Below are 144,179 nucleotides of genomic sequence, written 5' to 3' on the forward strand. Positions count from 1 at the left end.
GAAAAGCCAGGATGGGTTCCACAGCGGTATTCGTACAAGCGCCTTGATACCCTTGCGGGTGAGTAGTGCGCTATACAAGTATCAATTTACAAGTATCAATTTACATTACTTCAGGGACTGAGGAGGAGACCTGGATGCACTCAGAAGCATTGGTTCATAGTAGTTTCTGTTCAAGAATCTTCAAACACCACACCCACTCCACTCACTATTTCTTCTTATTTCCTGGGACAAGGAGCTGAACAGCTATCAATTTTACTTGAAAATGTCAGAACAGCAGTCTACTTGAGGGAGTGAGGAGGAGACCTGGATGCACTCAGAAGGTGTCTTTCAGTAGAATGGCAATATGAAAAGAAAGATAGTTGTAAAATGGAGGCTTACATACTTTTTTTTTAAATAAAAATAACTCATTGGCTGTTTCAGACCATTCAACACTAAAAACTAGGCTGTATGTTTGCATTTTTAAAAGCATGTTTTGTATTGGTTCAGAAAAATGTGTTCCCACAGAATATTACTTTGGATTTGCTGTTAGGTTTGAAAAGTCAAACACTCTTGCTCTTTGGATTAGAAACATTGTGTGCTGAACTTCTGACCTCTCTGCTCACACTAGTGTTCCATGATCTGTTGCTATGGTAGCAGGCAGAAGTCATGTTGGGGGTAGCAATCATTTGGAAAGGGTTGAAATTTGCAACCAATAGAAATGTGTGTTTCCATTTAAAAGAAAGGTGGAGAACGTGAAAAGGGGGCAGAGTAGAGAGTTCCTGACCCCCTAGCCTTTGTCAGGGGGTCCCTGAAGGATCCTGAAGGGTGAAAAAAACATATTTATTTTTTTTCCCACAAATCGCGGGGTGCGCGCAAGGTGCGCGCACGGTGGCAAAAAATTCAGAAAAAAAATAGAATTAAAAATCAAGTTTAAGTGTTTAGATGTTGGTTGGCTCTAAAAAGAGCCGTTGTGTTCATTGAGTGTTTTTTTGTACCTACAAGTAAGTACCGATGCAGAGTCTAAAGTTCAAGAGGAAGACTCTGTTCCCTGCATCTGTGAAATGTAGTGCACCGTCTCCTCTATAAATGCCGTGCATGTTGTAACGCAAGTTGTTGTGGTATATAGAACCCATACCATAGTCTCAGAGGAAAGCAGAAACAGACTTATTGACGTGCTTTCTTGCTTTCTCAATCTGCGGACAATATTGGTTGGACCAGTTCCACTTTTGCCTTTGGCATATATTAGAATATACAAAGGTAGTTTGTGGAAAAAGTGACATCAATTGCACAAAGGTGTCCTTAACAAGCATTTCCAGACCTACCCCAGTGAAAGTGCCTAGGTCATTTCCACCACAGTGCACAATTATAAGGTTAGGCTGTGGGAGATGTAGAAAGGATTTCACCAAAGGCATTAATTGGTGCCACTTTAAGCCTCTCTGACCAATCCATTTAATGTCTACATTTGGCAAAGCAAGGTCTTTCACAATACCTCTTTTTTTTTCTGCATACTTTTCACTCCAGCAGACATAGCTATGACCTACAATCCACACTGTGAACATCTTTCAAGGAGATCTGGATGCACTCAGAAGGTGTCTTTCAGTAGAATGGCAATATGAAAAGAAAGATAGTTGTAAAATGGAGGCTTACATACTTTTTTTTAATAAAAAGAACTCATTGGCTGTTTCAGACCATTCAACACTAAAAACTAGGCTGTATGTTTAAATTTTTAAAAGCATGTTTTGTATTGGTTCAGAAAAATGTGTTCCCACAGAACGTTACTTTGGATATGCTGTTAGGTTTGAAAAGTCAAGCACTCTTGCTCTTTGGATTAGAAACATTGTGTGCTGAGCTTCTGACCTCTCTGCTCACACCATTGTTCCATGATCTGTTGCTATGGTAGCAGGCAGAAGTCATGTTGGGGGTAGGAATCATTTGGAAAGGGTTGAAATTTGCAACCAATAGAAATGTGTGTTTCCATTTAACAAAATGTGGGAAGCAATGTGATTTGAAGTTAACATGTATATGTGTGAAAAAAGAGAGAGAACGTTTGCCATTTAGTGGTTCTGGTAAGAGGAGTACAGCTCAGAGATTCTGGCTCTGATAAGCTGCTGTGTGAGTGGCACATTTCTTTCTCAACTAGCTACTTTTAAAGGTGAGTTATGAATTTGAGAGGGGATATATGTGGTGTATTTTAATATAAATAATAGAAATGTGTTTCTTCTTTTAAAGTTATGTTTTACATTTTATGTTTTGGAAGATATTTAACTGCCTTGAACTTGTAAGATATTGTGGAGTATATCTTCACCATAAGTTAAACACCATGAGTCTGTGTGCACACAGGAATTGTTGTCAGAGATTTAATGTGTGTTGCTCTTGTTCTGTAAGACTTTCACTCGTAGGAAAGGGGCAGCTTGTTTTCTTGAACTGTGATGGTTAGCATTCAGCAGAAATCACTATCTCACAGATGCGAGGCAAATGCTAAAACATTTGAAAACAACAGGGTAGATTTTTCTTCCACTCCTGCAATGGGTGAGGTAGTTCCTACATGTTCAAAACTCCAATTAACCCTTAGCACAGGTGATCTTACATACATCTATGCAGTCTTCATGCAGTTGTGCAAGCGTCCATGCAGATCTCTCTTGCACCTGACAATACACAGTCTCCAGAAACACACTCTTAGCACACAGCCAGCTGCTTCTCCTGCACTCCCATGCTTACTATTCAGCACTGTGTGGTATTTCAGATAGCAGTGTGTAACGCTAACACATTCAACATCACCAAGGCTCATTTCCTTTGCTGTAGTGTAATCCCTCCCCAGGTTCCACATGCTCATGGTCTCAAGTAGCTGTTAGGACATGTGCTCTTTTCTGCCTCTCTAAACTATAAGGAAAATGTGTCAGGCTGTTACAGTAATTATCACTTGCTCTACCACAGTAGTAAATGTGCTTTGAAATTGCCAATCAAATATTGTTTCCTGCCTAGAATCACACCATGAGTCTGTGTGCACATAGGAATTGGTGTCACAGATTTAATTTGTGTTGCTCTGGTTCTGTAAGACTTGCACTCGTAGGAAAGGGGCAGCTTGTTTTCTTGAACTGTGATGGTTAGCATTCAGCAGAAATCAATATCTCACAGATGTGAGGCAAATGCTAACACATTTGAAAACAACAGGGTAGATTTTCCTTCCACTCCTGCAATGGGTTAGGTAGTTCCTACATGTTCAAAACTCAAATTAACCCTTAGCACAGTGATCTTACATACATCTATGCAGTCTTCATGCAGTTGTGCAAGCGTCCATGCAGATCTCTCTTGCACCTGACAATACACAGTCTCCAGAAACACACTCTTAGCACACAGGCAGCTGCTTCTTCTGCACTCCCATGCTTACTATTCAGCACTGTGTGGTATTTTAGATAGCAGTGTGTAACGCTAACACATTCAACATCACCAAGGCTCATTTCCTTTGCTCTAGTCTAATCACTCACCCAGGTTCCACATGCTCATGGTCTCAAGTAGCTGTTAGGACATGTGCTCTTTTCTGCCTCTCTAAACTATAAGGAAAATGTGTCAGGCTGTTACAGTAATTATCACTTGCTCTACCACAGTAGTAAATGTGCTTTGAAATTGCCAATCAAATATCGTTTTCTGCCTAGAATCACACCATGAGTCTGTGTGCACACAGGAATTGTTGTCAGAGATTTAATTTGTGTTGCTCTCGTTCTGTAAGACTTGCAGTCGTAGGAAAGGGGCAGCTCATATGATAGGATTAGAAAAGCTCAAAAAAAATTGTAATATATTTAAATTACATAAAGATATTTTTTTTTGTTTCCTTTAGGTATTGCTGAACAACCCTGAAATAAATTAAACATGCCTATAAAATCAAGAAAGATAAAAGAACAGCAAAAACATCTATATTTGAAGACAACTGGACAAGAAAAATTAGTTGAAGATCCTCATGTTGGAAAAAAGAAAAAGTCTTCTGGTAAGCAGACTAAGGATTTTTTTTTAAATATCCTCAAACATAGAAAAAATGTAGAAAGTATATCCTCTGCAAATAGTGTTTCAAGAAGAAAACAACAGGACAATAGAAAGGAAATACTAAATGCTAATGGAAAATCAGAAGCAAGAAAGAATGACTTAAAAAGAAAAACAGAATTTCAAAACATTCGTAAAAAAATGTTTCAGAGAAGAGTGGTGTTCAATTTGCTAAAGGATGTGAAAAAAAATAGGAAGAAAGCAATATTTTATAAGAAAAAGAAACATATTGAATCAATTGTTGCAAAGGCTTTGGGTTTAATAAGAAAACAATTCATTTTAATTTTGAACAGGATCCGTACATTAGATAAAATAGTCAATGTAATGAAGTCAAAAAGCAAAAGGAAAAGAGTAGTGAAAAAAAATAACTTTTGTAATGTGTTCTTAGGAGAATGGAAGCATAGTTCAAGTACTGAACCATTTTTTAATGAAGAGAGTTATCTTCAAAGTAATAGTTTGCTGTATGCAGTTGACACCAGTGGTCGAACTTATGAAGTTAAAGATGGTTGTGTAATGGAAAAGGAGAAAATGGTTCCAAGAAATGAGGAAGAATTGTTAGCTGATGAGGTTATGGGGAAACGTCCTAAAGCCCCAGTGTACACTTGGAATTGTAGTAGTATTTGTACTGTACGACAAGAATCTATTGATAAATTACGTGACTTTCTAAGAGAATGTAGTAAAAAAAAGTGTTAAACAGAAGATTAAGGTGCTTCAAAGACTAGATCCATGCAGAGTGAGAAAGAATACTGGTTTGCAAGGACATTCTCTGGCTTGTCTTTCTAGGAAAGTTTGTCAAAGTGTTTTTCACCATTTTAGGATGCTGGCAGTACATCATACTGAAATGAGAAAGTTTGTGAGAAGATTGTATTTTGCTAAAAGTCCAGCACTAAAGTTAAATGAGTTGAATAGTGCTCTGTTGTGTGGATCTGTATCAGATGTAGAGAAGGTTACTGATGATATTCAGTTTTGTTACTTTGGTCCAGAACAAGAAAGTGCAGGAAATGACACAGTTATTGAAGAAATGTGGAAGAGAATGTAGAACCCACTGTTAGTAAAAATTTTGAAGATCAAATGACAAAATTTACTATCATCTCTAATGAAAGACCAAATATTACTTGTATTTGTTGCCGGAGAAGCCATTATAAAAGTCAAACAAGGAATGTTGATCTCTATAAAACAAGTGAAAAAGAAAATAATTATGAGTGGAAGGATTTTGGTACATATTTGTTTCTGGAAAATTGTTTTGATTTGGGTGAAGGTCAGCGTATTTGTAAATACTGTTATAACAAGTTAGAAGAAAATAAAATGCCAGCTAGAGCTGTACATAATAATTTAGAATTGGATGATATTCCTGCAGAACTTAGTAATTTTAATACGTATGAGTCTATACTCATTCAATGTGTCCATCCGTTTCAGACTATAGTTCGTATGGAGCCCAAAACAGGTAAATTACCTCCTTTAGATTTACAAAGCGGTTTAAAAAGAAGAGTTGTCTATTTGCCATTAGATTTGAAAAAAAATATTGAAACAATTGATGCAGATAGTTTGGAAACTGAACCATTAGTTATTCTGGTTAATGGTGTACCTACAAAGAATAAGAAAATGTGGCAGGAGCTAGTAGATGTACGAAAAGTACAAAGAGCAAATTTCTATTTGAAAAGAAATAATAAGTACTATGAATCAATTTATATGGATGAAGATGAAGAAGTTTTACTAGCAGACACAGGCATACCAACTGGGCAAATTGAAAAAGTAGATAAGTCAAAAGAAGAAGAAATTTATGAACATTTCAGCATACATCCTCTTCATTCTAAAGAAGTTATGGGAAACACTATTGATCTGTTTCAGATGAAAAAAGCTAAAGGAACTCCTGTGAGTGTATGGGAGGAGAGCTTGGAAGCTCGTTGTTTTCCCCAGCTGTTTCCTACAGGAAAAAGTGGACGATATGATGAACGTTCAGTACAGATTCCTGCTTCTGAGTATCGGACTACAAGATTATATGCAGAAGATCCAAGATTTCGTCAAAGTATTCCTTATTTGTTCCATCTTTTATTTGAAAGAGACTTGTCTGCACTATCTTATGCAGTAAATCACACTTTAAAAACTGGAGTACATCTACATAACGTGTCTGCGAAGGATTTTATGAACAAAGTGCAACAGCGAGATGATCATTTGGAATCTCAATTGATTAATCTGATGGCTTGTCAGTGTGGAACTAATGAATATTGGTACCGACGCCATGGAGAATTGAAATGCATGTTACGGAATTTAGGAACCCCTACATGGTTCCTTACCCTAAGCTGTGCTGAGTACGCTTGGGATGATTTACTGGATTTTCTTCGAGAGGCAAATTCAAATATTGAAAACATCCAATACAAGACAGCAGGAGAATTGTGCTCATTGGATCCGGTTAATGTTTGCAGATATTTCAATCATAGACTTGAGGCTATGATGTCCTTTATCTGCAATAAAACAAATCCACCTCTTGGAGAAGTTGTGGATTTCTTTTGGAGAAAAGAGTACCAAGCAAGAGGTGCTCCTCATATTCATATGCTGTTGTGGATCAAGGATGCCCCAAAATTTGGAACAGATTCTGATGATGCAGTTTTATCTTTCATTGAAGAATATGCAACATGTGCTATACCTAAAAGCACAGAAGAAAAAAACTTAAAAGAGCAAGTTTTACGTTTCCAAAGTCATCGGTGTGGAAAATACTGTCGATGAAAGTACAAGAGTAAAGATAAATTCTACACAAAATGTCGATTTGGATTTCCACGACCTGTTCTTTCAAAAGGAAGAGTAAACAGTTTTATGTCAGCTGTGCGACATACCATTACAAGAAAATCTCCGAAAAATACCTATAACCTAAGAAGAAAAGAAGAGTCAAAATATATAAATGACTACAACCCAGTCATTTTATCCATGTGGAATGCTAACATAGATATTCAGTATGTAGCTGACAATTCTATTGCTGTTGCTCGGTATGTCACATCTTACATCACTAAATCTGAGAAAACGGAATTGAAAGAAATGTGGGAAGAGATTTACCACGAGAAGACTGTCAGTAAAAAGCTATACAGTTTCAGTTTAAAGATGTTATCGCATCGAGAAATTGGGTCATACGAATGCTCAGATAGGTTATCATCTGCAAGTCTGTACTCCAAATCCAGAAGAATAATTTGGGTAAGTTTAGGCCTTGCAGGAATGCGAAATCGGTTACTGAAATCTATTCGAGAAATTGAATATTTAGCAGAGAACGAACCAGAAAGTACAGACATTTTGAAAACAAACATGTTGGACACATATTACCCAAACAGAAGTCATCATCTTGAGAACATGTGTCTCTATGAAGTGCTGCAGAACTACATTTTTACACGGAATGCCACAGAAGACATTAACAATGGAAAATATAAAGTCATTGGTGAGGAAGGATGTTTGGTGAAACAAACAAAAGGAAGTTTGATTAATCACAGGAAGCTGAGTTGCGACACTACTGACAAAAAGGAATTTTACTACTTAGCACTTTTACAGCTATTTAAGCCATGGCGTTCAGAGGATGAATTACTTGGAGATTTTCAGAGCTATGAAGATTCCTTTAACGCATGTAAAGATAGCATAGAATGCAGTACTTTCACAAATTATGTACAAATGTTAAATGAAGAAATTGAACAAGAAGCTACAATTGCAGATGAAGTAGCTAGAGACAGTTCTCAAGACAGTCAAAGTTCTGGTACGCACAGTCAAGATCCCCTAGGACAACCAATCGTAGAAAATGAAGCTGCAATAGCCATGACTGAAGTGGAAACAGCTATGAATCAAGCTCAGGAAGATTTAATAGACTTACCAAATTTGGAACAACAATTGAATGATGAACAACAACAAATTTATGAAGAAGTCACAAAACAAATTGATCATGGATTACTACATGAAAATAAAGAGTGCTCATGCACATCAGTTGAACCAATCAGAATGTATGTGAGTGGACAAGCTGGAACTGGAAAAAGTTTCTTAATTAAAGTAATTAGAAGCTACCTACAGAAAAAAACTGATTCAACTTTGTCTTGTGTTGTTACTGCTCCAACTGGGTTAGCAGCATATAACATAAAAGGAATTACCTTACATCGTTTGCTAATGTTACCAGTAGAGCATGAGAACAAAATAGAATACCACAAGCTAACAGGAGAAGCATGTTTTGAAGTTTCAAGAGTGTTGAAGAAAATGAAAGTTCTCATTATTGATGAGGTAAGCATGGTATCGAACTTAATGCTTGGCTTTGTGCATTTAAGAATGCAGCAAATTCTAAAGACAGACTATGACGTGTTATTTGGAGGAAAACATGTTATAGTTTTTGGGGATCTACTGCAGCTCACTCCAGTTAAAGGACAACCAGTATTTAATACTCTTGCACATGAAGACATGAAAAAATCATTAGGAAGTATAGGTAATGTGAATATTTGGTCATACTTTGAGTACAAAGAACTCATTACCAATATGCGGCAAGCAAATGATGATGATTATGCAAGTATTCTCAAAGATATCAGAATTGGACTACTCACAGAAAATGGCAGAAAAGCTTTAAAGAGCCGATTGCTATGTAATTTGTTTCCTACAGAACAAATAGTTCCAGAGAAAATATACAAGAAAATTGCAGAAAAAAATACTGTAATCTGCTTAATGCCAACACTACATGAATGCTCTATATTCAATGAAGAACTTTTGAAATTGGAAAATGAAGAGATTATGAAAATGGAAGCCGTGGATAAAATACAGCATGAAGGAATAACTATTACATTGACAGGCAAATTGAAAACTACATTGGATTCTCTAGAGAAAAACATATCGAAAACAGCTGGTTTAGAAAAGAATCTTTATGTATGTATGAACTGTCGAGTAATTTTAAGACGTAATTTGAATGTAGAAAAAGGTTTAGTGAATGGAGCTATGGGTAAAGTTGTGGGTTTTGTTAACTACCAGAAAAAAGATGGAATTGAATTTTTAAAAATAAAATTTTATCAGATTGAAGAGGTTAAAGACATTAGTCGTTGTTCAGTTCGTTTTTTGCTTGTGAAAGACTTATATGTACGTAGGAAGCAGTTTCCGTTTTCTCTAGCATATGCTGTAACTATTCACAAATCTCAAGGATTAACTGTAGATAGTGCTTTTGTAAACATTGGATCTAGTGTGTTTAAAGAAGGTATGGCATATGTTGCTTTGTCACGAGTGAAAAAATTATCTGGTTTATTCATGATAGACTTTGATGACTCAAAAGTTAGTGCTGATGCAAATTGTGTAAAGGAGTATAATAGATTAAGAAGAAGCTATGCTCCTCATTTAGGTCAGTATCCTGTGTTTCAAAAACGTGTTGTTTGTTGGAAAAGGAGAATTGAGAATATCTGTAATGAGGATATACAGAAGAGAAAACAAAAGGAGAGTGATGTGATTGCAAGCAAAAAGAAAAAGGACAATGTTGAAGAGGTTGTTGGTTGTCATTTTGAAAATAGCTCTGGTGCCAACTGCTACGCTAATGTAGTGCTGAATGTTGTATTTTATCTTGAAAGTTTGCAAGAGCAGATAATACTAAATCATGAAAAAAGATTTTGTTCTCTGCTGAGTTTCCTTTATGAGAAGTTCAGCAATGATAAAACTAAAATAGAAAGTGCTTCTGATGTTAGAAATCTTTTAGATGTATGTTCTGGATGTACACAGTTTACTGAAAATGTCCAGTAAGATGCACAGGAATTCTTAATGTATATGCTTATGGTACTGGAAGATGAAGGGGTAGAAATAGAAAATATGTTTGGTCTCTCCTATAAATGGGAACATTGTTGTGAAAATTGTATGAACACATGCAGCACTAATGTTGATTCTGAAAGGTTCATACATTTAACATTACCAGAGAGTAAATCAGTGACTTTTAGTAAATTAGTTAAAGATGCAAATCACAACATGGAATGTTCTCAATGTAAATCAGAAATGTTATCAACGTTATTTTTAAAGAAATATGGACAATATATAATTTTAATGATGAACCGTTGTAGAGCTGATGGAACAAAATTGGACACTTTTATAAAGAAGTTTGTAGGAAATCAATTATCAATATCAGGAAAGACTTTTGTTGCAATTGCAATAATTTTCCATGATGGACCTTCTATAACTTCTGGTCATTACACAGTTTATCTAAAATGTGAAAAAGGCTGGACACTGTGTAATGATTCTCAATTGATTTTCAAGCAATGTTTGCCTGCAGAATTACCAAATTCCTACTTAATTTTTCTAAAACCAAAATTTTAGATGCAAATTGCAGCATCTGAAGAAACCATTATTTCGATTTTATAGGATTATCATTGGATATTTCACCAAAAAAGGGTTTAAAAATTACCATTTGGCCTCATGGAAAGGTAAATGTTTCTATTGTGGACTTCTTTGACAGATATTATTTTGGTGTACGTGCTTAAGCAACAAGATTTACAGACGTTATTTATTGTGAATAGTTATTGTTCTTAGAAGATATTTTTAATATATATGTTACATTTCTATCAAGGTATGTTTTACTGAGGATAGATTCAGGGCTTTTTTAAACAATCTTTCAGATTGTTTATTTTTTTGCCCGCTGTTAAGTGATGAATGCAATTGATATGACTATTTTCAGTGAAATTCAATATATTCTGAGAACAGCAAAAAAAGGGCAAAAAAATACTTTGTTGAATATGAAAATATGTGTACTGTATTCTAAAATGTATTGTTAAATATTACTACTTTTTTTTCAGATCGAGAAAGAAAATTGAGGACATTGAATCCATTTTTCTTGTAATTAAAAAAAAATTATTTCTAATTAAGTTATTTTGTTGGTCAGGTAAGTTTAAAATATCTGTATTTCTCACCCCTTCACTTTCATGCTCCCTTTTCTTCACTTCTCCTCACTCTGCTTTTCTCATTCCCCTTCCCTCTCTCTTCTTCCTTTACTGCTCTTTCGTAACTTCCTCTCTCCTTCTCTACTACTCCCCTAGGTTTACTGCCTCCATCACAATTTTTTCAACCATGTTTCTCTCCCTGTCTCCATATGTCTCAGTCATTCAAACTGCCTTACTCCTTCTCAGTTCCTTGCTCTTGAGGTTCTGTAGCGATCCGAACCCGTGAATTCGGTATCGTAGTACTGACACGATTTTGGTACCAATGAACCGCAAATGATCCATTGTATACATGACAGTGTTTTCGCTGCGCAACTAGCATGAATTCACTGAAAAATAGGGCATCCTCTCGTAAAAGTCACGGCATCCATTTTAGTTACGGCATCCATCTTGTTTCTTGCCCTCACATAGTCAATGAACGGACGATGACCCCGGCGGGATCACCTTGTTAAGAACACGTAAGCTCGAGCCCGAGAAAGGCTGACGATGCGTGACTAGGCAGAATCAAGCTGCCTCCCTTGCCTGAGGCCAGTCCTGCTATACTGGTTCTCGTGTCCGTTGTCCTGACTGAAAGGCCGAAGACGATTGCCCTGCCCGTTTATGATCCATAAACACCTCTTATCCTACATTTCAATCCTTTGCACCTGGCTCTGCTCCTTTCCTTCTGGGCTTTTACAATGGGGAGGTTACGATTTTTATGACGGGGAGGATCAAGTAGAGAATGAAGAACTGACAAGAGAGCCTGATCGAACACCGAAAACCTACAACTAATCATTGTTTGATATTTATTTATTATCTGTTTGGGATACCGGGTTGGGCATGAGAAATATTCGTGAAATGTTGCCCCAAGACATTTTTCTTGTATTTAAGAAACGACCCACTTAATGCAATTTGAACAGTCTCGTAGATTCTGCCTCTGTGTGGTTCCTATGATTTCTGTGTCCCTGCAGTAAATAAACCTTGGTCTTTGACGCCGCCATCGAGAAGCCCGTGTCTCTGTTTATTTGTGCACCGGGACAGGAGGAACTCAGGGGTCTTCGGGTGTTGTTTCCCTGACACCTCTGGACTCTTAAAAGTCCAGAACCTCAAATTGGCGCCCAACGTGGGGCAACGTCATCCGGTACCGGTCCAAAGCCTGAAAAGTTCGAGAAGTTTCGTGTGAAGATTCCGGAGGGAGGTACCCCGCTTCATCGATCCCTGCATGTCGTAAAAAGTGGCCCGACGATCTCTTCCACGAGGGTTCTCGTTCCCAGACGGCTACAGAGGACCGCTGCCTTGACTGTCGCCCTGTCTTGGACCCGAGGTGCAGACCTTAGTACGGCGAGACATAGACGGGTTCTCCTTGGTGACGTCTTCCACATTTCAGTTAAGTATTAAGTGGGTTGTGCTCAGTTTGGTTATTTGGATACGTTTGTTTTGGATTTGGAGATTATCATTGGTTGCTCTTGTTAAGATAATCTTTGTATTTGGTATTGGTTCATTTTGGTAGGCCTAAGTTCTCTGTGCATTTTGGTTGGAATTTGTCTTTGTAGTCATGACTAAGGGTAGCAACTGTTTTTTGTCCTGGTTACGTTGCAACGGGGATTCACGGTTGGAGGATTCGTGTTCGGTTCCTCCGATTGGGACTCCTACATATGAGCTCTATTGTAAACATGGTGTGGGTCCTATTACGTACAATGAAGTATGGGTCCGTTATACCAAGAAAGATGGTGTCCTTAGTTGGCCACCGCATGGTAGTTTCGAAACAGAAATACTAGATAATTTAGAAATGAAGTTATTCAAGAAAAAAGCCCGGCCGGCAATGTTTGATTCTTTTCGCGTATGGCGCAAAGAAGCCAAACAGAGAGAAATTAGGAAAACAAAGAAAGAACAGAAAGAGAAAGGGTTGACTTTAATGGAGTCTGCTAGGCAGCTGCATGTCAACGAGACCGAGAAAGCAATGGAGATGGCGAATAGAAAACATAATTTAGCGATTGATAAATGTTACCCTGTATTGCCATCATGTCCTGCTAAGCCGATAGAGGACCCTGAAAAGGATCCCCTGTTGTCTTACCTGTTGAGTTCACCTCCACCGTATGCACAGGGTATTACAGCACCACAGTTACTACCTGTTGCACAGCCAGCTGCTGGTCAGCCTGGAATAGGTGCTCCACTTCCTTTGAATCCAGCTCCTGTCTTTCCCGTGATCAATGATCCTACGGCACCCCCTCTTCCTGGGTCGCCTATTCCGCCTTTGCCTATCGTTTCGCAAACTGCTTTACCTACTACTCCTACCCTTACTATTTCATCTGCTTCAGCTGCCCTGTCCCCAAGCCCTGTCATTCTGACTCCGCTTTCCGTTCGTCGGAAAATAACCGACTCTGTAACTAATATCTTAACTCCTCTCTACAGGTCCTTGATTGGGACCCCCGTTTCTGACTCTATACAGAGACGTAGCCAGCTTCCTGGTCCCGAGGAACGAGAGACGTTAGATTCGACAGCTCTTAGGTGGATGTCGAAAGCTGCGAAGTATGATGCACGAAGAGTGTTAGACACATTTATGCAGTGGAATGAACCAACTCAACGTTATGTTTTTGACGTGATGTGTTCTCTTGTGCGTGAGGAATGGGAAGATGATGACTTAGATTCCGTCCCCTCTGATTTAATAAATATTCAGCAGAAATTTGCCACAGGAATGGTGATAGGTTCAGAAGTAGGGAGAGCGATAGAATTAATTTTAGCTTATAGGGATGAGTCCCCTTTTCAGGCGACAAGAGACCCTGATGGTACACCGATAACTAGGAAAAGACGAGGTCAGTATCCGATGAGAGAAGTTCCGCCCATATGGCGCGAAGCAGTTGCCGCTGATGGGAACTTGGGTATTGCAGCCGCTCCAGCACAATTCCAGAGAGTGTGGATACACATTCCTTGGAAACGGGCTGAAGTATTAGCAGTAAAACAAGCATTACCAGACCCTCGTAAAAATCCTGCTGGTTATTACAAAGAATTAACACAGACAGTCCAAGCGTGTATCATGAATTTGGCAGACATTGAAATGCTATTTGGTAATGTAGTGCCACAGCCTATATGGGCCAAGATTCGGCAAGAGAACCACCCAGTCGCCTTAGGAGGTGATTGGCCAGCTATCGTAGCGGCAGACGCACAGCAGGTTGGTTGAGCTAAACCTGAACCTCTGATTGCTGACTTACCTGGCAGAATAATTAATCTGATGAAAACGCTGATGCCAGCGTTACGACTAAATTGGGATAAACTATCAGCATGCAAGCAAAAGAAGGACGAAAGCGTCTCTGACTTCTTCACTAGATTTGAAGAGACCTTCGTAGACCACAGTGGGCAAGATATGAGTACCGAGAGAGGTCAGAGGTTGTTTGTTGATAAGTTCGTGTTTAATTTACTACCTGAGCTTAGTAATAAGTTAAAGGATTCTGAAAGTGCATGGGCAGTGTCGACGACAGCACAGATACTTGCAACTGCTCAGTATTACGAGAATAGAGAGAAAGAAGAGAAGGAAAAATCAGAAAAGAAAACGAAAGATTTAAAAACCAAAGTTCTTTTGCAACAGGCATATCCGCCTCGTTCGAATCAGTCAGATTCACAGCAGCGGCCCCAGTTTCAGCAGCAGCCACAATTCCAGCAAGGGACGGCCCAGAGATTTAATTATAATTTTCCCCGACAACAGTTAGCATGGAATCAGTGTGCTTATTGTAAAAAGGAGGGTCATTATAAGAATGAGTGTCCAGTACTACACCCACAAACTAGTGGTGTCCCAGCTCAGAGAGGTAATGTTGGGTTTATGCAAGCTCCTAGAGGTAGAGGGCGTGGTACGATGACACCACAGGCTGATCGCCAATCGAATTATTTCGACCAGCGAAATATACAACCTACGCAGCCAAGTAGATCTCCACAGTATCATGTTGAAGATTACTATGATCATAATGAAGAGATTCAAAGAAGCGAGCAATAGGACAGCCACAGGCAGAGAGAGGGAGTAGTATCAGTTCCAGTTGATCAGAGTGGACCTTATGTCATAGTAGTTACATCAGGCGTGGTCGAACCGTTTCTGTTGGATACTGGTGCGGCAAAAAGTTCAATCATGCGTACGAAACTCCCTGGCGCACCTTTGTCCGGCTTAACGAACACTTCAGTTGGTTTCTCAGGCGCCCCTGTTCACAATCCTGTGTCCAGTCCTTTATCTATCACTGTTGGGCCATGCGAGCTAGAAGCACCCCTCATCTTAACAACCGGTTGTAATGAGAATCTGCTTGGTTTAGATCTGTTGAAACGCCTGCATGCGACACTGTACTGTTCTCCTTCAGGAGTACAGCTCACATTAGGTAAAGGAGTCATCTCCCCGATGTACATGTCGATGGACAAGCTCCCACCGGAGCTGCGTTCTCTCCCTGATACTCTTTGGGCAACTGGTCCCAACGATGTAGGCCTCTTGGAAATTCCCCCTTACGTGGTAAGTTTAAAAGCGAATGTTAAATTTCCACGAATCCCACAGTATCGGATTTCAAACGAAGGTGAACAAGCACTCTTGCTGATTGTAAAAGACTTGATACAGAAAGATGTGATAGAGGAAACTAGAGGAAACGTCTGCAATAGTCCTGTTCTGCCGATTCTGAAACGTACTGACCCTTCCAAACCTCCAATCTACAGATTTGTGATTGACCTCAGAGAGGTAAATAAAATTGTGATTCCACAGTTCCCAGTGGTACCAGATATCACTGCATTATTGACGATGATTCCTGCATCGGCATCATGGTTTACGGTGATCGACTTGAAAAATGCATTCTTCAGCATTCCCATAGCAGAAGAAAGTAGAGACATTTTTGGTTTCTCCTTAGGAGGACGCAGTTTCAGATTCAAACGCGCTCCACAAGGTTATTGTGAAAGCCCTTCAATTTATAGCCAAGCATTAAAAAGTCAATTAGACGCTCTTGTACTTCCTCATGGTGTTGCTCTGATCCAATACGTAGACGATCTTTTACTAGCCGCTGACGACAAGGAAACTTGCAAAGCAGCTACTATTTCTTTATTGCGTCATTTGTCAGACTTACATCACAAGGTGTCACCTTCTAAACTGCAATATTGTTGCCAAGAAGTGACCTACTTAGGTCATCTTTTGTCAAAGGAGGGAAGAAGGTTGACCCCAGAGAGAATCAAAGCAATTTCGCAGATGACTGTACCAAGCACACAAAGAGAAGTGCGTGCGTTTTTGGGTATTACGTCATACTGTAGGCAATGGATCCCAAATTTTTCTCTCATGGCGAAACCATTGGTAGCCCTGACTGGAAAAGGTGTTCCGAGCCCTTTGCCATGGTCTGATGAATGTCAACAGAGCTTCTCCGACTTACGTGATGCGCTGTGTTCAGCTCCTGTGTTGGGTACTCCTGACTACAGTAAGCCGTTTACACTATATGTCCATGAAAAAGAAGGTTGTGCATTAAGTGTATTAACACAACAATTTGGCGATAAACAGCGGCCTTGTGCGTACTTTTCATCCACATTAGATCCGGTTGCCAGAGCATTGCCAAGTTGTTTAAGAGCCACGGCAGCAGCCGCAGTGTCTATTCGACAGTCTGCTGGACTAGTCATGAACAACATGTTAGTAGTCATGGTTCCACATGCTGTGGATACACTCATGAATCGAACGAAAACTCAGCACCTCACCAGTGCTAGATTATCAGGCTATGAGCTGACGCTTTTGGCAAGTCATATTCAGATCAAGCGATGCAACATATTGAATCCAGCAACACTGTTGCCGACTGCTCAGGAGTCGAGTGATTCAGAGCCCCATGATTGTTGTTTCAGAACTGAGGAAGAGACAAAAGGTAGAATTGATTTAAAAGATACTCCGTTATCAGACCCAGACGGCACGTTATATGTCGATGGGTCTTGTTTCAAATTACAGAATGGTGATGTGACGGCCGCGTATGCAGTTACGACTTTGAGTACGATTGTTGAGACTGCAAGAGTGAGTCAGAATTCTGCCCAAGCAGCAGAATTAATTGCATTGACAAGAGCGTGTGTTTTAGCTGAGGGAAAGAGAGTGAATGTGTTTACTGATAGCCAGTACGCCTTCGGCGTTGCCCACAATTTTGGGCGTCTCTGGAGAGAAAGAGGTTTTCTCACGTCCCATGGAACTAAGATCCAACATGGACAGTTAGTCAACGATCTATTAGAATCCCTGACCCTACCGAATGAAGTTGCAATTGTGAAGTGCAGTGCACATCGAAAGATTACGGATGATGTTGGCCGAGGGAATGCGTTTGCTGATGAGGTCGCTAAAGAAACGGCCAAGAACATGACGAGCCGAATGTATGTTGCAACGTCTGCAAGATGGATTGCTGAATCAGGAATGTGTGAGAATACGATTGACAGTGTGAAAGCAATCCAGAATGAAGCAACTGAAAATGAGAAGAATGAATGGAAGGAGAAAACGGGTAAAATGGATTCAAGTGGATGTTGGGTCGATTTGTCTGAGCAGCAGCGTTGGATGTTACCTGATGCGTATGTACTTGCAGTAGTCACGATGGCGCATGGAGCGGCGCACATCAGTTCGAAAGGGATCTGTAAAATGTTAGCTCCAGTATGGAAGAATGATGGAATTACTAAGTGTGCGGAAAGAGTGGTGAAAAACTGCATGGTATGCCTGATGCATAATCCTGGCAAGGGAACCCCAACCCCAACTGGTCATTTTGCTCCCCCTTCTTGTCCCTTTGAAGTGATTCAATTGGATTATATCCACATGGACAGGTGTAACAATCTTAAGTATGTCTTAGTGGTAGTATGTGCCTTTTCAAGATGGATTGAGGCATACCCATTAAAGGATAACACTGCCATGTCCACTGCCAAAATCCTCCTCAAAGAATACTTCCCTAGGTATGGTATGCCACGGATTGTTTGGTCAGACAACGGAAGTGAGTTTGTAGGGAAAGTTATGAAGAGTGTGTGTGCAGGTCTAGGAATTGTACAAACATTCCACAGTGCGAATCATCCACAGTCAGCAGGTTTGGTGGAAGGGTACAATGGCACCCTGAAGCTGAAGCTTACGAAAATTCAAGCTTCCACTGGTCTCTCTTGGCCAGACGCTCTGCCTCTAGCTTTACTGTCCACCAGAGCGACTGTACACTCTCGAGTAGGGCTTAGCTCATATGAGATTGTGTTCGGCCGCCCTGCTAATGTTTGGGGAGTCCCTAGGCCAAAGGAATTCAAACAGATAGAATACCCAATGTTGATTGATTACCTTCATGATCTGACTGCTAAACTGAGCCTTATTCATCAACAGGTATTCGAATCCTTGCCTAAACTGCCGGAGAGTCCAGGTCATACGTTGAAACCCGGTGACCAGGTTGTAGTACGGAACTTTGAACGTACTCGAAACCTTCAGCCAAGATTCGTGGGCCCGTTCCAGGTCCTCCTCGTAACCAGAACTGCAGTACGCCTAGCTGGCAGGAAAAATTGGGTGCACGCCAGCCACACGTAGCGTGTCCCTCTTCCACTCCCGTATGACAACTGGGTTAGACAGGGAATTGGTGTATCCGAGACAGAACCTGTTCCTAGGCACATCCCTTTCAGTGATGCAGAGTACCTAACGGACCATCCACGAACTAAAACACAGAACTTTGGCACCTCAGCAGAAACCGCTCTTTTGAATCCTGAACCGAGTATTGTACAAAGTGAACACTTGTCACCTGTGGAATCGAACATTTCTGCACCTGTGGACCAGCTATTTCAAGACCAAACAAGACCTGGAAAGTACAGATATAATCTACGTTCTCATGTGATGAACTGATGACATTGCATTATTACATTTCTGTTTGATAACTGTAAATCTGTTTTGATCGTATTGCATCCCGTACAGTCAGGAAGTTTGCTTTTATTTTTGCTATCCTCTTACCTTGCCGTCTGGGTTACCGTAGGGTCGTAACATGTGCCTTGTTTTAATTTACAGGGAATCAGACATTAGGTCGGTTTCTTCTGTTTGTCTTGGGAACTCCCAGGATAAACAGAGGTAAGTTTTTAACAGGTACAAACCATCCGTTGCGAACGGTTGTAGAAGATGGAGCTTCCTGAATTACGACGGGTTAAAGTCATAAATGTGCACAAGACAAAATTATACGACATATTGTATAGTAAATGTTTCCTAATGCAATGTGCCCTGACACTTCTGATTGTTTTTATAACTCTGGTAGGCGGAATTATTTTTGGTATTCAATTGATCTTTGCACCTGTTACGTCTACAGTATCTCCCCATATTTCTGTTTCCCCGACTATTGGTTCTATTCATTCTTTTCATCCTTTTCCTGCCCACAAGCAAGCTCGACGCTCTGAGTTTATAAATAACACTTTCATTCAGCTCTTGCACCAACATCAACTAGTGGTTAACACAACAAACTGCTGGGTATGTGGCCTGATACCACATACCATGGACAAGGGCATCCCTTATTTGGTTCTGCCTTTCAGTTATAATGGATCATTCTGGGCATTTCAGACCATGTTCGCCTATGCTCTAGAGACCTACCCTCCACGACCTCCGCGTTCCACCCGGTATAACTCTGCTAATAGAGCCTTGGTAAAAGGAATCACTGATATGGTGAGAGATGTCAATAATACTCCGTACATTCCCAAGGATGAGTTGCGAGTTTACATGGGGTGGAACATTACAGAATATGGCATTACTCTGGGTGAGAACAAACGTAAGAGCTCAACTCCGATCTGGGTCGTACCCCACCAAGGTCAGGTCTGTTTGCAAGGAAATGGGAGGAATCCGAAAGCTCGACTAGGGAAGAGTGACTGCATTGAAACATACGTGTTCCCGTCACAATCTTCCCCTGCATTCTTAGCCGCTAAGGGTACCTATTTTGTTTGTCAAGACAGAGCATATACATGGCTGCCCGCTGACTTCTCAGGCTCATGTTATATCGCTCAACTGTTACCTCCGACATACACTGCTGCACCGGACTATCACAAAACGAGAGTTGTGAGAGGTGTATTCAGTAAAGAAGATACTGCTGGCCAAGAAGCAGGAGACTTTTTCAAAGGTTACCTCCCGTTCTGGGGGCCTATGGTCAACAGTAGAAACCTGCGTCAACTAACACGAGTAGTTGAATCCACCATTATCGAAACTACAGGTGCCCTTAGTAACCTGACAGCTGAGCTTCAAGCGGATCGCCTCATGACGTTACAGAACCGTATGGTTCTTGATGTGTTACTTGCAGATTGAGGTGGGGTATGCAAGATGATCCAATCAAGTTGCTGCGTTTTTATCCCAGATAATGCGCTAACAGTATACAAGGCCATCTCTAAGTTACACAAAATCTCCGACTCCATTCACGTAGAGGAAGGTGACTGGACACTAATGGGATGGTTCTGGAATCTGTTATCTGCATGGGGGTGGAAGGTTCTAATGGTCATTGGTGTTACGTTAGTATTTTTATTTTCGTGCTGTCTCATTATTCAGTGTGGCCCTGCCTTATGTAGCGTTTGTGTTTCATCGTGCGTAAGAAGACCACTTGTTTCCAGAGATGCACCACGAGATAGAGTAATGCTGCAACAACATATCAGTGACCTAATGAACATAGAAATGGACTCTGACATAGAGTGAGGTATTGCCTATGTAAGGGCAAAAGGACGGTCTGAGGTTCTGTAGCGATCCGAACCCGTGAATTCGGTATCGTAGTACTGACACGATTTTGGTACCAATGAACCGCAAATGATCCATTGTATACATGACAGTGTTTTCGCTGCGCAACTAGCATGAATTCACTGAAAAATAGGGCATCCTCTCGTAAAAGTCACGGCATCCATTTTAGTTACGGCATCCATCTTGTTTCTTGCCCTCACATAGTCAATGAACGGACGATGACCCCGGCGGGATCACCTTGTTAAGAACACGTAAGCTCGAGCCCGAGAAAGGCTGACGATGCGTGACTAGGCAGAATCAAGCTGCCTCCCTTGCCTGAGGCCAGTCCTGCTATACTGGTTCTCGTGTCCGTTGTCCTGACTGAAAGGCCGAAGACGATTGCCCTGCCCGTTTATGATCCATAAACACCTCTTATCCTACATTTCAATCCTTTGCACCTGGCTCTGCTCCTTTCCTTCTGGGCTTTTACAATGGGGAGGTTACGATTTTTATGACGGGGAGGATCAAGTAGAGAATGAAGAACTGACAAGAGAGCCTGATCGAACACCGAAAACCTACAACTAATCATTGTTTGATATTTATTTATTATCTGTTTGGGATACCGGGTTCGGCATGAGAAATATTCGTGAAATGTTGCCCCAAGACATTTTTCTTGTATTTAAGAAACGACCCACTTAATGCAATTTGAACAGTCTCGTAGATTCTGCCTCTGTGTGGTTCCTATGATTTCTGTGTCCCTGCAGTAAATAAACCTTGGTCTTTGACGCCGCCATCGAGAAGCCCGTGTCTCTGTTTATTTGTGCACCGGGACAGGAGGAACTCAGGGGTCTTCGGGTGTTGTTTCCCTGACACCTCTGGACTCTTAAAAGTCCAGAACCTCACTCTCTGTCTCTGTTTCTGTCTCTCTCCCTTTGTCTGTCTTACCCTTAATTTCCTTAACATCTCTGGGGCAGATTTATGTTTCCTGGCGCATCCCTGCAAATCAGCAGGGATGCGCCAGGAAAGATGCGTCACGCAAGTTTATCCTTGCGCCACCACAGATGCGCCGCATTTACAATGCAGCGCATCGTGGCGCAAGGATAAACAGATGCGTGACGCATCTGATGGCGTAAGGGTGGTGCATTGCTGGAGTCGTGTCGCAAGCACAACGCAACTCCAGCAATGTTTAGGGGCTGCCCATACCTAACATGCTGCGTCATGCCTTATGCCTGCTTCAAGCAGGCGCAAGGTTTTGACGCAGCAGCGTCGGGGAAAAGTGACTGAGTGAAAGCTTGTAGATTTCACTACGTCACTTTTCTGAGGCTTTTTCCGCTGGAACGCCCACCCTGCATACATTAAACCTGACGCAGGTTTAATGTGGCGCAGGGCTTTACACCGTGACGCATCTCCATAGCTGCATCACGATGTAAATAGGGCGCAACGTGGGACAGGGTTTACGCCGCCGCTGCGTCACAAAAGTGACGCACGGCGGCGTAAAAGTGGCGCAAGTCTAACATAAATCTGCCCCTCTGTTTCTACCACTCCTCCTCTCTCCATCACTCATTTTCTATCTATGTTAATTTTTTAACCTTCTCCGTCATTCTCCTTACCTCACCTTCCCTAACTGTCACTATCCTTTACTCATAGTCACTCCTATTCTCCTACTTCACTTCCTCCTGTCTGTATCTCACACCCCTTCATCTTTTCGCATTCTTTCTTCACTCTCCCTCACTCTCTTTTGCTCATTGAAATCCTGACTCCCTTTCTCTCACTCCAGTTTCCTAAATCCCTCCATCCCCTCACTCCCCATCTCTCACTTTCCCTTACCCCCTTTTCTAATCCTCATACCCCTTATCTCACCATCACTCCACTTCTCTTACTTTCAATCCCTTTACCCTGCTGTACTTCATCCGCTTCATCTGTTACTCCCTTTTCCTATCTCCGTCCCTTACTCCCCTTTTCTCACTCCCCCTCCATCACTCTCCATTACTCACTTCCATTCCCTTACTCATTCACTCTTCTTACCTGTATCCTCTACCCTTAGTCCTTTTGTTGCAGTCAGTCTTTCACTTCCCTTTCATGACTGATCATACTTTCCTTTTCTCACTCATTCTGTCTGTCCTTTCCTCCTCTTCACTCAGTCATTTCAATCATTTCAATCATTCATGTATACACTACACATTCATTCTATAAAATTACAACACAGTATATTAGGAATATAGCTCTTCCTGGAGAAGTGAAGTGAGTTCTGAAAAGAACTGTTTTTTTTGTCTTTTTTGTTTTGTATTTTTTTTTTTAGTTTTTTAACAATTTTGTATTTTTTTGGGATTTTTTTATGGCACCAAAAAAAAACTGGGAATAAAAAACTGTTCAACAGGAACAAAAACAAAAAATGAAAAACATTATGGGGTGGAGCATGTGTGCTGCTGGATTTTGTTCTCAATCAAATTAAAGCTGCTCTCTCCGTAACAAAGAACAGCATTGCACACATTGCAATGTATGTGCACCTTTTTGAAAAGGGGGCGGATGTCCAGTTGCCTGGTGCACGGTGAATCTGCGGCCGCAGATGATGTGCTCGGCTGAGCAGCTGGAGGGTTGTCCCTTAGGGCTCTAGTTGTTTCTCGAGCATAGCGGATAGGATGCACTGTTCTGAAGTGCCTCAGCATGGAATAAATACTAAAGGAGTATTTTTTGCTCGGATCTCCTCTAGACAGGACACTTCCGCAAATAGTGTATGTCACCTTTGGCGCATTCACCTTCTTCTGGCCCTCTGGAAATGTGAAATAATTCCAGATGTAAGAGTGTCTTTGCTTGCTCTTCCTTGGTGGTTCCACAAAGGTCTCCTCCTCACTCCCTGAAGTTGACTGCTGCTCTGCCATTTTCAAGTAAGATTTCACTCGAGTAGCTGTTCAGCAACCTTCTCCCAGGAAATAAGAAGAAATAGTGAGGGGAGTGGGTGTGGTGTTTGAAGATTCTGGAACAGAAACTACTATGAACCAATGGAAAGTGTTGTTTTGTAATCACATGACTTGCCGTGCACGCACCATGTGCGCACGGTGCGCGCACGGAACGCGCACGGTGCGCGCACGGTGCTCGCACGCATGCGCGCACAAAGCACGCACGGAGAACGCACGCATGCGCGCACGGAACATGCACCCCCACGGCAGAAGGTAGCCAAAGAGAAAAGTTAAGAACGTGAAAACAAGTAACGGGAGACACTTCCTAACGTCCTAGGCCTTTTTATTAATTTTTTTTAAATCGCGGGTGAAAAACACTTAAAAAAAAAACATTTTAGAATGTTTATAAGTTTATAGAAGATATTAACTATGCTGTTCAACTTTATCCAAATTTAAAAAAAAAGAGCTGAGCCATTCCATATTACAGGATACAGTCAATCTATAACTATATACATAGGTAGTTTATCGTAAAATAAATATATAAAAAATATAATAATACATACATAAATTAGCATTTAAAAAACCTTACAAATTCACCAAAAAAAACATAGGTTTCACACATGTTATAGTTAGAAATTATCATTTAAAAAACCTTGCAAATTCACTTAAAAAACCATAGGTTTCACACACGTTATAGATAGGAATTAGCATTTAAAAAACCTTGCAAATTCACTTAAAAAACCATAGGTTTCACACATGTTATAGTTAGCTGGACATTTCACTCGTAAAAAACCATTGAAATTCCCCCGTTATAGTTAGTTCAGCTAACTATAACTCGCGCGCCCGCAATCCACTGCTGATGAAGTCACATATTACATCACTCATGACATGGTCAGTGATATTACTCATGACATCACTGATGACATCACTGATGACATCACTGATGACATCCTCCATGTGTAAGAGTGGCAGACCTCCTCTTATCCTAATATAAACTTTGATACACACATCGAAAAATACAAACTAAAGTTTTGAAAACTATAGAGATACCAATACCAGTTAGAACAACCTATTCAGTAATTCCAAAATCTACATATGCATCCACTTATACATCAACACTTCTATATAGTCACTCATACATGTACTCAGTCATCATATCTACTCATACACCTATACATCCTGTTACACACCTACACTCATACATAGAGTTACTCACACACATACTCACACGTGCAAATAAACATCCATTTACTTGCATATACAGCTATACACACACCACTACACTTACTTCTACAGAAACGTACACATACTTACTCTTTTAAACAATCACTTATAGAAACACATACTTATTTATACAGGAACTCTTCTAATCTCTCATTCTCATATATCCTCACTTATATACATCAATACTCACATATACTACTTGAAAACATATGGACTTACTCATAAAGACACTATTGAGACAGTCATTTACTCTCTTACACACCCATATACACACTCATCCACCCATACTGTCCTGCTCACATACTGTCCTCAAAACACATACAAACAGTGAGTCACTCATTCATGCATCTATACACTAAGTAAGATCCCCCACTGAACCATACAGACACTCATTCTGATACTCTAAAAATGAACTTATAACCCATATACACACTCATGTAGCTACTCACCAACCCATGCAGCCACTTATACACAAAGTGAGACACTAATACAGATATTTAAATATTTAAACATTACACACTAATACTTGTATTCACTAAGATACTGTTAATAAGTCAGTTATACAATTATTTGTTTTTAAAAAAACATCCATTTAGACACTTATTTACCAATTTATTCTTTCATTAACCTTTAGATAACATATATAAAAAATAATAATTTTTCCAGAAAGACGCATAGTCACTGGATGATGTAATCAGTGATATCATCAGTGATGTCATTTGAGATGTCATCAGTGATGTCATGAGTGATGTCACTGACCATGTCATGAGTGATGTAATATGTGACGTCATCAGCAGAGGATTGTGGGCGCGCGAGTTATAGTTAGCTGAACTAACTATAACGGGGGAATTTCAATAGTTTTTTACGAGTGAAATGTCCAGCTAACTATAACATGTGTAAAACCTATGGTTTTTTAAGTGAATATATATATATATATATCTATATATATATATATACATATTCACTGAAAAAACCATAGGTTTCAGGGGCGTTATAGTTAGCTGGACTTTTCACTTGTACAAAACCATTGAAATTCCCCCTTTATAGTTAGTTCAGCTAACTATAACTTGCGCGCCCGCAATGCACTGCTGATGACGTCACATATTACATCACTCATGACATCACTGATGACATCTCAAATGACACCACTGATGACATCACTTATGACATCATCCAGTGAATGTGTGTTTTTCTGAAAATTACATATGTTTTATATATGTATATCTCAAGGTCGATGGAAGAAGAAATGGGTATATAAGTGTCTAAATGGATGATTTGTTTTTGAAAAATTGATTGTATAACAGACTGATTAAGTGTATCTTAGTGAATACATGGCTTAGTGAGTAATGTTTAAATATGTAAATATCTGTATCAGTCTCTCACTTTGTGTATAAGTGGCTGCATGGGTTGGTGAGTAGCTACATGAGTGTCTATATAGGTTATTAGTTGTTTTTTTGAGTATCAGTATGAGTGTCTGAGTGTCTGTATGTTTCGGTGGGGGGTATTACATAGTGCATAGGTGAATTAATGAGTGACTCACTGTTTGGATGTGTTGAAGACAGCATGTGTGCAGGACTGTATGGGTGGATGAGTGTGTGCATGGGTGTGTTAGTGAGTGAATGACTGTCTCAATAGTGTCTTTATGAGTAACTACATATGTTTTAAACTAGTATATGTGACTATTGGTGTATATAAGTGAGGATATGTGAGAGTGAGAGATTGAAAGAGTTCCTGTATGAATAAGAATGTGTTTCTATAAGTGATTGTTTAAAAGACTAAGTATGTGTAAGTTTCCCCTTTGAAAGCAGTTTCTCCTGAGGCACAGCCGGGAGTAGGAACCCCTGTTCAATTTTAAATTGTGTATAACTTGTGTTTTTACCTCCTTTTTAAAAACGAACGATCTCTGGTATCTCTCCTCGCTCAGCACCCTGACAGCTGACGTGGGCGGGTGACTCTAGCAAAAAACAGTAACGCCATTGGCCGATTGAAGGGCTCGCCCCCTGCCAATAGCCACGCCCCTCTGCAGTACAAAGTGCGCGCTGATTACGAGCGCTGCGCTTTGAAAGCAGTTTCTCCTGAGGCACAGCCGGGAGTAGGAACCCCTGTTCAATTTTAAATTGTGTATAACTTGTGTTTTTACCTCCTTTTTAAAAACGAACGATCTCTGGTATCTCTCCTCGCTCAGCGCCCTGACAGCTGACGTGGGCGGGTGACTCTAGCAAAAAACAGTAACGCCATTGGCCGATTGAAGGGCACGCCCCCTGGCAATAGCCACGCCCCTCTGCAGTACAAAGCGCGCGCTGATTACGAGCGCTGCGCTTTGAAAGCAGTTTCTCCTGAGGCACAGCCGGGAGTAGGAACCCCTGTTCAATTTTAAATTGTGTATAACTTGTGTTTTTACCTCCTTTTTAAAAACGAACGATCTCTGGTATCTCTCCTCGCTCAGCGCCCTGACAGCTGACGTGGGCGGGTGACTCTAGCAAAAAACAGTAACGCCATTGGCCGATTGAAGGGCACGCCCCCTGCCAATAGCCACGCCCCTTCATTCACTCCTCACATAAAAGATGTGTCCTTACAGGAAGCGCAGCGGACGAGCGCAGCGGGCGCGCCGAATGCGCGCCGAAGGCTCGCCAAAGGCGAGCCCGTCTGCGCCCGTCTGCGACAGGCCGGGACCAGGGGCCACAACCCCTGTCTTCCCAACTACAGATAGACCAGGCAACTCCGTGCTGGTATACTCTCGTGGAGAGCTGCTCAATCTTAACACTCCCTTACCATCCTACAATTCCCTTTGTGCTAAAGTTGGACCCTCCCACACCGTGGGCCCCTTTAGCTGTCGTCACTGTAGATGGAATTGTAACTACCCGGAGCCACCCTCACCTGAAGACACACCTACCCAGGACTACACATGTATTTATGTCAATGCAAGGTCCCTCCCCAAACACTCTATCGAAATATGGGACATATTACAGGATAGCAAACCTGATTTTGCTTTCATCACGGAGACTTGGCTCAGTGAGCACAATACCCCGGATATTACTGCAGCCCTACCAAATGGGTACAAAATCATTAATCTCAATCGACCAATTAAGAGAGGAGGTGGAGTGGCCATGATATTTAAAGATAGCTTTTTATGCCGTCAAGAAACAGTCACACAACTAGGCAAACACGAAGTTTTAATTATCTCCATCTCCATCAATACTCAGGTGATCCTCGGATGCGCGATCATCTATAATCCCCCAAATAGCACAATTGACTTTAGCACCCAACTTCTAGAACAAATCCTTCCATTCTGTCTCAACCACAAAAACATTATAGTCATCGGTGATTTCAATGTTCATTTTGATCTATCTGATAATCCCCTAACTAAACGACTGGCCACAGACATGGAAATTATGCAACTAATGCAGAAAATAGCTCGCCCCACACATAGAGCGGGGCACATGTTAGATCTTATATTTACTAACATACCGAAGACTAACATTACAAATATAACCCCTTTGACATGGACGGACCATTATAGGATAGATTTTACATTAAACCTACCTATAAAGTTTAAAAGACCGCTAGCTCAACCGACTAACTCTACTAAATGTTGGAGTAAATTCTCTTTGGATAAATTTAAGGAAGATTTCTCTTATATTCTCAACTCTGAAATGACATGTGAAGAAGAAATTTGTCTATTGCGTGGCAACATAGAGAAAGCACTAGACCATTGCTCGCGGACTCGCGCAACCAACCGATCCAAACCGAAAACCTCTGAGAAATGGTATGGCCCAGACCTAAAAATTGAAAAAAGAAAATGCACCACACTTGAGCATAAATGGAGAGTGAGTAGAACCCCCGAAGACAGAGCCACTTACAAATATCAACTGAAAACATACCACACCGCCATACGCAAAGCAAAGAAAGATTATCTTTCTCAAAAAATACTAGAGAATAAAAACTCGTCCAAGGAGCTCTTTAAAATAGTAAAAGAACTTTGCAATCCCCCCAGTCTTACATCTAATCTAACGCCATCACAAGAAAATTGCACTAAAATTAGTGACTTTTTTAGCGATAAAATTGACAAAATATATGCCTCTTTTACAAATAACAGCCAGGCCCCTGTGGAGTATCAGATGGACTCCACTTTGCAAGCCAACTTCTCTACCTTTGGCCCATTTTCAGAAGACGAGGTCGCCAAAGCCATGTCAGAAATCAAATCAGGCTCGCCATGGGATGTCTGTCCACACTATATTTTCTCTCAACTAACTCCCATAATTGGCCCAGCAGTTACAAAAGTTCTTAACCAGTCCCTGGAGCAAGCCGTATTCCCAGAAGTTTGGAAAAATTCGGCGGTTATCCCACTACTAAAAAAGGCGGGCGCGGACATAAACGACCCAGCCAATTATCGTCCCATTTCACAGCTCCCCTTTTTATCCAAGGTTTTAGAAAGACTGGTAACAAAACAACTGTCAAGTTATCTGGAAATCAACAATCTACTAGATGTCTCCCAAACCGGTTTTAGATCAAATAACAGCACAGAGACCACGCTCCTGGCTGTAATGGACGATATCCGAATGCAGGTCGATAAAGGCAAAACGGTCGCCCTGATACTCCTTGATTTATCAGCGGCGTTTGATACCGTGTCCCATAAACTGTTAATTCACATGCTTGCCGCAAAAGGAATACAAGGTAAAGCCCTAAATTGGCTGGAGTCCTTTCTATCAAACAGATCCCAGTCCATCTGTTTAGGCAACTTTACCTCTACCCCTAGAAAGATTAAATATGGAGTGCCCCAAGGGGCAGCATTGAGCCCAACATTGTTCAATGTATACGTCTCCTCATTGGCGTTGATTGGCAAGAAATGGGGCATTAATATCTGCTCCTACGCTGACGATACTCAGCTGATGGTAACCCTAAATGGGGAGAATGACGCCAAAAGTAGACTGCAAAACTGCCTGTCAGAGCTATCCAACTGGATGCATGGTCATTATTTAAAACTAAATGCTGACAAGTCAGAAATTCTCCTCTTTGGTGGGACTAAACAGCTCTGGGACAACACCTGGTGGCCAATTTCCTTAGGCTCTCCACCTAACCCCACATCGTCTGCTAGAAACTTAGGAATTCAGATGGACACCACTTTATCGATGAAATGCCATGTCATCTCAATATGTGGCAAAGGATTTGCCATACTAAAAAGGTTGAAACGGGTCTTCCCTTGGATACCACTGGAATGCAGACAGATCCTAGTCCAGTCGCTACTAGTTAGCAGGCTGGACTATGGCAATTCTCTATTTGTGGGTATGTCGGACTACTTATTTAAAAAACTACAACTGGTCCAGAATGCTGCTGCTAAAGCTGTTTGCAATAAGAGAAAGTATGATTCAGCCACAAGCTGCCTGAGAGCCTTACACTGGCTGCCTATGAGACAAAGAGCCACGTTCAAAATGCTATGCATCGCCCATAAAACAATACACAATACTGGCCCTTTCATTCTACGGAATAGAATTAAGTTCTATGCTCCAGCACGGAACTTACGTTCACAAGCCTCAGCCAAAGCAGCCACCACACGGATCAAGCTATCCAGGATGGGCGGACGTGCCTTTACACACATTGCTGCTAAATGTTGGAATGATCTGCCCATCAACCTCCGACTCACGGAATCCTACCCCATCTTTAAGAAAAAACTAAAAACTGCATTATTCCCCATATCAGAATAATCAATAAGTCCCAGGAAACTGCCCTAGGTTTTACTGCTCAATATTGCAGCGCCGTGATATCCTGGTAGGATGAATGTTGCGCTTTACAAGTACACTTAACAATAACAATAACAAGTAAGTGTGGTGGTGTGTGTATAACTGTATATGCAAGTAAATGGATGTTTGATTCTTTATTAGCATGAGTGACTGTGTGTGAGTAACTCTATGGATGAGTGGCATTGTGTAACAGGATGTATAGGTTTATGAGTACATATGATGAGTGAGTACATGTATGAGTGACTGTATAGGACTATATTACCAGTGGTAAATCTTCAGATATCTCAACCTGCTTCCAATACCGCCAATATTACTAACACTAGACCTCACCACAACACCGTGCCTATTACCACCATGTCTGACCCTGAGGTTATCCCGATTTTCAACCTTTCCAATCACCAACTCTCGGAGAATGAAATCGCAATACTAAGCAAAGGACTTTCATTCGTCCCTACCACCAGACCTGACTTCCTACAACTACAGATTGAACTGTTACGGTTCTTTAGGAAAATACGCCTACAAGCATTCTTCCAAGATACCCCTTATATCCCTCCTCCTGCTTTCACGACATTTCGTCCCCCCTCAACTTTTTCCCCACCCAACAACAGCATTCCAGCTGAGATAATCGCCTTTGAAAAATTGATTCTTAAGGAAATCTCAGGGCTTGAACACACACGTAGATTTATCCCATATAACCTTACAATTCAAGAGAAGTCTGCGTTACAAGAACTTAAACATATGGACAAGTTGATTATCAAGCCTGCTGATAAGGGTGGTGGTATTGTTCTCCAAGACATAGATATATACAAGCAAGAGATTTTAAGACAACTATCTATACCTGAACACTATCTAAGACTTCCCTGTGACCCCACCAATGAGATACAAAAACTAATCCTTGATGCAACAGAGGAGGGCGTTCAACAAGGCTTCCTGAGTAAAAAAGAATTTTTGTACCTTAACACAAAGTCTCCACGCACACCGGTTATTTACACCCTACCGAAGATTCACAAAAATGTTACTACCCCACCTGGAAGACCTATCGTCTCCGGTTGCGGCTCTATACTTGAACCCCTAGGGAATTACATTGACTTTTTTATCAGGGAATTTGTACCCGAAACCCAATGTTACATTAAGGACACCATGGCCATGGTCAATCTTGTAGAAGAACTCCCCTTTGACCCTCTTAACAATCTACTTTGTACCCTTGATGTGGAATCTCTATACACGAATATCCCTCAAGAGGATGGCATTCACATAATTGGTATTACCCTTAACTCTAGACCTCAACCCCACACTGTCCCTACTTCTTTCATCATAAAGCTCCTCAAAATTTGTCTGACTAAGAATTTCTTTCTATTTGATGGCAACTACTATCAACAAGTGAAGGGTACCAGTATGGGTGCCGTTTTTGCTCCAAATTTTGCCATACTTTATATGGATTGGCTGGAGACATACCGCATACTATCTCCCATGAACCCTTTCAGAAACTCTATTCTGGAATGGAAGCGGTACATTGACGACATTTTCCTGATTTGGAACAACAGTGAGGAGAACCTCACTGAACTCAAAGACTGGCTCAACTCACACTGCAATGGCCTCAAATTCACTGTTAACAATAGTAGAGACGAAATTGCCTTTCTTGACCTAACTATCAAAGCTCACAATGGCGGTCTTTATACTACGCTTTACCGCAAACCCACAGAAAAGAACACTTTACTATCTTACAACAGCCATCACCCCAGAGCCTTGCGAGACTCCCTTCCCTACTCACAATTTCTTAGGATACGCCGCAATTGTTATCTTAAAAAAGATTATTTTGCGGAGGCCTCCATCCTTTCCAAAAAATTGACCAATAGAGGCTACCCACGCAAACTAGTGAAAAAAGCCCTTAAAAGAGCATGGTATTGCCCAAGGGAGACTCTACTTAGCCCCAAAGAGAAAAGAAGGGACGACAAGATAGTTTGCGTGACCACCTTTTCACCCATCTCAAACACAGTTAGGAAATGCATTCTAAAACACTGGCCAACAATTAACGCCGGCACTTTGAATTTTGAACGCCCTCTTTTTGCTTTCAAAAAAAGCAAAAACATAAAAGACCACCTTGTAAGGGCAGCACTTTCCAACAAGACTAAGGACCAATCCCTTAGAGGCGCATGGGGTTTACCACCACTGCTAGGCCATTTCAAGTGCGGAAATTGCAGTGTGTGCAATTTCACTAAAGACACGAAAAAATTTGTGCATGGTAACATTGATGTCACTCTCTCACATTTCTCAAATTGTAACACTATCAATGTGATATATGCTATTACCTGCCCCTGTGATTTGATTTATGTTGGACAAACGACACAAAAGATCAGGATCCGGATTTGCCAACACAGAAGCCGTATACGCTGCAAAACACCTAATGCGCCTCTTGTGGATCATTACACCAACCTGAACCACACTGAGGACGACATCAGATGGCAAGTCATTAACGTGGTCCAACAACCCCCAAGGAACACTAACATTGCTGCTTTTTTGGACAAAGAGGAACTAAAATGGATAATTCGTACTGACAGTTTGCACACCGGGCTTAATCGTCAGGAGGACTGGTCCAATCTTCTGTAATAAGCTATCCTTGTATGAATATGTTGTCCATACACTGTGACTGTCTTGCCCCCCCCCCCCCCCTCTTTTTATCTCTTTTATTCCTTTTACCCTTTCTCAATATATCCAATTCTCTATACCTTCACTCTTCAACCTTACACCTCCCCTCGCCTACAGTGCCTGATTTCCAATTGCCCCCCCCACCCCCAAACCCCCCCCCCCCCCCCCCAACCCCGCCTGGGACCCCCTGTACCTCCTTCCACCCCTCACTTCTTGTAGCACGATCGGCTAACTTTTGCCTTTCTTACTCTTAATGTACTCCTCCCTATTATTACCCTACCTTGTTCTTTCCCGAATCTACTTCAATTCTGATTTTCATCGCTTCCCTGCTCCGGGCCCCCTCTCCCTCTCTCCACATGTATTCCCCTCCTTGCCTTCCTATCCGTATGTATTTACTTCTTCTTCTTCATTCTAAACCTCACAACGCCGTCCGTCTCTCCCCGTCCCGTGTCTCTTCTCCCTTCCAATCGCACTCACTACTCGGGACACGCCCCCCTCGTCACACACCCTCTCCTACGTAGGAGAATGCATATGACCTGCCCCTTCCGGTCCGACACTCGCTGCAGACCCGGGAACTTCTACTCGAGCCCAGTCTCGCTACGGAGAACCAGCTGACCATTCAGGTACTGTGATCGCCCCTCTAACGTTCATCGGCCCCCCACTAACCCTCGGCCTTCTCCGCACTACCAGCACTTACCCCCCCTTCCCGCCCACAGATTACCCACCATTGACGTGAACAGTCTTGGCTCTCCGATTTCCAGCACGAAGGATTCCTTTATCGCGGCGAATCTTCTGCCGTTTTTCCCGTACCAGGACCTATCCAGTTCCTGGCTTAATTCCCAGGTATTTACTTTCCCACCCCATTAACGGTTACCGCGCTGGCCTGCTACAACTCATTACGCCGCTCACCGGCACACCAAACCCCCCCTAATTAATTTCTCCTGCCTCCAGGAATTCCACTGCTCAACTACCTAAGACTGGATTTCCGCTGTCCGGCCACACGGAATGAGTGCACTTAGACTTAACTCTCCACCATCCTCAATCTTGACGGTTCCTATAGTCCTATTCCGCTAATTCCAGGTAATTATTACCCTCCACTTCCTCCGGTCCCCTTGCGGCTCCTTGACACTTCATCCCCTTCATTCTCCCCCCATTGTTTCGCCAACAGATATTCCCTTGTGGCACAGGAGAACCTTTTAGCTCTTTCACCTGCTGTAACTCTCGCTCTCCAGCGGTATAACGCACAGTAAGTTCCTTTCCCTTTTCCCCTTCCCTCCACCCTTCCCAAGGCACTATCCCACTCCACCTTCACTTCCTCCCTCCGTTATCTCTTATACTCACACCCCAATTCTGGTATCATTCCTCCCCTTGCTGCTCCCTCACATTTTTTTCCTTCCACCCCAATCCTTCTCACCCTTCCTGCGTATATATCCCTAGCATGCACATTGCTCTCCCTCTCCAGTGCATCCTTACCCTGGAATGCTTCATTTTGATATTAGCCTTTCCTTTCTATTTTTAATAACCCTTTCCCTCCTCTCTTTTTTCTTCTACCCCCTTCTTTTTCCCCCCCTTCCTTCCCTACCTACCCAGGCATACTTTCCCAGGCATTTCATCAATCGGTTAGTCCTGAAGAGATCCCACCATACTTTGGGGATCGAAACGTCGTCGACTCACATCTCTAATCTCCTAATAATACATTGTAAATCTTATTTGAGTACGAGATGTTGTTCAATTGTGACTTTCAATAACCTTTATTTTCACAAACACAAAAAGTCACATTTTAAGTCACTTGCCTGCGGCTAGGAAATCGGCTGATTTCCTTTTACAACTCACGGGCTGCTCACTTATTTCACCACATGTATTTTGGTTCGTAGCAACTGTACTATATCTGAATCATTTTTTGAATAAAACATATAATCCAATTTTTGATTGGAAAATTGTGAGATTATACCTATCTTTAAATTGAATGGGACCTTGTTTCTTAAAAATAACTTCCTACCCTTGGTCCCTTCTGATCAATAGGGTTTCCTTGTTTCTATTTTTGTTTGATTCTTTATTAGCATGAGTGACTGTGTGTGAGTAACTCTATGGATGAGTGGCATTGTGTAACAGGATGTATAGGTTTATGAGTACATATGATGAGTGAGTACATGTATGAGTGACTGTATAGGACTGTTGGTGACTGAGTGGATGTGTATGTGGATCTTAGAATTACTGAATAGGTTGTTGTAACTGGTATTGGTATGTCCATTGTTTTGAACATTTTAGGGGGAGAGGAGGTCTGCCACTCTATCACAAGGATGATGTCATCAGTGATGTCATTTGAGATGTCATCAGTGATGTCTTGAGTGATGTCACTGACCATGTCATGAGTGATGTAATATGTGACGTCATCAGCAGTGCATTGCGGGTGCACAAGTTATAGTTAGCTGAACTAACTATAACGTGGGAATTTCAATGGTTTCGTACAAGTGAAAAGTCCAGCTAACTATAACGCCCCTGAAACCTATGGTTTTTTTCAGTGAATTTCAAAGGTTTTTTAAATGTTAATTTCTAACTATGCCTACAGAGATAGGACATGTGAAGAAAGAAGAAAAAACGCACAGAAAGAAAAAAAGAAATGCAGAAAGAAGCAACAGAAGTCCTCAAAGACGAATAAAAGTGCAGGAAGAAGGATAACGTGCAGAAAGAACAAACAGAAGAGCAGAAAGAAACCTTGTTGCAAAATCATCCTGTACCCTCAACTTTTTCAGATGGATTCTGGTGGTATTTGAGTCTGACTAACCAGTCCTAGAGCCAGTGCTATGTTAAAAGACACTCAGAATACAGTGAAAACACCTACATACACTAGGGAACACTATGCGTTGGGGTCCCCCTGTGATTAGCATGACCTCCTCTGTAAGCCACTAGTATATAATAGGGCAGGGGATTAAAACTACCTCTTAAAACGTGCCACAGGATGTGTTTGCACACGTCACCCCATGCCCCTTCCCCTTCCTTCCCCACTGTGTAAACATGCCCTGTGGCCATTTTAAGTTGGGAGATTAAGTCCCCTTGAATCCTGAGGGTCCCTAGGGTCCAACTAGACCACTAGGTACCTCCTGTAAGCACCACAGAGCTGCGTTGCAGAGAGATGTAAAAAGGGGATAGACCACCTCTCTGCAACGCAGTGCAATGGCACTTACTGGAAGCACCTGGTGGGCTAGTTGGCCCCCAGGGTCCCTCAGGATTGAAGGGGAATTATTTCCCCAACTTAAAACACGCCACAGGGCTTGTTTGCACACGTTAACTCAGGCCCCGTCCCCTCCCTTCAGCACTGTGTAAACACGCCCTGTGGCCGTTTTTAGTTGGGAGATTAAGTTCATTTGAATCCTGAGGGTCCCTAGGGTCCAACTAGCCCACTAGGTACCTCCAGTATGTGCCACAGAGCTGAGTTGCAGAGAGGTGTAAAAAGTGTCACGGCCTGGAAGACCTCTCTGCAACGCAGCTCAGTGGCGCTTACTGGAAGCACCTGGTGGGCTAGTTAGCCCCCAGGGGCCCTCAGGATTGAAGGGGAATTATTTCCCCAACTTAAAACGCGCCATAGGGCGTGTTCGCACACGTCACCTCAGGCCCTGTCCCCTCCCTTCCCCAATGTGTAAACACGCCCTGTGGCCATTTTTTAAGTTGGGAGATTAAGTTCCTTTGAATCCTGAGGGTCCCTAGGGGCAAAATAGCCCACCTGGTACGTCCAGTAAGCGCCATTGCAGAGAGGTGTAAAAACGTGCACGGCCTGCACCACCTCTCTGCAACGCAGAGCAGTGGCTATTACTGGAAGCACCTGGTGGGCTAGTTGGCCCCCAGGGTCCCTCAGGATTGAAAGGGAATTATTTCCCCAACTTAAAATGCGCCACAGAGCCTGTTTGCACATGCCACCTCAGGCCCCGTTCCCCCCCTTCACCACTGTGTAAACGCGCCCTGTGGCCGTTCTAAGTTGAGAGATTAAGTCGCCTTGAATCCTAAGGGTCCCTAGGGTCAAACTAGCCCACTAGGTACCTCCAGTAAGCGCCACAGAGCTGCGTTGCATAGAGGTGTAAAAAGGGGCGTGGCCTCAGAACACCTGTCTGCAACGTAGCTCCCTGGTGCATACTGGAGATACCTGTTGGGCTAGTTGGCCCTCAGGGACCCTCAGCATTGAATGGGAATTAATTCCCCAAATTACAACTGGCCAGGGGGCGCGTTTGCAGAGTGCTGCAAGGAGGGGGCGTGGCCTCCGGCGCGATGCCATTCTTTTATTTATTTTATTTTTTTAAGAAGGAAAGGCTGTGTGGCCCCCCTACTTTTTCTTATTTATTGGTCCTGGGGACCCCATCCCCCAGGGCCTGCACCCTAATTTTTGTTCTTGAAAAAAAAAAATTGGCCCTCCCAAGGCCTTAATCGGCCCGGGGACCCCAACCCCCGGGTCATGGCCTTTTTTTTTTTTTTTTTTTATTCATTAGGAGGGGAGCTGTGTTGCCCCCCTCCTCAGGCCACTTATGGCCCCGGGGACCCCATCCCCCGGGGCCGGCCTTTGTTTTTTATTATTTTAAAAAAATATATATTTATAGAAACACCTAGGAAATGCTGGACAAACCGTATGTACCTATCACCATGACGATTTGCGTGATATTCATTAAAAGGCGACTATGCATACAATGAATCCACGTGGAATGTATTTACACCGCTAGTGAAGCTCTGACGTGTCTGACGCCCTACCGTGTCTAATCCCGTCGCCCCCGCCGGTGGGTACTCTCCAGGTAGACACCCTTGTTGTTTATTTATACAAACATGGGTAGCTATTGACGGGCACATTTAATACATACGCACACCAAGCCATTCAAAGGGGATTCGACAAAAATTTGACCAAACTATGCAGGAAAGCCCCCTCACGGTTAATAAAACACACATCCACCGCAGGATGTGTAATACTTTTTATTTTACTCTCTGGAAAGGAGATGAAGCTCACTTGAGAGTCACAGCGTGCTCCTGGCTGTGTCCCATGCTGTGTTACACCCACCAGTGCCCGCCGAGTGCCACACACCTCTGTGTTGTATTCCACCAGCTAGTGCGTATGCTATGACACTCTCTAGCCCATTTGCACTGTAACACCACCCCGTGAATATGTCACGCCACACTTGCCTTCGCACGGGTTATATTGCCCCATCTAACGTGCCTTCCTCGATGCCTATGTTATAACGCACAGCGCTATGCCATACATATTACAATCTGGGATCCATATCTTTGTCACAGTGCATATGCAACGTTACACTCCCCAGCACATATTTTATATTACAACTTTAGAGACTAGTTAGATTACAGAACACTGCCCTGTGCATATTACACACCACGCGCTAGTGCCTGTGCTATCTCGCACTCTCCAATGAATCTGTGATTCCCTCCACGACCTGGGCCCAAGGTACCTCAACAACCGCCTGACTTTCTACACGCCCACCCGACAGCTACGATCCGCAAACCTCGCCCTCGCCGTCGTCCCTCGCATCCAGAGAGCCACCGCCGGAGGAAGATCCTTCTCCTACCTAGCGGCCAAGACATGGAACTCCCTGCCCGTCCACCTGCGGCTGACCCAGGACCACTTCGCCTTCAGGAAACAGCTCAAGACCTGGCTGTTCGAGCAGTAGCAGACCCCCTCCCCCAAGCGCCTTGAGACCCTTCCGGGTGAGTAGTGCGCGTTATAAATTCCATGATTGATTGATTGATTGATTGATTGATTGCATATTATATTTCACGCCCCGGCTCATCTTATATCACACTTTTTGGTGCATAGTTTATACCATATACTATATCTAGTTTTCATTTTCAATCGTGCTCTCAGGACTATAATCTATATAACACTGCCTCCACCTACTCTTTTCACGGGCATTACATTTTGCGATGGGGGTGGAGGGTCAGGGGGTGTTTCTGCCAAGTGAGCCCGGAGTCACAGTCACAAACGTGCTCTTCTTCCTGAATAAAAGTGAGATTATGCTGCATACTTGTTCATATTTTAAGTAGTTCGCACAGACACACATTTTAAAAACAATGAAGTTCCTAATACCCACCTTCTCTGAACAGTTAGCTTGCTGCCCCATCCACCTCCTCCCTATCCTCTGTTGTCTGAATCCATGGACTAGCCTCCTCCATCCTACAATGCATGGTCTGATGTGCTGCCACTGCCCTCCATTTAGCATGATGTACCAGTCCACTCCTCCTGCCCTCCATTGCCCAATTCTATGGCCCATCATTGACCTCCTGCTTAGCCTCTGTGCTTAGCTTGCTGCCCCTATTCTCTTCCCCCTGCCCTCCGATGTCTTTGTGCATGCCCCTGCTCCATCCTTTTTGCCCACCATGTTCCATGGACCTGCCACTCCTATCTACTCTGAGTGTTCTGTTGAGCTGCCACTCCCCTCCCACCTGCCTAGCATTGTCAGATGACTGTAACCTGTCCCTGCCACCTCCACCCTGCCTGTCCACATGCCATGCCCCTATCCCCTTCCTCCTGTCCTCCATGGTTCATTTTACTGCCATACCCTTCTGCCCTCCCTGGTCTGTTGTGCTGCAACTGCTCCTCCTGCCTGCCCATGCGTTCTGTTGTGAGGCCCCTTCCCCTGAACTCTCTTGTCTGGGCCCAGGTCCTGACCCTCCCTTCTATCCTCCATGGTCCTTTGTGCATGCCCCTGCACCCTCCGTCTTGCCCATCATAGCCATTGTGCTGCCACTAACCCTCCCGCTTGCCATGCATTATCTTCTGTGCTGCCATGGCCCCTCCCACCTTCCCTGTGTGGTCAGTTAGCTGCCCCTGACCCTCTCCCACCTTCCCTCCATGGTCTGTGTGTATGCCATCATAGTCTCATTGTTGCTCTCCATTGTGTGTCTTGTTTCTAGTGACCATCCTGCCTGACCTCTATGGTCATCTTGCTGCTCCTGCCCTGCCCCCTTGCCCCCAGCCCTCTGTTTCTATGTGCAGACCCCTATTCCCTTCCTCCTGGCTTGTCTGTTCCATTGTAATGCCCCTGATCCGTCCCTCCTGCCCTTTATGGTCTGTTATGCTGCAGATTTCTCTCCTGTCTTTCCATTATGGTCAGCTAGCTACCATTGCCTCTTTCCCCTCTGTTCTCCGTTGTCCATGTGCATGGTCCTGTCCCCTCCCTATTGCTTTCTATGGATTGTTGTGCTGCACTCCCGCCCCGCATGCCCTGTGTGGTGTATTGTGCTGCTGCAAACCCTGATGCCTGTCCTGTAGGGTCAGTTTGGTGCACCTTTCCATGTCCCTTCTGTCCTCTGTTATCCGAGTCCATGTCCCTACCCCAATTCCTCCTGCCTACAATGATCCAATGTACCATACTTGCGAACATTTTGAACTTGGTAAGAGGGAGATTATGAAAAAAAACTGGGGTATTGATTTTCCCCTTTGAGTTACATTGTAAAAGAGGAGATTGTAGACGGGAGACAGATCAAATAAAGCCCATTTGAGGTTAAAAACATTGGACGTTTCCTGGCTGAAACGGGTCTGTTGGCATGTATGGTTGTACTACCACTGCCTCTTCCTTCTGCCCACATTTATATTGCCACAGCCTCTCTTGCCAGTCGTGTATTGTTGGTTTGTTGCCCCTGCCCCCCTTTCCACTGTCCTCCGTAGTCTGTTGTGCTGCCACTGCCCTTCCTGCCTGCCCAGTGTGGTCAAATTGTTGCCTCTGCACTCTCCTACCTGCCTTCAATTTTCAGAGTCTGTGCCCCTGGCCTCTGCATCTCAACAGTATCCCAATGAACAACTAGATTGCTAACATTCTATATTTATTACAAAAGTGTGGAACGCCTGTCGTCATCTTGATGTAATCAAAACTGTAATACCTAGAACATTTTGTTTAGAAATTACATATATGAGAGGGTCTTATTTGCATCAAAATTATGGTTAGTGCTCTAAAAAACTAAAATGAAGACATATTTTCTGAGTTTTCAAATAGCGACAAAGAACTTTTAAATTATTTGTAATCTTTATGTTTTTTTATCCAGTTGACCACTTGATTAAATGTTGCACCTAGGGGAGAGGATGTGGTGTTACTTCCAGAGCTGCAGACTTTGCAACTGGGGAACCAGGTTGAAGTTTCTGCTTCAGCTCAACATTCTGTGATTCTGGTCAAATCACTTAATCTCCCCATGTCTACAACCAAAATGAATTTGATCTTGTGTGATGTAACCAATGCTTATGTAAAGCACTCCAATACCTGACAAGTCTCGCCTATATAAAACTGCAAATACACAACAAATAAGTGTTTTGCACACTTCTGTCATTGGGCTACATGTGGGCTACATCTGGGTGATATTTGTGCTGCATTTGGGCTCTTTTGTCTCTGGTGGCCATCTTTGGAGATTTATGTTATGAAGTTTCCTAATTTCCTTATTTACTGCAGTCTCCTCAGTAGGAAATGCTTTCAGTTTTTTACTTTGATTCCATCAAGAAGGTATTCAGATATGTCACACATTTGCCACAAATTCTGAATGTTAGCACTCTAGTTACTCATTACATCACTGTAGTAAAGCTACTGCTCACCACGGAAGTCTGCTGCTGGTATTAAAAGTGCATGTTTCAGTCTGCATATCAGAATTTTTTAATGAAATAGAAGAGGATTTGAGAAGTCACTCAAAATGTGCCCTAATTTTCTTTCTTCAGCACTAATCATAATTTCTATGGCAAAATGACCCCCCTCATTGTGTTCCTTTTAAATTAAATGTTTTAAGTGTTACCAGTTTATTCCAATCAAGATGGCTTCAGGTGTGCCATACTTTTGTCATAAGTAAGACAGTAAGCACTCTGGTTGTTCTGAAGAACACTCTGGGACATTCTGTCATTGGGCCATACTTGAGCTACATCTGGGTGATATTTGGGCTACATTTGGGCTCTTTTGTCACTGGAGGCCATCTTGGGAGATTTATTTGTTATGAAGTTTCCTAATTTCCTCATTTACCGCAGTCTCCTCAGTAGGAAATACTTTCAGTTTTTTATTTTGGTTCCATCAAGAAGGCATTCAGATGTGTCACACATTTGCCATAAATTCTGAATGGTAGCACTCTAGTTGCTCATTAGATCACTGTAGTAAAGCTACTGCTCACCAGGGAAGTCTGCTGCTGGTATTCAAAGTGCATGTTTCAGTCTGCATGTCAGAATTTTTTTATGAAATAGAAGAGGATTTGAGAAGTCAAAATGTGCCCTAATTTTTCTTTCTGCAGCAGTAATCATAATTTCTATGGCAAAATGAACCCCCTCATTTTGTTCCTTTGTAAAGTAAATGTTTTAAGTGTTACCACTTTATTCCAATCAAGATGGCTTCTGGTGTGCCATACTTTTGTCATAAGTAAGACTGTTAGCGCTCTAGTTGTTCGTTAGAACACTCTGGGACATTCTGTCATTGGGCTATACTTGGGCTACATCTGGGTGATATTTGGGCTACATTTGGGCTCTTTTGTCTCTGGTGGCCATCTTGGGAGATTTATTTGTTATGAAGTTTCCTAATTTCCTCATTTACTGCAGTCTCCTCAGTAGGAAATACTTTCAGTTTTTTACTTTGGTTCCATCAAGAAGGCATTCAGATGTGTCACACATTTGCCATAAATTCTGAATGTTAGCACTCTAGTTGCTCATTAGATCACTGTAGTAAAGATTCTGCTCACCAGGGAAGTCTGCTGCTGGTATTCAAAGTGCATGTTTCAGTCTGCATGTCAGAATTCTTTTATGAAATAGAAGAGGATTTGAGAAGTCAAAATGTGCCCTAATTTTTCTTTCTGTAGCACTAATCATAATTTCTATGGCAAAATGAATCCCCTCATTTTGTTCCTTTGTAAATTAAATGTTTTAAGTGTTACCACTTTATTCCAATCAAGATGGCTTCTGGTGTGCCATACTTTTGTCATAAGTAAGACTGTTAGCGCTCTAGTTGTTCGTTAGAACACTCTGGGACATTCTGTCATTGGGCTATACTTGGGCTACATCTGGGTGATATTTGGGCTACATTTGGGCTCTTTTGTCTCTGGTGGCCATCTTGGGAGACTTATTTGTTATGAAGTTTCCTAATTTCCTCATTTACTGCAGTCTCCTCAGTAGGAAATACTTTCAGTTTTTCACTTTGATTCCATCAAGAAGGCATTCAGATATGTCACACATTTGCCATAAATTCAGAATGTTAGCACTCTAGTTGCTTATTAGAACACAGTAGTAAAGCTCCTGCTCACCAGGGAAGTCTGCTGCTGGTATTGAAAGTGCATGTTTCAGTCTGCATGTCAGAATTTTTTTATGAAATAGAAGAGGATTTGAGAAGTCACTCAAAATGTGCCCTAATTTTTCTTTCTGCAGCACTAATCATACTTTCTATGGCAAAATGGACCCCCTCATTTTGTTCCTTTTTAAATTAAATGTTTTAAGAGTTACCACTTTATTCCAATCAAGATGGCTTCAGGTGTGCCATACGTTTGTCTTAAGTAGGACTGTTAGCGCTCTAGTTGTTCTTTAGAACACTCTGGGAAGCTGCAGTAGAACACAAAGGAATCAACTGACAGTCTCTGCCCTTGTTGGATGTATATGTTTTACTGAGAATGTCAGACTTCATTCTCACATGACTGTGAAAGATAATGTGAATTTACAGAAAATATGCTCTCAGTTTAGCTTATAGATCACCTTCCAAACCTCTGTGGGAAAAGCATGAGAAAATAGTTTTCTCTCAAACATGATTCATGATATCACAGCAGAAGGCTTTTTCACATGGTAAAATCACCTTAGAACACACCACAATTCCTAAAATGAGTATGGTACCATCAACAAATGATTTATAATATAACTAAAGTCTTAAAAACTTCCATTAACTGCAATGCTTTTTAATGAGGTGCTATCATGTATATTGGTCCCAAGATGGATGCCAACACTTCTTGGATGAAGTGCTGACAGCCAATCAGATCTCACGATGAGATGTGTGGTTAGGCTCCGCCCAGATATATATGTGATTTTGATTTTGATTTTCTTAGGAACTACTGATCGGATTTACACCATTTAAGCAAAAGGCATGAGTCTGAACTGAGGACTACCTCTTTGCCAAATTTGGTGTAATTCCGTTCAGCAGTTCGGGCTGTAGCTGCGTCAACAGGTCCTATGTGAAAATGCATGGGGAAAATGTGTTTAGGGACCCCCCTTTTTTCTCGGCCCCCGCTTGACGAATCACCGTGAAATTTTCAGGATAGGAGTGGACCGGAGCTGGCCAAAAGTTTGGAAATTTTCGTGAAGATTCATCAATCAGCGCCAACGTTATTTCAAATAGAATGTTACGGATTTTCTATGGAAAATAGGTCCTAACTATAACTACCTACTGGCGACTGCCAGTAGGTAATATATATATATATATATATATATATATATATGCATTCAAAAGGTACTCAGATTCAGAGCCGCACTCCGCTGACAGGTTGGTTTACAAAACCTCTTTATTTCAAAAACATGCAATTTTCCATCTCATTCATCAATCTCCCGGCCTTACGCGTTTCGAAGCCTTCATGCTTCTCATCAGAGGCCGCATTGGGAAAGAGTTTATTGCTGCCACATCCCTACTGCATGACTTTATTAACTTTGATTGGCCTCCGGTGTGCCCTTGGATGTCAAGTTCGTTTTTTTGATTGTGCAATGTATGCTGGGGCATGTGGTCATTTTAGCATTTTTTCTCCCCTTCAGTGGGCTTCTTTCCTCAGTGCTACATACGAGATCACTTTTGTAACCCTCCAGTGGGTCCCAGATGAAACTTTGCATGTTTAAAATTCTTTACCTGCAGTGCCGATATCGAGGGGATGTTGCCCCTCTACCAGTCCTTCAGCTGCTTCACAGGCAGTGCGTCGCTCCCACGGCCGGAGCCGCCGTGCTATTATGCATTCAAAAGGTACTCAGATTCAGAGCCGCACTCCGCTGACAGGTTGGTTTACAAAACCTCTTTATTTCAAAAACATTCAATTTTCCATCTCGTTCATCAATCTCCCGGCCTTACGCGTTTCGAAGCCTTCATGCTTCTCATCAGAGGCCGCATTGGGAAAGAGTTTATTGCTGCCACATCCCTACTGCATGACTTTATTAACTTTGATTGGCCTCCGGTGTGCCCTTGGATGTCAAGTTCGTTTTTTTGATTGTGCAATGTATGCTGGGGCATGTGGTCATTTTAGCATTTTTTCTTCCCTTCAGTGAGCTTCTTTCCTATATATTTATATACTGAAAAAAGCGAAGTTTACAAATATACACAGAAACACATACTACTTAGTACAACTATAAATTAAGGATGGGCGGAGCTGGCGGAGCTCCATGGAGTTTGAAAAAAAACTCAGTGGACCTACGGATAGCTCAGCTCCACTCCCTCCCCACTCAAATGCTTTAAAAATACTAAAAAGAAGGCACTTACCTGTATTTCTGCCAGCTCCCCTGCCTGGCCGCTCTCCTTCTTGCCATCTCGCGTCCTTCTTCATTGAAAAAAACACTATCTTGTACGTCTTGCACATGCGCACGCGCAAGGCGTACAGCGTAGTGTTTTTTTTATGAAAAAGGATGCGAGAGGAGCAGGAAGGAGAGCGGCCAGGCAGGGGAGGCGGCAGAAACACAGGTAAGTGCCTTCTTTTTAGTATTTTTAAAGTATTTTGAAGGGGGGAGGGAGTGGCTAACTCTGCTCTGCCACGGAGGCGGACTTTTGCCTATCTCTGTGTTCACCACAGAGAGCGGAGTAGGCAAACCTCCGCAAACTCCACTGGCGGAGCGGAGTTACCTGCCCAGGGTTACTATAAATCTACAAAAAATCGAGTCCCAGTTGGCATTGTATTTTGCATCAACCTGTAAGAATCAATACCTATCCATCAAAAAGTGATCAATGCATAGCCAGGTATATCAGAATTAACTATATATGAATATAATGAATGTTGCTCCACTGCCTAATAATTATGCAATTAGGCAATTCCACTTGGTCCTCATGCCAGCTCCCTCTTGCTGTCTCATTTCAGGCCTTCATGAAGCCGCTGAGTGTGCTGATTGTGCCACTGCAGGCTGGAATGGGCAGCTGACACTGCCCTTCCTCCATCACGGTCTTCCCACAGCCAGCCTTGCATTTGTCTGTCTCCAGTCATTGCCTGTGAGTGTATGCCAAGTTAGCCTTCCTTACTGTATAGTTAGTGTGTGTCTGTTACCATTGCCTACAAGTGTATGGTAAGTAAGCCTTTATTTTCTGTGCATTTAGTGAAGTGTTTGCCAGTTTTCAGCCATCGTCCTTTTCACAGTATTGTGCTCTCTTACACACCTATTTCCGCCGTTTTTGCTGCCCCCACCAATCCTGCCTCCTGCCGTCCGGCGCCCCGCCCTCCCCAAGGTCTTACTTAATGGAGGCAGCTTTGCGTCCCCATTGAGAAGGTCCTCGCACCAGCTCTTCCTTGTTGGCTTGTCACAGGCCTACCTGCAGCCACTGAGTGTGCTGATTGTGCCCCCACTGCCTGAGCTGGGCCACTGACGCTGCCCTTCCTCCACCGCTGTCTTCCCCATGCCAGCCTCGCATGTGTCTGTCTCAGGCCATTGCCTGTGAGTGTATGCCAAGTTAAACTTCCTTTCTGTGTAGTTAGCGTGTGCATGTTGCCATTGCCTACAAGTGAATGCCAAGTTAGCCTTTCTTTTCCTTACATTTAGCAAAGTGTGTGCCAGTTTTCAACCATCGTCCCTTTCACTGCATTCTGCTCCCTGCTGCACCTGTACTTGCCGTTTTCACTGCCCCACCAATCATGCATCCTACTGCCACAGCGCCCGCCTACTCTCAGAACCTAATTAATGGAGGCCACAGCGGCTGCACCCAGCTGGCAACTGAAGGCTCACCAAAGGCAATCTTGTCTGTGCTCATCTGCGTTTGGATTGTGCCCAGCACCAGGAACCCTGATACCATGACCACCCACTGGTATTGCACAGCCGAGCACCTGGCTTTGGCCCCTGGACCCTCATAATAGCTGCTGCACCTCATCCCCCTGATCAACTGAAGGGCCCTTCTCCTGCTGCTTCACATTCAACGCCAGACCTACCACTCGCACAGAACCGAACACAACAACCACCCAGCAGACCGCAGAGACCCCGGAACAACTCCTGTGCATTCTGTTCAATGCCAGGTCCCTCTGCAAGGATGTCACAGAAGTCTGGGACACCATCACTACCACCTCCCCCAACATGATCTTCAGCCCCGAGACCTGGCTCAAGCACTCCTTATCCCCCGAATTGCCACACCTATGCGCGACAGCAACAAGATGATACACCGTGACTGCACCAACAAACACAGAGGAGGAATCGCCATTCTCCACAAAGAAAACCTCCAATGCACCACCCTGGAAGATGACACCACAGCAATCATGGAAAACCTCAATTTCCAACTTCGAACAGATAACAAGACATCCATCAGAGGAACTCTTGTCTACCGTAACCCTGGGCCCTTCCAGGCTTCTGCAATGCCATCTCTGAAATCATCACCCCCCTAGTGATCAAATCCAAGCCCTACATTTTCCTCTGTGACCTCAACTTCCAACTCGATGACCACAAGGACACCAACTCCACCAACCTCCTGGAAAGCATAAGCAACATTGGCCTCACCCAGCTGGTCAACTGCCCCACCCACCGAGCTGGAGACAGGCTAGACCCCATCTTCACAGCCAGAGACATAGTCAAGTTCAGCCACGTTTCTGAACTCACCAGGACCGACCCCAGCATCGTACACTTCACCACTGCAAGCCCTTCGAGCATGACCATCAAGCACCCCCCCACCGCAGTTGGACCAAGGTCACAGAGACCCAGTGGATGACTGCTCTCAGCACCACCCGGGCCGAAACCACTAGCAACCTGGAACAATTTGTCCAGAATTTCTGCACATGGATATCCCCCATGAAGATAGCCAATGCCAGAAGATCAACCAAAAACACCAGATGGTATACAACAGAATAAAGACCATCAAATGTAAACGCAAGAAACTAGAAAGATGATGGCACTTTAACTGGGACTTCACAGTTATGTTATGTTATGTTATGTTATTTATTCTTTTGTATAGCGCAACGGTTACTCAAAAAGAGTGTTCCGGCGCTTTTAGGTAAGGGGAACAGATTTCAGAATAACACAACACAGCTAAAAGAGGTTAAAAGATAAACAAAAAGAAAACAAAACTACTGGCAGACCTATTGGGAAAACAGCCAGGTTTTGAGACCTCTTCTAAAATCAAGGAGAGTAGACGCCCCCCGCAAAGGGAGCAGTAGTGCATTCCACATCTGTGGGGCCAACAGACTGAAAGAGCGGCCCCCAAGGCGAGCCCTCTTCACACGCGGAACAGCCGCCAAAAGTAGAGATTCTGACCTCAACGAGCGAGTCGGATGGTAAAAGGTCAGTCTCTTTTGGAGATGTTTAGCTCCCACAGCATGGAGCGCTTTGTAGGCCAAGGTCAGAGCCTTAAAGGCAATCCGTTTGCGGATGGGTAGCCAGTGTAACGTCACCAACAACCCAGGGGCGCTGGCCCGTCTACTTAGGCCAAAGATGGCCCTGGCCGCCGCGTTCTGTGCAACTTGAAGCCTTTGTAGCAGATACTCTGGCAGGCCCAGGTAAAGAATGTTGGCATAATCCAACCTGGAGCCTATCAGAGCCTGCACCGTCAGCCTCCTGTGCTCCTCGGACAAGAGAGGCAAGAACCTCCGCAGCATTTTTAACAGGCCGAAGCAAGTGCCGGTTACCCCCAAGATCTGGGCTTTCATCGTCAGCCCCTTGTCCATCTTAACCCCCAAGTTTTTAGCCATGGGAGAAGAGCCGGACGGAGGGAACATGTCGGTGGGCCACCAGGCCTGCCAGCTAGGCTCCGCATCGCACCCGAAGAAGAGTACCTCCGATTTGTCGGAATTGCACTTGAGGCTGTTCCGTTGGAACCATGCGAACACAGCCCCAAGGCAATTCTGGATACTCTCCCCGTCAAAGTCAGCCCCTCTCTCGCAAGAGAAGAGGAGCTGGGTGTCGTCGGCATACGACACGATCCGGGCACCAAATGACTCCGCCACCGCCGCCAAAGGGTTCATAAAGATGTTAAAAAGGGTCGGGCTCAATATAGAGCCCTGAGGGACCCCGACTCCCAGAGGCGGCATTACGGCGGTGTCAGATGATGTCCAGATCGTTTGCCGGCGGCCGGCCAAAAAGGAAGAAAACCATTTGAGCACAGACCTGGTCACCTTCAAAACAGCCCTAAGTAAATACAACCAGGGCCTTAAAGAAGCCAAGAAAGGCACCCTGACAGACTGCATACGGGCCAGTGCCAACCAAACTAAGGAAATCTTCAGCATCGTCAGTGAGTTGATCTGCCCAGTAGCAATGGAGAACTGAGTTCGCACTTCCCAAGAACTTTGTGATACGCCTGCCAACTACTTCCACAACAAGATATCTGCCATCTATGGCAACTTTAATCCACAAGCCATCCACTCTGATATCCTCTTGACACAAACCGATGATACCCACGCCCACCCTCTCATCACCTGGACACCTCTCACACCACAAAATACTAACATCATCAAGACCTCCATCACCTCCGGAGTATCATCATACCCCTGTCCCCACCATGCCTTCAACCTTGGACACAAAGAAATCAACAGCGTACTCACGACCATCCTCAACAAATCCATCACCATGACTGCATTTCCCAAAGCATCAAAACACGCAGAAGTCAAACCCCTCCTCAAGAAACCCTCCACCAATGTCAGCAAGTTAAAAAATTACCAATCAATCTCACTGCTCCCGTTCCCTGCCAAGGTCCTGAAGAAAGCCATCAACCACCAGCTCACCGAAAAACTTGAGAGAAACAGCCTACTCGGCACCTCCCAATCTGGCTTCTGCACCAACTACAACGCCAACACAGCCCTGATCGACGCAATCAAAAAACATCAGATCTCTCCTCTACCAAGGGGCAACAGCAGCCCTGATCCTCCTCAACCTCTCAGCAGAGTTTGACACCTTATCCCACCACACTCTCATCAAAAGACTCCACAACATCAGGATCCAGGGAGACTCCCTCAAATCGATAGCATCATTACTAACAGGAAGGAGACAGTGAATCTGACTGCCGCACTTCACCTCCAACCCCAAGAGTAGCATCTGCGGCATCACCCAAGAATAATCACTCAGCCCCAACCTGTTCAACACCTACATGACCCCACTGGCTAACATCGTCTGAGCTAATGAACTCAAGATCATCTCCTATGTGGACGACACACAACTCATCCTCTCACTGATGGAAGAACCCACCACCACCAAAACTAACGTCCGAAATGCAATAAAGGACATCACTAACTGGATAAGGACCAACTGCTGATCTTTGGAAATAACACCTCACTATGGGACATCACCTGATGGCCTTTGAGGCTCGGATCAGCACCCACCCCAACGGACCATGCCTGCAACCACGGAATCATCCTGGACAGTAAACTCACTATGAAAATACAGGTAAACGCAACCTCCTCTGCCTGCTTCCATACCCTCTGGATGCTCTGCAAGATCTACAGATGGATCCCCATCAACACCAGGAAAACAGTCACTCAAGCCTGTGTGACCAGCCGGTTAGACTATGGAGACACGGTACACAGGGATCACCACTAAACTCCTCAAGAAATCCCAGACCATACAGAACACATCCACCAGTCTCATCCTCAACCTCCCCAAACAGACCTGCATCACCTGCCACCTCAAGAAACTGTACTGGCTCCCCATACAGAAGAGATGCTAGTTCAAGATGCTGATCCTCGCCTACAAAGCCCTCCACAACCAGGCTCCAACCTACATTAACCACCACCTGAACTTCTACCAGCCCACCAGACAACTGCCCTCCACTTCTCTTGCTCTTGCTCATGTCCCCCGTGTCCACCTTAGCCACAGTAGAGGTCCTTAATTCTCCTACCTCGCTGCCAAGTCCTGAACGACCTCCCCATTCACCAACAAATAGCACCGACACTGGCAGACTTCAGAAAGTGACTCAAGACCCTGCTCTTTGACTAGAGACCATTGAGACCTCAGCAATTGAATACCCCCAGGGGTGTATAGCCGCTCTCTACAAATCCTGATTGATTGATTCATTGATTGATACCCTAGTATATTAGCTCTTTCATCCAGATTCATATCAACATTCATGGCGGTTGTTCAAAACAGTCAGGGATGCCCACCAAGAAGACCCATCTAAAACAGATAACGTTATTTTTAAACAAGGAAAACCTTAAAACACAAAACATCAAACTTGCAAACAGTGAGATTACATTGTATTCTTGAAAAATTATCTATATTCACTTTCCAATTGAATTAAAAAGGTATTGCACAGTCCTAAGAATTCACAGGTGTACATGCAATTCTTCATGACAATTTAAACTTCTGAGCTCTTTACTGTCCAGCGCTAGAACATATTTAGACTCTCATATTCACAGTTCTTTTTCTCTGCTTCCTCCTTGTATCTTTTTGGCTATCTTATCGATCAATTCAATTATAGGGTCCTCAGATTGGATGAGAAAACTTTTTCTTCTGTCTAATGTTGAACTGGGACTAGGGCAGGTGACTTGTGGCGGGGTTCGGTGGCCAGGCCCCGAAGCCAACCCCCACTGCACACAGCCTTCGGAGGAATGCAGCAGGGGTCTGGCCACCTGAAGGGGCTGGACACAGAGACAAGCCAGAGGCCAAGTACGGCATGGGGTTGGCCATGTATATCAGATGGTTAAGTGCAGGTCTGGCCTGGCTCCGCATTCTACCTCTCGCTGGGCATGGCCAAAGGCATTGCGCAGTGGAAGGGTTGGCTGAATATGATAAAACAACTCAGGAATTCACTGAAAAAAACAAAAGTTGAAGAGACATCATAGCTAGATATGGTAATAAGACCATAGCTTACATTGAAAAAAACTAGAAATGTACTGAAAAAAACAAAGGTTAAAGTGACAAGGTGCTGAAATAACTGCTGTTTAGAAAAAAATACACAGAGACTCACCAGTTATAGGTGACTGATCTACCTATATTTTGAACCCCCTCCATGCTTTGCTAATGACTGCAAATATTTCATCACCATTATATGTTAAATGACATATTTATGACATCACCAATGACATCTCAAATTTCATAAATGATGACATCACTGATAACACCATAGTCATGTACAGGATAGAGATACTGAGTGTGCACTGTAGAGCCATAACATACTTTTATCATCACTGCCCTTTGTGCTTTTTCAGTGAGCATTTATATATATATAAAAGGAAATCCTGCAGTTAATTTGAAGATATTTTATTGTATCAATGATACCATGCACCAAACTGTGGAGGACCACACATTCCAGCTGAATACTGTGCCATTTTTACAATGGTCGCCATATTTCAACAGACCACCTTTACATACAAGAAACAAAGCAGAAGACATATCACATAGTGAAGGGGCTGTGACAAATAATCTCAGCGAATGTAACTGCCAAATTGAAATAGGCAATTCATGATTGATAACAGTCAATATGTATCCCTATATAGTTTTTTAAACAATATACCTTGATAGGTAACATTTTCAAAACCACAATTAATCTTTGAATTCATTATATGTTTACTTAAAACTGTACAATACAAATTGAATAATTAATATTCTTCATCATGTTTTACTCGCTATATATTCTCACCAAAAAGACCTCTAAATGTATGTGTCTAAGAAAATGGTGACCGCATCAAGCAGTCATTCTGTATATTGACATATATCCCTTCTGAAATGTAAACATAATTTGCAATGAAATATTATATTACTTCAGCCAGATGATTCTATTTAAATGCGTCATAACGCCCCAGTGGGCATAACTTCGCAAAATATAATTCATGGTATTGCTTGGTGCATATCTTCCTATTACACCATAAGTTTGTCAAAGACATCATCATGACATATGTATGTAACCATCAATAATAAGTATTTTATCACTGATCCAATATATGTAAAATTTCAAAATGGTATTAGATCCCATCATATTCAAGTGATTTTTCTGACCATTCAAGAGAGTTTGTCTGTAATAAAAAAAGTGGTTTGTAAAAACCCTTATCACTAAATACAAACTACAAAAAAAATTAAAGGACATTTTTTCACACACAATTACTCATAAAGAGAAAAAAGAGGTGAAACAATTTTAAATAATCAAAGGAGGGATGATGAGAAATACTTAGTGAGGTCGTGCACCCATACTCCTCAAAAGTTAATGTATACAAACACATGGGGGTAGTTCCTCAAAGATAACCCTATTATAGTGGAATTAATGGTCTCTCCCTGTGGATCGCGTGGGATCCGCGTGGTCAGATCAAAGTGCCCTCACACACCTGATAGGGTGTAGTGCTTCATCACTGGGCGCTCCTTGTCAGGCCTGCACTGCCTGACGGGCCTGTGGGCTCTTTAAGGGAGATCTTTTTGATTAATTTACGCCATATGATGAGTGCACTGGAGGGGAGGTAGGAATAGGGTGGTGAGTGAAGTGATATAAAAAGGTCTAAGGAGGCCAGAAAAAAGATTTTTAATAGGGTGCTGGTTCCTTAGACTTATTAAAAACAGTGGTGCTAGCTATGCTAATAATGTACTTTGATAGCTAAAGTGTAAAAAACGTATATTTTAGTTAGCTGTAGTGGGGTCAACATGTTTCATGCCTCGGCTGCCCGGAGGGTTAAGTGGCATTTCATCAGGACAGCGATATTACCTATCCTATGTCATATAGCAAACGGGCCTCTTATTTATTATCAGGTGCCTACATTTGTTAATTCATCTAATTAAAAAAGCAATTTTTTACACTATCAAAGTACATTACCATAGATAGCACCACTGTTTTTAATAAGTCAAAGGAACTAGCACCCCAATAAAAAAATCGCCGGACCATCGATTCCACTATAATAGGGTCACTTTGAGGAACTACCCCCGTGAAACAGCTTTAAAACCATGTAGTTCATCGTGACAACGGTAAAGGAAGTGGGGGCAAACTATTTATGAACCTAGGAAAGCATGTAATTCCTCATTGTTATTGAGGCCAAAAGGTGTATTAGTGTCAAGTTCTATAGTATATTTAGACTCCAAATGCCCCAGCCTCCGTTCCTTATTGCCATCCCTTTCATTCCAAGAGACTGAAGCCAGGGCAAAATATTTTAACACATCTGTATTGCCATTATAAATTGAAATAAAGTGATGGGGAATCAAGTAGGAGAGGTCTTGGTTAGTGATCGCGCTAAGATGTTTGAATGTTAGTTTATGAAGTGGTGGTGTGGTACAGCCTATATACATTTTTGCACAAGGGCAAATTAATATATACACCACAAAATTACTCCTGCATGTGAGATGTTTGGTAATCTGTAACTTTACCCCTGTAGTCGGGTTTTTAAAGCACTTTTAATTTAGGCCATATTTGCAGGCCTTACACTTTGTACATTGTGTAAGTAAAGATACTCTTGATCTGTCCTGGACTTACATTCACTTTTAACCAATCCATCACGTAATGACAGGGCCTCCCAAAGGTTAAAGACAGTCTTCTAGGTAGAATTTCACCAATTACCAGATCTGTCTCCTTTAACAAGTTTCCAATACTTGTGGTGTATGGTTCTAATCTTAGTATATGCTGTAATGTATGTTGCTATAAATCTAAATTTCTCATCGCCTGTTATACGTTTCCCTTGAGGGTCTGTCTTTACTATTAAATAAACAATCCTCTCAAGTTCTAGATTCAGTTCTATTTAATGTAGATTGGAAAACATCCTCCGGGTAACCTGTTTCTCTGAATCATTCGATCATAAATTTCCTTCTCTAAGCTTTCCTTCATACTACAGTGTCTTCTAGCTCATAACAGCTCACCATAGAATATGTTTCTGGGGTCCTGAATGGAAGCTCTGGGCATGGAGCATGTTATTGACTCATATGGGTTTCCCACAAAGAGATGGGTTAGTACATTATCTATAATTTCAAGTTTAATTACAAGGAACACCAAATTGTCCCTACTAACTCTGCTGCTACGCGTTTCGGTCAACACAGTGACCTTGCATAGACTATGTGTATAGGATTATTGTCTGGACAGGAGTAGGATCTTTAGGACCTTTCTCATTGTTGGACATGGAGTACGTGTTCTTTTACAAGTGTGATCTGTGAGTACACTATTCATGTATTTTCAAGTAATTGTATTATACTTAAATAAGTCTTCTAGCAGATAGGCAACAGCTTTAGATGGAAGTGTGGTTTATTAAGTGATCAAAAGATATGCTTTATGTAGGGTCTTCTGCACTTTTCTCTGCACTGTTTGCTGCACTTTTTCTGTTTTGTAAGGTATTTTGATGTTTTTTACCTGTACTGTGATGCTTATAAAATTATGGGCTATTGCCTAGGATTTGAAAGTATTAAGATCTGTTATATAATTAATAGGCTTGGCCTGTTTGCAATTGTATATAATTTTATCCTGTGATCTTTGATCAGCAAACTGCGGTAGAGAATTTGCTTGGTAGTTGGTAGATTATTGACATGAGTACAAGAATGTGAATGGAATTTGGAGGTATGAGCTAGAGGAGCATTTACCTTTTTAAATACATTTTCATTGAATTTTTATTCTGTGGATCTAACATACCCTATTCTTGTTCTATACAAAGGAGCATGCATTCACTGATATCAGTCTCACTTAATGGTATTTTACTAACAGTGGACGGATTAGAATATGAACTGCCTCAAGACTTTCCTTGCCTTGGTAGTATTGTGTAATTATGTGAGGAATATGAGATTTTAACAAGGATGTAGTTATATGAATAATGTAATTTTTGTTTGTTTATCTTTGTGGAATTTTTGCACATTTGCACTACTATAAAGCAGATAGTCACTTTATAATGGTTAGAAAAACAATGCACGAATTGCGGAATAGATTAAGTACATGAACTGAAATTCAAATGTGACACTAGTATTTTGTCCATGTTTATGCCTGCTTGAATGTATATTTTCACAGTTGCTTGGGCTTGTAATCACCTTGACAAAGGCGTGTTTTTAAGCTGAAATGCGTCAGAGCAGTCAATAAAATACAATTGCACGAGCTTCTGGAGTCCCGCTGTTTTTCTGGTCATGAACTAGAGTCGGAGAGAATTTATATATATATATATATATATATATATATATATTACCTACTGGCGGTCGCCAGTAGGTAGTTATAGTTAGGACCACGTTTCCATAGGAAATCCGCAACATTCTATTTTGAATAACTTTGGCGCCGGTCGACGAATCCTCGCGAATTTTTCAAAATAGGTGGGGCGCTATGCTCCGCTCCTACCCTGAAAGTCTCGGGGGGATTTGTCAAGCGGGGGCTGAGATAAAAGGGGGGTCCCAAAACGCGTTTTTCCCATGCATTTTTCCATAGGACCTTTAGACACAGCTACAGCCCGAACGGCTGAACAGAATTACTTGAAATTTGGCAGAGAGGTAGCCATAAGGTCAAGGAAGTGCCTTTTGCAGGTCTGGTGTAAATCTGTTCAGTATTTCCGGAGAAAATAGCATTTAAAAGCATATATATATCTATATGCGCGCAGGGTGCGCGCACCGTGCGAGCACCGTGCGAACACCCTAACGTGCGCGAGCGTAATTCTGATTGGTGGTTACATGTTAGTCAACGTTCGAATCGGTCGAAATCAGGAAGTGTCGGCCGCCATTTTGTTTGTTTTCAGTGCGAGAGTGAAAAAGGAAGGTGGCGAACGTGAAAAGGGGGCAGGGTAGAGAGTTCCTGACCCCCTAGCCTTTGTCAGGGGGTCCCTGAAGGACCCCGAAGGCAAAAAAAAAATATATATTTTTTTTTTTAATCGCGGGGGTGCGCGCACAGTGCGCGCACCCTGAAAAACACAAAAAAAAAAAAACATTTTTACAAAAAAAAAAAAATAATTCGCAGGGTGAAAACCAAAAAAATAAAAAATAATAATTTTTAATACGTAGTTTATTGTAAAATAAATATATAAAAAAAATAATACATAAATAAATTAGCATTTAAAAAACCGTACAAATTCACTGAAAAAACCATAGGTTTCACACACGTTATAGTTAGGAATTAGCATTTAAAAAACCTTGCAAATTCACTTAAAAAACCATAGGTTTCACACATGTTATAGTTAGCTGGACATTTCACTCATAAAAAACCAATGAAATTCCCCCGTTATAGTTACTGCAGGCAACTATAACTCACGCGACCGCAATCCTCTGCTGATGACGTCAGATATTACATCACTGATGACATATGTGTCTTTCTGAAAAATAAATATTTGTAATATATGTATAGCTAAAGATTAATGGAAGAAGACATGGGTAAATAAGTGTCTAAATACAGTATTAGCATCAGCAGAGGATTACGGTCGCGTGAGTTATAGTTGCCTGCAGTAACTATAACGGGGGAATTTCATTGGTTTTTTATGAGTGAAATGTCCAGCTAACTATAACATGTGTGAAACCTATGGTTTTTTAAGTGAATATATATATATATACACACATATATATTACCTACTGGCGGTCGCCAGTAGGTAGTTATAGTTAGAACCTAGTTTCCATAGAAAAATTATTTTTTGATTTGCTAATAACTTTTGCGTCGTTTGACGATTCTTCCTGAAATTCTCCCCCAAAAACTTCTTTCAAAGTCAGCTCCTATCCTGAAAGTTTGGGGATGATTCGTTAAGCGGGGTTGAGAAAAAAGGGGGGTCTCAAAACTCGTTTTCTCCATGTTAATTTCCGTAGGAAATTTTGCGACAAGCTACAGCCCGAACTGCTGAACGAAATTACCCCAAAGTTAGCAAAAAGGTATAGCTTGGTTCAGAAAGCGACCTTTTTTTTAAATGGTGTAAATCCGTTCAGTAGTTTTTGAGAAACTCAAAAAATAAGAGTCAAAAAATCAATTTCCCATAGGAAACTTTGTGCAAGGCTACAGCCAAAACTACTGAACGGACTTACTCCAAATTTGGCAGAAGGGTAGTGCTTGGGTCAGAAAGCAACCTTTTTAAAAATGGTGTAAATCCGTTCAGTAGTTGCTGAGAAATCAGAAAAATAAAAGTTGCAATATCTGGGCAGAGCCTAAGTCGCGTGCGCGAGCTTCACTGTGATTGGCTGCTGGTAGTCCAAACCAGGAAGTGTTGGCAGCCATCTTGTGGCTCGGTAGAAGCGAGTCACATGAAAATGGACAAACAAAGGTATAAAACAAGAGAAGGGGGCAGGGTAGAAAAACCCTGACCCCCTAGGCAAAAATTTGCGCTGGGGTCACGGATTCTCGCATTACATTTTAATGAGGCCCTTGGGTGGGCTAGGTTCCAGGGTTTTTTCTTAAAAAATAATAGCTGAGGTCTGCGCAGCCCCAGGGCTAGACTCATGTTGGGAGGGGGGTTGAGCGCCCACCTTTTGGAGCCTTCTATGTGCTTGCAACTTTGACGTAGTTTGACGAATCTTTATGAAATTATCCAAAAAGTTTCTCTTTTTTTGATTAGCTCTCATATTGAAAGTTTGGGGGTGTATGGTGTAGGAGGGGCTGAGAAAAAAGAGGGTCTTTACGAAACTTTACAGAAGACTACAGGTGAGACTGCTGAAAGGAATTTCGCCAAATTTGGCAGGGAGAAAGGTGATGGTCCAGAAAGTACGCTTTTGTTTAAATGGTGTAAATCCGTTCAGTAGTTTTTGAGAAATATCAAATTTTACAGATATCGATATTTGAGAATTCTGACATGTGATTGGCTGAGGGGTTACAAGCACCAGCTTGCAGCTTATTGGCTGTGAATGGTTGAAACCTGGAAGTGTTGGCATCCATTTTGTGATTTACTCCGTCAGCTCGCATCTCTCCATGTAGAAGCCATTGGGTTTGTAGTTTTACTGCTGCGAGGCAACACTGGTATCTGTGTATGTGTGAGATATGCCTTTCATGCTGCCTCTCTTCATATCACCAGGTTGCAGCTATGCCTTCAGAAGTCCGTCCGTCGGCTCGGAGCTCTGTGAGTCAGTCTGTCGGTACGATCCCCTACATTACCCAAAGACTACCCAGACACCACTGCACTGTCGTAAACTCTGAAACACTAACCAAAGCACGATCCTCTACACTACCCAAACTGCACTACACTACCCTACACCCTAAATCTACCCCCAGCACGACCCCCTACCCAAACACCACTGCACTACCCTAAACCCTAAAATACTACCCCCAGCACAACCCCCTACACTACCCAAACACCACTGCATTGTCGTAAACCCTAAAACACTATCCCTAGCAGTACCCCCTACACTATGCAAACACCACTGCGGTACCCTAAATCCTAAAACACTAGCACGACCCCCTACACTACCTAAACACCAATAAACTACCCTAAACCCTAAAACACTACTCCTAACATGACCCCCTACACTACACAAACATCACTGCACTACCCTAAACCCTAAAACACTACCCCCAGCATGACCCCCTACACTACCCAAACACCACTGTTCTACCCTAAACCCTAAAAGACTACCCCAGCAAAGCCCCCTACAGTAAACAAACTCCACTGCAGTACCGTAAACACTAAAACACTACTCCGAGGACGACCCCCTACACTACACAAACACCACTGCACTACCCTAAACCATAAACCACTACTCCCAGCATGACCCCTTACACTACCCAAACACCACTGCATTTTCGTAAACTCTAAAACACTACCTCAGCACAATTCTTACACTACCCAAACACCACTGCACTACCTTAAACCCTAAAAAGCTACCCCCAGCATGAACCCACAAACAGTACAAAAACACCACTGCACTACCCTAAATCCTAAAACAGTACTCGCTGCATGACTTCCCACACTACACAAACACCACTGTGCTACCGTAAATCCTAAAACACTACTCTCAGCATGACCCCGACACTACACAAACACCACTGCACTGCCGTAAACCATAAAACACTACTCACAGCATGACCCCCTAAACTACCCAAAACACTACTGCACTGCCGTAAACCCTAAAACACTACTCCCAGCATGACCCCCTACACTACACAAAAACCACTGCACTACCCTAAACCCCAAAACAGTACTCCCAGCATGACCCCTTACACTACCCAAACATTACTGCATTGTCATAAACTCTAAAACACTACCTCCAGCACGATTCATACACTACCCAAACACCACTGCACTACCTTAAACCCTAAAATGCTTCCTCCAGCACGAACCCCCTACAGTACACAAACACCACTGTACTACCCTAAAGCATAAACTAGTACCAGTCCGTCGGTTCACAGGTCTGTGTCTGCGAGCCGTCGTGTCCCTAGCTGTACATGTGCGAGCCAGTCCGTTAGGTGATAGGTGTTAATCTCTGCTAGCAGGGCCCTTGGTGTCCCTTTGCGAGTTAGACCCGAGCTCTCCCTCTGCGAGCCAGCACGCTGGTGTGCGTTTGTGAGCCGACGACCTGTAGCTCTCCCTGTGCGAGCCGAGCCGACGGGGCCCAGCTCTCCGTCTGCTAGCCTACCCGATCGCCCGCAGGTCTCCCTGTGCTAGCCGGATCGCAGCTGTCACTCTGCGAACCGATATTGGGAATATAAGACGACTCAAGAGCCCTTGGGCCCGATTCACAGAACAAACTTAAGAAAAATCCTAAACTTAGTACCATTTTGGTATTCACAGAATGCACTTACTACTTCTGGTATTCACAGAATGAACTGACTACTTTTGCGATTCACAGAATAAACTTACTACTTTTGCTATTCACAGAATGGATTTAAGACTACTAACTTTACGTCCGCACTCGGGCCGGAGGTGGGGATTCCACCTCTGGGCCGGAAGCTCCGCCTCCGGCCCGGAAGCCCCGCCTCCAGGCCGGAAGCTCGGCCTCCGGGCCGGAATTTCCAGCCCGAGTGCGGACGTAAAGTTAGTAGTCTTAAATCCATTCTGTGAATAGCAAAAGTAGTAAGTTTATTCACAGGTCAGCGCAGGCGTGTGCCTATACTGCAAGGGGAACGGAGTGTCTCTGACATGTCCGTGTGCAAGAAGTGTGGTAAGTGTGTCTCTGTGTTCTGGTGTGGCCGCCACAAGGGCCGCAGCAGTCGATGTTGTAAAGTGGCATGCACCACCTCCAAACGGCAGTGTCACGGTGTGATTGGAATGCCGGAGGACATGCACGAATAGGCATTACAATGGTGTGCCGTAGGAGTGCACGGGATACAACAGCTCAGCGCACAAAAGTGTGGGGGCTCGTGGGAGGTAGGAGCAGCTGTTTGGCAATGTAACACACAGTGAACCCGCCCATGTGCTGGGCATCTCATCCATGATGACTAGGGTTGCAGACATCCCACAACACCCACGACCGGCCTTTGTACACATCCTATATGAATGCAGCTGGAGAAGTTACTGTAGGGATGAAAGGTTCTTTGTCTGAGCTATCTTGCGCTAACACATCTGCTGCTCCGAGAAGTAACTTGCAAGTGGCCAGCCCCCCTGACAGATACAATAATGTTTGCATACGTCTCCCACCCTACACACTGCCAGATTTGAGAACGAGTGCACATTCCACACTCAAAAGTCCTTTGCCATAGTTAGCGTGCGTGAAATGGCCTTCACACGTACTCCCATCACAACCCTGCCCTGCACCCATTGCACACAGATCCGGCTCATTGCATCAAGCTGTGCCATTTCATTCAATCCAGTACAGCTACAAGCAGAGCCACTGACACAATGGCAGGGCATCCCGAACACATGGTCGACTCCATTCACGTCCACCTATACCTTGCACGTCTGCTGCATTTCCTGGGTGCACTGCTTTTGGCAGTGCTGCGGATCACTTACCGGATGAGCTTCCACATTGCAGATGACACCAGCATTCAACCTGTATTGCAATGTCGCACGTGCCTATCCGAGTGATGCATGGACGTGTGCCTCTCCAACGTGTGGGTAGCTGACATGGATTACGACGGGTGTGTGCACCCCCTGTTGGCCCACGACCAGGAGCGTCATGGTGATGCCCGTTTATGGCATGCATGGATGTTTGGCATCCATGTTGGGAACAGGGCCTAGGAGATTGCACGTGTTGTAGTATGCAGTGAACAAATTGACCCACTTCCCGACTGCTTTGGTGCACATTGGGTACAGTGGTTGGAGTCAGCACATCTGTCCCGGTCAGCTGATGGATTACGTCGACGACATGTCAAATATTGTGGTCAACCATCACTCATTAGAGATAGTAGCTTATGTAGCTGACCTGTGTACGCCGGACCAGCACATGCCGCTTGTGCATGCAGGAGGATGCGTGCGTAGCTACATGTTCAGGCTTACTGCCAATGCTGAGGTGACATGGTAACGTCCGCTGAAGACAGCACACTGTGATGTTGCAGGGCCCGTGCCCATCATGCTAACACAATGACCACATGGACACACTTGCTCAGATGCGGGTTCGGGGGTGTTGGCGGTCCTGGGGTTGTTGCGATGAGTGTTGTGGCCCTCATGGGTATCCGTGTATCATGCTCATTGACTCTATGGCACCTGTGGGTGTTCCGGTGTGGCTCTTGGCGGTGTTCCCTTTCATGCTGCAGGCAGTCGTCCTGCTTAACACCAGCAGAAAGCAGGTGTAAAATCCCTGGTGCTAACATGGCTTACCACCAGAATTTGTTTCGTAGCACAGTTTTTGCCTTTCGTTGTGAAAGTTGTGATGTGGTTTTTTCGTGTACAGAAAAATAAACAAACTGTGCAGTGTATCCCGTCAAGATCCAGCCCCTGACCCACTATTCCCAATCAATATAAATACAATGAGATTTCTTCATTGATTTTGTGTGTACACTGTAAATGCACCCACTAACACAGTGCAATTCAATACAGGATTTTAGTATTTAGAATAATTCACAAATGTGCAACTTGTGTGTTTTTGCACGGGAACGCCTATTCTGCATCTCATTATCAGCACTTTAATGCAACTAAAGTTCAGATAAATCTAACACACTATTCAGAAGCTGTTGCAAACTGCAGATATCACCAGTATTCCCGCAATAACTGCCCCAAAATTTAACACCATAGTGGACACCACCAAATAACAGTAATAAGAACGAGAAAGAGTCACAAAGCACTTAAATAACAACCAAAAACTTTATTGAATTTTTTTTTCAAACTTTATTTTTCTGTTTACATACATATAGAGGATAAACTAAATTTAACAAACTCAACACAAAACAACAAGGCGGAAGACTCCTGTCGGGTCCATCAATGTCAATGACACAGCCTGGAAAATAAAGCACAAAATAAGGACGTGTGTAATGCGCATATCAAAGGAGTGAGACACAGAGAAACAGAGAAGGAAAAAAAATCCAGAGCGAAAAAGAGAAGGAAGGAAAGAAAGGGAGTGAGAAAGGGAGAAGGGAGAGGGAGTGAGAGAGATAGAAGGAAAGGAATAAAGAGAGTGAGAGAGAGCGTGAAGAGAGGGAAGTGAGAGGGAGAGAGAGAGAGACACTGCAGCCCCTGTGCATCCATGACCAAATAATTCCCTGCTGCCACCGGAGTGTCTACCAGTGGGCACTCCACGTGCCCATGAAAGCTCCAAGGCACAGCCCTGCCACCATGGCTTGGTGCACATTATGTGGAGCAGCAGATCCCACACATGTCGCTGAGTCATCAATGGCGGAGACCACATCTGCTTTTGGTGCCGCTAACCTTGTGCAACGCAAGTCAGTGCCACGTGGTGGTAGGCTGCTGACGGCCATACAACTTAGGGTGCGACTAATCCTGAGCAACTTAAGTCTGCGCCACGTGGTGGTAGGCCCCTGACAGCCACATCAGCTTCGGGGGACACTAACCTTGTGCAACTCAAGTCCGCGCCACGTGGTAGTAGGCCCCTGATGGTCACATCATCTTGTGGTGGCACTAACCCTGTACAACTCAAGTCCGTGCCACGTGGTGGTAGGCCCCTGACGGCCACATCAGCTTTGGGTGGCACTAATCCTGTGCAAGTCAAGTCCACACCACGTGGTAGTAGGCCCCCGATGGCCATACAGCTCAGGGTGTGACTAACCCTCTGCGCAACTTTTCATGGACTCTTTATGATTGAGACCCGTGGAGCGTCCGCCATCCAGTCACCACCGGCAATAAATTATGTGACGTTGTCGATGCATTATATTTGCGTGGTCACATGGCCTGTGACGCATGTCCTGGATGGGTGTGGGGTGTGAGCAAACCTGCCCTCAGGGAGTGGCCATGACATGTTGACAACTAGAATATACAAATCACAAAATGAAGAGGGGGGACTGGGAGCCAATTAGAGAAGGTCCTGAACCAATGCTCCCAAAGTTATAACTTAAGATTACAATGGATGGTATCAGTTCCTATGGATGAAGGGGAACATCCACTAATTATGTGGTGTTATAAAGAAAAGGGGTAGTCTCCTGGGATAGGTGAGTGTGTGAAGAAAGAGAAAGGTACTCCTAGGTTTTGTACGTAGTGCCCTCACACACCCTTTCGAGTGTATAGCATCATCATCGGGCAATGTTGCTCCTCGTGGGGGTGGCGCTGCAGTCCCTCACGGGCCCCAAGGGGCTCTCTAGCGGAGATCTTTTAGGAGTTTGCCACAGTGGTGAGTGCGGGTATGTGGGAAAAGGTGTCAGTGAATGTGAATTAAAATGGAGCAGGAGGCCCTGTCAGTTTTATTCGTAGGACCCCTGCTTCAGAGTAAAAGTCAACGGGGATGGAGATGCACGTATGTGCCGTTGTGAGAGGGGAAATAAAAACAAATAAATTCCCACTTCTCTCAACCCGAGTGTCAATGTGATAAAGTGTAGTTTAAAAAAAGGGGGTCGACATGTTTCGCGCTACAGATTGGTCCCTAAGGGATCCTAAGCGCTTCATCAGGACCAATTAAAGAAAAAGAAATACCAGGGATCAGGAAAAGACTACCGGCAGTACCGCAGGACGGGTAGGTTTCCGGTCCCGTGAAGGAAGAACAGAACTTATCACGGCGCGGCACTACCGAAGGAGCCCTTCTCAGACGAGGGGAGGGTTGATAAGTAGGACTTTAGTATAAGAACGGGTCCTCCCAATCACTACCACAATCAGGTCTGTCTAGGGATACAGTGTGTCTTTTCCTGATCCCTGGTATTTCTTTTTCTTTAATTGGTCCTGATGAAGCGCTTAGGATCCCTTAGGGACCAATCTGTAGCGCGAAACATGTCGACCCCCTTTTTTTAAACTACACTTTATCACATTGACACTCGGGTTGAGAGAAGTGGGAATTTATTTGTTTTTATTTCCCCTCTCACAACGGCACATACGTGCATCTCCATCCCCGTTGACTTTTACTCTGAAGCAGGGGTCCTACAAATAAAACTGACAGGGCCTCCTGCTCCATTTTAATTCACATTCACTGACACCTTTTCCCACATACCCGCACTCACCACTGTGGCAAACTCCTAAAAGATCTCCGCTAGAGAGCCCCTTGGGGCCCGTGAGGGACTGCAGCGCCACCCCCACGAGGAGCAACATTGCCCGATGATGATGCTATACACTCGAAAGGGTGTGTGAGGGCACTACGTACAAAACCTAGGAGTACCTTTCTCTTTCTTCACACACTCACCTATCCCAGGAGACTACCCCTTTTCTTTATAACACCACATAATTAGTGGATGTTCCCCTTCATCCATAGGAACTGATACCATCCATTGTAATCTTAAGACAACTAGAATATCACAGAAGCAACTGCTGGTGCCTATGTCCCCGGTTCCGGTTCAATAGGTGTGTGGAGTCAATTGTGAATTGACCCGGATAGTCCTATATAACAGATGTTATCATTATACATAACCATGGGAAATTATGGGGTATCCACAGATGTTGGAGAAGACGCCTCACTCACTAATAGTGACATGCTTCATCATTGGCGTCTTTCCACACCCAGGTAAGATGGTACTACCTGGGCGGACTCAACCAAAAGATGTAATGGGAGTTCTTATATAAGTTTTCTCTGGTTATGCAGGGAACCAGTTCGGTAGTAAATACTAAAAATACCTCCGGGTATACCCCTGTTTGGAAACTTTATTCTTGGGGTACCTGGGGTACCAAATAAAAAGCGATGTTTTGATGGGGTTGTTTTGAAATTATTGTTTCAAATATACCCACTTCTTATGCCAACATGTTTCGGCCCTCGCACAGAGCCCACAAGGGTCTGGGGCCTTCTTCAGGGCTGTCTATTATAGTAGTTGGTTTCCCTGACTCAAGTTTGATCATGTGCTACATGCAAACCCAGGTAAAAAATGAGGCCTATTGCACTCACCTAGAATTAGAATCCAATAGATTTTCTAGAAGGAGAGAAATAGTGTCAAAATCGTGTTAGAACTCTGTTTTGGAACTCACACCCATGGTGACATGTATAACTCAACTGTATGTGGCTATCTCACTCCACCCGTGGTTGGTGCGATGACGTCTATTCCATTGTGTTTGTTAGTGTCAATTTCGCATCTCTAACTTGAGAGTGACTAATTAAAAAACTCTCTACCCGTAGCCAACCGGACATATAACTCTCACAATCGTTCTCTAAGTCACCTGGGGGGTAATAACAATGTGATTTTTCTGTGCGCCCCGTGTTTCATATCAAAAAAGGTGGGGGCACGAGTGGGGAGAATTTCAACGGTGCACGGTGTGTGAAACCGATATCCTTTCCCAAAACTGCACATTCTTATCAAAGGCTGAGGTTGTGTTAAACAGGTAAACCTTCTCACCTACTGGTTGGTGCTAGATTGCACCATGCGGGTCACGTGATTAATTGGGCCGTCTTGTAGTCACACACTAAGGGTATAAGAAAAATCATAAAGGATACAGACGGTGGTCGTGGGGTAACAACTGCAGGACAACACGTATTTTTTAACACTTATTTTTTACACGTTTTATATATGAAGTTGCACATACTCTTGATGTATCACTTGTGCTGTGAAAGTTAATTAAGAGCCCTTCGGTCTATGTGATCGTATTTCACACGTTCTCAAGTGCAGACCTTTATTTCACTCAAATCGTAACGTGGTGCGAGCTCCGGTTGTTAATGATAGAACTTGTTGCCCGTAAGATCCTATTTGCTTAACCCGGTCCCCATCATCATATAGTTGGACAGGAAGCTAATGGTAGCGTAAAATAGATAATTAAAAAGTTACGCGTTCTTATGCCAAAACAATCAATCTATTGTAGCAATGCTCAGAGACACCGACACAGACACGTTTCTTAAGGCAGACATATGATCTATTCAGCTGCATCTTACTTCGTCAAAGATCGGTCACCGTAGATACACCTGTACTGTTCACTGCCCGCCGCCGGTAGGATCAAGTGTGTGTGTTGTGATTTTAAAGTAATTGGTGGGCTTCCGTCCGTCTTCCGTGTCACGTGAACAGCGTGTTGAGTGATTGGGTACGAACTGTCACGTGGATAGACGATAGGACGTGCATACCTAAAGCTACTAGGGTCTCTGTAGTATGACGTGTCCGTGGTGGATTTATGGGAGATGTAGGCTGTAAAGTTGGCATTAGCGTAATTGCACCTTAGTATGGATAACACGGGGAACTATGTCCGCGTTACTTGGGATCATGTTCACGATCCCTTCCAGCCAGATGCACGGTACGGGGCTCCCAATAAAGGAACATCTGTGGATACCCCATCATTTCCCATGGTTTTGTATAACGATAACATCTGTTATATAGGACTATCCGGGTCAATTCACAATTGACTCCACACACCTATTGAACCGGAACCGGGGACATAGGCACCAGCAGTTGCTTCTGTGATATTCTATTTATGGGAGAGTGCAACTGCCTTGCTTCTCTCACTCTCTCAAGTGTTACAAGATATAGAGGGGCCTCCATAGCCTTGAGAGTTTATAAGAATCTAGGGTCAATTAAGACACCTAGGATAAGAGACAAAAATTGTCCTTCAGATAATTCTTCACTTCAACTCTCACCCATTTGACCTATTCTACTACCACTCTCCTCTGGGGACATCCCGGAATATACTCTTCTATTATCTGTTCCCGCTGTCACTCAGAATGGCAGAAGGGTTGGCATATGGTGAGGATGAAATTTCATCCATTTTATCCCTACCTCCTCTGATTTCAGACACTACACTGACCAAAATTACCCAAAACTGCGGCGATTGGGAGTCTCTTACAGAATTAAAAAGAACACAACTTAAAACACTTCTGCATGGGGCGATCATGACCGAATACCTTTGGGGGAATGTTGCCCCCAATGGTTTAATCGTCACCAACGCCCCAAGAATCTTCTTGAATGACCCTGAATTTCGACATAGCTGGTCCCTCATTGCATGGAAATGCACAAGAGATTGGTTAGTCTTAATTATAAAAACAGCTAGGAGACTGTCAGATGCCCTCCTAGTAGAAATCAAGACACTGGAAAATGGATTAAAAACCCAAATTACCATTAGTGCTTTTAAAAAGAAATTGGAGGAAAACAACAAGACCATCAATGAATATAAAGAATATTTGACACAGGCAAAGATCACTAAATTTCAAAAAGATCTCAAACGATTCAAGTATGAAAATGTCTTCCCATATTCAAAAGCTGATTATAATCCAACCGAGAAAGACAAATCAGATTTCTCCGATACCGATAGTGCAGGCTCAATCAGAACCTCAAGCGATTCCTCCTCTGAGGGTAGAAACCAGAGTTGGAACAACACTAAAAGGAGGGGCGGCCGCCCCAGGAGAAACAGGGGCAACTACCAGAATATGGGCTCATTTCCACAACAACCATTCGGATGGGGACCTTACATGCAACCACCATTCCCACCTCCTCAATTTGGATATCAATGGCCACCGTTCCAACCCTCTTTCTTAGGGAGAGGCCCAACCAGAGGAGGGGGAAACAATCGGCGAGGCCCCAGGGTTCACTGGAGAGAAAACCAAGAAGAACAGACAATACCAGAAGCGAGACCCAGCATGAGCAGGAACCTACAGGAATACTGAACCTCAGTTCCAAAACGCTCTCCCCGATACAACAGAAGGTTCTAAACAAGGGACTAGGCTTTGTACCTACGGCCAGGACCAATTTATTCAATTTAAGGATTGAATTATCAGAATTCTTTCGTAAACTGAGATTATCAGTATTTTTTGCAGATGCAGAGAATACACAAGAACTAACTGAGCATAAAAACACCGGCCTCAGAAGAAAATCTTGTTTCATTCCACCCAATCACACTATGCCACCTGCCCTTCTCGCCTTTGAGAAGGCAGTCACTCTAGAAGTGGACAAAATGAAAACGAATGAACAGAAAGTTTTCAATAACCTGACCTCGATTGAACGAGAAGCAATCAGAAATATCGATTGCATGAATGATATCGTCATCAAACCAGCGGATAAGGGGGGCGCCACAGTTGTGATGCCTTTGGAAATGTACCAGCAAGAATGCAGAAAACTACTGGATGATCAACGCAATTACAAACGATTGCAGAGAGATCCCACAGGAGGCCTTAAACAAAATATATCAACAATGGTAAAGACAGCAGCTGAAGAGGGGTGGATCACGACAGCAGAAGCAGCCTTATTGGTAGAACCAAACCCAAAAATTCCCTATTTTTACATTCTACCAAAAGTGCACAAGAATGTGAACCCACCACCGGGAAGACCAATTGTTTCCGGAATTGGTTCAATTTTGGAACCATTGTCAAAATTCATGGACTATTTTTTAAGGCCCATCGTCCACAGGATGCCGTCATACCTGAAAGATACCCGAGACATTCGCAATAATCTCCAGCTGATACCATACAATGTATCCACAGATTTATTGATTACATTAGATGTGGAGGCGCTGTATACCAGCATCCCACAGGAAGCCTCCCTACGAGTAATAGAAACCCTGTTAAGGAATGAAGAATGGACATCCATCACTCCCATACAGTTCATCATTGACTGCGCGAGACTGGCACTTACCAAAAACTACTTCGAGTATGATGGTGATTTTTTCTTACAGACTCATGGCACTTCCATGGGAATGACCTGTGCACCCAGTATAGCATGTCTATATGTCCATGATTTTGAAACCAAATTTATCTACACCGACACTAACCCGTATGTTTACAACATGCCGGTGTGGAAGCGATACATCGATGACATTTTCCTTATATGGAAAGGTAACGAAGCAACAGCAGAAGACTTTCTGAACTGGTTAAATACAAGAGACCAATACCTCAAGTTCACTATGACTGTAAAAAGAGATTGGATTACCTTCCTCGATCTAAAAATCTGGCCAGATACAGGCATATTGAAAACAGAGGTTTTTTATAAACCCACAGATGTGAACAACTTACTGAGATACGACAGCTTTCATCCGAAAACCTTGAAAGATAATCTACCAGTAGGACAATTTCTGAGACTACGCAGGAATTGCACAGACAAGGAAACACACATGGTACACGCAAAGAAATTATCCCAGAAGTTACACTCCAAGCAGTAATAGCAAAAAATGTTCCTATAGTTCCTCAGAGAAGAAGGAGACAGAGTAGTGTAAACGCAAGAGGCTTTAGGAGGATAAAACACACCGTACAGTCAGTGTGGAAAATCCTTATGTCGGATATAAATGCCCTCACACACCCTTGCAGGTGTCATGCTTCATCATTTGGGCTGCTCCTCGTCGGGCCGGCGGTGCAATGCCCGACGGGCTCCCTAAAAAGGGGCTCTTTGGCGGAGATCTTCAATCCGACTGCCGTATAGATGAAGTGCGGGTATGGGGCCAAATGAATGTAGATATAGATAAGTGATATTAAAATAGGGTAAGGAATGCCTATTTGAGGTAAATTTTATTCAGATGGCTTCCTACCTTAGTTAAAAACGTGTATACAGAGCACTTGTGTGAGTGTAATGTCTCCTATTCAAGTGGTATGTATATTGCAATACTGGGTCAACATGTTTCTCGCAATGAGTGAGTTATACTCGCGATTCTTCAGGACCTAGGGGGATATGTTAACTATAAACTATCTACATTACACAACCTGGTTGGTTGGGGTTAATGATCAATCTATGTATTGAATACCTGTTGGTACCGGGAGCTACCTGGAAAGAAAGGAAGGTATCATCAAACAAGTTTGATCTGGTTAATATATTCACAGGTGAAACGTGAAGCCTGCATGGTGACACACTCTCTGTAACTTAGATGGTGCAGTGTCGCATCATACGCCAACATTAGTGGATTAATGTTGACTATATTAAAAACGCCGAGGTGGTAGATCCCTAGGTGAACTAGAGTGACTAATCACCGGTGTGTGACATCTGTTGAGAAAATTTAACCGCGTCTAAACAACTCACCCTAGTCAGTCAATATCCAGGTATCAACAGTACTCGGTGGGTTGTACACGAATGTGACTTCCTCTAGATTAAGAGGCTGAAAGGAACAAAATAACAAGGAGAGCACACATTCACAAGATTTCCCCGAGGAATAGTTGATAAAAAACGGGGACTAACAGTATAAAAACATCCAGTAGGGCAGAGCAAATAGGGGATGTTATCTCATTGCGTGTTATTTGCTCATGCATTGTCTCAAAAGGGGAGAGAGTCATTGTTTGCGTGGTAAGGTGTGTTCATATCGTCATGGTGTCATGAAACAAGGAGCCCTGGAGCGCTACCGGCAGCCAATCAGGCGACTGGCAATCGCTTTCGGATATGAGGAGAGAATGGCTAAGAATTACCCTCCATGGAGCGCTTATGACGGAATACTTCAGGGCTAACATTTCACCTAATGGCCTTTTAGTAAAGAACTTTCCCAGGATCTTCTGGGAAGACGGCCAGTTTAAAATCGAATGGTCACAAATATCCTGGAAGTGCACCCGAGATCTCCTTATCCTCATTGTGAACACGGCCAAAAAGATTAGCTGACGAACTGCTAATCCGCATACAAGCTGCTGAAAGTGCTCTTAAACAAACCAACACAGGCCCTACTTTCAAAACTAAACTGATGGAACTCAATACCGAGATCGCAGAACACAAGGAATATCTATTGAAACAAAAAGTGACCAAGTTACAAAAGGACATTAAAAGATTCGACAAAGAAAAGGCCTACCCCTACCTCAAAGCTGACTATGTCCCGGCCAACACTAACTACACTTCTGATGCTAGTTCCAACTCCTCCAATAGGAGCTCATCATTTGGCAGTGATTCTAGCTCAGAAAATCCAGGACCTAACCAATATAGAGGCAGGAGAGGTAGGCGTAATTATAACACCTATCCACAGCCGACTTTTCAGGGCCCACACCAAAGTCTTCAACCTTTCTGGCAATATCCTATGTTTCCCCCGGGCCCTCCCCAATTTGGCCAACAATATCCGCCACAATTTGTACCCCAAGGTATACGCCAGCCTTTTTTAGGCAGAGGTTGGGGCAGAGGGCGAGGGCGCAAAAGAGGTACTCAACAAGAAAAAAGAGTACAATGGGAGGACCCTGTTCAATCGGGAGTAGAAACCCGGAGCCAGAGCAACCGAAAACAAACCTAGTAGTAAACCTGTCAACGAGACCACTGACCAAGTCTGAAGACGATGTCCTGCAGAAAGGACTCGGTTTTGTTCCAACACCTCAGGTGGACCTATTCTTACAGACTTGCGAACTACACCAATTTTTTCGCAAGATTCGCCTCAAATGTTTCTTTGAGGGCAAGGAATACAGTTCTGACGATGATTCGGGTCTACACAATCCTTCTTCCTTTACTCCCCAGAGTGGGATGATAACGAATGAGGTATTGACATACGAACAAGCTGTACTTAAAGAAGTCAGGGCTCTGACTAGCAACAAACATTTCAAAAACATCTCTACAGATGAAATACGGGCGGTGGAAACACTCGCTAATGACACAACCATAACCATCAAACAGGCTGACAAGGGCGGTGCCACTGTCATAATGTCAACAACAGATTACGACACAGAGTGCCTAAGGCAACTAGGTGATGTTAAATACTACACGCCTTTGTCCTTAAACCCTGTTGAACGTCTGAAGAAAACCATCATGGGTTTAGTAGATTCAGCAGAAAGCCAAGGTTGGATAAGCAAAAAAGAGGCAAATTTCCTGATCAAGAAAGAACCCAAGACTCCATACTTTTACATCTTGCCTAAGATCCACAAGGACACTACACCCACACCTGGTCGCCCTATAGTATCAGGGATAGACTCGGTTCTCGAACCATTGTCACAATTCTGCGACCATTTCCTCCAACCTTTGGTGAAACTCACACCATCTTACATCCAGGACACTACGGATGTATTACGTTTACTGGATCATTTTCAGGACACCACAGACATCAAATTCCTTATCACTCTAGACGTTGTGGCCCTCTACACTAACATCCCTCAGAGGGCCACCCTAGAGGTAATTGAGGACATCTTGAATTTAACATCTGAGGCACTTACTACACCACCATCATTCATCATGGAGTGTGCCACCCTGGCATTAACTGAGAATTATTTTGAGTTTAAGGGCCAACTATACCATCAGACGCAAGGTACCTCTATGGGGAGTACCTTTGCTCCTAGTGTGGCCTGTCTCTATATGGCAGCGTTTGAGGCCACCCACATCCACAATGAAACAAACCCCCACCGCAATCACATTCTTTTCTGGAAGCGTTTCATTGATGATATCCTGATCTTCTGGACAGGGGATCAGGATAGTTATGTTGATTTTTTCAGTTGGATCAACAACCTCAACCCCTACCTTTCCTTCACAATCACAGCATCCGCATCACGGATAGCATTTCTAGACCTCACTATCCAGCTTGCACAGGGTATTCTTAGCACCACCATGTACAGAAAACCCACTGATCGTAACAGTCTTCTTCACTACAGCAGCCACCATCCCAAATCCCTCAAGGAAAACCTACCTTTTGGTCAATTCCTTAGAATTAGGAGAAATTGCAGCACACTTGATGACTACAAGAGTGAAGCCAAGATTCTAGAAGATAACCTGACTGAAAGATCATACCCACATAGGAGTATCATATCATCAAAAAAACGTGCACGTAACAACCATCGTGATGCCTTACTGGAACAAAAAACTAAAGACAAATCTGAGATTTTGACGTGCGTCACTACCTTCACTCCGCTATCTAATCAAGTGACTAAGGTGTTGAAGAAACACTGGGGTATACTCAACACAGGCACCATGAATATCGCTCCGCCCAGATTTGCTTTCAAACGATCAAGAAACATCAAGGATATGCTTATTAGAACTAGACCCAAAGCAAAAATACCCCATAATTCACAACAGACATTGTGGCAGCTTCCAAGGGTCACAGGACACTACCCATGTGGTGGATGCAGCGTTTGTGCCTTCACAACTACACACAAGACGGTAACCCTAAACAATTCCTTTCTGTGGGAAATGAGAACACATACGAATTGTAATACCTCTAATTGCATTTACCTTCTCATGTGCCCATGTAACCTCAACTACATAGGGATGACAACCCGCCCTATTAAACTACGTATTACGGAACACCGCAGCAACTTTCGCTGCTTGAAGAACAATACGAAAATAAGCACCCATTTCCTTGAAAATAACCATTCACCAGACACTGTGAGGTGGCTCATTTTGGAAGCCTTCCCCAATATTACCAAACAGAATCTTTTTGCAAAGGAACAGCGATGGATACACCGCTTATCCTCCCATACCAATGGACTTAACGATGATATACCCTGGGGCACAATCAAGATCTAATATTTTGAACATCACTTAACTCCTTGTATATTAGTAATGTAACAGGTTGAGATATTCTCCACTGCTACACTGTGACCGTTTTAGGAACATGGTTCCAACATGTCCTTGAACCAACCTGACATAATCCCTTGAGATCGATCTGGCACATCTCTCCCTCTACCTTCCAGACCTCATTCAGTAACCCAACACATAGTATTCCGGATGTGCTCTGTTGTCTAACTATAGGTCCATCACACCTGGTCCTCCGTAACATCTACCTTCATTTCGGGGTTCACAATACCCTCCACTATTAGATACCTCTGGATCTCGTCCCGTTACTTCATTCAAACTGAATGTTTTGTAATAACTTCCTATTCCTATTACACCCAATAGTTTGTATCCTCATCCAACATGGCCACCATACTTTAATTTGCATATCACTTGATATCACTTAACCCACAGCATTGGCTAACGAGCCGTGCGTCTGTTTTCCTATACGATATCGAGTTAATACAAGCTGACATCATTACATTTTGTTATCCCTTAGCCTGTCTTTAAGCCTACTTTCAAAGGTTTGCGTTCCCTGAGAACCTTGTCCAATATGGCATCCAGAGCTTAACGCTCACATAACCAATCACAGGCTAACCCCCGGAGCCCTGGTTGCTTCTCCGCCCGTTTCCGTGTGTTCCTGTCTTTCATGAAACCCCAACCCAAAATGGCCACCATTAATCGAGATCCTTTGTCATTACGTTTCAACCACATGACGGGGTATTTGGTCACATGACCACTCGACACACTTTAAGTCCTTCCTCCCTCCCCACTACGTTACCTTCCGGACTCGGTGGAGAGGGTAGGTCGTGACATGGTACTCGAAAGGAAGACGCGTGAGTAAAATGACCCCGCCATTTCTTCCCTTTCTTTTAATTAGTCTTAATACTTGGCTTTGACAATTGCTTGCGTATAGATTTTGCTTTATTATTAACTCAACACCCCCCCGTTAGCTGTCAGTACTTAGCACTGTAGCTATCTATATACGTGATAATGGCACTGTTGACATTATACCTCTAACACAGTACACATAGACCAGATCCTTGTCAAGCCCTGGCTCTGTGCTTATCCTTTTCACACTGTTCCTTTCTTAACTAAACTTGACCAGTCCTATTTAGTCCTGATGCCGTATACCCCTACGGACACTATGTCTATCACACAGAGGGGTAAACATAGGGATCGGATAGACTAGCCGCTTTCCTCTCCCTTTCTCTTGGATGCCTAATTCAGTGCTCTTAACTTCATATACTCTAACGAGTGATTTTCTGAGTTCACTAGGGTCGTTGGTGGTTAGCCTCATTAATTCTGCCGCTTAACTCGATACTCCCCCATACACTGCATCAAGCAGACTTGGCTCCCCTTGAGTGTGTTTCGTATTTTACCAGGGCCCCTGGTGGTTATTTCGTACCATGTTACCGTCCTCCTATACATATATAGTTGGTTGTATATACTCACCACCGATGCTCCAGGGCTCCTTGTTTCATGACACCATGACGATATGAACACACCTTACCACGCAAACAATGACTCTCTCCCCTTTTGAGACAATGCATGAGCAAATAACACGCAATGAGATAACATCCCCTATTTGCTCTGCCCTACTGGATGTTTTTATACTGTTAGTCCCCGTTTTTTATCAACTATTCCTCGGGGAAATCTTGTGAATGTGTGCTCTCCTTGTTATTTTGTTCCTTTCAGCCTCTTAATCTAGAGGAAGTCACATTCGTGTACAACCCACCGAGTACTGTTGATACCTGGATATTGACTGACTAGGGTGAGTTGTTTAGACGCGGTTAAATTTTCTCAACAGATGTCACACACCGGTGATTAGTCACTCTAGTTCACCTAGGGATCTACCACCTCGGCGTTTTTAATATAGTCAACATTAATCCACTAATGTTGGCGTATGATGCGACACTGCACCATCTAAGTTACAGAGAGTGTGTCACCATGCAGGCTTCACGTTTCACCTGTGAATATATTAACCAGATCAAACTTGTTTGATGATACCTTCCTTTCTTTCCAGGTAGCTCCCGGTACCAACAGGTATTCAATACATAGATTGATCATTAACCCCAACCAACCAGGTTGTGTAATGTAGATAGTTTATAGTTAACATATCCCCCTAGGTCCTGAAGAATCGCGAGTATAACTCACTCATTGCGAGAAACATGTTGACCCAGTATTGCAATATACATACCACTTGAATAGGAGACATTACACTCACACAAGTGCTCTGTATACACGTTTTTAACTAAGGTAGGAAGCCATCTGAATAAAATTTACCTCAAATAGGCATTCCTTACCCTATTTTAATATCACTTATCTATATCTACATTCATTTGGCCCCATACCCGCACTTCATCTATACGGCAGTCGGATTGAAGATCTCCGCCAAAGAGCCCCTTTTTAGGGAGCCCGTCGGGCATTGCACCGCCGGCCCGACGAGGAGCAGCCCAAATGATGAAGCATGACACCTGCAAGGGTGTGTGAGGGCATTTATATCCGACATAAGGATTTTCCACACTGACTGTACGGTGTGTTTTATCCTCCTAAAGCCTCTTGCGTTTACACTACTCTGTCTCCTTCTTCTCTGAGGAACTATAGGAACATTTTTTGCTATTATTGTATTAGGGCCCCTGTTCCTATTGGACCTCCCATTCCTTTGTGAGTGGAAAACGGCCTCTCCTGTCCCTCCATTTGTCCTGTACTCCAAGCAGTACCCACCACGGCTAATCAAACAAGCTAACAAGAGGACAATTAACAACCCAAGGGAAGCTTTACTGGAATTCCATCCCAAACCCGAGAATAAACGAATAGTGTGCGTCACCACGTTTGGCACCGAATCCAACAAACTAAAGGGGATCATATCAAGACATTGGAAGACCCTAAACTCAGGAACTCTTAATTTACCTAAGCCCCTTTTTGCATTCAAACGCGGCAAATCCCTACGGGACTCAATAGTACACACCCGCCCCAAAAAGAAGACAGGAACTAGAGATAACACAAATACACTATGGGATTTACCCGTAGTTGTAGGACACTTTCCATGTGGATGTTGCAATGTGTGTACTCTGACAAAAGCAAGTAAAACCATCGACTTGGGGCTACAAACACCATGGGAACAAAGGTCTTTTTGGAATTGCAACAGCCAGAATGTGGTGTACATCATGACCTGTAAATGTAATCTAAGGTACATTGGTATGACCTCACGTAAAGTCAAAACACGACTGAATGAACATCGTAGTACTTTCCGATGCGGCAAAACGGTCACCAAGATGATGCGACATTTCCAAACGCTGAGACATAGTGAGAACGATTTCACTTGGTCAATCATTGAAAAACTGCCCAACCAATGCAATGAGAAACAACTATTGAAAGCAGAACAACAATGGATCTACCAGTTGTCAAGTGTCAGCAATGGGTTAAATGAGGAAATTCCATGGTCTATGTTAACATGAGCAGGGCCATACACACAGCTTTAACATCACTGTTAGTCAGGAACACTGACTAGTGTCCGCTCTGAATCATCAAGTTCCAAAACGCTGAATACATATATCACCTATCACTTGAGATAGAGATTCACAATGAGAAATTATTTTACACAATTATTTTACAAACAGGGGTTTAGATGCGGTATCGCTACATGGGTCTGGAACACATACAGACTGCACGACATGCAGACCACATCGAGGTAACCAAAGATCGGGTCCTGACATAGGATAATCCCTAAGTAGATCAGGGAGCTACTCTTCCTCATATTGTTAGTAGGTTCATTACATTAACGACTGGAAGGAAGGTCAGTCTCCCCCCACACACGCACATAAGAACAAACGTGCGACGCGAGCAGATGGGATACGGTTACCGATTGGTATCCTTTATTGGGAGCCCCGTACCGTGCATCTGGCTGGAAGGGATCGTGAACATGATCCCAAGTAATGCGGACATAGTTCCCCGTGTTATCCATACTAAGGTGCAATTACGCTAATGCCAACTTTACAGCCTACATCTCCCATAAATCCACCACGGACACGTCATATTACAGAGACCCTAGTAGCTTTAGGTATGCACGTCCTATCGTCGATCCACGTGACAGTTCGTACCCAATCACTCAACACGCTGTTCACGTGACACGGAAGACGGATGGAAGCCCACCAATTACTTTAAAATCACAACACACACACTTGATCCTACCGGCGGCGGGCAGTGAACACTACAGGTGTATCTACGGTGACCGATCTTTGACGAAGTTAGATGCAGCTGAATAGATCGTATGTCTGCCTTAAGAAACGTGTATGTGTCGGTGTCTCTGAGCATTGCTACAATAGATTGATTGTTTTGGCATAAGAACGCGTAACTTTTTAACTATCTATTTTACGCTACCATTAGCTTCCTGTCCAACTATATGATGATGGGGACCGGGTTAAGCAAATAGGATCTTACGGGCAACAAGTTCTATCATTAACAACCGGAGCTCGCACCACGTTACGATTTGAGTGAAATAAAGGTCTGCACTTGAGAATGTGTGAAATACGATCACATAGACCGAAGGGCTCTTAATTAACTTTCACAGCACAAGTGATACATCAAGAGTATGTGCAACTTCATATATAAAACGTGTAAAAAATACGTGTTAAAAAATACGTGTTGTCCTGCAGTTGTTACCTCACAACCACCGTCTGTATCCTTTATGATTTTTCTTATACCCTTAGTGTGTGACTACAAGACGGCACCAATTAATCACGTGACCCGCATGGTGCAATCTAGCACCAACCAGTAGGTGAGAAGGTTTACCTGTTTAACACAGCCTCAGCCTTTGATAAGAATGTGCAGTTTTGGGAAAGGATATCGGTTTCACACACCGTGCACCGTTGAAATTCTCCCCACTCGTGCCCCCACCTTTTTTGATATGAAACACGGGGCGCACAGAAAAATCACATTGTTATTACCCCCCAGGTGACTTAGAGAACGATTGTGAGAGTTATATGTCCGGTTGGCTACGGGTAGAGAGTTTTTTTATTAGTCACTCTCAAGTTAGAGATGCGAAATTGACACTAACAAACACAATGGAATAGACGTCATCGCACCAACCACGGGTGGAGTGAGATAGCCACATAGAGTTGAGTTATACATGTCACCATGGGTGTGAGTTCCAAAACAGAGTTCTAACACGATTTTGACACTATTTCTCTCCTTCTAGAAAATCTATTGGATTCTAATTTTAGGTGAGTGCAATAGGCCTCATTTTTTACCTGGGTTTGCATGTAGCACATGATCAAATTTGAGTCAGGGAAACCAACTACTATAATAGACAGCCCTGAAGAAGGCCCCAGACCCTTGTGGGCTCTGTGCGCGGGCCGAAACATGTTGGCATAAGAAGTGGGTATATTTGAAACAATAATTTCAAAACAACCCCATCAAAACATTGCTTTTTATTTGGTACCCCAGGTACCCCAAGAATAAAGTTTCCAAACAGGGGTATACCCGGAGGTATTTTTAGTATTTACTACCGAACTGGTTCCCTGCATAACCAGAGAAAATTAATATAAGAACTCCCATTACATCTTTTGGTTGAGTCCGCCCAGGTAGTACCATCTTACCTGGGTGTGGAAAGACGCCAATGATGAAGCATGTCACTATTAGTGAGTGAGGCGTCTTCTCCAACATCTGTGGATACCCCATAATTTCCCATGGTTATGTATAACGATAACATCTGTTATATAGGACTATCCGGGTCAATTCACAATTGACTCCACACACCTATTGAACCGGAACCGGGGACATAGGCACCAGCAGTTGCTTCTGTGATATTCTATTTATGGGAGAGTGCAACTGCCTTGCTTCTCTCACTCTCAAGTGTTACAAGTTGTTGACAACTAGACCACAGACCTGCACACCAACAGCGAGTACGCCTGCAACAGGTAGCGATGTGGGGGGTGTGAAAACATGTTTTCTCAATAGGAAACTTTAGACAAGGCTACAGGTCAAACTGCTGAACGGAATTACGCCAAATTTGGTAAGGAGAAAGGTCTTGGTCCAGAAAGCGCGCTTTCTCGCATCGAGTGGAAATATAAAAGAAATGTCCCGGGGGCAATTTGACATACCAGAGCTCTGTCTGTGCGAGATAACCCATTCACGCTCCCTCTGCCCAACATCACCACTTCGCAGCTATGCCGTTAGAGACCAGTCCGTCGGATAGCAGCTCTTTACCTTTGCAAGCTGGTATGCTGCTGTGCCTTTACCTCTGCAAACTACTATGCTGCTGTTCCTTTGGGAGCGGACGGCTCATAGTACTGCGTCTGTGAGTCAAGCGGACAGGTCGCAGTTGTCCCTCTGCGAGCCTGGGTGCGAACTGTTCATAAGTCACACTACAGAAGCATTGAAAAGCCATTTTGTGATTCAGTCCGTCAACTGGCATCTGTCTGAGGCATTTCTGAAAACATACCGGAGTTCTTTCTGTTAGAGATACCCCTTTCACGCTACCTCTCCCCACATCAGCAGGTAACGCACCCTCTTCCCACATTACCAACATACCCACAACAACCTTCTTGGGCCCGGAATTGTCCCTGTGCGGTTGGACAAACAAGAATCTTAGTCATGTATAGATTTACATATAAAACATTTTATTTAAACAAAACAACAACAAATAAAACTGAAGGGAGCCTGGTGCTGTGGTCGCTGCCACAAAGTTGGTTCACTGCCATTCAGGACTCAGGACACATTCACATATGTTGGATTGGCTTGTATTGAACAGGATTAGTGGCACCATGTGTCGCCCGCCTGTTATTGAGTGTTTGTTTGCACTTGAAGATGAATTTGGTGATTGTACTAAAGCTATAACTGATAATGAAAAGATGAAATATGTATAGAATACACTGTCGAAGTGTATGAGCCTGTGATACTGCTTGGTGCGGACGGGCCGCACTGGGAGCAATGTCTCTTGCCTACTGCGTCATCTGCAATTGGGACTGTATCTGAATTGTGAGCCCTGCTAACCGCAGTGTAGGCCAGAGGTAGCGGTGAGCAAGGGCCCACAGCCACATTCATAGGTTGGTGGCCCCACCAGCCTGCATAGTTTAGGTTCAGTGGCACCACGTGTCACCGGCCTTCCATATGCAAATACGCGTCACTAATCGAAGGGAGTCTGTTGCTGTGGTCACTGTCACGAAGTTGGGGTCACTGCCATTCAGGACTCAGGACACAATTCCACATGTGGGATCGGCTTGTGTTGAACAGGGTTAGTGGCACCACGTGTCGCGCCTTGTGTTGTACAGGGTTAGTGGCACCATGTGTTGCCGACCTTGCATATGGAAATATGCATAACTGATCAAAGGGAGTCTGGTGCTGTGGTCGCTGCCACGGACTTGGGGTCACTGCCATTCAGGGCTCAGGACCACAGTTCCACATGTGGGATCGGCTTGTGTTGAACAGGGTTAGTGGCACCACGTGTCGCCGGCTTCTGTTGAACAGGGTTAGTGGCACCACGTGTCGCGGCTTGTGTTGAACAGGGTTAGTGGCACCATGTGTTGCAGCTTGCATTGAATTATGCCTCAATAAGGCCACATGGTGGTGACTTGTGGTGCAGTGAGTTAGAAGTGCCTTTGGAGCTGAGCGTGTAGGTACCCTGCGATGATGCGTGGTCCGGGGGGGCCGCACTCGGGCTCATGTCTTTTGTCTGTTGAATTCTGCCTCAATTCGATTTTCGAGTGATAGTATGCCTCACTGCTGACATGTTCACTCTGGTGCACTGAGTTAGTAGTACCTTTGGTACTCAGTGTGTACGTACCCTGCGATGATGCATGGTCCAGGGGGGCCGCACTCGGACCATTGTATTTTGTCTATTGAATTCTGCCTCAATAAGGCGATGTGGTGTTGACTTGTGGTGCACTGAGTTAGTGGCACCTGAAGCACTCAGCGTGTGTGTACCCTGCGATGATGCGTGGTCCGAGAGGGCTGCACTGGGAGCAATGTACCTTGTGTACTAGACTTCGTCATCTGCAATCGCTACTCCATGTGAATTGTGATGCCAGCTGTCCACAGTGGAGATGGAAGGCAGTAGTATGTACAGACATAAGTCTGCAGTGCTGTGCCGCTGGGTTTGCAGTGGGCCTGTGTCAAGGATACCCGTGGTCATGGCGGCAGCCTCGTGGCAGGGTGAGGCCCGCCGTTCTGGCACAGTCGTTGGTCTTCACAGTTCACAAGTGAACCACGCCCAGAGCCCCGGCATATTTATTCACACTCCTATGCTGAAGCGGCGTACATCAGAGCTGCCAACTCCGGTTACGCTTATGCTTACAAGAGGGGACGACACAGCTACATGACTTAGATCTTCCCTAGTGTTTGACGTAACATGGTTGGGTTCACTGTCCACAACACTACAAGCACCAGAAGTATTTGTGCAGATGGAGAGGTGTGTGTTCTGCATACTGAGATATGTCCAGCACATCAGCGCTACACTTTGCATTGTTATTTATGGGTGAATTGCTTCCTTCACATATAGTTTGTTCACACCTGTCTCAATATTCAGCTATTGTGTGGCTGAGGGGCCATGCCGTTTTCGGAAAGTTCGCTGTCTTGTTCTGCACTGCCTCGGTGGTAGAGGGGGGGTCCTGGGGGTGGTGGTGGGTGTTGTGGTGTTCTTGAGTGTCTGAGCTGCTTGATCAGTAGGTCTATGACATGTGTTGGTATTCAGATGTGGCTCTGGGCTGGGCTCCCTTTCATACTGTATGTAGTTGTTTAATATTTAAAAAACAAGGAGACATTATATAGTTTAAATAACAAATAAAAAAATTACAAAAACTCTTTTTAGGATATTAAAGTTACAAAATATCACCTTTTTGTTTTCACAATTACTGAGAAAAACATTTTATGAACATTATAATTAGAAATTAGTATTTGAATAACCTTTGAAATTCACAAAAAACATAGGTCTCAGGAACATTAAAGTTAGAAATTAGTATTAAAAAAAACATTCAAATTTACTGAAAAAACGATTGCCACATTTCCCAAAATTGAGCTATTATATGGCTGAGGGACCATGCAGTTTTTGGAGGGTTTGCCGTCCTGTTCTGCACTGCCTTGGTGGTAGTAGGGAGAGGGGTGGTATGGGGGGGAGGTCCTGAGGGTTGGGTAGTGGGTTTTGTGTCCTTCTTGGGTGTCGGAAAAAACTATAAGTTAAATGAACATTATAATTCGAAATTAGCATTAACATTTTTTTGAAATTTACTGAAAAAAACATAGGTTTCAGGCACGTTAAAGTTAGAAATTAGTATTTTAAAAAAACATTCAAATTTACTGAAAAAACGATTGCCACATTTCCCAAAATTGAGCTATTATGTGGCTGAGGGACCATGCCGTTTTTGGAGGGTTTGCTGTCCTGCACTGCCTTGGTGGTAGTAGGGAGAGGGGTGGTATGGAGGGGAGGTCCTGAGGGTTGAGCAGTGGGTTTTGTGTCCTTCTTGGGTGTCGGAAAAAACTATAAGTTAAATGAACATTATAATTCGAAGTTGGCATTAAAAAAAAATTGAAATTTACTGAAAAAAACATAGGTTTCAGGCACATTCTGGTTAGAAATTAGCATTTAAAAAACCTTTGAAATTCACCATAGGTTTCAGGCATGTTATAGTTAGAAATTAGCATTTAAAAAACCTTAGAAATTCACTGAAAAAACCATAGGTTTCAGGGACGTTATAGTTTGTTGGACATTTCACTCATACAAAACCATAGAAATTCCACCGTTATAGTTAGTTCAGCTAACTATAACTCCGCCCCCACAATGCACTGCTGATGACATCACATATTACATCATTCATGACATGGTCAGTGACATCACTGATGACATCACTGATGACATCTCAAATGACATCACTGATGATATCATCCATGTGACAATCTGATGCACCTCCTCACACACAAATATAACCTTTGATACACTCACTGTAAAATACAGACTACCATTTTCGATACAATTGACACACTAATACCAGTTACCACATACCTACTCAGTGATTCCTATGTCTACACACATATCTATCCATTCATCCATACAATCACTCATACATGCAGTCACTGATCAATAGAACACTATCAAATGCACTCATACACCTATATAGACATTGACACACCAGCACTCATCCTAGTCAGTTATATACTCATCCTAGTCACTCATTCAAAGAATCAATCACAGTTCCATTTACTCACCTACACAGTTATACACACACCACCTCATTTATTCATACAGATAGTAACACATAGTCTCTTATATTATCACTAATACAAGTATACACTCATACATACTGACTGTCACATATAGTCATTTCTATACACCAACTCTCACATACACTGCCTTTTATATATGTACTTAGCTGGACATGTGCACTGAGACATCGATTCACTCACCAAGACACCAATACACACACTTACCCACCCATACAAATGTTTTCACATGTACTCTTAAACTCTGAGGGCCCGATTCACAGAACTAACTTAAGACAAAATCCTAAACTTACTACCATTTTGGTATTCACAGAAGGCACTTACTCATTTTGGTATTCACAGAAGGCACTTACTCATTTCGGTATTCACAGAAGTTAGGAGTCCTAACTTTAGGACTCCTAAATGCCTTCTGTGAATACCGAAAGTCTTAAAATTAGGATTTTTCTCAGTTTAGTAGTAGTATAGTTAGGACTCCTAACTTTAAGACTCCTAAATGCCTTCTGTGAATACCGAAGGTCTTAAAATTAGGATTTTTCTCAATTTAGTAGTCCTAAGTTTAGGACTCCTAACTTTAGGACTCCTAAATGCCTTCTGTGAATACCGAAAGCCTTAAAATTAGGATTTTCCTCAGTTTAGTAGTAGTATAGTTAGGACTCCTAACTTTAGGACTCCTAAATGCCTTCTGTGACTACCGAAATTCTTAAAATTAGGATTTTTCTCAATTTAGTAGTCCTAAATTTAGATTTAGGACTACTAAATTGAGAAAAATCCTAATTTTAAGACTTTCGGTATTCACAGAAGGCATTTAGGAGTCCTAAAGTTAGGAGTCCTAACTATACTACTACTAAACTGAGAAAAATCCTAATTTTAAGACTTTCGGTATTCACAGAAGGCATTTAGGAGTCCTAAAGTTAGGACTCCTAACTTCTGTGAATACCGAAATGAGTAAGTGCCTTCTGTGAATACCAAAATGAGTAAGTGGCTTCTGTGAATACCAAAATGGTAGTAAGTTTAGGATTTTGTCTTAAGTTAGTTCTGTGAATCGGGCCCATCACCCTGTCAATCAACCACTCACACATCTATGCACAGAGTCACACCCCCCCACCCAACCACACACACACTCAGGGGCCGATTCTGATACCGGGTCGGACAGCTCTCCGAGTGCTGTCCGTAGCCTTACTGTGCGACCGACACATACCCGTAGCCGGTCCGTCCTGCAGAGGAAGTATGATGCGCAGAACTGCCAAAAACACGACCGACACAAACGCTGTGATTCAAGCTCCATTCTCCGTCCGAGCCGTAACTCCTAACGCTGAACCGAGTCGCCCGGAAGCAGTATCCATAGCAGTTTCCGGCCTGACAAGTACGATGCCTACTTCCTACGCACCGGACGACTCACCACGTACGGGACGTCACAGCATCCGGAAAACAAGCATATCAGCTATGATTCGCGCCACAACTCAATACACGGCTACGAGACGCACCAGCTTGCAGCGGGTTCGAGACGGAGCAACAAGCAGCGTGTACGACATGAACACATCATGAATCCCATCGCACAGGTCATACCAGTACTCTATATCTATGACCGGCTCAGGAACCGATGCCTACGGCGCAGGCAGTAAGTCAGACACCTACCACATAAACAAACGACACATACCCGCAAAATGGCACACACACACAGGGGATCCACATCCTGGCCACTAACAACAGCCCACCATAGGGGTTGCATAGCCAGCATCACAAACACCCCCACCCGTAGGGGACCTGTTACCAATCACTACTGCCACCCCCATTCATAGGGCTTATGTTTCCCATCACTACTGCCACCCCCAGCCATAGGGACTATGTTGCCCATCACTACTGCCACCCCCAGCCATAGGGCTTATGCTGCCCATCACTACTGCCACCCCCACTCATAGGGGACATGTTGCCCATCACTACTGCCACCCCCAGCCATAGGGACTATGTTGCCCATCACTACTGCCACCCCCACCCATAGGGCTTATGGGGACGCGCTCAGATACCTTCAGGCACCTGCACTTTACAGGACTCAGTAGCCCAAGAGACCTCGCTTCCAGGTGGGAGGCGGCAACAACCAGAATTGCGCTAAAAAGCGCCGACAATCCTCGCGGCGCGGGACGCGCTCAGATACCTTCAGGCACCTGCACTTTACAGGACTCAGTAGCCCAAGAGACCTCGCTTCCAGGTGGGAGGCGGCAACAACCAGAATCGCGCTAAAAAGCGCCGACAATCCTCGCGGCGCGGGACGCGCTCAGATACTTTCAGGCACATGCACTTTACAGGACTCAGTAGCCCAAGAGACCTCGCTTCCAGGTGGGAGGCAGCAACAACCAGAATCGCGCTAAAAAGCGCCGACAATCCTCGCGGCGCGGGACGCGCTCAGATACCTTCAGGCACCTGCACTTTACAGGACTCAGTAGCCCAAGAGACCTCGCTTCCAGGTGGGAGGCGGCAACAACCAGAATCGTGCTAAAAAGTGCTGACAATCCTCGCGGCGCGGGACGCGCTCAGATACCTTCAGGCACCTGCACTTTACAGGACTCAGTAGCCCAAGAGACCTCGCTTCCAGGTGGGAGGCGGCAACAACCAGAATCGCGCTAAAAAGCGCCGACAATTCTCGCGGCGCGGGACGCGCTCAGTTACCTTCAGGCACCTGCACTTTACAGGACTCAGTAGCCCAAGAGACCTCGCTTCCAGGTGGGAGGCGGCAACAACCAGAATCGCGCTAAAAAGCGCCGACAATCCTCGCTGCGCAGGACGCGCTCAGATACCTTCAGGCACCTGCACTTTACAGGACTCAATAGCCCAAGAGACCTCGCTTCCAGGTGGGAGGCGGCAACAACCAGAATCGCGCTAAAAAGCGCCGACAATCCTCCCGGCGCGGGACGCGCTCAGATACCTTCAGGCACCTGCACTTTACAGGACTCAGTAGCCCAAGAGACCTCGCTTCCAGGTGGGAGGCGGCAACAACCAGAATCGCGCTAAAAAGCGCCGACAATCCTCGCGGCGCGGGACGCGCTCAGATACTTTCAGGCACATGCACTTTACAGGACTCAGTAGCCCAAGAGACCTCGCTTCCAGGTGGGAGGCGGCAACAACCAGAATCGCGCTAAAAAGCGCCGACAATCCTCGCGGCGCGGGACGCGCTCAGATACCTTCAGGCACCTGCACTTTACAGGACTCAGTAGCCCAAGAGACCTCGCTTCCAGGTGGGAGGCGGCAACAACCAGAATCGTGCTAAAAAGTGCTGACAATCCTCGCGGCGCGGGACGCGCTCAGATACCTTCAGGCACCTGCACTTTACAGGACTCAGTAGCCCAAGAGACCTCGCTTCCAGGTGGGAGGCGGCAACAACCAGAATCGCGCTAAAAAGCGCCGACAATTCTCGCGGCGCGGGACGCGCTCAGTTACCTTCAGGCACCTGCACTTTACAGGACTCAGTAGCCCAAGAGACCTCGCTTCCAGGTGGGAGGCGGCAACAACCAGAATCGCGCTAAAAAGCGCCGACAATCCTCGCTGCGCAGGACGCGCTCAGATACCTTCAGGCACCTGCACTTTACAGGACTCAATAGCCCAAGAGACCTCGCTTCCAGGTGGGAGGCGGCAACAACCAGAATCGCGCTAAAAAGCGCCGACAATCCTCGCGGCGCGGGACGCGCTCAGATACCTTCAGGCACCTGCACTTTACAGGACTCAGTAGCCCAAGAGACCTCGCTTCCAGGTGGGAGGCGGCAACAACCAGAATCGCGCTAAAAAGCGCCGACAATTCTCGCGGCGCGGGATGCGCGCGGGCTGCGCCCGGGCGAAGCCCGGGCCAAGGGCGGGCCCGTCCTTGCCCGTCATCGCCAGTATGAGCCAGGGCAGGGCCAGTCCCTTAACCTCCGCCCTCCTGTGCTAACTCCTGGACTGCACACAAAGGTACTGTGACCATCCTCGTGGCCCCTTATTGTGAGCCTGTAGCCCTTTTTTTTTTTTTCATTATATTTGATTGTGTACTTCCTTGGTTGGATCGGACCCTTTCGCTATCTAGCACAACTCGCTTCGCTGTTGTTAACATCTTCGGACCTTCCCCTATATAAGGGTTTATCCGCACAGCTTTAGCTCTGCTTTTGGGGCGAGTTGTTTCTGTGGTAAAAATTTATTGGCATTTGTGCTCCCACAGTGTTGCTTGAGTGTTTCATCTGTCCTATGTTTGCGACCTAAACGCTTGTAATGGGGAAAAGAAAACAGACAGCAAACCATTCACCTAAAATACCCAGTAAACACAGGAAGGTCAATATGACCCTATTGAATTATTTAACTGGGGCCGTTGGGGACATCGAAAGACAGATCAACTCAGTGGAAGAGACACTAAATAATGATACAGCAGATCCTTTATTACCCCAACTGAGGAACACGGTTAGTAACAGGTCGAGGTATAAAGGGGCGGGAACGAGTGATTTCCCTGGTACCCCTAATCACGCTCAACAGACTAATGGGTCCATCCAGGTTAATAACGACGCTGTCCTAGCAGGAACAGCAGCTTGCGACCCCCGTGTCTCACCTAACAGCATGGGTACCCCACTTATTTCAAAGCCATCAAATAACACTCCTAATGAGGATGTGATAGTAATCCACCCGCACCCCATTTCTACCCCTACACAAACTAGGATTCAACCAAAAAAGTGCCAGGGGAAACAACATTTTTTTTAATATAATGCACAAAAATACTTAGGCATACCAAGTGCAATGAAGGGGAAAAAGACGTGCAGCGATTCTACATGTGAATCGGCCAATCTAATCATAATCATTAAAGATTTAAAGGAATTTGTGACAAAATCACTAAACACTTTTTCAACTAGGATAGAGAAAATGGAAAAATGCTTGGGTAAATTGCTCGCGGCCCAACCTTCTACTGTCCTAGGGGCTGGTACGGCGCCCCAGAGGCCAACAGGTGGTTATGATCGAGTAGAGAGGGAGGGCTCGAGCGGAACTGTCGTGCGGCCCGATACGGGTGGACTAGCAGCTTTGGGGCAAAATGGTCGTCCAGACACGTCTAATCACGGCTCCACGACTACTACTATCAGCCCCTTAGTAAATGGCAAACCTTCCAGGCATAAGGAGACGGGTAGGGCAGGCTATGAACCCCTTGATAGATGGACGGGGGGAGAAGATATCAATAAGATGGCGATTAATAGAGCCCAAACACTTAACCTCCCTCCGGCTGCAACACCATATACTATCATCCTAGCCAATGTACCCAAACTGGATCCGGCAGCTAACGAAACCTGGCCTGCCTTGAGAAATAAAACCCTAAATTGGTTGGGAAACAGGACTGGTTTAACAAATGCACTCTTCGGGGAATTTAAAATGGTGAGGAGAGTGGACTGGGTTGGAACTAACAGCAAACCTTATAAAGGAGACTGTATAGTATTATCGTTAGGTTCACGAGCTCTTGTTAATGAAATCTTGTCAAGATTCCAACATCTGAACCTTACTAACACTAGTATCCAAGTCCGCCAGTTGGACTTTTTTTACCGCTTGCCATTTAAAAATCCTGTTGAAAACCAAGGCTTGCATTGTTGGAATAAGGAGGGCCCTTACCACAATTTAGTTGTCTCAAATAGATTCGCCCCTTTATCTACCCTAGACGAGAATGAATGACCACCAACTAAAAGTTTACAACCCCTGAGGGTGCCTTCCCCTCCTACTAGCATAATATGGGGTGCACCAACTTCACTGGACCAGTCTGTGCCGGAACAAGTGGACGATGGAGGCAGCACCCAAGCTAGTAAAAATATCACTTTGGGTACTACTGTGGATTTTATTGACCATCATGCTGGGATTTGTAGCATTTGCTTTTGGAATGTGGCAGGCCTAAAGCAAAAAGTGAATGATCCCGCCTGGCTGGACTTTGTTAGTAATTTTAATATCTTATGCCTACAAGAGACCTGGGTAATCGACGGAGTCCACATTAATGGCTTTAAAACATACCACACTCCTGCTATTCGATCACCTTTTGGCAGACCAAAAGGGGGGCTTTGTGTATATGTGTCTAACATGTTGGGGGTACGTAATTTAGAGATGGTGTGTGCAGAAATTTTTTATCAAATCGTCTTAATTCATATGGATCTGTTTACTGTTTTGGTTCTGATTAATTTCTATAATAATGTGGAAAAGGATCAGTTGGGGTCTGTATTAGAAAAGCTTAGTAGGGATATTAATAACCTAAAATTAAGAGGTGACATAACTTTAATCCCCATTTGGGGTGGTGACTTCAATACTAGCTTGTGCCCACTTATAGATGCGGGTAAATGCGGCCTAACTCTGAATAAGAATGATCCTCCAGTCCACTTTCAGCACACAGCCAAAGGTGAGCTCTTAAATGAGCTCATGTTTAAATACGACTTTGGCTTCTCTAACTGCTTATGCACGCCTAAGGTGGATTTTGGCCATACATTTATTGGTAGAGGTGCCAAATCAATCATTGATTTTATTCTTATCCCCAATCATCATGCTAATTATGTGAAAGGTTACAAAATTCACCAAAATACCATGAGTGATCATTTGGCCATCAGTGTGAACATAGCCGTCGCTAATAGCGCGTCTCGAAAATTATGTACCAGTATGGCATGGTTGCAGAATATTGAGTTGGGCAGGAAGAATGGCTATGCCATACGCTGGGCTAGCCGGGACCCTGCAGAGCTCAATAATGAAATAGTTTCCAAGGCAATAGATCCAATTACAACATGTCTAAGTGATAACCCGTCGCATGATGATGTTTTAAAAGCTTTTGACTGTATCACCGAGGTTGTGAAAAGCACATTGTCCAGGGAATGCAGAGGTACAGGTAATCCTAGGAAGGGATGGTTCCACCAGGATTGCACCAGATGTTATTCAAATCTGAAGAAAGCTCTGCATAGACCCGAAAGAGACAGCAGTGAGATTAGGGCCTGCAGGAAATTGTATAATGCCGCAAGAAAATCCAGGGTGAACAAATTAAAAGACAATGCTTGGAGAAATCTTTGCGAGGCCGCCGAGAGTAAAGACAGCTCCAAATTTTGGTCGGCTGTGAACGTCCCATTTTTAGTTAATAACCTGGAAGAACCAACTATGGAGGTGGCAATCGACGAGAGAACCTGGCTAGATTTTTTCTCCAATGTGTATTCAATAGAGGGTGATGGGGTGCCCACTGACGAGGAACAAGATACTGCTAGAGGGAAACAGAAATTCAGGCCTGTCAACCTTCATATTTCACTTCAGGACGTCAATGCGGCAGTGAAGGCCAGTAGTGGAGGCAAGGCCGCGGGCCCAGATGGGATACCTATAGACCTCTATAAATCAAACCTTGAGGTGTGGGGTCCCATCCTGACAAGGGTCCTACAAGCCTGTTGCGAAAAAGGCTTTATTGAGACTTGGTCAGAATCGATCATAGTTCCCATTTTTAAAAAGGGTGAGCGAGGGAACCCCGCCTGCTACCGTCCAATATCCCTGCTGGACTCCCTTATGAAGATCGCCGGTAGAATTGTCCTAGATCATTTACAAGCATGGGCAGAAGAAAACGACATTTTAAGCAATGTGCAATATGGTTTTAGAGCTGGGTTAGGTACTAATGAGCAGATCCTGAATCTTAGTATATTAATTGGTAAATATACACAGGCAAAGGCAGGGAAACTTTACCTGGCTTTTGTCGACCTCACAGCCGCTTTCGACTGTGCAATACATGATAAGCTGTGGGAAGTCCTTAATGCGTTAAAAGTCGACCCTGTGATAATACTTTTCTTGAGACAGCTGTATTCTGGCGCAAGGGCAAAAGTCCGTTATGGACTGAAGGGCGAGTGTTCTGCATTTTTTAAGGTGGAGAGGGGCGTCAGGCAAGGTTGCGTTTTGGCACCTCTCCTGTTCTCCCTCTATACGAACGCTCAGGAACAGGAGTTGGTTTCACACACCAGGGATCCCCCTAGGGTACACGCACGCCCGTTAGCCTCCCTCCTTTACGCCGATGATGCGGTGCTCATGGCTCGTACACAGGTTGGCCTCCAAAGGGCTCTTTCTTTTTATACGAGTTTTATGGATAGGCTGGGCCTGAGGTTAAATGCTAAGAAAGGTTTTGTCATGGCCTGCGGGGGGACCACTAATAAAGCCAGAAGCTATCAGGCGGGTGGAGATAGGGTGGAAAGTATTGACCGGTTCAGCTATCTGGGCGTCCTCTTTAACAGAACTGGCACATGGACCGCAGCAGTCAAGGCCAGAAGCCTACTTTTTATGAAGTCCATTGCCGCTTTAAAAAACTTCTCAAAAAAACTGGGGAAAAGGCCGCCCGTAATATTACTAAAAATTTATCAAGCGAAATGCGTCATCACAGCCATTTACGGGGCGGCCATTTGGGGCTTCCATGATTGTGCTTCGTTACAATACATTGAAAACGGGTTTTTAAGGTATATCCTGGGGGTTCCAGCTAGCACTTCAGTTTTTAACTGCCACAGCGAGCTCGGAGTCGTCTATATCTCTGACTTAATTAAAATCCAACCAATCTTGTTATGGCACAGAATTTGGACTTCAGTTAGCACTGGCTTAAATAGGGACATTATTATGGACGCCATGAGTTTGGATAATGTGGACAAAATACCCTGGCTCAAATATGTCAAAAAGTTCATGCATGATATTGGCCGCCCAGACTTTTATTTTTTACCTGAAAATATGAATTCTTTTAATCGAAAGGACCTCAAAAAAACTTGCATGACTCACTTAGAAGAAGTCAGGCTAGCCCAAGAATTGAATAAAATCACGGTGATTAATCACCAAATTATTACTGTAACATGCGAGATCCAACCATACCTAGCATGGGTTGCACGAGGGTATGACAGATATTTGCTATCCAGATTTAGATTTGGGTCTTTTTATCGCCTAACCACCCACCCTAAAATTAATGATTGGTCGAGGGAACTTTGCTGCTGCCCATGTGACAATATTTCACCGCAATCTACTATACATGTCATTTTATTTTGTAAATTTTATATTAATGAAAGGCGTAGATGGTTGATTCCCTTTTTAAAACAAGGTGGATGGAGGCAATGCCGCCCTGCACTCATGTATTTACAGAAGCTGGAAAATTGTTATTGCATTGGATCAGTGTTGGGTTTTTTAAAGGGCGTGTTACGAGCTAGAAAATGTGTAAATAATTAAATCTTCAAATTCGACACAGGTTGGAATCAGTCAGGGCGACATCACTCGTTCATGAAACTTTCCCTCTTTTGGATCAGATGTATTTTATGAATATATTTTCATCATCTCTCACACGTTCTGTATTTACAGTATAACGATGTATCTTATATGGAACCAATGCTTCTATTTTTAGCTGTTGTTTTTATTAATATGTTTGCTTTTATGATTTTAATTCTCAAAATCGAATAAAGCTTGGTTTGATTTGATTTGATTTGACTATCACTACTGCCACCCCAACCCATAGAGGACCTGTTGCCCATCACTCCTGCCACCCCCACCCATAGGGCTTATGTTGCCCATGACTACTGCCACCCCCACAAACAGGACTCATGTTGCCCATCACTACTGCCACCCCCACCCATAGGGCTCATGTTGCCCATCACTACTGCCACCCCCACTCATAGGGGACCTGTTGCCCATCACCCCTGCCACCCCCACCCATAGGGGACCTGTTGCCCTTCACTACTGCCACCCCCACTCATAGGGGACCTGTTGCCCATCACCCCAGCCACCCCCACCCATAGGGGACCTGTTGCCCATCACTACTGCCACCCCCACCCACAAGGCTTATGTTGCCCATCACTCCTGCCACCCCCACCCATAGAGCTTATGTTGCCCATCACTACTGCCAAACCCCACCCATAGGGCATATGTTGCCCATCACTACTGCCACCCCCACCCATAGGGCTCATGTTGCCCATCACCCCTGCCACCCCCACCCATAGGGGACCTGTTTCCCATCACTACTGCCACCCCCACTCATATGGGACCTGTTGCCCATCACACCTGCCACCCCCACCCATAGGGGACCTGTTGCCCATCACTACTGCCACCCCCACCCATAGGGGACCTGTTGACCATCACTACTGCCACCCCCACTCATAGCGGACCTGTTGCCCATCACCCCTGCCACCCCCACCCATAGGGGACCTGTTGCCCATCACTATTGCCACCCCCACTCATAGGGGACCTGTTGACCATCACTACTGCCACCCCCAGCCATAGGGACTATGTTGCCCATCACTACTGCCAACCCTACCCATAGGGCTTATGTTGCCCATCACTATTGCCACCCCCACCCACAGGGATCATGTTGCCCATCACTACTGCAAGCCCCACCCATAGGGGACCTGTTGCCCATCACTCATGCCACCCCCACCCATAGGGCTTATGTTGCCCATCACTCCTGCCACCCCCACCCATAGGGCTTATGTTGCCCATCACTCCTGCCACCCCCACCCATAGGGGACCTGTTGCCCATCACTCATGCCACCCCCGCCCATAGGGCTTATGTTGCCCATCACTCCTGCCACCCCCACCCATAGGGCTTATGTTGCCCATCACTCCTGCCACCCCCACCCATAGGGGACCTGTTGCCCATCACTACTGCCACCCCCACTCATAGGGGACCTGTTGCCCAGCACTACTGCCACCCCCACACATAGGGGACCTGTTGCCCATCACCACTGCCACCCCCACTCATAGGGGACCTGTTGCCCAGCACTACTGCCACCCCCACTCATAGGGGACCTGTTGCCCATCACCCCTGCCACCCCCACACATAGGGCCAATGTTGCCTATCACCCCTGCCACCTCCACTCATAGGGGACCTGTTGCCCAGCACTACTGCCACCCCCACTCATCGGGGACCTGTTGCCCATCACTACTGCCACCCCCACTCATAGGGGACCTGTTGCCCATCACCCCTGCCACCCCCACCCATAGGGCTTATGTTGCCCATTACTACTGCCACCCCCAGCCATAGGGCTTATGTTGCCCATCACTCCTGCCACCCCCACCCATAGGGGACCTGTTGCCCATCACCCCTGCCACCCCCACTCATAGGATGGGTGATGCGCCACACATCCAGCATACTCCAACATCAGGTATGTCAGCAAAATACATCCCCCCTCACATCATGACAACAGTGTGTAGTCTTTGACAAATGCCCACAACAGTGATTATGACTTCGAACATACAATGTAATTAACAGCACATGTGTGACCAACACGAGTGTGCCATACACAAGGCAAGAATCACTATAGCACTGTGTCAATGTAAAAAGAACACCCCCTCACTGTGTAGAACAGAAGTTAAGTGTGGGCTTCCAAACTGCAGCAGATGTTGAGCATTGTGGTGATGGGGTCTAAACCCCCCCTCATCACAGTGACCAAAAGGTAAGTGTCATCATGGTCAAAGCTGCAAATAACAAACAGCATGTATGATCCCTGCTCCCAACACATTAAACACTTCTGGGGCAAACTAGTGGTTGTGTCCCATTCCCACAGAGATGTGGTGAGGCTAACAGTGCTGTGAAAACATAACACACTCTCAGCCATGTGCAGACAAGCACCACACATGGGGGCTGACAATGAATACACTGTACAATGACACAAGAGCAGAAGAGACCATCACCAAGCATGTACACATCTCAGAAATAGACACACTAATCAAAACAACCTGTGTAGACTGTAGGTGTCAGCTCACAAACTCACATTCCATGCCAGCAATGGCACCTAACAACCAGGATGAATGTGCACAATGATGTGATATGACTCACAGGAACAGCAGGGAAAATCACAGAAACAGCATCCAGACAAAGGCCCACAACAGCAATACCAATGCACTGGTGCAGATGCACAAACCCAAACAGGCAACCTCACTGCACAGCTGACACAACATGTGTGTGTGTGTGTGTGTCTCCAGGCAACTACACAACACATGAGGGGGCTGAACCACAGTGACACAGATGTGGACACAGTGCCATACAAAAGTAAACCATCATTGGGACACCCTTAGTGGGCAATCAGGCATTGGAAGATGAGAGGGAGCACAACAGACACATGTGACACAAGCTGGAATGAACACTAACTAACACAGCAAGAGACTGACACATAACAGCACTACCCCCAGGGACCAGACATTGGGGTGACACAAGCATGCATGACACCTTCACTGTGATGACAAAGGCAGATGTCGTACAAACTGGGAAACCCAGACATGTGTTCTGTTCCACAAACTTACATCATACATACCAAACAAAAATCACTCAGCATGGCCCCTCATCCATGGACAAACGGGAGCTAGGGGTTCATCCATGCAAACATTTACATCAGTCCACCCTCAACACCACACACCCTGAACTGCAAAAATGTGCATCTGTGAAGCCCACATGGACAGGTGACATTGCACATGCACCCATGACAACCACTGGAATGTTGGGAGGAACTAAGGTGTACAGACACATCACACAAGAACAGTTTACAACCCTGGGGAATGACAGACATACTGCACAATATTCGGCACATGGCCATGACCTCAAAGCTCACATAACCTTCAGAATCCCTGCCACAGTCCCAGGACAATGCACAAGCCAAGGAGAACCACAAGGCACACATGCTGACACCTGCCAGCATTGCAGCCGTGAACCCGACAAGTGGGAGTAGTCACACACACATACAAATGTCTCAATCACTGAAAGTTACCACCTAGGGAGAACTACATGATTTTTTTGTGTCTGACAACATCATCACCACCAAGAACTGACAAATCCCAATGATGATACACCAATTAACAGTAGTGTGTCATGCACCCACACATCTGGTAGCCCATTGGAAAAGTAGTGGGATGAACCCAGTACCACTCAGCAAGCATCAACAACAGGAACATATCAAGGGAACACTTCTTGTGTATTAACAGGTATGTGGACACACACACATGCTCATACAACACACACCATGGGCCCAGGCTATGTCATGGGACAACACACTTACTTGAGGGGACCCAACTCCTGTGGAAGCCCAGCTGTCCCACACATATTCACCGCATGTCTCACTCATGTCTGCAGAACACTTGGTCAGTCAGCCATCAGTTACCACACAATGAAGGCTCTGATCATAATAGCCTGGGTATGTGAGTCTCCCATAAGTCATCTGCACATACCCAAAACATATGTCTAGAAAGATGCACAGAGGACCCAGTTGCTCCTATACCAATGATGCCCACACCTGTAGGTCCAGTGGTGATGCGCACAAAGTCTGTGGAAGTGACAAATTGGACAATGGGAAGCACATCATATGTGCATAGGTGCAAGCCACAGATGTGACCATGCAAATGAAATGTTCACAGAGATGTCCACAAATAGTTGATCCTGACACACACATGTAGCTGCAAAGGATGACATGGATACCCACCAGAATAGGATACATATCTCATGGACCACATGGAGTACCACACAGCAACACATCAGTATTCAACATTGGAAACCAAGCATCACAGGTGCAAGGGCATGTTAAACATCATCAACATAATGTACAGCTAAATCAAGTTCACAGGGATAAAGAAAAAAGCTTTATTCAGCATATTAAAAGTTAAACGTCCATTCAAACAAAAGGCCAATGGCCAGTCCATGTCCAAATGCTTAAGGAGTGAACTAGAATGACAACTGTCACACCTTGCTTGCCTGCACTGCTAAGGACAGGGGTATCCCCTCGGAGGGGCATACATGGGAGCAGGCCAGGCACTGCAGGGACAGGATCAGGGCGCAGCAGAAGGAGGCAGTGAAGAGGTGGTAGATGCAGGCGAGACACTTGCAACTGCAGTGGAGCTGACTGAAGTGGTGGGTGCTGTCACAACTGTGGGGCACAAGTCAGATGGGGTGGATGCCGGCACAACTCCAGTGGGCAGGTCAGATGGAGTGGATTGGGTCACCAATGCAGTGCCCAAGTCAGACAGGGTGGTTGTGGACTCCACTGCAGTGCCTAACTCCATGGGAGCGGAATGGGGGGAAAGTGAGGTCGGCAGGACAGGGGGGAACACAGTCCCCACATCAGTGGCACTAACCGTCTGACCAGGTGGGAGGAGCAAGTGCTAGGGGGGATGGCCTTAGCATTTTGGGGATGGTGTATCTGTGGGTGGGGGAACCTGGGGCAGGGAGTGGCAGGGGAACCTCTGGAGTAGTGGCTTGGGGGATCGAGGACGGAGACTTTGCCTTGGAGCTGCATTATGGCGGGGGTCTTGCTCTTCCGGCGCCGGGGGACTTGCGGGTTGGGGTCTCAGTCTGACTGGGCCTGGGGGAGGGTGTCTGGGTGTGAGGGGCAATCCCCTCTGTGTGTGGGGACTTCCTCTTCCCCTTGTAATCAGGATCTGCTGGGTCGGTGGGGAAGAGGCCATGGTCACAGAGGAAGAGCTTCTGGGGAGATGGGGTTGCAGGTGATGCAAGGGAAGGGGGCTGGGAGGGAGAGGTCTCGGAGGACTGCGGAGTGGTTGTTGTTGACTGTGTGTGTGTCTGAAAACCAGCCCCTGTGAGTGTGGTATCAGTCCCCTGCGCTTGCTTGTGTGCACACCTAGACCTTGGTTTGGATGTTTGTGTGCTTGGGACAGGTAGGCTGCTAGGAATCGTGGGTGGTGCAGGAGTAGGAGGGGTGCGGGACTGTTGGAGGAGGGACACTGCTGCCATCAGGGAGGAGGCCACAGACTGATTGGTCCTCTGTAGGGCAGACCTGCCTGAGGAAATACCCTCCATGAATGACACCAGTTGTGTCAACAGACTTGTGTGTGCATGGAGGACCTTCAGCATTGACGTCTGCCCTACATGGATCTGTCTAAGTAAGTCCACAGACTCCTCACTCAAGGCAGCAGGGGACACAGGGGCAGAGGGTGCGATGCCTGGCACAAAGGAGACATGCTCACGAACACGGGAGCCTACAGGGACCTCTGGGATGGGAGACGATGGGAGGGTGGTGGTGGTGGTGGTGGTGGCGGTGGAGGATACAGCCTCACTAGCTGGGGTTTGGTGGCTGCTGACACCCGCCTCCACAAGGGAGTCATCCTCAGGGGTGCTGTGGACCTCAGCTGGGGGGAATGGTGCTGATGACTCCTCTGTGTGGCTCGACTCGCCCTCCGTGCCACTGGGTCCCCCTGACCCCTCTCCTTCTGTCCCTGTAAGGCTCTATGGCTTCTCCTGGTCCGTGGAGCTGTCCCCTCCTGTGGCCGTGGATGTATCTGGATAGGAATGGGAAGTAAGAGAACAACATCAGTCACCTGCACCGACTGCACACACCACAGTGAGTACATCACATCACAGGGCAAGCCCTGGCATCATCAGCTGAACACAACTCAAAGTGCCAACAGTGTTTAGAATAAACCAATTGTCATTCTCAACATCAACCATGGCACACATATCACTCCTTGACTTTCACACATATGTCTGTTGCATGTTGGATGCTAACACCCCAATGTGCCAACATGCACCACCCACACATTAGTTCGACATGCAAGTGAACATGTAGGAGTATGTCACTATACACACAGCACATCTCTTGCTACTGACTCAGTACAGGTGTCCGGATGAAGGGATGGGCAGAGACTCATTTCACATGCTTGTGATGCATGCCAGCAACACACACTATAATGTCCTCATGTCCTGATGGGCAATGCCACAATGGGGTGCATGGTGCACACTTGAACACAATGTAGGGTCACTCATAGCAAGTTAAATGCCATGGCACTGGGATGCCCTGAAAGTCAGTCAACACTGTCTCCTGTCACAGGAGCAGGGCATCCAGACAACAACAATATGCACTGACACACAATCCTAGCTCAAGGGTAAAGCTAACTCTGCAGATGACCGGCACACTTGCCCATCCCATGCAAACAACATATACAGGACCCAGAAGACCCCACATCATGCAAATCAGACATATGAGTCTCTGCAAACACAAATCCTTGTACATTAACACATCACAGTCTGCCATGCATGTAACCCAGCTGCTTGAAGGACACAGTTGCATACACCATTGTGCGCTGTCAGATGATCACACACCTATATGTCACACAGGTCTTGTCTCTCACAATCACATCTCAGATGTCCTGCTGACCCTCTGAATCATGGACAGCCCAGTTGTACGTAACAACAAGCCACACACTAATGACACAGAGGCAGACACCTGAGGGCACATGTCACTAGGCACAACCTGCAAATTCATATACAGGAGTGGGATTACAGAGTGTTTCTAAATGCCCTTGAGGAGGCATGACTGGCCAGGTCTACGTGAAACAGTGTTTGGCCCTGGACAGTAGTCAGGTGGCTAAGCAAGTGTGACATACTTGAGATACATACTCCTGAGGCCCCAAAATTGGAGTCCCCTGCTGCATGGGTTTGTTTGGAATACCCCAGCCACATGTGGCGAGTCAGACCAGCAATTGGAACACATCTCGAGGGCACACACAGACCACATGTCAGATCTCAGGCATTGTATAAACAATTGACCCACCCATGAGACCCACAACAGAGTCACAGGAACAGATGCTGTCCGGTAGCTGAGGCATAGCTGACTGCAGGGACACAGTGCCCTAGTGACACAAACAACAGACTGTAGGGGCCACACCTGTTGCACAGATGAGGATGGTGCATCACACAATTGAGGGACCTGAGTATTGGACTGCAAAACCTACGTAATGTGGAAGTGTGACCAGGCCAAAAGACTGCAATTAGCATGTCAGACATAGTACACAGATAGGTCCTGCCACCTCTTCTGGCAGTTGCGGATCCGGCGCTTGTAGACCCCCACCGAACGAACAGCCCGGGCGATGGTCAGCCATATCTCATGCTTCTGGTGGGCATCAACCTGTGAGGATGACAAAGTGAAAAGTATATTGACACACATGCCCCATTTTTGTGCTGCACACATTTGGATAGACATGTCATCATCACAAAGGGAATGAGTTACACAGGTAGTGCAACCATGGTGAAGGACAAATGCCCTGCATATCTGACATGTTAACAATGCCTGGATAGTTTAAGCTTGCACTAATGCACTTTAGCAGCAGGACACTTGTTCATAACATGTATCTACACACTTTGGGGGATGAAAGTAGTCAGTGAGAATGCTTGCCACTGGTGTACACACTGCTAGTACTGCTAGACAGACAACATGCATAATTAGGAAGGCACACTTACCTGCTCCCCTGGTTTCCCATAGAGCTTGCTGTACTGTGGAAGGAGCCCGTCCAGCAGGGCCTGGTTCTCCTCCTCAGTGAAGGCTGGGCCCTCTCAAGATTATGTGCCATAGCAGGAGCCAGAGGATGCAGAGACAGCAGCAGTGGTAGCAGGGATGTGGTCCAGTAGCATGTAGTGCAGGCAAGTGAGCTCCATGGGGGCCAACCAGCCTTATATCTGTGCTGCAGAGGCAGAATCTGTGCCATGTGTCCCAAGTGATAGGTCCAACATGGTTGCATTCTATGAATCTGGCCAATCCATTTAAATGTACGACTCGTACACGCCTTCCCCATCGTTCAAATCTTCACCTTCATGGAACACTTGAAATTGCAACATTGTTGTAGGCATCCAACTGAATTTCCAGTGCACAACTCGTACAAGTTTTGAATCCGCATCCGTCTCCATGACAGTCTGCAGCCAATGGGTGCGCCCGGCTCGTTCAACTGACTGTACAACGCGTATTTTGAAAATACACATGCACCCGTCTCTATACGATTCAATGGCCAAGGCGTACGCCTGTCTCAGACCATGCCTGTCCGACGCGTATGCATGATAGTCACCCGCGTCGGACCTCATTGCAAGCAATGGCAAAGTGTATGCACGGCTCGGTCATGAACCGTGCAATGCGTACGCATTGTCACCCGCGTCGGACCTCATTGCAGGCAATGGCAAAGTATACGCACGGCGCGGTCATGAACCGTGCAATGCGTACGCATTGTCACCCGCGTCGGACCTCATTGCAGGCAATGGCAAAGCGTATGTACGGCTCGGTCATGAACCGTGAAATGCATACGCATTGTCACCAGCATTGCACCTCATTGCAGGCAATGGCAAAGTGTACACACGGCTCGGTCATGAACCGTGCAATGCGTACGCATTGTCACCCTCGTCGGACCTCATTGCTGGCAATGGCAAAGCGTACGCACGGCTCAGTCATGAACCGTGCAATGCGTACGCATTGTCACCCACGTCGGACCTCATTGCAGGCAATGGAAAGCGTATGCACGGCTCGGTCATGAACCGTGCAATGCGTATGCATTGTCACCCGCGTCGGACCACATTGGTGTGACTATTATACGGATGCAGTACAAAAGGGGGTGGTGATGGACGGAGCATCAGAACCAATCAAACACTCACACCCAGTCAACAGATCTGGGTTTGATCCATCACCGTTCTTTAGCCCACTCTGCCACCCCAGTTCAGACATGGCCATATGCAAATCAGTCTGACCCTGTGCCTCATGGGAACAGTCCAGCCCGAACTGCCAAGCCATGTCTTCCCTGGACCGGAAACAAGCTTCCTAGGACCGGTTTCTGGCATTTCAGCCGTCTTCAGCCAGGCTTGCTTGAATCCAGTGGCAAAGTGAGCAAGGGACTCACGTCTGAGCATACCCTGCCAACTTATGGCGAACAAAGCAGTACAAAAGGGGGTGGTGATGGACGGAGCATCAGAACCAATCAAACACGGTCCAGGGAAGACATGGTGATGGATTAAACCCAGATCAGTTGACTGGGGGTGAGTGCTTGCAATGTTCAACACTCCGTCCATCATTTCCTTTGGTTTTGCTTTGTTGGCATGGCTTGGCAGTTCGGGCTGGACTGTTCCCATGAGGCACAGGGTCAGACTGATTTGCATATGGCCATGTCTGAACTGGGGTGGCAGAGTGGGCTAAAGAATGGTGATGGATTAAACCCAGATCAGTTGACTGGGGGTGAGTGCTTGCAATGTTCAACACTCCGTCCATCATTTCCTTTGGTTTTGCTTTGTATTATACGGATGCAACACACATTTACTGGCCAGGGACACCTGTGTACACCTACCACACTACAGCATTGGCCACACAGTGTCCCATGGCATGTAAGGCTGCATTCCCTGGGAGTTTGGGGGGGCCACATATGGTTGGTTGGGTGGCACTTTTGTGCAGCCACTCCCAGGCTGTGCCCGTGTACATGGGGGTAGAATCCTTTGTGTGTTGTGCACATTACCACTGTGATGTGCAATTGTACAGTAATGGGCATGAGTCACAGACACAGTTTCATGTTGGATATGTTTAGGACATGTCACATACACCCTGAGTCCTGGGGGTGATGGCATGTACGTCATAGTGAGACCTGTAGCAACTATACTGATGTGCACCCACAGTCTGTGTGCATGTTGTGTCTCAGATGTGTCTGATCAAATGTGCCCAATGGGTGACAGTCTCCACATCCATGTGGCATATGCATCAACCTTGATGGTGTGTGTGTCTAAGAGATGTACATGTAGGGCTTGCAGGAACAACAGTGGCCAGTACTTGTGGGAATTACGCTTGCCTTGTGGTGTGTACGTGCTACGCTATGTCCATTGCTGTGTCGATGTGGCAATACAGGGACCCTGGGTTTCTGCATGGCAAAGATCTGTGTTGCTTGGGAGACATTAGGCCTCACTTGTCACTGTGGTGTGTGTTTTGAACGTTGCAGCAGTAAATAAGTTGGGTGACACAGCCAGATGATTGGCCATTGCACTACATGGGACTCATGTGGACATGTGGAATTGAGATGTGAGGTGGTGGTCATGTAGGTGACATATGTGTCCATGCCCAACAGCACACACCTCAGTACACTGTGTAATGGCATGTGATATTGAGCCTGGTCATGACCACATGGGTGGATGAACTGACAATCTTCTTTTGTGCATCTCTGTACTGCAGGGCACCAGCTGTCCATCGACCATTCCCAGACCTTTCAACCATGCAGGAACGTGACTGGATCAGACGGTACCGCTTCACCAGGCCACTGATTGAGGAGTTGGCGGAGCAGTTGGCGCCACATCTGCTACCTGGCCGGACATACCCTACAGTACTGACCCCAGAGGTGAAGGTGATGGCAGCCCTGCACTTCTTTGCTACTGGTACCTTTTAGTACACTGTGGCTACTTCTGGTGGTATGTCGCAAACGATGTTTAGTCGGGTGCTACGCGATGTCTTGGAGGGGATGTTGCATTTCCTAGACCTGTACATCAAGTTCCCTAGCCAAGCTGAACTCCCTGAAATAAAGGATGTCTTTTATACACTGGGGAGGATGCCGAACGTCATCGGATCTATTGATGGGACCCATGTGGCCCTGATACCACTAGGGGTGGGCGAGAATTTCCGTTCCGCTCGTGGAAATTGCGACATTTCGACATTTTCGCGTTCCGCGCAGAACGCGAAAATGTCCAAACTTCGGCGATCCGCGACCGGAACGGACATATGCAGGTGCAGGACCGGATTCATTCTGGCACGATGCTCCTGTCACAAAAATTAAACCTCAACAGGAAGCACTTACAGATATAAATAAAGCAGGTGCCCGAGTTGGAGCTCAAATTCAGTAACGCACTAATCAGCACAAAACATTCGGGAGTAGTTAGGTCGAGGCTGGGCAGGTGTGCTTTTCTCCCCACCTCTATCGTCAAAAATTAGCTGTGATCCTCGATGGAGCTCTGTGCATCCACGACTTTCTCGAGCTCAACCCCCGTGGAGCTCCTGACGCCAGGAGGTTCTGTCTCCTCGTCTACTGCTCTGATCAGTCTCTGGCCCTTTAGAAACAAGCGGCATGTGAACTGCATGGAAGCCCCGCCACACACACCAGCGGTGGGCATCGTCTTCCCGCCCTTTCCCCCACTATGATGGACAGCTGACTCACGGAACCCCGGGGCCCGTCGGCGCCGTGGCAACATTAAAGACACACATGGTCACTGTAGACAGCTCTTCTGGCCCTTTACGCAGATGTTGTGTAGGAAAAGCACTATACATTTACCCAACAAGGTAGCACTTACTGATTAGCCAGTAGAAAGTACTCCAAGTCCAGTTATCTTATCTCTCCCGTCAAAAATTAGCTGTGATCCTCGATGGAGCTCTGTGCATCCACGACTTTCTCGAGCGCAATCCCCGTGTAGTTCCTGACACCAGGAGGTTCTGTCTCCTCGTCTGCTGCTCTGATCAGTCTCTGGCCCTTTAAACAAGCGGCATGTAAACTGCATGGAAGCCCCGCCACACACACCAGCAGTGGGCATCGTCTTCCCGCCCTTTCCCCCACTATGACGGACAGCTGACTCGAGGGCACCCAACCGGAAGCACTAATCTCCACGATCTCGCAAAATATCGCGAGATCGCGGAGATTTTGTGCCGTTTCGCGATATTTGGCGAAAGGCACTTCCGGTAATTCCGCCCACCCCTAGATACCACCACAGGCACATGAGCAGGCATACCGGAACAGGAAGCACTACCACTCAATCAATGCTCTGGTGGTATGTCTTGCTGACATGTCTATCACACATGTGTATGCATGGTTCCCTGGTTCTGCGCACGATGCCTACATTATGAGGAGTAGTCGCATTGCAATGCTGATATTACCCAAATGTCAGCTCAGCATGCCTGGCTTGTCGGTGTGTACTGACTGTTTCTTATTGTGTGTGTTTGTCAATGTTGTATTCCGCACTCCTACAAAACTCAGCTACTTGTTCATTTTTGTGTGTGTAGGTGACTCCGGATACCCCAACATGCCGTAGTTGCTGACGTCCCTCAGGAACCCTGTGACACCAGCCGAGCTGCGCTACAATGAGGCACATGGTCGGAGCAGGAGGGTGATTGAGCGGACATTCAGCCTCCTGACAAGCTGCTTTCGCTGCCTGTACAAGACCGGAGGGGCCCTCCCATATGAGCCTGCAAAGGTGTGCAAAATCATCCTTGTATGCTGCATGCTACACAACATGGCAGTGTGGAAGGAGGTGCCTCTCATCCAGGAAGACAATGACCAACCTCCGGCACCTGTGGAGGATCCCGGCCTGGGCCAAGATGCCAGTGATGATGACGATGAGGGTGACGTCCGCTCACAGCTCATCAACAACTTCTTCACCTGAATGTGAGTTTCAAGGGTTGTTATGTGAATGTATGGAGGTAGCCTGGAATGTGTTGTGGCAGCTCTGTTGCTGTATGAGTGTGTCTGTGTGCCACTTGACTGGATGCGTGCAGTGATGTGTCCATTCAGGTGGTGTGTACTCCACAATAGGGTAGTACTGCTAACTAGTTTTTGTGTAGGTGTCTTGCAACATGTTTTGTGCATGTGTATTGCAGTTCTCTCCTGTTCTTCTGTACTTTTGTCCGTGTCTTGTGTCTGTCCTTCCCAGGGTACTTTGCCTGTTGTTTGGTCAACACTGACCCCCAACACCCAGAAGCCAACACCAGTGTGGAAGTTGACAATTCCCATCAACTGATGTACCACACATCCCTGGACTTCAATTCTCCAACACATTGTGAGCGTGTGTCCACTGTTACGTAGAATTACCGTGCAACTATTGTGGAATAAATGTGTTGCTGATGTGTAATGAACCTGTGCTACGCTTCATTATGTGCGTTGTCTTTCTTCCCACATCTGAATGACATCTGCTTACCTCACCTGTGGACTTGTTACCACTGACTGGGGTTGGTGTTGTGTCTGTGCATGCCAATGTGTTTCAGGTCAACATCATTGTGTGGGAGGAGTGACATGGCCATGGTGAGTATGTGTTGTGGTGCCATAGTGGTGTGTCTCCCTCACATGTGTCACATCACCATGACTCACCTTACGTTGGCCACATTGTTGCAGTATTTGGCATGCACTGTGTTGTGTAGCAGATCGACATCTCCCTGAACATGACAAGTTGGAATCACAACAGAGGCAAGTATGGTGTACTGGTGAGTTTATTTCCAAACGTGTGTGAGGGAGGTGCACAGGATGGTGGGTGCTGTACATTGGTTTGGGAATCCAAAGTTCACATTAGAGTTGGAAGTGCTGGTAGATGAAATGTTCAGAGTAAAGTCCACAGTCATCTGCTACATTGGCCCAACATGAACCCTCCATGTCATGTGGGCAAGTTGTGTGCGATTGGACAAGGTGAACGGGTTGCGCACAAAGGACATTGTCCAGAACAGGTTTAGAGGCCCTGGGGGGGTGCTGGGACATCTGCATCTCACGTGTCCTTCTTCTTCCGTCGGGGGGATCCTCAGGTACAGGCCTCTGCGGTGCAGGGGACTCTCCGCCAGAGTCCTCCTCCCTCCCTGTGGCGTTGGCAGATGGTGTTGCGACAGATGTTGTGGCCACACAGGGAGGTGTGGACAGGTTGGTGTTGATCTGGCGGAGGCATTGGAGTATGTCCCGATGCACCGCAGTAATGGCATCCCACTTGGCCTCCATGCGGACATGGTGGGCGACCTGCTCGTGTTGCATGTCCTTGAGGATCCCCACTACCTGGCCAAATCCTCCGGTGCTATCCTGGTATGCATCTACGATGCGTGCCAGGTGGGGTTCATCATGCAGTCCAGACCCCTCTGCAAGGCGCGCCCTCTGCCTCCCACCCCTCCCAGTACCCCTATCCACACGGGAAGGACCTGCGGTGGGATGCACAGGTGACACTGGGACCCCTTGGGTGGTGTTGCTGGTGGTGTTTGCTGTAGCTTCCGGGGGGACCTGTGTCCCTGTGCTGTGGGTGTTGATTGGCCTTGGTCTGTCTGTGTTGGCAGGGGTGCCCTGTCATTGTCCAGATGCTGGAGGCATGGGTACAGGATGCTGCTGGTGCTGCATGATGGCTCACACCGGAGGGGCCAGGTTGGTCGTCGTCATCCGAAGAGGACAGAGAGAGAGTCAGACCAGAGAGCTCAGTGTTTCCGCCAGAGTCAGGGACTGGGAATCCTCATCATTTGGTGCTGGGTGCCCAGCACCACCTGTGTTTGAAAGAGACACACAATGTGAGTTATGTTTCTACATGCATCGATGGTTCACAAACATGACTTTTTCTACTTTTCGAACAGATGCCTACCTGTACACTGCTTTTTCCAAGCTTGTCACGGACAGAGTTTGATATTGTTGTTGGCCATTTCTTAGCATGGCCTTGTGCTCCCCACAACATAGCCCAGTGTCAGACATCTTGGCAGTCCCTTCCCACTCCCTGTGAGGCGAGTATGGTTCAGTTTGAGCTTGCTGGGCCATGTGGGTGGGTGTAGATTGTCTGTGACTGCGTCTCCCATCATACTCTTGGCTACACCCCCCTTCCCAGCATGCCCATACTTCCTTCCTCTTGACTCTGCTTCCCAGTGAGGGGGTGTGACAGCAATGGCAAGATGGCTGACTGTGTAATCCTGGTGTTTGTTTGGCTACAAGTCCAAAGAGAGCCCCTGTGCTTCACACAGCAGCACCCAGTACGGGGTATCTTTTGCTGATATTTCAATGAGGTGTGTGTCAATGCATTGTACCCGGTGAGTTGTGTGGAGTTTGTGTTGAGGGGGGGTGTCTCCACATGCTGGTAAGTATGGTCAGGGCTGTCAGTCCTCCTTCCCATCATGAAACGTGCTTCCATTGTAGGGCGTGCAAGTTGTCTTTCAGGGTGTCAGTCAGTGGTGTCCTGCTTCTGATTTGCACACAACCCCTAGCAGGGCCTTGTGCTCCCCACAGCAGGACCCAGTGTCAGCCATCTTGTCAGTCATTTTCCACTCCCTGTGATGTGGGCATGTTTCAGAGAGGTCTTGATGGGCCAATCTGGAGGGGGAACATTATCAATTTTAAAGGAAACAAGACGGCATGCTGCATTCTACAGAGAAGCAATGTCGAGTGACCTCCTATGCGCAAGGCGCATTGGGTGAGAGATTTTACACGGCGGCCAGCCGTGGGGAGGAGCACCATCACAGGCTGGGGGAGACGTGCAAACCAGCTTGTGAGACTGCAGTTCTGAACTTTCAGGGCTTTGACAGTACAGCGCTTCATATGCAAATCAAGCCTGCAATCATGTTTCCACCTACAAAGGTTAATAAGGATTGTTATTGCAAACTATGTACCTGACCTTACCAAAGGAAACAGTTTCTCTCGTATGGTAGGACTCAATGTCCCAGAAGGCAATGGACAAACACGCTCACTGGGGGCGGTCATACCAATGAAGTAATTAAAAAGGAAACACTATTACCACGAGAGTTTCAGTTGCTTGTTTGCTGCCCATGAAGAAGGGATTTGATATCCTGAAACGCGTCGGCATTGAATACAATTTTAAAGGAAACAAGACGGCATGCTGCATTCTACAGAGAAGCAATGTCGAGTGACCTCCTATGCGCAAGGCACATTGGGTGAGAGATTTTACACGGCGGCCAGCCGTGGGGAGGAGCACCATCACAGGCTGGGGGAGACGTGCAAACCAGCTTGTGAGACTGCAGTTCTGAACTTTCAGGGCTTTGACAGTACAGCGCTTCATATGCAAATCAAGCCTGAAATCATGTTTCCACCTACAAAGGTTAATAAGGATTGTTATTGCAAACTATGTACCTGACCTTACCAAAGGAAACAGTTTCTCTCGTATGGTAGGACTCAATGTCCCAGAAGGCAAGTCCCAGAAGGCAATGGACAAACACGCCCACTGGGGGCGGTCATACCAATGAAGTAATTACAAAGGAAACACTATTACCACGAGAGTTTAAGTTGCTTGTTTGCTGCCCATGAAGAAGGGATTTGATATCCTGAAACGCGTCGGCATTAAATACAATTTTAAAGGAAACAAGACGGCATGCTGCATTCTACAGAGAAGCAATGTCGAGTGACCTCCTATGCGCAAGGCACATTGGGTGAGAGATTTTACACGGCGGCCAGCCGTGGGGAGGAGCACCATCACAGGCTGGGGGAGATGTGCAAACCAGCTTGTGAGACTGCAGTTCTGAACTTTCAGGGCTTTGACAGTACAGCGCTTCATATGCAAATCAAGCCTGCAATCATGTTTCCACCTACAAAGGTTAATAAGGATTGTTATTGCAAACTATGTACCTGACCTTACCAAAGGAAACAGTTTCTCTCGTATGGTAGGACTCAATGTCCCAGAAGGCAATGGACAAACACGCCCACTGGGGGCGGTCATACCAATGAAGTAATTAAAAAGGAAACACTATTACCACGAGAGGTTCAGTTGCTTGTTTGCTGCACATGAAGAAGGGATTTGATATCCTGAAACGCGTCGGCATTGAATACAATTTTAAAGGAAACAAGACGGCATGCTGCATTCTACAGAGAAGCAATGTCGAGTGACCTCCTATGCGCAAGGCACATTGGGTGAGAGATTTTACACGGCGGCCAGCCGTGGGGAGGAGCACCATCACAGGCTGGGGGAGACGTGCAAACCAGCTTGTGAGACTGCAGTTCTGAACTTTCAGGGCTTTGACAGTACAGCGCTTCATATGCAAATCAAGCCTGCCATCATGTTTCCACCTACAAAGGTTAATAAGGATTGTTATTGCAAACTATGTACCTGACCTTACCAAAGGAAACAGTTTCTCTCGTATGGTAGGACTCAATGTCCCAGAAGGCAATGGACAAACACGCCCACTGGGGGCGGTCATACCAATGAAGTAATTAAAAAGGAAACACTATTACCCCGAGAGTTTCAGTTGCTTGTTTGCTGCCCATGAAGAAGGGATTTGATATCCTGAAACGCGTCGGCATTGAATACAATTTTAAAGGAAACAAGACGGCATGCTGCATTCTACAGAGAAGCAATGTCGAGTGACCTCCTATGCGCAAGGCACATTGGGTGAGAGATTTTACACGGCGGCCAGCCGTGGGGAGGAGCACCATCACAGGCTGGGGGAGACGTGCAAACCAGCTTATGAGACTGCAGTTCTGAACTTTCAGGGCTTTGACAGTACAGCGCTTCATATGCAAATCAAGCCTGCAATCATGTTTCCACCTACAAAGGTTAATAAGGATTGTTATTGCAAACTATGTACCTGACCTTACCAAATGAAACAGTTTCTCTCGTATGGTAGGACTCAATGTCCCAGAAGGCAATGGACAAACACTCCCACTGGGGGCGGTCATACCAATGAAGTAATTAAAAAGGAAACACTATTACCACGAGAGTTTCAGTTGCTTGTTTGCTGCCCATGAAGAAGGGATTTGATATCCTGAAACGCGTCGGCATTGAATACAATTTTAAAGGAAACAAGACGGCATGCTGCATTCTACAGAGAAGCAATGTCGAGTGACCTCCTATGCGCAAGGCACATTGGGTGAGAGATTTTACACGGCGGCCAGCCGTGGGGAGGAGCACCATCACAGGCTGGGGGAGACGTGCAAACCAGCTTGTGAGACTGCAGTTCTGAACTTTCAGGGCTTTGACAGTACAGCGCTTCATATGCAAATCAAGCCTGCAATCATGTTTCCACCTACAAAGGTTAATAAGGATTGTTATTGCAAACTATGTACCTGACCTTACCAAAGGAAACAGTTTCTCTCGTATGGTAGGACTCAATGTCCCAGAAGGCAATGGACAAACACGCCCACTGGGGGCGGTCATACCAATGAAGTAATTAAAAAGGAAACACTATTACCACAAGAGTTTCAGTTGCTTGTTTGCTGCCCATGAAGAAGGGATTTGATATCCTGAAACGCGTCGGCATTGAATACAATTTTAAAGGAAACAAGACGGCATGCTGCATTCTACAGAGAAGCAATGTCGAGTGACCTCCTATGCGCAAGGCACATTGGGTGAGAGATTTTACCCGGCGGCCAGCCTTGGGGAGGAGCACCATCACAGGCTGGGGGAGACGTGCAAACCAGCTTGTGAGACTGCAGTTCTGAACTTTCAGGGCTTTGACAGTACAGCGCTTCATATGCAAATCAAGCCTGCAATCATGTTTCCACCTACAAAGGTTAATAAGGATTGTTATTGCAAACTATGTACCTGACCTTACCAAAGGAAACAGTTTCTCTCGTATGGTAGGACTCAATGTCCCAGAAGGCAATGGACAAACACGCCCACTGGGGGCGGTCATACCAATGAAGTAATTAAAAAGGAAACACTATTACCACGAGAGTTTCAGTTGCTTGTTTGCTGCACATGAAGAAGGGATTTGATATCCTGAAACGCGTCGGCATTGAATACAATTTTAAAGGAAACAAGACGGCATGCTGCATTCTACAGAGAAGCAATGTCGAGTGACCTCCTATGCGCAAGGCACATTGGGTGAGATATATATATATATATATATATATATATATATATATATATATATATATATATATATATATATAGAAGAGCGAGAGAGAGAGAGATTTTTAATGTTCTCTGATGATGATTTGTTGACGTGAAAACAAAAGCTATGCAGTTCCTAGAGTGAATGCAAGGTGTGACAGAATAACTAAAGGGTACCAAGGTGGTAACAGGGAACTGAAGTGAAGAACAGGAGAAAAGGTGAAAAGGTGACTCCTTATTTGGAAAAGAAGACCCTCACACACCCAACAAGCGGGTGTCTTGCTTCATCACCGGGTCTTTGCTCCTTATCGGGCCGGCAGGTGCAATGCCCGATCAGTGTGTGAGGGTCTTCTTTTCCAAATAAGGAGTCACCTTTTCACCTTTTCACCTTTTCTCCTGTTTTTCACTTCAGTTCCCTGTTACCACCTTGGTACCCTTTAGTTATTCTGTCACACGTTGCATTCACTCTAGGAACTGCATACCTTTTGTTTTCACGTATTCATGGGCATGTATGCTGGACCTGTGATAATATTAAGACTGATTGTTATTATTTAAAGCCCTCCTTTCCCTCCATTTGTTTGACTCTGATGATGATTTACAGCGTTTTGACTTGCATCTGTTTCATTAAAGGTGAGGTCATAATCATTGCATTTGATGTTCAAGGTATTGATTTCATGGCTATTGTGCATGTCACTGATTTTTCCCTAACCATAACTTTCACATTTCAGTGGTTTTTGGTTTTAATATGTAACCATAACTGGACTTTAACATTATTTTTGGGTGAATTTCTGAGGTTCTTTTATGAGTATGTTGAGCTGTTATTACCCATGCTAACCATAAGTTTGCTTTAATCTTTGTCTTGATAGATAGATAGATAGATAGATAGATAGATAGATAGATAGATAGATAGATAGATAGATAGATAGATAGATAGATAGATAGATAGATAGATAGATAGATAGATAGATAGATAGATAGATAGATAGATAGATAGATAGATAGATAGATAGATAGATGCATTTATTTTCCATTTTGTAATAGGCTCTTAATTACCACTGTTGACTGTGAAGAGAACCATGACTCACAAGAGGTGTTAGTAAATAAAGGTGCTTAAGCAGATCCGAAGCACAGGTGTTACACATTCAGGCAGTGAGATAGAATCTCATTAAGCAGCCCTCTATGAAATAATTACCTGCAAGCTAACATTATTTCAGTCAGTATGATCAACCCGCCAATATTTCAGTGGCGTCTCTGACACAGGTGTCATGGCACGTTACCATGTGTGAAACTTTCCAGTAATTACCTTGACCTCTCTGTGACAAGATGGAAAAATAATTGGCTGGAAAACGGGCACCTGAGTAACCGATGACAGGAAGTGTTTCTTCGTGAGATGGCATGTTGCAGTCTCAAAGAAAGGGGCTCTTTGTTTTAAGACCCCATGTGATGGACATGCACATCAAGAAAGGAACATTATTCAGTAATCACAAAAATAACAGGTGGGAAATGCTGCAACATTAAATTATGAAGCAACAAACAAGCAATGAATAATGTTAAAAGATTTTATCCAGTGGAAATGCACTAATAAAAAATGTTTCTCTTGTGTACTTAATCTATACTCATTTAATCGTCCAACCATACTGGGCCCTTTAGGATTAGATGATCAATTTAAATTCATTTACCACAAAGGTAATGATCCTCTGATGAATCTTTCTCCACTGATAGGAGGGGTGGAAATTAGGGTGACTAAACTCACTGTTGGCTGTCCAGTAAGGACCATCATTGACAGCCTATCCACAAGTTTGAAATCAAATTTAGATACACCACTCTTAAGACCATGCTATAGATAAAAAGAATAGCAACTGAAAAGACAACCTCCTAAAACAATTAAGACATGTAAGAATTAGACAAACTAATAACTATGCAGTCTCTACACATAATAAGAGAAGCAACACCTCTGCAATACATTTAAAACATCAATACAAATTAACAAGACACAAATAATAGACTCGGTCAGATTTTAAAATAGGGATCATTATATTCGAAATGCAAAGTTCATCAGTATCAGCAATTGCTTTAGCAGTTCAGGTAGAAATATACCTGCTTTAGAAACAATGTCAAACATTTAAGCAGGCATTTCAAATAAGAATAGAAACAGAATTTACAAAGTCCAACTACTAAATAGGCAGAAGGATAGTTCATATACTAACAGCTACATTTAAAGGGGATGGAAAGAATTCAATTAAAGTCCATTAAGGGTCAGTCCATTAGCAAAAAGATTCCAGAAACGTTTGGCATACAGTTCTGTCTATATGCCACTGACTGTAGCATAGACTGGACAGTCCAAAGTTAGAAAAGAGTTAAAAAAAACAAATAACATCCAAATCTGTCTCAGTCCATAATGCAATGTAGCATGCCTTGGAAAACATCTCACAACGAAAGTCTATGAGATGTGTGTGTAAAGGTCTGTACAAAGCAATTTAAGCCAGCATCTGCGTTGCATAAAAGTGAAAGAAGGGAGGTAGCATCTGTGTAAAAAGCAAAAGAAATCTACGTTTGCAGGGTCTGAGTTTCCCCTCCTTTGTGGTTTCTTCTTTTATAAGTTTTTTGGTAAGTCCTAGTGACGTAACATCACACCACCATCGACAGACCATTACTTGGCTATAGCCATATCATGTTGCCTAAAATGATTGAAACATTGAGCTAATTTCCTATGCTTATCATGAGAGACGAAACTTTGCAAGTCCACATATACCTAATGTTGCTAAAAAGAAATACAAGTTGCAGTTTACAGTCATAGCTAAAATTCGATTTCCACAGGAATATTTTGCTGTGAACATTCCAAGAGTAATGAAAATATGTAAAGGAATAGTAGTGTACAGAACAAACACGTTCAGTGTGGTGGGTGCTCGGATGTGGAACGAGCTCCCCCAGGGGATTAGACAGATGAACTCGCTAATGGAATTTAGAAAGAGCCTTAAGACCTGGCTCTTTCCAGTAGCCTGATGGCCCCTTGACCGCCCCCCCTCAGCACTAGTGATTCCATTCTGTCAGAGTGCCTGGATACCCGTAGGGTCACAGTTGCGCTATATAAATTTTTAATACAATACAATACAATATTACTCTTGCAAAAAAACAATCCATTATATTAAATCAGGGAAAAGGTCAATACCATTGACAAAGCATCTGGAAGAAGAAAGGCGTTTAAGTTAGCATTACATGGTTAAATAAAATAAGCTTTAAATCTGCCTTAGTTGTAATCAAGTTAAAGCAATTCACATAAAAATATATAAACTTTGACAAGTATTATTACATGAAATGTCTAATGTTAAAAGATCCTACTTACACAAATTGTTAACATTAATCTCGTAAATGCAAGTTTTTCAAACTTTAAAAGTCTAATCTCATTTGAATGTTTTCCTATTCGATAACATCTTTAAAATCAGTCTGTAAATATCGAATTTGTAATTTACTGTTTACGTATTTTTGCACCAATTTTTCTAAACGATGCATATTAACAATAGGCTCATAAACAGGAAAAAAAGAGAGAGAGAAAGACTACTACTGCTAAGACTACTACTACTACTTTGACTATATATAACAAACAACAAGATTGAGTACTTGTTTTACGTAACATATTACCCTAAGGAGACTCTCACTTACAGAATTATAGGGGGAACCTTCAGGGTTTTTAACCCCTTCAGTGCCCATGACGAGCTGGACTCGTCATGGGCCGCGGTGGCGCTGTGCCCATGACGAGTCCAGCTCGTCATAGACCCCGCCCGCTAATGCAACGGCCGGCACAGGGCGGGGAAAGGGGCGGGCACTGAAGGGGTTAAAAGAACCCTCACTCACCAACCTAGTTGGTGACATGCTTCATCACTGGGTTTCCACCCTGGAAGTTGAATGCCTCCAAGGTGTGCTACGACACTTGATTATAGTGGAGCTGGTTGTTTTTTTGTGAAATGAAAAAGTGTAAGTGATTTAAAGTTGACTCAGTACTCACCTTTGTTGTTTGTTAGATATTACCAATATATCACTAAGCACACACTTCCACTTACAAGCATACATTTCATTTGTACAACTTCATTTATATTTATTAACATTATTCTACGTATGTTTTCTTCCATTTCATTTTTAAAAGCATACTTTTATGATGCTTTTACTACACTAGCCTCTGTTTCATGAATTCCTATCTATATTGTGTAATGAAAAATGTCAGCCTTCACGTGTAATCTAGCTATAAATGTATTGTAGACTATAATTTCCAAAATCTTACTGAATCAGTATGCTGAAATAATTAGCGCTTTCAGCTACAAAAAATTGCTCAGGATTTAAAGCTTTCTTAGCTTTAGTCGCCAGATAAGTAACATAAAAAGAAGCAACAGCTGCAAAGACTGTATACATATTGAATTCTATAGAATTAGATCACTGGGATGTCGAGAGTTCTATCTTAAACAATAGAGATGCAGAGTGCTAAACACTCTCTTATAGGTTCTGTGTCCTCAATAATCTGATGTCCTAGTCTGCCCCCTGCCCCCTTCTTTTCAGTGGAGCAAGAGAAGAAGAGGATGTTGTCTTCATGATGCAAAGCAGGGTTCCCATTCATCCTACTCAGCCCTCCTGTCTCTTTCATGCAGTTTCATTGTGAGCCACTTGAGGGAAGGAACATGTCTGGAGCCCTTGCCTCACCCCAGTCAAATTGTAAAAGCAAAGCAGATTGGAAGAGTAGAGCGATAAACAAAAGCTGTGAAGGCTTTGACCTCCCTCCTTCCAGGCCTCCAGCTATCAATGAAAGTCAGTTATGACTCTGGCGGTGCCCCCCCTACAACACTGCTACCATGCTGTGACAGTTGTTAAAATACAAAAGTTGTTCTAATGCTTTACAGTGTAATAAGACTTATCCTTGAACATGCAATAGTTCTATGTAAGAACACCTTCCGCTAACTTAATTATAAAATCAGTATCTATGGGTTAAAAGGTTTATTAAAAATTCTACATTAAGTTCAAATGAACAACTCCTAAAGCCATGCTGTATAAATACAGAATAGCCTCTGGCAAGCCAAGTCTGTGAAAGAAATTAAGTAGGACTGGTATAAGACAGACACACAATTTAGTCACTGCAATACAAAAGATTAAAAATAACACTTTATGCTCAGAGTACAGTCAAAAATTGTGCTGTCAATGCATTCGTAATATAAATTTCCTGAATCTAATTCAAAGTAAAAGAAAGGTTAGATAACCTAAAGGAGCTCAAAAAGCAGAACATTTCCATGAAGGAAATCAGAACAAGGCAAGAAAGTATTGGGTAGGAAAGGGTCAGCATCTCAGAAGCTCGGTCAAGAGACTTCTATGGGACAGGGAATTAATGTTAGCCTAAGCCACACTTAGGAAAGAATAAAACAAGCATGGAGGACTAAAGCTCGGAATTCAGACAAAATATAGAGTTTAAAATATTGTCCTACAGAAATATTGAGTCTAAAATATTGTGACATGGAAACATCATCAGCAATATTATAGATGTCAAGAATATCTATTTGAAGGTAACTAATATTGATTTTTAAAATACAGAAGTTATTAATATCATTTGCAAAAATATAGTTGCTTAAAATATCATTTTTTAAATTATTGGTATGTATTTTATAAAATCCGCTCAGCTCGTGGATTTTTTGAAACTCTGCATTCCGCGCAGAACGCGGAGTTACTGAAAACTCTGCGCTCCGCATCATAGCAGAGTTTTTTTCTTGTTCACGCTTTCAAAATGCATTTTCACTCCACAGTAGCAACTTACCGGGATACCTGCATTCGCCAATGAGATTTCCTATCCATTCGCGTGCACCACAAGATTTTGGTAGCCGGCCGCGCGATCCCGCGAGAGTGTGTGATCGCAAACACATAATTGGGACGTGCCATCGGACATCCGGCGGAATTTCAACGAAGCTCGCAATGCCGAACATGCAGAAATTGCAATCTGGAGAAGAATAGCTCTCGAGTAGCATAAAACCTTCTCGAAAATGATGATTTGGGTGAAAAAAACTCCTCAGATTGACCTTTGGATGTACTTTTTTGTGCAAGGAGTCCTTTTTCTTTTTTTCTTTATTTTTTTAAGGGAAAGGATGTGCCCCAGAGTCTCCAACTTCCTGTTCCTGTCCAGCAGGCTCCTCCCAGTGCTTTGTCCATGTCTTGTTCACTTTTCATTTGGATTTGGAGCTGGAAGGATCACTCTTTGTGTCTGCTGCATCATATATCATTGGATTTGAGGACTTTTGGATTTGAGATTTTACAAGTAAGTTGGAGAATTGTTGTTGTTTGTTTGATTGGGGCATTGCATGTTGCAACTACAATTTTTTGTACTTTTCATCAGTTTTTAAAAATGTATAGTGGGTAGCCAGTAGGCCCAGAGCTACTCATGGTGGGTGCATGAAACAACTGTCTCTGTGGTGTCTGTTGAATTTAAACATAATTTAGGGCATGGATGGCATTGGATTGGATTGAATTGCTAATTTTATTTGGGGGGGGTATTTCACTTTTTTGTTGTGTATTAAATAAATGCCTTTGTTGCATGTGTGTGTGGTGTGGTTGTTGTTGTGTAACTTGCAAACCTTGTTTAGCCCTGTGGATTTCCGTTTTTGCATTTTTGCATTAAAGCTGTGATGTTTAGCATGCCTCCTTTGCCTGGCCATTATAGGCCTGCTTGAGTTCATTGTTTTCCAGGCCTCCTGCTTGTTGTTACTGTGAGTGACCATGTGCCTATTTTGTGGTGGTAGTTTAGTAGTGTGCTGCTTTTGCCATATATAGGCCTGCATGTCTTTCCTTTGTTCCTCTTGGCCTATGCTTCTAGTTGTTGTGGCCTGGCCATGTGGCCGGCGGCCATTTTGTGAAACCAGGCAGTGTGCTTATGCCATAGGCCTGCATTATCTGTCTTCCCTTTCTTGTTGTTGTGGGTGGCCTGGCCATGTGGCTGGTGGCCATTTTGTGGAGCCAGCCAGTGTGCTTTTGCCATAGGCCTGCAAGCTTGTGGCTTAGTCTGCCAATATAGGCATTGCTTTCAGCCAGTAGGCCCAGAGCTACTCATGGTGGGTGCATGAAACAACTGTCTTTGTGGTGTCTGTTGAATTTAAACATTATTTAGGGCATGGATGGCATTGGATTGAATTGCAAAATGTTTTTTGGGGGGGTATTTCACTTTTTTGTTGTGTGTTAAATAAATGCCTTAGTTGTGTGTGTGTGTGTGTGTGGTGTGGCTGTTGTTGGTTGTGTAACTTGCAATCCTTGTTTAGCCCTGTGGATTTTTGTTTTTGCATTTTTGCATTAAAGCTGTGTTGTTTAGCATGCATCCTTTGCTAGGCCATTATAGGCCTGCTTGAGTTCATTGTTTTCCAGGCCCCCTGCTTGTTGTGACTGTGAGTGACCATGTGGCTGGTGACCATTGTGTGGTGATAGTTTAGTGGTGTGCTGCTTTTGCCATATATAGGCCTGCATGTCTTTCCTTTGTTCCTCTTGGCCTACTGCTTCCACCCCCTTTGCCAGCTGCAGCTCCCTGAATGATGTGATGGGAAAATTATTGCCAAACAGGTTCTACTTCCATTACATTTGTATTTTTGTTTTTCTTCTTCTTCATTCCTATCCTTCCTGAGTGTACACAGTAACAGTATACCATGAAAGCCCTTGTTGTCAAAGTCTCACAAATGGCTACACTGTTGCTTTCTTTTTTAAATAACTGAGTTAATAAAATGTAATAATATAATATAACACTAACAAGTGTGACAACCACACACTAAGTTATATATTATATTTGTCTGTTTGTACTAGTAGTAATTGAACCACAACAACAAATGCAAGATTTCACTGATGTTCTTCTGGCTTCTTTGCTTTTAGGTGCACAAAACACTGAGGAGGAGTTGGCATCATCACCTATTGTACTGCCAGACAGAAGTCCTGCGGCGCACGACGTCATGTGACATGTGACCACAGACATCTCTGCAACCTGTGCAACTGCGTCCTGCTGACATCTGAAGAAGATGGCCCCAAAGAAAGGTACCAGGTCCTCCAGTACCAAGAAAGTTGCCAGTGAGAAGAAGGAACAGAAGAAGGAAGAAGTGGCACTTACAAAGACTGGTATGCTGCCCAATATGTTTTTTGGGAAACAAAAAATGAATCCTGCAGCAGCTGTGTCTGGGGAGCAAGCTGGGAGCAGCACCTCCGCATCATTGGGCCCACCCCACCAACCTAGGCCCAAGCCCATGAGTGTCACAGAGGCAGCCAGTCTAATTGCGCAAACGCCAACGAGCAGTGATGTTGTGATGTTGACATTTTCTTATCGTTATCGCAAAGGAGTACCCAATCAACGCAGGAGAAAACTCAGCAGATAAGTGGGCAACATTAGCCGCAACAACAGCCGCAACCACTGCCCACAATAGAAGTTGTTCCTCCTGAAGTAAGGGCAGTTCAGGAAATCGAGCTTCCTGCCAAGGAAGAAGAGTGAGACACTCTTTCAGAAGATCCATTGTCTTCCAGATCCCCAGCAAGGAAAAGGAGGGTTAGTCCATCAACTTCTTCTTCCAGCCCTCCTTCTCATGATCTAGATGCCACTTGGAAGTCACCAGCTCAGTCTGAGAGTAAGGAACATGGCTATGGAAAAGGAAGGTTTCAGAAAGCCTTAGTGTTATGGAGGTAGATGTAGTAGCGGAGGATGATGACAAGCCAGTTATCATGAACATCACTCCCGCCCCAGTGGAGATGGAGACCGACATTATTACCCCATCCCAAGTTGCTGTGAGGGATGTGGCACGGATACCACCAACACAGGTAACACCAACACGACCTCCAGCTTCCATATTTTCATTTGCAAAGACCAGGCAGGGACCTACATCCAGCACAACCATCACCTCAATAGGTAGTGTTACTGGCACTGCACAGAGTCAAATTCCAGGCACACCCTTCAGTTCATCTGGCATTGCAAATGGCACCTCCAGCAGCGCAAGAAAGTTCACCTCCCTAGTTTGGGACTTCTTTTCGGCTAGCAGTAAGGAGAACGTTGCTATATGCTAATTTTGTCGACATGGTGTTAGTTGGGGTAAGCTTGGTACAAACTATGGTACCGGAGGCCAAACAACCCATCTGAAAAAACACCACTTGATCCAGTGGGAGGCACACCTTAAAGGCCAAAAAACGGTACCCATTGCTGTTGGTGGGGATGGAGAAGTAGAAGAAGATATGATTGCGGTGGAAGGTGAACAAGAGGGAGACATTTTCTCTGGTACACCAAGTAGCCCTGATCCCAGCAGTGCAGTGGTGCGGGAAGAGGAGTTGGCCTAACGGCTAGGGCGGTCAACCTCGAATCTGGGGAACTTGGTTTGAGTCTCGGCAATGATGCTGAACATCCTGTGATTCTGGGCAAATCACTTAATCTCCCCGCGCCCAACAAAAATGATATCTGTCCTCATGTAATGCAACTGGTGCTATGTAAAGCACTCTGATACCCGATTCGGGTCAAGTTCACACTATATAAAACTCTGTAAAAAAATAAATTAAAAAAGATTTAAAAAGTGGTACCGCCCACATCTTCATCAGCCTCAACAACATCTCAGTGGCACCGTAGTAAGAGTCAGGCTGAGACACCAATGCATCAGAGTACCGCAATGAAAAAAAGTGCGTCGTTGAGCCTACCTGGGTTCAAGAAATCACCTGCATCAGCAGCACCAGAAAGGAAAACATCCAGCCTACCATTGTCAGCATCTTTAGGTTGGAGGGACAGTACGAACGCTACCACCCAATGGCACGTTTGTACAATGCGAAGCTGGCGAAAATGTTAGCGCTGAACCTTCTCCCTTTATCTCTTGTGGAAGGGATCGGTTTTCTGGAATTTCTGACAGCCATCTGCCCAAAATGGAAGGTTCCCATTCTGTGCTATTTCGCCAGAGTTGCTGTTCCAGCAGTACATCATGACGTGCTGGAATTGCTTGGACATGGTTTGAGGCAGAGTGCTGTTCACAATATCCACCTGACAACAAACATGTGGACCAGGTGCCAAGCCACTGATTATATGTGCATCCCTTTTGTGGGGGTTAGAGAAAAGATATATGCAGCAGGTGTTATTGACACTGCTGAGATTTTTAATGCCACTCGTAAACATGCAACTGTAGCCATTTTCACCATGGAGAATTCTCAAACTGCTGCAAACAATTTGGAAGAGTTTAACAGCAAGGTCCTTGAATGGCTGCACCCAAGAGTGCTTAACATTGGTTTTGTTGCCACGACAATGGCAGTAATATAGTTAAGGCCAAGCACACTGGTGGCTATTTCAGGGTCCTGTGTTTGGCGCACTGCATGAACATCATTGTTCAAGACTTTCTGAAAAACAGAAGACCGAGTCAGCAACTTACTGACCACCTGCAGAAGAATATGCACACATTTCAGCCATTCTTTTATAGACAGGAAGCAGCTGAGGATCATTCAACGTGAGCATAGAATGGCAGTCAAAGCACTCATCCAGGAGGTGCCAACACATTGGAACTCAACTTATTACATGCTTGATTGTCTGTTTGATCAGTACAGATCAATCACTGACTATGTCATGAAAAGTCTAGGGGATGCTACTGTAAAAGGCATGACCATTGAGATGGACCAATGGGGCCTATTTAAAATCCTGACAGACATGCTACTTCCTTTCAAGCTCTTCAAACATGAAGTCAGCAAGGAGGACTGTGCTCTGGGCCAAGCTATCCCAATGTTGCACATGCTAGAGCAACAGATGAAGGCAGTATCTGAATTGTACAAAGATGTGGAGGAAAAAAAGAAGCATATGAGTTGGTGGAGAGCTTAGCCCTTCGCTTAGTTGAAAATACAAGGGTGCAAACTAGCATTGTGTCAGACAAACATTACATTTGTGTCACAATTATGGATCAGTGGTACAAATCAGCACTGAACACTAAGACATTAATTCCTTTTTCAGAAGTGGAAGTTACCCAGTACAAACCTTGGATAGCTAAGGCAGCCAGTGACTTGTAAAATGAACGGCTACTAATTAAAGGCCCGCTACTCCAACCCTCAACAAGTACTGCAGCAGGGCATCCGGGGTCAAGTTCAACTTCAGAGCCAGAGGGCAGTGCATTTGGTTCACAGCAGTCACCAATAACAGAAAGAACAGGATCATCAGCCCCAGTAAAATCAGCACAGGATTGGTATCTACAGCAAGGGCTTGTTAGGTCCAGTGCTGATGCAAGGCAAAAGAGGCCCAGCACAACGGAGCACCCCTGACTCTTAGTCTTCTCCATAAAACTTTCACAGCTAGGTTGAGGTCAGATAGAAGAGGCCATTACTTACTCAACTACTCCCTCCGCTAATGCTTTTGCTCTAATGCTTAGAAAAGGAAGTCTTCTTCAACCATTGTTCACAACAACTTAGCCTCTCTCAACTTACACAACACCCTTGCAGCGAGTGTGTAACTATTGTCAATAAGTAAGGAATATAAGTATAACTTACCATCACCCGCCACTGCTGCTGGCTCACCGACCCCTGTGGCAGCTGCCACATCCACTGCTTCCTCCTGGCAGGCATCGCCTGCCACGCCGCTTGCCCCGGCACTGCTGGTCGTGGTCGGTATGCCTAGAAAAAACATTACACCTTTTTTAGATGCCATATACACCTCCCCCTATTTTTCACTAGCAAGATTGAAAAAAAAGTTAACATACATACATATACCACATACATTACTACAAATCGTGTACTAGAGTAGACTAGAAACTACTAGTAGTGGTATGTCCTATACTATCAAAAATAGTAAAATATCTGGTTGGGCATTTTGTTGGTGGGAATTATTGAAAAGCCTCTCAAGATTACGAAGACTAGAAGAGGACTGGACTCAGTGGCTAGAGCTCTTGGTGGATCTGAGTTTTAATAAAACCTTTTAAATGAAGAGTGGCCAACTGCGCAAGCTTAGCTACAGACAGACTAATAATAGAAGTTTTACAGAGAGTCATAGCAGAGGCAGTTAGAAGCAGGGATAACAATAATTTAGAAACATATAGTCTAGATTAAAGAAGATTTGGTAAAAAATTGAATTACGAAACGGAAATGATAGTTTGGAAAAAATAAGGTGCAGTAAAAGTTAGGGAAATATAATTATTAATATTAACAACAGGAAGACTTACTTGGGCCAGCAGCGGAGGCCTTGGTAGAGGAGCGGTCCTGGTCCTTGCCCTGGCGTTCTCCAGCTGCTCCCGCTGACTCCGACCCTGTCTTCTTGCCCCTGGGTGCTGATCATGTAAGATATAATAAAGAAAGACACAAACATTGATGATTGGTGTGAAACAAATAAAATATTTTTTAAAACGCTCAAAAAAACATTTTTGGAAACAACAATTGCAATAAAATTGACCTATCTAATCTGATCGACTGGTAGACTTATCGCGGGATTCGCGGACCGCCTAGTTATTATTTATGAAAAATTGATCCAGTGTTCCATTCTGATTCCAGTATACTACGCCTAAGTAACACCTGATCTAGCCCACCTATTCAGACAGGCAAATTGTTCACTAAGCCTGCATTTCCATTTATTTTAGTCCTCAAAAATGCATAGATGGAGGACACAAGCATACATTTTTGCATACACCAAATTGTTGGTTGGTTGGTTGCTGCTGATGTTCTGCTATGCCTATTACACCCTCACTAAACAAACTACAAAAGGTTCTACTAAGGACTGGAGTAAGCAGCACTCAACAGTATGTGACATGACGGAGGATGCGTCACGCAGACCGCTTAAAAATGACCAACTAATACTAAGTAACTAAACTACCTATCCACCACTATCTTAGTGATAGGAGAACAAAGGAAGGACTAGAGTCTCTCTAGCATTACCTAACTTAAGTTCTCTAAAGTAAACTCCTACATAATCTGCCCAAGCGAGCGCAAAGTTGCAAACAACAAGTAAGATTAGTAGCGTCGAGCACCTGTGTCTACAAGAATAACAATCATAGAAGATTTTTAAACTTAATTTGCCTGCAATGTAAGCAGCAGCAGCATTCTTGCTATTCAGAAAACAATTATATTCGCAATAACAGTAACACAGTCTAGAGAACACACAATACTACTAGTATTAGCTACTTACCAAGCTCCACGACCTCGACACCTAGCAGGTCCAGCAGTTCCTGCTCCCGGTCCAAGATGTCTGACCACTGGTGGGTCAGCTGGTTATGGGTGGATCACAGAAGTGAAACACTGCCCGGCGCACCCTCGCCCACCGGCGGTGATGCTCCTGGGTAGCGTACCCAGAGCCAGGCCTGCCGCCTGCTGCCAAGGTCAAGGGGAGGTGGCGCTGCACAAATAAAACAAGTGGGGCATCTCCGCCTCACCGATAAGGGACCGGGCCTGCACCCCTGTCAGGCGCAGTCTTCCGCAAGGCAGGCGGCTCTTTGGCGCAGGTGCCTTGCCCTTGGAGCCGGTCCCCTTTCCCTTAGCCATGGTTCTGGGGGTGGCGGGGCAGAAAAGAAAATTTAGCAGGAAAAAAAAAGTTAGGGGAAGAAATAGGAGAGTAAAGAAGGAAGTACTAGTCGCCGTAGCTTATAGCAAGCTATGGCATAAATATACAAGGAAGGACCCCGAGAGTCAGTGGCCACTGATGGGATCCTTCGACGACCATAAGATAGAAATGCTAGAAATAGCTCTGCGTAGCAATAAGACGACGCCTACTATGCTTGACAGTATCGGCATGTGGCGCAAAGAAGCAACACAACGGAAAAAGAGGGAAGAAGTAAAAGCAGAAAAGGAATTACGAAAGGCAGCTCACCTTGCCGCTAGAAAGTTAGAAGAAGAAATAAAGGAGAGAAGGGAAACTAAACTAAGACAGGAGCCCGAAACATCAGGCCAGTACGCTGTAGGACCCCCTCTATGCTCTACCCTGAGTTGTCCTCTAAGCAACGAACGAATGACGAATTACTATTAGGTCCCCCGATCATTTACATGCCCCCTCCATACGCGCCCTCCCAATCAGTAGTGCAACACCCACAACCCCCAAACACGAGCGAAAGCAGTACAGGGGCCTCGGCCCTCACGGTCTCCGCGCCGGCCGAGCCTCTTGTACTGAACACAACGTCGGCAATGACGTTGGATGACCCTGTGCTGAGAAAGAAAGATTCCACCAGAATGAATCGACTAACAAAGGATGAACAAGCAGGAATCGACAAGATAGTAGGGACACTAGTGGAGCGAAAGGAAAGTGAGGAGTATATAACAGACGTGTATAACTCGTATGCCGACAGCCGCAGACGACACTTTGTCGTACGGCTTTGTTATCACGCCCTGAATACATATGAGGATAGGTACCACGATAAAGGTCCCGAAGGCTTAGCAGCCCTATACAGGAAGGTAGACATTGGGGAAGAAGGAGAGGGCGATGTGACGAACCTCTTCACTCGTACACTCGAGGTCTATCGACACCTTAAAGAACACAGACAGACAACCAAAGCAGAAACCCCCATAGCGAACAAGCCCCAGGAAGGAAGGACTGATACCATGATGCCCATCAAAGAGGCCGCCCCCTACTGGGTCCCCCCACGAGGTCAGGGAACACATGACGACATCAACCACCAAGATGCGAAGGGAAGGGTTGTATATAATTGAGTCTACCAGCCATGGGACCGACAAGATATTTTGACCTTTAGAAAAACTCTACCCGACTTAAGAAAGAACCCGACTGCTTTCTGCACCTAGGTACAGCCTTAGGCTCAACAATAATGACTTTAGCAGATATCGACTTGTTCTTCGGATTATGTCTGCCGGCTGATGTGTGGGAGCAAATCCGGAAAGTTGACCACGCTGAGCCGTTCGGATATACCTGGGTACAACTCGATACCATAGATAAACAGCGAGAACCGGGACAGAAACCCCCGAAAGCCATATTGGAGCTCCCAGACAAGATTGTACAGAAGTTGAAGACTCTAATCCCAGAAAGAAAGGTAGACTGGTCGATAGTGACGGCTTGTCGCCAGAAACCCCAGGAGGATGTGTCTGAATACTTCTCCCGATTCGAGACTGTGTTTTCCGATTATAGTGGCCAGGACATGACCACTGCAACCGGACATCACCTCTTTGTCCAGAATTATGTGAAGGGTCTGTCACAAGAAGTCTCCCAGAAGCTACAGACCAGCGAGAGTAGTTGGGCAGCCTCCAAACCCGCAGCAATCCTCCAGATGGCCCAATACTACGAAAACAAAAAGAATGAGAACGATAGGGCGTCAGAGAGGAAGAAAAAGGAACTGAAGGAGAGGGTAATAATAGCACAGTTGCAAGGGGTGACCATAGGGAGGGAACCCCCGAAAGGGAATTACCAACCAACCGCCCCTAGAAAGCTACCCCCTAGAGACCATACACCTGCACCCTACAATGGACGGAGAGACTTAGATGGGAACCAATGTGCGTTCTGTAGAGGGTTCGGACACTGGAAATCCCAGTGCCCGGTCCTTCTGGAATTGAACAAAAATAGGGACCCCAGAGACACAGCATATGACCCCAGAAATAGAGGACAGGGACGAGGGTACACGAACGACGCCATCAACGACAGGCCAGGCAGACCAAACACCTTTGATCGCCCCCGACAAAACCAGTGTCAGCAGTCCGACTACAAAAGCACCCATGACTTCGCATAGGACCGCCAGGGGCAAGGGAGGGATCCAGTCGATCTCCGTGTTGACCAGCAAGGTCCTTACGTCACTGCTAAGGTCTTGGGCACAAAGTCTCCATTCCTGGTAGATACTGGGGCGACACGTAGTGCGTTATCTAAACGACTGATTCCTAGGGCACCCTTGTCTGGCTCACACGTAACCTCAATAGGCTTCGATGAAACGCCCTCCACTAACCCCTTATCAGCACCAATCTCCTTTAACGTAGAAGATAACGCCACTGACACGACCTTTCTGCTCTCCTCCAACACCCCCGATGCTATTATGGGACTTGATTTGTTAAAACATTTTCGAGCTACCATCAGATGCTCCCCAGACGGAGTTCGAGTCATCCTGCACGATAACCCGGATCTGTTCAGACCTTGTCACACACGACGTATGCTCTCTATAACCGATGCTGACCTGTCCCTACTCGACACGTTACCTTCACATCTATGGGCTAAAACCGACTCAGATGTAGGGCGCATGGTGATCGACCCAGTACACATAACCGTCCGACCGGACGCAGTGCTCCCAAAGCTTCCCCAGTATCGGATATCGCCCGAAGGCGAGAAGGCATTGGTGGAAATCATCGAGTCCCTAGTCGATGCAGGAGTGGTAGAAGAAGTAGTCAGTAATGTTTGCAACAGCCCTATCCTACCCATTGTGAAAAAGCAAGGCGAGGGAGATGATAAAGCATACCGCTTTATTGTTGACTTGCGAGAAGTCAACAAAGTAGTCATACCTCAGTACCCCGTGGTCTCAGACATCACCACCATCCTCACCCTGATTCCGTCCACTGCCACCACCTTTACCGTTATTGATCTCAAAAACGCATTCTTTTCCATCCCCATCCACCCAGACAGCCGCTACCTGTTCGGCTTCACTTTAAAAGCCCGTTCGTACAGATTCTGTAGGGCACCCCAAGGCTACACTGAGAGTCCCAGCATTTATAGCCAAGCCCTCAAGAGACAACTAGATGCAGTCCAACTACCCGATGGAGTGGTGTTAATACAGTACGTCGATGACATTCTTTTGGCGGCCGACACCACTCCCCTTGCCGTCACAGCCACCATTCACCTCCTCCACTTCCTCGCGGAAAACGGTCACAAGGTCTCCAGGAAGAAATTGCAATTCTGCCAACCCCAAGTGACATATCTAGGCCACCTACTATCCAAAGACGGGAGGAAACTTACCCCTGACCGAATTCTGACCATCCTAGAAACCCCTGTTCCCAAAACTCAGAAGCAAGTGCGGTCTCTAGTAGGCCTCACCTCCTTTTGTCGACAATGGTTGCCAAACTTCAGTCTTATTGTAAAACCTCTGCTTTCCCTGCTGGCTAAAGATGTCCCCTTCCCCCTCCCCTGGACACCTGAATGCCAATCCTCCTTCAAAGAATTACGAGACGCCCTCTGCTCGGCCCCAGTCCTAGGAACCCCAGACTACACTAAACCTTTCTCTCTCTACACCCACGAAAGGGAGGGATGTGCGTTGTCTGTCCTAACCCAGTCCATAGGCCCTAAACAACGCCCTTGTGCCTACTTCTCTGCCACTCTTGACCCTGTAGCCAGAGCTTTGCCCGCCTGCCTTCGAGCAGTAGCCGCCGCTGCTGTCTCTATCCGGCAAAGTGAGGGGATCGTGCTCTCGAACCCCCTCACAGTATTGGTACCCCATGCGGTCGACACCCTCCTGAACCAAACCAAGACTCAACACCTGACTAGCGCACGACTGACTGGTTACGAACTGACTCTGCTTGCACCCCACTTCACATTGAAACGATGCACCACTCTGAACCCAGCTACTCTACTACCTCTCCCTGATGCTGACCCCAATGCGTCCCCTATACATGACTGCGTGACCCTCACCGACGAACAGACCAAGAGTAGGGTTGACCTCCGGGATACTGCCTTCCCGGACCCTGACGGAGAACTGTGGGTGGATGGCTCATGTATCAAGCTCCCCGATGACACCACCTCAGCTGCCTATGCAGTCACCACAGCCCGAACAGTTGTTGAGACAGCCCGCATCTCACAGCGATCCGCACAGGCGGCGGAACTAATTGCTCTCACACGAGCATGCATCCTGGCAGCAGGGACAACCGCACACGTTTACACAGACAGTCAGTACGCCTTCGGGGTAGTTCACCACTTTGGGCTCTTATGGAAAGAGAGGGGATTCTTGACTTCCCATGGCACACCCATCCTGCATGGAGACCTAGTCTCTGCCCTGACCGAAGCAGTCCTCCTCCCCACACGGCTGGCTGTGATCAAATGCCAGGCACACAAGAAGGTGACAGACACTATAGGACAGGGAAATGCACTAGCTGACATTACTGCCCGAACCACAGCTGAGAACAGGTCCACGACCCATATGTACGTGACCAGGTCACAAACTGAGAAATGGAAGGATGCTAGGGAAACGATTAGGGACATCCAATTAGCCAGCTCACCACACAAATTAACTGAATGGGCACGGGTGGGATTGAAGGACGATGACGGTTGCTGGCGAACTAAAGACTCGAACAAATGGTTGCTGCCTGACTCATACTTGATCCCCATGCTGACCATGGGACACTCCCCCGCACACATAGGGTCTGCCCCCATGATCGAACTCATCTCCAAAGTCTGGCACAACGACAAAATCCCAGACTCAGCCAAACGTCTGGTCCAACAATGCCTGATATGCCTCCAACACAACCCTGGGAAAGGAACTGCTGTACCCCGGGGAGGGTTTGGGGTTCCCAATCACCCCTTTGAAGTCCTACAAATGGACTATGTCCAGTTAGAAAGGTGCCGAGGTTTGAAGTACGTACCTGTCGTTGTGTGTGCCTTCAGCAAGTGGGTGGAAGCCTACCCAACCCACGACAACACCGCTATGACTACCGCAAAAGTACTACTGAAAGAATTCTTCCCCCGATACGGCCTTTGTCCAATTTTGTGGAGCGACAACGGCCCCCACTTTGTAGCCGAAGTTATCCAACTCATCTTAAAGGGGCTGGGTGTGAAACAGAAATTCCATGCGGTCTTCCATCCCCAATCTGCAGGCTTGGTTGAGCGACATAATGCCACATTGAAGCTTAAGATAGCAAAAATTGTTGCCACCACAGGACTGAAATGGCCAGACGCTCTCCCGCTAGCATTGCTATCAATGCGTTCCACCCCCACTAAACACCACTTAACCCCCTACGAGGTCGTTTTCGGACGGCCCATGAGCCTTTGGACTGCACCAAAGCCAACATCCATCCACGACGTCCCGGACGTCCTCATGTCTGACTATTTGTATAACCTAACTAAAACGTTGTCTGTTATCCATCAGCAGGTGCTGCAAGCCATTCCCGATGTTTCCAGGGGCCCCGGACACGACATCCAACCCGGTGACTTTGTCTTAGTGCGTAACTTCCAGCGCACCAAGAGTCTGGAGCCCCGGTGGACGGGCCCCCTGCAAGTCCTGATCACCACCCGAACAGCTCTTCGCACACCACTGCAAGAAGGTATCACCGACCCTGACGACCACGGACAACATCACCGCCCAAGAAGAACTTCTGGACAAAGACCGACCATCCCTGAGCCGCTGCCCAGATACAGAGCACTTGAGTTAGTGAAATATCCCGATCCCACCGTGCCATCCAAGGAAGGGTATAACTTGCGACGAAAGGAGAGAACTTCGGCTAAGCAGACCACAAACTAAGTGGAAATCTCAGAGCGGTAGCCTAGTCACCTCAAAGGCCACCAGGAGAGAAACTAAACAAAGTCTGTGGTTCTGCCCGCTACCGAGTCCCTCGAAGGTGATGGAAGCGCCCGACACGAAGATGATGGAAGCAACCGGACGTCCGAAGATGCACTACAAAAATCCAAAGACTGACAGAATGCACAGCTCAAAGACTATTGCACTTTTCATTACCCTTCTCTTTTGCCTTCTCCTCGTGGTCACCTTCTGGATCATGGAGGAGAGCACACCCGCTCATAAGACATTGCTGACCACCGTTCAACCTATCACCATGAAAGAACACCATCTGATCTCACTTTCACCCCAACTCCGAGAAAGGCGTAAGGAGTTCTGGAATAACTCTTTTGTGCAGTTGCTCCACCAACTTAATCTTGCCGCCAATGCCACTAATTGCTGGATCTGTGGATTGCTACCACATGCCACTGGACACTCTATCCCTTTCATCCCTTCACCTTTTTCTGTCCATGGTTCCTGCCTCGCCTGGCTAATCCTCCTGCAAGAAAGCTACAAGGACAATGCCACTTCCGGCAGAACTATGTCACACTTCTACCATGGGTTTTGGCTGAACAAAACTGGAAGAACTTCTGCCCCCTTCTGTCCTCTGAGATCAAACACTTCCTTTCACATGGACATCCCTGCCAAAGAACGAGTTGAAATGCAAGTGTTCAACAACCCAGCCAGACCCACCTTCTCTTACCTCCGGAAACGGACGGCCGCCACCCTAACAGTGGCCCTATCCGTCATCAACATCACTGGATTTGTGTGCCTCGAAGGCCTGGGGGCGCAGCTGGTGGGCCACAGCTCCTGCCTCATCACCCGAACATTGGACTCAGTTGATCCACCCTCCTTTGTTGCCTCCCCGAATATGTACTTCATCTGTGGTACTAAGGCCTACACCTGGCTTCCGAAAGGTTGGGGAGGCACCTGCTACATCGCCTTTGTCCTTCCTCCGACATATGTGGCTCCAGCAAACCACCACCGACAGAAACGTGCCAAGGACATTGTGCAAGCCGACTCCGCCGGAGCACAGTTCATGGACGCAGTAAAAGGTCTTGTTCCACTCTGGGGTCCAATGGCAAACAGCCGTGCCATCCGCCACTTAACCCAGGCAGTCGAAACGGCGATGAACATTACGGCTGGCATCCTCGCCAACAACACCGCCGGGCTCCAGGCCGTCCGCCTAGTGGCTCTTCAGAACCGCCTTGTTCTAGATGTGGTTCTGGCTGATCGTGGAGGAGCATGCCGCATCATTGGGTCCAGCTGTTGTACCTACGTACCGGATAACTCACCCTCAGTCTACAAAGCAATTGAACACCTCCACAGACTTTCCGCAGAGGTCCATCAGGAGCAAGAAGAATGGTCACTGGGGAGTTGGTTTTGGGACACTTTTAGAAGTTGGGGATGGAGGCTGTTTTCATTTATCCTAATACCAATTGTGATACTATGTGGATGTTGCTTGGGGATTCAGTGTCTGCCACCTTTATGTTCGCTTTTTATGAACTGCATCTGCCCTAAAACTTTGAACTTTGAAGCGGAGCGAATGAAAGCTCTGTATGAGGTGGAAGTTCGTAGTATTATGGGGATAGATCCGAACTAGACAAGCTGGCGAGATATGTTAAAAGGGAGGACTGTGGAAATTTAGCTTGCAAACTGAACATTATCTGCGCCATCTTGTCTCTCCCCAACGCGACACACAGGAAAGCGCACGGCAGCCATTTTAGGCCCTGCTCATTGCCGATCGCCAGCGTGTCCCCCTGGTGCTGCAAGCATCCCCCGTGCGCCGGCCACCCCCGCTCTCTCATACACGGGCCATAAACCCTCTCCTTCTGCGCGACCCTGCCATGGAACCACATCCCACGCCTGACCGACATCCCATACATGGTCATGCAACTCTTTGATAACCCCCTTCCTCTGCGCCCCATTGTCCGAACCGATCCCAGGCCATCACCTAGCCTTGCGGATGCAGTTTATTGCCCCTACTGTAAGGGAAACACCCCACATCAAAGAGACTACAGTAGATCAAGGCCCTCACCCCCTGAGACCCGACCGGTCACACACACCCCCGGGAACTGGCGGAATATCCTGCTGTGTGATAGCCATCTCCTACTGTGGGTGGGGTGGGGACTTCCACTGTGGATATGTGTGGGAACGAGCTCGAAGTGGGGATTCCGAGGATGTTCTTTCATGTTCCAAGACAATCTCAAGAATGTGCCATGTATGATAACCCTGCAATAAAGTCATAAACCTGTGTATAAGAGGCCAGGCCTCAGAGATGCAGTTAGAGCACCTCGTGACAATACCTTGCTGTCTGATCTGATGTGTTCTGCTCCGACGGAATAAAACTTTGTTTCCTGCCTTCCAGTCTCCGGCGCCTGCCTCTTTCATTGGTAAATTATCGAATGGTATGAGAGGCGATTACCGCCGGGCAATACTTGAAAGGTTATCGACTGAACTGCCAGCTACCATTTAACATGCTTAGGCATTTGAACTCTGTTTTCCTTATTGGCCCTTACCTCTCCACACTAACCAAGGTTGGATGATGTATGGCCTATGCAAATGCGCTATTTACTTGCTAAATTAGCCTAAACCCGACATCCGTTTTGAAACCATATAGATTCTTTGTACACACGTCTCTCTGCCTGCCTCTTATTCACAAAGCCCTTTCACACAAATTAGCTCATCCTCAGCCTCTGCTCACAAACTGGTGATCAAGATCAAAAAGCACAGATTTGTTTAGGAACTGGTTGGCACAGTGTGGTAATCCTATCCTACCTTTATTTTCATTCTACAATTTACAGTCATTCATGTCTAATAGGTATTGTTTATGTCACATGGAACTGTAACATGTAATGTGGAATTGACTGATGCAGAAGCTTAGCTTTGAATACAGCAGAAGCGTTGGAGTTTGCCTCAGCTGGATGCCTTAGCTCTTGCACCAGTGGTTCAATTTATGGCACTTATATAAAGACACTTTTAATATAACTTGCAGACTCCATCACTTTATCCCACACAGCCACTTTCTTAAACACACCGGATTTCAACATTTGGCTTCTGTGGCATTGCAACATTCTGAATTATATTCTTCATGAAAATTTCTTTATTCCTGCTTGCTAAAACACTCCATTCAAGTCTTCAGACCTGTAGGGATGAGTAGTTTGCCTCCCACTCCTGCTATAGTCTAAACCCATACTAACACCACTTGCATAGCTATGCTACAGCGCCCAGTATGCTACAGCACCCAGGACACATCAGTTTACAGCAATCAGCGCACGGTTTCATCCCTGAGTGTACTGGCACCTCACCTCAGCACCATCTCACTCTGGTCAAAACAGCACTTTCACACTGCTAGGGGTGAATACTTCACTTCAAACTCCCTGTACAGCACACCCTAACCACCCCACAGAGCTCACACCGCTATACTCTAAACCATACTAACACCACTTGCACAGCTATGCAACAGCGGCCAGTATCCTACAGCGCCCTGAGCACATCAGTTTACAGCAATCATCTCACGGTTTCATCCCAGAGTGCACCGGCTCCTCACATCAGCACCATCTCACTCTGGGCAAAACAGCACTTTCACACCGGTAGGGGTGAATACATCGCTTCACACTCCCTGTGTAGCACACCATGACCACCCAACAGACCTCACAGCGCTCCTACCCTCCTCTTTCCTACTCTTTTTGCCCTTTTTTCCCCTTACTCGCTTCAACAGAATCACAATATGGCTGTCAACGCTTCCTAGTTGCAACCACTCGCACCGCTCTCAGCCAATAAGCAGCAAGCTTGTGCTCGTAACTCCTCAGCCAATCAGAAGGCAGAAAACTACTGAACGGATTTACACCAAATAAACAAAAGCGTGCTTTCTAGACCAAGACCCTTCTCCATGCCACATTTGGGGTAATTCCGTTCACCCGTTCGACCTGTAGCCCTGTCTAAAGTTTCCTATGGAAATTAACATCGAGAAAACACCTTTTGCGACCCCCCTTTTTTCTCGACCCCCCCCTTGACTAATCACCTAAAACTTTCAACATAGGAGCTGATATGAACAAATAATTAGTTTGAAAAATTTCATGAAGATTCATCAAACAACGCCAAAGTTATAAGCAAAACAAAAAATGTTCTTCCTATGGAAACTTGGTCCTAACTATAACTACCTACTGGCGACCGCCAGCAGGTAATATATATATATATTTTTTTTTTAAACATATATATATATATATATATATATATATATATATATATATATATATATATATATATATATATATATAGCGTTAATACTTACCTGTAAAATACTTACATTTTCAAACTTAATTTTATTCACCCATATTCCTTTACCAATCATACTATTACAATAAAATTTGTTGTAAAGCCATATGCCTGGTAAAAGTTTGCATTGTAATGGTAACGCTTTGTAACAGCACTTGCGTTGTTACAACTTCATTGTAATGGCATGGATTGTTATGGCATGCATTGTGCCGTCATACAACCAGAATCAGCATAGAAGACTAGAAGCATCAGTTCCGATTCACACAGTTGGGTTGATGTATCAAAATCGAGCCTCGCAGTCGAGTCCCACACCGTCATCGAACCCTTACATTGAAGGCGTTGCGCTGTCATCAAACTTTACAGTCGGGTCCCGTGTCAACATCGAGCCATGCAGGGTTTTCCTTGGAACTGCACTGTGTCAGCCTCCAAGGGCACTCGTCAGTTCCGATTGACGCAAAGTCATCACTGTGACGATTTTTGCAGGAAAACAGCTACAGAACCCACTTTCAAGGCCCCGGACTGAATTGTCACCTCTTGGCAAGGCAGGATTCACAGTTGGCAGAGTCAAGCAACTGAAGCAAAGTTGAAGGAAGTCTTTGTTGGCTCTGAGACTTCGAGAACAGGAGGCAAGCCTACAAGCCCTTGGAGAAACTTGGGTTCAAGGATGTGGAGAGCAGGTCCAGTCCTTCTCACTCCCAGGTAAGAAGCAGCAGGCAGCAGGCCAGCAAAGCAAAGCAGGTAGCAAAGTCCCAGTCCCTCCTACAGCACAGCAATCAGCAGGCCAACACAGAAAAGTAGTTAGCTGAAAGGCATTTCCTTCTACTGTACAGCAGCTCTTCTTCCAAGCAGAATGTCCTTGGTTCCAGCAAAGTTCTGCTGGTGGTTTTAGGATCCAGTACTTATACCCAGTGGTGCCTCTGAAGTGAGGGAGACTTCAAAGACACCTTTGAAGATCACAGGGTCCCTGCCTTTCCAGCCCAGGCTCAAGGCTCATAACGGGGGGGGAGATGCAGCTCTTTGTGTGGGGTCAGGCACAGCCTTCTTCAGGATCAAGGCTCAGCTCCTCCCTCCGAATCTACCTTGTGAAGGCCCATCAGCCTGTTGATGGGCCACCAGGATGCAAATGTCACACTCCAGCTCTCTTTGTGTGACTGTCAAGAGGGAATGCACAAAGTCCAGCTGTCACCCAACCCAGACATGCATTCAGAGACAGGCAGAGGCACAGAATGGTAAAGTAAGAAAATGCCAATTTTCTAAAAGTTGCATTTTCAGGTTTGCAATTTAAAATCAGACTTCACCATAAGTTGTGATTTTAAATTTTGTTTTTAGTGACACCATACTCCAAATCTCTATCTTTTACCAATTGGAAATCTCACTTAAAAGCTGTTTTAAGGCAATCCTAATGTTAACCTATGAGAGAGATAGGCCTTGCAATAGTGAAAAACTAATTTAACAGTTTTTCACCACAAGGACATGTAAAACTCAAAAATGCATGTCCTACCTTGTAAATGCATTGCACTATGCCCTTAGGACTGCCCATGGCCTACTGTAGGGGTGACTTATACGTCATAAAAGGGAAGGTTTCGGCCTGGCAAATAGGTTAACTTCTCAGGTCCAAATGGCAGTTTAAAACTGCACACACAGGCTCTGCAGTGGCAGGCCTGAGGCATGTTTAAAGGGCTACTGAAGTGGCTGGCACATTCAGTGCTGCAGGCCCACTAGTAGCATTTAATTTACAGGCCTTGGGCACCTATAGTGCACTTTACTAGGGACGTACAAGTGAATGAAATAAGCCAATTGTGGATAAACCGATGTTACCACATTTTAGGGAGAGAGCACTTTCACTTAAGCACTGGTTAGCAATGGTAAAGATCCCAGAGTCCTAAAGCCAACAAAAACGTGGTAAAAAAAAGGAGAGGTGAAGGCAAAAGGTTTGGGGGTGACCCTGCAGAAAGGGCCAGGTCCAAAAGTACTCTAATGGCCCCTTTTTGAAGGAGGTTTATTGGCAGGGACTCATGATCATCCTAAATAAAAGTTGGGTCTCATGAAGAAAGGTATAGTCCTAAGAGCTAATATTAAAATCAGTGCTATCCTTAATGAACGACTTGTGTTAGCCACAAAAGGTTTTATGAAAATATCAACATACTGGCAGATGCAATCGATAATTAAACCACATTCAGACATGATGTGTCAGCTAGGTGGATGAATCTGAGAATAAGTATAAATTACTGGAGTATAAGCATAACTTCTCTTAAGGAACTGATACTCACTATTAATGAGAGCAATAGAATCTGGACCTCATGTGGGTTTATGTTACACATAATACTACATGAAATCCGAATTCTCTTGGTAATATTGTTTGAAGGGTCTCTGGGAAATTTCAGATAATTTTGGATTATTGTCTCAGTATCTTAGTTGTAATCATGTGATTGATTATCACATTTGCCTCCGCCCTTTTCAGCTATCTCAATAGCATGTTCAGTATTCTATGATTTGTTTTCAGTATTGTGTCTTTCTGTTCTATTTTTAATCTTGTAAATAGTCTATTTAATGTATTGTCTGACGCAAGTTCTCTGAGGATTATATGTTCGTAGGCAATCACTTCCTAAGGAAACACATCTGCTGGTCAAGAGAATGTTGATGGTAAATGGAATCAATGTTATTAGTAGTGGTTATTTTATCTTTCTTATCAAAGAAAAAATAAAGTTTTATCTTTCTGAAGAATTTATGTAATTCCAGTTAGTTGTTACAGTGGCCAGGACTGTTGATAGCAGATCTGTTGGTTGGTATACAAGATAGACCCCCTATTTAATATTGACATCTTAGATAGGTTGAACATAGATGCTGTATTTGTGAATGCATAGATTAGGCTATTTCTCTATATGGTTAATATATGCATGCAGGAGTACGCTTTTTCAGCAATGCAGAAGGTGTATATTGGAGTGGATGGATAATAATGGACTCAAGCTCAGTGCAGAGTAGACCAAAGTGTTAATGATGAGCCAGACAGTAGATTTCTGGCTTGACATTTTCTGGCCAGTTGAACTGGGCCACCTTCCTACCCCAGTGAATGTGGTTCACAATTTGGGAGTAAAAAGAGGTGAAGACCTATCAATGTCCATTCAGTTGTCAGGTTTGTTTTCAAACATTTATTTCAATTTGAGATAACACAGGAAAATCTTGCAAATTCTCAACTAGAATGGCAAAAGACAAGCCAAATATGTGATTGTTGGAAAAATACTAGACTATGCCTATATCCTTTATTTTGTTGCACCTGAATATCTAATGAAGAGGATGCAGGTGACGTATAATCAAGCAGCTCAATCAGTTCTGGTAGCTCCTAAATGCAGTCATGCCTTTTTTCTTCTAAATTCTTTACATTAGCTTTCTATTAAAGAGTGCCTGTGCTTCAGGTTTCTACTCATTGCTCAAAATGCTCAAAATGCTCATTACACTAGTTTGCCCTGTTTTCTACAGAATCAATTGGCTACTTAGCAACCTGCAAGAACATTACAATCCTCCTCAATCAATCTTCTTGCTACTCCCACTTTTGCCAAAATGTGAACTGTACAGTTCTGGTGCCAAACTTTGGAACTACCTACCAAATGGACTTAGAACTATTAATTGTCTAGGTTTATTTATGCAAGAATTAAAATCCTGTCTATCCTGAGAGGCATTTGAGTCTTACTCTGCCATCCCATGAGCTTGAATGTGGTGGATGAAATGCTTGAAATATTCTCAGCCTCTGGAAATTATTTGGGGCTGCATCCTAGTCCATTGTTATTTTGCACTCCATGCTCCCTCAGTTTGGACCCAGATATATAAAAATCAGTTTTGACCCTATTCCAATACGAGCAGTGCAGCCCAAACTGCCAGACTAGGTCCTCCATGAACTGGAACACAAGCAACCCAATACCCGTTTTGCCCTTATTAGAGCTCATCAGATGGACATAGCTTGGTTCCAATGGCACAGTGGAACCAAGCTATGTCCATCTGATGAGCTCTGATAGCGCAAAGAAGCCCTTTAGGGTAAATATTGTGCTATACAAAAGTCCATATATAAATACAAAAATCAGTGCCCTCTCCAACACACAATGCATCGGCAGGACACGTCTGAAGTGAAAAGAGAGGAAAATATGACGTTACAACGCAAACAATTACAACACATGCCTTTAAGACATGGTTTTTACATTGCATCTACCATTACAATGCATGATTTTACAACGCATGCCATTACAACACATTTTTAGAAACTACCATTACAACGCATACCATTACAGCGCATAATACTTTGGGGGCAACAGTGGGGTAAGTGTTGGATAGTGTAGGGGTTAAATTACTATTCCATCTCCAGTTAGTGGAACAGTAGAGTAAGTGTTGGATAGTGTAGGGGTAAAAATTACTATTCGCCCTCCAGTGAGTGCAAAAGTAGGGTACGTTTTGTATAGTGTAGGGGTAAAAATACTATCCCCATGTACCCCAAAACCCATACCCACCCTAAAACAAAAAAATCCCCATTACTTATCTGATAATAGGTTGTAATGGCATGCGTTTGTTATGGTATGCGTTGTAATGGCATGCGTTGTAGTGACATGCGTTGTAATGGCATGCGTTGTAATTGCATGCGATGTAAAGGCAGTCGCGTTGTAACAGCTGCATTGTAAAGGTAGTGCGTTGTAATGACTGCATTGTAATGGTTGTTTTCCAAAGAGAGCAAGTAAGTTTTGTCAATACAAAACCTTAAAGATAAAATACATTTCTGTACATTCTAAAGGAAATTACATCAATCTGGAAACTCGATGGTAGCATAAATTCTCTGTGTAAATCACATACCACCGAAATCCAAGAGAGTTTCGCAGAGTCCCTTGGTCTAGCATTTCATAAGACTTTCAAGAAGCAAAAACAGGAAAATTGTGTCTCTTCAAGATTCAAGAGGGTGCCAGATCATTTGCTCACACAGTCCTCAGAGTGATCAGGAAACCAGTTTCTCACTTTCAGAATACAGCACAGTCCCCAATTTGAGATCAGAGCAGGGGCGGCTCCTCCATGTGGGCGGAGGAGCGTCGCCCCGCTGCTTCCTCGCAGTGCAAAAAGTAGAAACATAAAATGGTTTTATAAATACCATTTTATGTTTCTGTTTCTCCCACTGCAAGAGGCAGAATCGTTTGGTTGGGGCGGGTAGGTGGGCGAGTCTGCTTGAGGGCAGGGGAGGAGTGGCATGCCCATTGCTGAGGGCACTGACTGTAATGCACACTCTCCCTTTTCTCCATGTAGGCTGCATGAAGCCTACATGGAGAATATGACCTCCACTTAGACGCATGTGTGGTCGGCGTCCCAACCATTTACAACGCTGCCATTGCAGCATTGTGATTGGCTTAGGGGAGGGAGGCTGCCTGCTTCCTGTTCCTGCGAAGGCAGGAAAGCAGAAGCAGACCGAGCAGTGAAGACACCGGGCCCGGGAAAGGTACTTTTGAAAAATTATTATTTAACCCCCCTCTCCCCAGGCAACTTCCCCTTCCCTTGTGACTACTCGCCCATCCCTCACGACCACTCGCCCGGCCCCCCGATCCTCCCCATGCATTCCCCGCACCCACCCCCCCCACTCGTGAGCCATGCTGGGCCGCGACTGGATCAGAGCCCTGCCTTCTATGTGAGATCAGAGCGTAGTGTAATGTCAGAGGCTAGGTCACAGTGTGAAGTGAGTTCCTCAGTGTGATGGGAATGCCTTTTAACCCGATCTTCAATGTGACATTAAAGTTCACTAGCCCAGTTCTTACTATGATATTAGATATATGTGTCAGTGTTTAATAACAATAACATGTTCTAGGCTAAATTACAGGCTAGCTCCTGATGAGCTATTGCATCTATTTCAAATGAAATGAAATGAAGGTTTTGTAGAGCGCATGTATGCTGAGGCGTCTTAGCACTAGAGATGTTGTTAAATCTTGAGCAGAGGGATAAGTGGAGAGAGGAACATGGCGGCGGGCTAGCGCCAGTCGCGGGAGCTCCGGGAGCAGCACGGCGTCTGCTACATGGATTATAGCATATGCGGCGCGTTGAAAGTCACCCGGTAGGAATGGGGTGCTTGCGCGGGTACTGTATGGCACACTCTGTTTGATGCGGTTTCCTTTTTTTTTCCTTTTCGAGACCATGCTGGCTGCGGCTGCGGTTGTCGGGGGCGATGCGGAGGAGGCGGCGGCTGAGCGGTGGACGATAGGACCGGGAAAAATCAGATGGTTCAGGAAGCGGAGGTGGAGGTGGAACCCGAGGGAGGGCCAGTAACCTATTGCGGTTTCGGCGGCCATCGAGCCAGGTTGTGGACGCGGATACGGGCTGCAGCTGCATTGACTTGTTCTCGAGGGTTGAACGGTGGAAGAACCCTGCACATAACATCGGGTGTCTCGATCCCACGGTGTCCCCCAAATTATTGTGTGAGTCTGGTAAGCAGGTTTTCAGAGGGTGCAGAGGGTGCGGAGCAGAAGTGTATGGCTCTTGTTCCCTTGAATTCAGCCTTGGGCTCTGCCTCACTTTCTGGCCACGAAGTTGAATTTGGTCTGGGCTTGGTTGGGGGGGTCAATACTTCCGGAGAGTGGTACCCTTCGGGCGAGAGGAGGAAGAAAAAAGTAGTGTTGTTCCCTGGGACCGCTTTAGTGAAAAATAGATACCAGTTGCGGTCCCAGACCCAGTTTGGGTTCAAGATTAAGGGCGCCCTGGATTCCTCACAGGGCTCGAAAGTGTTGTACCCATGACTCCCCGTAAAAGGAAAAACGCTAAGCCTAGGGACACTGTGAAATGTAAAGGCCCAGGGTTGTTTGTCCCTCCGTAAAGTCTACCCCATCACTTAAAACGTATTTTAAAATAATGGAGCAAGCTGTGGGGTTAAAGGAGTCAGTCCCGGCCCCGGTCTCAGCCCCGGTCCCAGCCCTGAGAGGAAGACCCCCCGGTCCATTCGGAGAGTGGTTTTTCCTCGATGGTAGGGATCCGGGAAATTGAAAAAGGAACTGGAACTGGAACTGGAACTGGTATGGTGAGCCCCACTAGTTTGTCAAATACTCCTACCCCGGACACGGATCCTGCTATTGCTAATGTCACTTCTGTTCCCCAAGCATCTATTTTACCACCCATTCAATTAAATTTACAAAATCAAGATTTAGAGCTTGCTGATGGTGGTTCCCCGGACATGTTGTGTTCAGAGTCAGAACACGAAGGCCCTGTAGTTTACTCCCGGGAAAGAGGGAACAGGTAGAGATGGGCTACAGTTGGGGTCTTTCCTTCAGGCTTTAAGAGGTGAC

This window comes from Triturus cristatus, chromosome 6, assembly GCF_964204655.1.
Source record: "Triturus cristatus chromosome 6, aTriCri1.1, whole genome shotgun sequence".
In the NCBI taxonomy this organism is placed as follows: Eukaryota; Metazoa; Chordata; class Amphibia; order Caudata; family Salamandridae; genus Triturus; species Triturus cristatus.